Source organism: Rhinatrema bivittatum, chromosome 5 (assembly GCF_901001135.1).
Source record: "Rhinatrema bivittatum chromosome 5, aRhiBiv1.1, whole genome shotgun sequence".
In the NCBI taxonomy this organism is placed as follows: domain Eukaryota; kingdom Metazoa; phylum Chordata; class Amphibia; order Gymnophiona; family Rhinatrematidae; genus Rhinatrema; species Rhinatrema bivittatum.
Window position 1 is genome coordinate 245,938,281 of NC_042619.1, and position 144,179 is coordinate 246,082,459.

Consider the following 144,179-nt stretch of genomic DNA (forward strand, 5'->3'; position numbering starts at 1 on the left):
AAGTGCAAATGCAGATGAAATTTTTATGTTAAATGTTATATTTTGTTTGTGCAGTTGGTGATAATTGCTGTTATAGTGTTTTGATTTGATATTGTTTTGTTTGCTTTTTATACTATTTAATGGTTTGTATTTGTTACTTTATTATATTTTATTAGACTGAGTTAATGTATTATTTAAACTGATTATCAGGCCGATTCAGTAAAAGTCGCGGGAGAGCAGTGAGCGCCCGCTCTCCCGGCACGCGCACAGTCCACTCTCTTGTGTGCGCGATTCAGTATTTAAATGAGGGCCCGCGGTAAAAAGAGTTTGACAGCTGATGCTCAATTTTGCCGGCGTCACTTCTCAAACCCACTGACAGCCACAGGTTTGGAAAATGGACGCCGGCAAAATTGAGTGTCTGGTTTTCAACCCGCGAGCCACGGGCCGATTTTAAATTTTTTGTTTTTTTAAATTTTTTATTATTTTTTACTTTGGGACCTCCGACTTAATATCGCATGATATTAAGACGGAGGGTGTATAGAAAAGCAGTAAAAACTGCTTTTCTGTGCACTTTCCTGGTGCCGGCAGAAATTAACGCCTACCTTTGGGTAGGCGCTAATTTCTGCCGGCACCTTTGCGTACTTTTGTTGGCGCATCAGGCGCCAACAAAAGTACGCTGGATTTTAGCAGATACATGCGTAGCCACGCGTATCTGCTAAAATCCTGGATCGGCGCGCGCAAAGCTGCCGATTTCGTGTAGCCGGCGCACGCTGAGCCGCGCAGCCTGCAGCCGTTCCCTCCAAGGCCGCTCCGAAATCGAGCGGCCTTGGAAGGAACTCGCTTTCGCTCTCCCCTCACCTTCCCCTCCCTTCCTCTATCTAACCCACCCCCCCCCCCCCCCCCCCCACCTTTGTCGGGGGATTTACGCCTCCCGGAGGGAGAAGTAAATCCCCGTACGCCAGCGGGCCGCTAGCGCCGAGACGCGACCTGGGGGCGGTTCCGGAGGGTGCGGCCACGCCCCCGGACCACCCCGAGCCGAAACCACGCCGCGTCCCGCCCCCAAAACGCCGCACCGATCGGCCCCGCCCCGACACACCCCCCTCGAAAAACCCCGGGACTTACACGAGTCCCGGGGCTCTGCGCGCGCCGGTAGGCCTATGGAACATAGGCGCACCGGCGCGCAAGGCCCTGCTCGCGTAAATCCGGGCCTTTATCCACCTTTATCGCGAAAATTACGCCTGCCCGAGGCAGGCGTAATTTGCGCGTGCCGGTTGGCCGCCGCCATGCGATTCCCCCGGCCCGGGAGCAATTTCAGAGGCCTCAGCCATGCCCCTGAAATACCCCCGGGCCAGAAACACGCCCCCCCCTGGAATGCCCCGAATGTCGCGCTGCCTCCCGACATGCCCCCTAGCAAAGCCCCGAGACTTACGCGTGTCCCGGGACTTGTGCGCGTCGCCGAGCCTATGCAAAATTGGCTCGGTGCGCACGGGGGGGGGGGGGGGAGTTTAAAGGGTTGCACACATAACTTATGCACGTAACCCTTTTAAAATCTACCCCATTGTGAACCGCTCTGATAAACCTTTTATGAGTGGTATATTAAGTTAACTAAATTGAAATAAATTGCATCATGATTTTTATTTTTTTTATTTCTACTTGGATTTTTTTCTAATGATAATGGTTAATACTTGCTGTCATTTCACACCATAACAGATCTTGCATTCCCTTGAAATGTGTGCTGCCAGGGGGTGGGGTGAATCCCAACACTGAAAATTAATGTATCGCGTGGCCAGGAATTATCAGCTGGCTCCATTTTATTTTTCTGGTTTTACCCCTCCCCCCCCCCCATGTCATGCATGGACTTGGGGCTCTGATTCCACCCAATGTTGGGCTGACTACCCCCTCCCCCCACTACCACTTCCCAATAAAAGCAGGACTTCAAATCCATGCATGCAGTTATATGAAACCTGGAGTGGATCAGACATGAGAAATGTCATAGATTTACAGGGGCAGGGACGGGTGAGGCATAGTGGCAGAATTGGGTTATCTTCCATGACCACTACAGCATGCGAGCAGCACCCCATGGATTGATTGCTTTCTTTCATCAACAGTCATTCTGGTCACTTTAAAGGGAGGATGTCAAACTTTCCCATTGCGGAAGGAGATTCAGCACATTTCTGAGATTCATGGGAGGGTGGTACATGACACAAGCCCTGACTATCTAAGCCAGTAATGGTGAATTCTAGTCCTCGAGTGCCACAAACAGGCCAGATTTTCAGGATATCTACAATGAAATGCATGAGATAGATTTGCATACAGTAGTGTTTGTGGTACTCAAGGACTGGAGTTCGCCTTCACTGATCTAAGAACTGGGCTCTTTTTCAGTCTGCAGGGCAACTTGAAAATTAGTTATCAACGCGTTATGTTATTCAAGAACTTGCCTTTCTTCCTAGGATAAAAATTTACATTATTTTTGCTTTCTCTGTCCAAAGTGGTTAAATGTCAGTAACTCACTTAGAAAAATGTAAGGGGTTAATGAGCGTAAGAAGCTATCTTCCAGTCTGTATTCTGCTTGAAGCAGAGGCTGTTGGTGGAGATTACAGGTGGTAGCAGGAGAAGGCACATGTTTACTTATTAAACAAGATAAAGAAACACATGCTTCTAGCATGACACAAGGACAGGGTATTTTCAAGTTGTCTTGTGTTTTACGCTTTGTGCCCCCAAATTCTACCAAAGCACGGATGGCTCCCTACATCTGTCAGGGGCCCTCCCCCTTGATATTTTGAGCTGAAATTTGGCAAGAGTGGTGGCACTTCACTAAGCGACTCTTACCAAATAGCCGGATTTCCCATAGAGATGACCCTTGCTATGTGCGTATGGATAGATATGATGACAGCTATAAGATCTTTGCACCTAAAAACTTGGGGGAGAATAAAAGGGCCCAGTTTGATTTGTGAAACAGCACTTGGAAAGGGAGTGCTGGGATTGGTCAGACAAGATCATGTGATCCATTTCACTGTCACACTATTGGATGGAAACGTAATTTTATAGCTCTTTCAGTACAGGGAAGGCCTTCCACTTCAATTTGTGCTATCCACATCCTGGGGCTTGTATTGCAATCTGATCATGACTTACTGCTTGCATGACAACATTCCTGCAGAACTGTGAGATATGTGCGGACAGTGGCTGCCTCTCTCGCTGGATGTGTGGCCTCTCACATTATTGCCGGTTGTAAAAACAGGATCAGCTACAGTCTTGTGTCATGTATCCTTAAAGACCATCAAATATCCATATCCCTGTAGAATGGTAATGGTGCGATCCTTAGCTGGTGAAGGACTGAACTTCCGAAGCAGCCTGAAACTAACGAAGGCTCGGGGTAGTGGCAGCTGGATCAGCTTTGGACACCTTGTCACTTTAAGCTTATGCCAAGTTTACCTGGCTGCTACTTTCACCATGTCCCAGTATTCAGAGCACTTTATATACTTAATTTTATAGAGGAGAGGCCTGGCTTACCCACATCCTTAGTTACTGTTCCCTATAAAGTAGTGAACTTGAGTAGCAATTGAAATGCATGGCTGGGGTAAAGGTGCAAAAGGGATCTCTTAGAGCAGTGGTTCCTAAACCTGTCCTGGGGGTTCCCCATCCAATTGAGTTTTCAGGAGATCTACAATGAATATGCATGAGAGAGATTTGCATGCACTGCCTCTGTTGCATACACATTTGTATCATGTATATTTATTGTGGATCTCCTGTAAACCAGACTGGGGCATCCTCCCAGGTCAGGTTTGGAACCACTGTCCTAAAGCCAATGAAAGTAATTTCTTTAGTCTTGACATCTCAGGGTGGCCTGTGCTGAATTGGTGTCTGTTTCTTGTTCTGCCAGGGAGAGCTCTCTGCTTCTGTCACACAATTGTTTATTCAGGCTGTGGAGAAAGAGGAGCCCAGAACAGAGGAAGAGCGCAGAAAGTGGGAGGAAGGCCACTTCGACTACATGGGGAAATTAAAAAAATCGGTTTTTACAATAAGCTTTTCTCCTTCTAGCGTGTGCATGAGACCAAGGGCCATGTGGGTTTATTTATTACACAGCAGCTGGTGGATTGGACTCTAGTCATCCTGATTTTATTTTGATCGGTTGGGTCATGAGCAGACATTCTCCAGGGCTTCACAGAAATGTAATTGAGGCTGCTTTCACCTCTCATGAAGCTCCCACGTCATTCCTTCAGTAATGCACACAGGTTGGGCGGCACCGGCTTTGTAGGCTATTACATATTTTGGCATTTTTTCAGTGCCTCCTTTGCAGAGTCACCTGTTTCTAATTGTCCCTGTATGTGTCTGTCTGGATCAGGCATGCTCAGTGCGGGGATCCCGAATATCAGCTGGCTGCCAACCGCACCGTATATGGGGTGGTTCCTCTCGCCAATGAATAGCATTAAACAACTTTTTCTCTCTCTTACACTCACATCAGTCATCTCTCTGAGCAGTCACTTTCATTGTCTCTCTCACACACACACACACACCTCACTTACACACAGGGTGGCTGGCTGCTTCTCTCTCTCTTTCTCTCACTCAATTCCTCTCCCCCCACCCCCCCAAGCACAAATGGTAGCTGCTGCAGCCTCCTCCTCCAGCCCCCGCAGGCCAAGAAAGAAGAATCCCATCGGCCGCAGGAGGCTCATGCTGCTGTCTCCTTTCCCGATTACCGTCTGCTTTGATTGCTCGGGGGCCGCTGCTGCTGCTGCCGCCGCCGCTGCTACTTTTCCACGTGACACGGCCTTTCTCCTTCCCGCGCACCGCTCTGTGTATCACTTCCTGTTCCGGGTCACGGGGGGGAGGGGGGCAGGCGCGGGAAGAAGAAAAGGCCCAGCCGCGGATGCCACAGCTTCTTCTAGCATCGCTGCCGTTCCCACTAGGCTTGAAAGTGCTGATAGCCTGGTAGCAACGGCAGCAGGGAAGGAAGAGCAGCGGGAGAGACCGGGAGCATGCGACACACCTGCCGGTGCTTTGCGACACACTGGTGTGTCGTGACACACCGGTTGAGAAGCGCTGCTCTAGTCCACCTGTTCCCGACCCAGTTTGTAACACACACGCAGCCAGTTCGGTTCAGGATGTTCCTAATGAATATGCATGAGATAGATTTGTATACAATGGTGGCAACACATGGTAATTTGTCTCATGCATATTCAGTGCGCACATCTTGAAAACCAGACTGACTGGATGGGTCCTGAGGCCTGGCTTGAGAAAGACTGTTCTATTCTGACTAAAATCTCCCTGCCCTCGTGCTTGTAACTGATATGAAAATACCCGCCCATGCATCACATGGATTTTAAATGGTCTGAAAATTAAATGCTTTATGTTATGCTACCTGTTGCACAAATTTTATGATTAATTAAGGCTATTCTCTATAGCTATGGAAAAAGACTTTGATGAAAAAAGATCTAAGAGGGAAAAACTATTTCTGGCATGGAGTAAAAATGCATTAGACAATGTAATTAATGTGCCCATCAGTTTCAATAAATCTGCTGGCAAAGTAGGTTTTAAGTTTTATATTTAACCTGAAAACAGGAATGTGATTTAAAAACTTTCACAGGCAGCTATACAAGTGCTTCCGGTAGTTATGTAAGTTTTTTAATCTAGATTCAAATAATTTATTTGAAACGGTACATTTAAAACTCAAATATGTCTTTACATTGATTTATAATGGAGGCTGTACAATACTTCAGCTGCTTGAACAAGGAATTTAGGTAATGTGATTCTGTCTGATTTTAATGGATGACCTAAGTTACAGTGACTAAAGGATATTTTGGGAAGTTGATTACATGAATTGTTTTTTCTAAATATGTATTCCCACATATACAATTATTGTAATTATGAGATCAACCACAATCTATTCACCTCAAATTCCATGAATGTGAGCTCAGATTGTACATGTATGGAAAGCAATTGAAGTTGCCTTGTGTGCTTATTTGCAGGGTCATTCAACCAATAATCCACTATTAGAACATAAGAACATAAGAAATTGCCATGCTGGGACAGACCAAGGGTCCATCAAGCCCAGCATCCTGTTTCCAACAGAGGCCAAAAACCAGGCCACAAGAACCTGGCAATTACCCAAACACTAAGAAGATCCCATGCTACTGATGCAATTAATAGCAGTGGCTATTCCCTAAGTAAACTTGATTAATAGCAGTTAATGGACTTCTCCTTCAAGAACTTATCCAAACCTTTTTTGAATCCAGCTACACTAACTGCACTAACTATTTGTATCAATGCACCCAAATTAAATCAACAAAACACCATCAAAAGAGCACAAAACCTTTTTAGTTAGCACCAAACTATTTTGAGTTATTGGTGACTTTTACTGATGAATACTGATAATATATTTTGTTTTTTCATTAACAGGACCTTCATCTCACCCTGTGGTAACTCAAATTCCTTTGAGATTTTTTACTGCTATTTGATGTCACATATAATCATTGGTCTGAAGGTGTATTATGCATTTTCATACTGCAAGGATTATTCAAGGGACATCTATACCCAATTTTATTACTATAAATAAAACATTTTTCAAACATATACATAATACATCTTTGAACCAATGATTATAAGTGACCCCAAGTAGTGGTAAAAAAAATCTCAAAGTAATTTAAACTACCTTGGGATGGTTGAAGATCTTGTTAATGAAAAAACAAAGAAGGCTATAGTCAGCCTTTATCTGGCTAAATTCTAGCTGGGGTCATTCTGGAGGCATAACTGAGAGGAGCTGAGTTAGCCAGCTAAGTTGACTCTGATATTCACTCTGGTTGGGTCAAAGAGCTATCCTATAGTTAGCCAGCAAACTACTTAAGATAGCCAGCTATATTCAATTATGTGATTGCACTACTGAATATGCCTCCAAATTTAGTTGGATAGGTTTATCTGGCTAACTGTGCCATCCGGACTGTCTCTGAATATAGACCTCAAAATATTTTATCAGTATTCTTCTGTAAGAAATACCAGTAATTCAAAACAGTTTGGTGCTAACTAAAAAATCTTTGTGCTATTTTGATGCTGTTTTGTTGATCATATTTGCAGGGTAACACCCAGCTGTGTAAGCCTAAGAACAAAAGCTGATTTCAAAACTGCATGTACAAACTATTTACTTCTGGTTAATCTATTGAATAGTACACATTGTTAACCTACCTAACAGTGATCAATCAGTAACTTCAAAAGCAAGACTTTAAAAGTTACTATTTGCTATGGGACCGCATATCTTCGGTTAACCTTTGATGTCTTTCAAGGGCTGTGTAAGTTGTCCGTTTCCTTGTCGCACCAACACATTGGAAATGTCCCGCAGCATGGCTGCAGCCAGGGCTTCCAAACATTATTCAACAGAGATAACTGTAGAGGGACTGGAGTCACTGTCTTCTGATGCTCCTGAACTGCAAGTCTTATTCTTTTTATGACTGCAACAAACCGTGGCTCTGTATCAACTGAAAGGGGTTTATTCTCCGAGGGATCTTTGGAGAGATCGAAGAGCAACGGAGGGTCATGATGAGTTACGTATTCACCAGAACACGGACACATTCTTTCCTCATAGCAAGCTCCGGCGTCTGCTGGACTGAACACTGGTGTCACATAATGAGCTTTCCAAATGGCACCAACTAATGGGAAAAAGCAATTTGCAAATGGTTATGAATTTTCTATAATGTTATCTCCCTGTTTTTCTCTTAAAGAAACTCACCACAAGGCGATGAGTTTTTCAAATGAAAAGGATGCTGGCAAATATATTTCTGGAAAAGAAACTTCTACAGAAAACCATGCAAGCAAGCAGCTGAAGGGATCTGGGCTGGGTAACAGAAGTATGGCACAGACAGGTTGGTGAATGCCAAAGGAAGGCCAAGATGAAAGTGAAAGTGGAGTGAAAACAGACAGAGCTTTGTGGCGTATCATGCATGTAATCACTTCAACATGCTTCGCGTCTGCTTTAGGGATGTGTAGGGGAAGAAATGTTGTTTTTGTGTGATTTCATTTAGTGTGCATCTATGTTACGCTTCAGAAGGGTACAGGGAGGGGATGCAGACTGCGAGGGACTCTGGACAAAAAGTAAACATCTTCCTAAATTCCTGAATGAGGTCAGAGTCCATCCAAAGCCACAGTTTCTCTCTGCACCCAGGGCCTAGTTGAAGAGATTTGCACTCAGGCCTGGATTTAGGCACAGGCAACACAGGCAGCTGCCTAAGCGCCAAATTTTGAAGGCACCAAATATCCAGGCCAAAGAGAAGCCATTTTCTGCTTGCTATACTCCCATGCTTCAAAGTTGCACCCATCACTATGGCACTGCCTATCTGGGGGGTGGGAGACCCTAGAGATTGGAAAGTAGAGGAAGTCTCTTCCCCTCACCACCTCCCAAAGTCCCAGAGAGCTATAATAGCACCCCTATGACACAGACTGCTGGAGCAGGCTGAACCTTGGGGCCTGGGTATTTGGTGTCTTCAAAATTTGGTGCCCAAGGCAATTGCCTATATTGCCTCTGCCTAAATCTTGGCCTGTCTCCACCCCTAGTGTCTTTACATATCTGCTGCACACATTCTCGTCACAAGTGCTCTTGAACTGATGATACTAACCAGGTCGAATTAAATTGGTTGAAGAGAAGATGTTGTTTTATTTATTTAATTAAAGGATTTCAAGTTCGCTCCATCCTAAGTTCGGAGCGAGGTACAATATACATAAAATCCAGCCAGTACAAACATATATAGAAAATAGAACATGTTTCCAGGTAATTTTTTGGTAATTACTTACGTTCCTTTTGATGCCAGCGCACCGCATGCAGGTATGTGCCACAGTAGTGAAACATGAACTCGTGCTCTGAGTGCGGAACATGTCTCTGAAGTAAAGGCATCAAGTTCTGACCATCGATTATCCTAAAGCAGTGAGATGAAAAGCATTCACTTGTTATGCTTACTGTGTCTGAGAACTGCTGTTAGTTACAGGACTTCTGACACCATCTTAATCCCTTTTCTCCTGCACAGCTGTTAGAGATTTGCAAAGGGTTGGCAGTCCAAGTTTATGATGGCTGCATCAGTAAAGAACAGTCTTTCCTTAAAGTACTTGGTCTAGCATAATCTACAGCTATTGTTCAGAAAAATAAGATATTTATCTAAGAGAATCACTCAATTACAATTTTGATTTCAACTTCTGAAGCTATAATGTAATATTACACTATGGTATGGCAAAAAGGACATTCAAACCATTTCTGTGAAAGCACTGATAGATGCAAAACTCAAGCGGCTCTCTTTTCACTTCCCTTCAATGAATTTTAAAAAGGATTTCCCAGTGGCTCTGAACTGCACTAGACAAGAAGGCAGATCCACATCTCCTTCCTTGTATCATTCATGTCAGATAGTTGTGACAGAACAGAATACCAAAAGTACTATGAAATTATAGAATAGACGACGACCAAGATGGCCAACGCATAGGACGTGGTGAAGGGTTGTCCTGATCTTGGTCTGCAGAATTTTACCTTATATATATATTTCCTCTATTTCCTAAACTTTCAAAATAATGCCACACACGAAGCGTAAGGCTCGTGTTAAAGAAAATATTATTGCTAAAGAAGAAGGAGTTCTACCGCAACCAAAGATTGACAAATTCTTCAACCTTACCCCAAAGACGCCGGAGGTGAGGGCCGCAGGGATAGTGGAGCAAGAGCTCGCTCCACTCTCCAAGGCCGAGGAGATCTCGCTGAGCCCGGGGGCACCCGAAACGCCGACACCTCCGAGAGCCCGTCTGTGGGAGGAGCAGAGTAAAACAACGCGAGCTCTCCAGGAGAGAGGAGAGCCCCTGCAAACCGAAACAGACGAGGAGGACGAGGAATCGATATTCGGAGCAGTTGGAGGAGCGACGGGAGCCGCGGTTACCTCCACACCGAATCCCCACATGGCCATACCGGCAAGAAACATCGAGGAATCTGCAGCACTTCAAAACCTGGTACAGTTTCAACCAGAAATGGTATTTTCTAAGCAGAAACCTCCCTTAGTTACACTGGATTCTTTGTGGAATGCCATGACCTCTATAGAGACTGCTGTTACAACTTTAACTCAAGCATTTGTGGACCTCAATAAAAGAGGGTCGAAGGTGGAAAAAATCGCAAGTGAGAACCAGGGAAAAATAGGAAAATTAGAGGAAAAAATGGCTACAATTGAAAAAGTCCAGGGTAATCTGATAAAAATGGAAAATATATCTGAAAGGAGATTTGAGAATATAGAAAATTCACTACGCTACCTAAATTTACGGATAGTTAATTTTCCTGTTGTTAAGAAACTGCTACCCGTGGACATGTTTAAAGAATATATGGGGGAATGTTTAAAAATACCAAAGGAAATTACCCCTGTAATCACTAGAGCGTTTTTTGTTTCAAAAAAATCTCTACAGTCAGAACCTGTGGAAACACCTGAACAGCCCTCCATGAATTTGTCTGAATTGTTAGAACTGTCTATGAATGCGGAAGTTAAATCAAGAGGAACTTTACTGATATCTTTTGCTTTCGAGCAAGATAGAAATTTGGTTCTAAAATTTTTCTTTCGAAACAGAACTGTTCATTTTTATGGACAAAACGTATGGATATATCCGGACGTGGTCCGTAATACACAAGAACGAAGAAAGAAGTTTTTATTTATGAGAGACGAAGTGATTAATAGAGGAGCTAGCATGGTATTAAAATATCCTTGTAAATGCCTCCTGAAATATCAGGAGGCAAAATATATTTTTCTAGATCCACAACAATTAAGGGATTATTTGGATGGGAAGGTTGATACTGCTGTAGTATAAATTGTAAGGGTTAGTCCTATGCTGTTGGTAAATTTTTACCTAAAGTTGTTATGTTTTCATTTGAATGAGCTCTATAAAATTCCTTGTCTTGGTCCCATATTACCTGGAAATGAGACCTTTTGGAAAATGATATGTATAAGTTTACTTATGGAAATTGATGTTTGGTTCTCTGTTTTTCTTTGATATATGATGTAATATATCTAAAATTTCATAAATAAAAAATTTAAAAAAAAAAAAAAAAGAATAGACGCTTAGTGAATATTGACCAGTCATAATAGGCTTCATCATATGAGCATTATTGCTAGATGATTCACCTTATTTTTAATCATCGGTCAAAGTCCCAAATGATAGATCAATTTTTTGTAATATTTTCATATGCAATATATATAAATCTTGCGATTCATGTAACTTAGCTTATAAACATCGCTGAAGCCATGAGTTGTCAACACGCCTGACATGGGTCCATGTTATAAACGCTTGCCGTTCTTTATCAAGGCAACTTTGACCGATGATTAAAAATAAGGTGAATCATCTAGCAATAATGCTCATATGATGAAGCCTATTATGACTGGTCAATATTCACTAAGCGTCTATTCTATAATTTCATAGTACTTTTGGTATTCTGTTCTGTCAGATCTGTATTCTGCCACAAGTACTTAAATTTACCACAATTGGGTTTCATGTGAGTCACTGTAGATAGTTAGTTGTGACATAGAAATGAGAATGAGGCCTGTAATGTAGGTGTTATAGGAAATGGTTTCTATTATATAAATACAGCATCATAATGTACAGATTGGGACAGAAACAAACAAAAAAAAGTTTTCATTCATGTGCCACTCACCCAGATTTTGCAACATAAGAAATTTTGACACCTGTCAACTTATATGGTCTAACGAACTAAAAGCAAGACTTACTGGTCATTATCATGCTGTTATATCTTCATGGAATCTTGCTTCTTCACAACTTAATCACATGCAGGCCGATACAGTAAAACCCGCAGGAGAGCCAGCACTCCGAGGCGAGCATCCGCTCTCCCAACGTGCGCACAGGCCACTCTCCTGTGCATGCAATTTAGTATGCAAATGAGGGCCCGCTGTAAAAAGAGGCGCTAGGGACACTAGCACGTTCCTAGCGCCTCTTTTTTGACAGGAGCGGCGGCTGTCAGTGGGTTTGACAGCCGACGCTCAATTTTGCCGGTGTCGGTTCTCAAACCCGCTGACAGCCACGGGTTCGGAAAACGGACGCCAGCATAATTGAGCATCCCTCTTCCGACCCGCGGGCCGATTTTACATGTATTTTTTAAAAAAATTTATTTTTTTTTAAATTTTGGGGCTTCCGACTTAATATCGCCATGATATTAAGTCGGAGGGTGCACAGAAAAGCAGTTTTTTCTGCTTTTCTATACACTTCCCCGGCGCCGTCAGAAATTAACACCAGCCTTTGGGCAGGCATTAATTTCTGAAAGTAAAATGTGTGGCTTCGCTGCACATTTTGCTTTCTGGATCGCGCGGGAATAACTAATAGGGCCATCAACATGCATTTGCATGTTGCGGGTGCTATTAGTTTTTTTGGGGGGGGAGGGGTTTGCTGCGCGTTTTCGACGCACTAGCTTTACCCCTTATACAGTCCAAATACATTTTAGAGAGTTGCATTGCATTGCATATACTTCCAAAGATTTTGCAGTACTGTGACAACGGGGTCCAGCTATGCCATAGAGGCAATTCTCCTTACCCCTTGGAGGACAGCATTACAGGTGAGATCATGATAGGACCATGCCTAGAAAAACTTGTTTATAGCTCTCATCAAGCTGTGCTCAGTGAAATCATAATACAAAATTCCAGTGTGGAAAACATGTTAGCCTGCGATTGGCCGCACGTTTTCGACACGATATTACCCCTTACTGTATAAGGGGTAACGCTAGCACGTCGAAAACGTGCGGCCAATCGCAGGCTAACATGTTTTCCACACTGGAATTTTGTATTATGATTTCACTGAGCACAGCTTGATGAGAGCTATAAACAAGTTTTTCTAGGCATGGTCCTATCATGATCTCCCCTGTAATGCTGTCTTCCAAGGGGTAAGGAGAATTGCCTCTATGGCATAGCTGGACCCCGTTGTCACAGTACTGCAAAATCTTTGGAAGTATATGCAATGCAACCCTCTAAAATGTTTTTGGACTCGATGGGGCTGATATTCAGTGCCACTTAGTTGTTTAGGTTTGGTCTTAGCCAGCTCAGCGGCGCCATTTGAGTATCTGAGCATGGACAGCTTCTGACACTAAAATGTGAATTTTAAAAGGGATGCACACGGCAAAACTGGGAGCTGCGTGTGCACGTAGGACATACGCATATCCACCCGAATTTAACAAACTTCAATACGCATGCACATTTCACTTCAAATCCAAAAAGGGATGGGGTGTTGGTGGGGTGTCGGTGGGGCATAGGTTTTTCAGGGAGGGGGCCAAGAGATGTGTGCGCAAATATCTTCGCACCTGGGCATGCATCCAGGTCCAGTGCCACGTTACTTTACTTCTGTTATGGAGGAGATTAAAAAAAAACAAACCCAAAAACAAGCATTCCTGAGAGGTTTAACAAGTCTGGAGTAATTGGAGGGAGTGCAGGCTAAACAACCAGGGGGGGTTTGGAGGACCTAGCTCTAGACTGGGCAAAATGGTGGATAAACTATCAAACTGGTCATGGCATGGATGTGCGCCTGCTATAAAATTCCCCCACTTGCAAGGCTCATATCCAACTGTTCACGGCTGTGTGTGCCCACTTGCAAAATTGGGCGCACACATATGCATGCCCAGTCTATTTTATCACATACACGCATATGTGTCAATGTGTGCCCGTACGCCCCTTTGAAAATTACTGTCTAAACTGGTTAACTTTTTATCAGGCTAAAAAGCTGGTAAGTGAGGGATGGGATTCCAGGGCAGAGCCAATTTTCTGGCTAACTTAGGGCTGGATTTTCTAGTGTCACACAGCTTTGTGAATCCCGCGGTAACGGGGGCGGGCCTGTGAAAGCCGGCAGCGATTGCACCACCGCGGTGTTATCGCTGCCGGCTTTCGCACCCAATTGCGCCACAGTGAAAGGTGGTGTGCTATTGTGTGCAGTACTGGCGGCGATAACGGGTCTTACCTTATCGCCGCCAGCGAAGTTACCGCCACGTCCGCCCCGAAGCTTCCTCTTCTGGTCCCGACTTCGCCCTGACTCCACCCCTATCAAGGTATCACATGCGATACGGATAGAAAATGGCCCCCTTAGCTGGATAAATAAATACAGATATTCAGTGTTATCCGGTTTAATAAGCGAGATAAGTCTAGGATTGTAATTTGGCTGTCCTAAAGTTAGCAGTTTAAACCTATCCAACTAACTGTAAGATCACTGAACTATACCACTGAATATCTCATCCAAGTTACTGGGATAAGGTATTTGGCTAACTTGTGCAGCCAGATAGTGGCTGAATATTGGCCCCCATGTCTATATTCTGTGCAATAACTAATAGTTAAACTTGAGTCCGTTTATCTAAATGAGAATCCTGTTACGCTAAGATAGGTAGAGGGCGAGACTGTACAAATTAGTAAACGTACCTGTCCTGTGGCACTTTTCCTCCTCCCAGCTGAATCACTGTAGGGTAAATGTCCATGAGGCTTGTAGGTTCATCAATAACTGTATCAGCGGGTAAGACACCTGGCCATCGAAATATCCCTGGGACACGGATCCCACCTTCCCAGCCTCCCATGCCTTTCCCACCTATGGAAAAAAAACAGTAGCAGCCTTTGAATTTATTATCTTATAGGTATAGATTAAAGTCTTATTTCTGCAACAGGAATGCAATAATTTCCAAAAGTAATACCTGCTTCTCTTTGCATAATTATGGTGCGTATTAAATGGGTGGGTTTGGCGTAAAGAAATCTACAAATTGTCATGGTAATATCATGAAATGAAAGTTGTTTTTACCCAAAAATACCAATTGTATAAGTAAAAAGCAGTTTCCCAACTAACATGCATCTGAAACCTGAAGTGAACTCCTTGGAACACAGTCTGTATAATGATACTGATTTCATTTCTACAGCATCTTATGCTGCCGTTGTATAGAGGTTGAAACTAGACCATGGGATAGATAGGAAAATATGCCTAAAATTAATTGCCTTTTAGTACAACACACAATGTGTTCCCCAATGATTTTTCATCATAAAATGAAAAAAAAAAACCCCCCAAAAAGTTGTATCAGTGACACACAGTAGCTAGAAAAGAGGACTTTAAAATGTTCATGGCAAGAAGGAACCCATTTGGGAAAAGGAGATTTGGACAGCTGTAAAACTGGAAGAGTGGCATTGGTTTCTAGGCTCGATGATGTCAAGAGAGCTCATCGTGTATTTAGGGCCAAAGGTAAGAACTTGGGGTTGAGTTGCTCAAAGATTTGTGGCATAAATATAAAAATTGAAGTTGTACAGGTTTTATTTGATGGAAACTGCAGGAATTCAGATATTCATCAATGTAACTTTTTCTGTCCAACTTTGTTACATAAGAACATAAAAACATGCCACCCAGCTGTTTCCATTCCTAATGATCAAATCACCAACTATGACGGCCGACCTGACCCTTCCCTCCTTGGCAGAAGCCCTGGGAGATACATCCTCAGTGCGAGAGCAGATCCTTGCTACAGGATCATTTCCTGCTGCACCAGGTTGATGCTCTCTGATCATGAGACCTTCCTCCTCCAAGGCAGCACCAGGGATGCCACACTGGAGTTGGCTACTAGAGATGTGATTCGGCCAAACCTTTCAGTTCAGCCTTCGTTATTGGCCCGCCATGGGAAATTTCATTTTCCAGCAGTTCGGGCCGAATTTATTTCGTCTGTCCCTGAAACTATGCCCAAAACCTGTCCCAACCTTTCAGATTAAAAAAAACCCCAACCCTTCAAATTTAATTAATTGCAACCCCCCACCCTCCCAACCCCCAAGACTTGCCCGATTCCCCCCCCCGCCCCAAGCCTTACCGAAAGTCCCTGGTGGTCCAGCGGGGTCCCAGGAGTGATCTCCCCCTCTCGGGCCGTCGGCTGCCACTAATCAAAATGGCGCCGATGGCCCTTTGCCCTTACCGTGTGACAGGGCTATCGATGCCATTGGCCAGGCCCTGTCACATGGTAGGAGCAATGGACAGTTGGTGCCATCATAAAAAATGGCGCGGGCCATCCATTGCTCCTACCATGTGATAGAGGCTGACCAATGGCACCGATAGCCCCGTGACACAGTAAGGGCAAAGGGCCATCGGCGCCATTTTGTTTACTGGCAGCCGACGGCCCGAGAGCGGGAGATTGCTCCTGGGACCCCGCTGGACCACCAGGGACTTTCGATAAGTCTTGGGGGGGGGGGCGGGAGTCGGGCAAGTATTGGGGGGTCGGGAGGTGGGGTTGCAATTAATTAAATTTGAAGGGTTGGGTGGGTTTGGGGTTTTTTTTTTAAATTTTAATGTGCCCTTTCTCCCCTCCCCAAAAAACGATAAGAAAACCACATGAAATTTCATGGGTTTTATCGTTTCGTCGCCCCCCCCAACCGCGACGAAATAGGAAATAGAGACGATATTTCCTATTTCGTCGCAAATGAATGCACATCCCTATTGGCTACTATGTCCCTGAAAGTCTCATCTGCAGGAATTCAGATATTCATCAATGTAACTTTTTCTGTCTAACTTTGTTTTTTAAATCCTCAGTTTTTCTCTCATTTTCATACACTTTCCACCCCAGACAGCATGCCTGGGTGATGCAGGTTCCCTCGCTAGCCAGGAATAGCTGAAGGGGGAGTCACCTTCGAGACATTTTCTCAGCGCCACTCCGGTTGGCAGGGGGGGCACTGCAGAATCAGCAGCTGCTTTCTTCCAGTTCCCTGGAATGAGCACAGTACTGCAGCACCATGTCCAGAATTATTTGTGAAGGAACAGTAAACAAAATTTAATGTCTCTCTATGGACCCATGGTGCGACCGTACCTTGAACACTGTATGGCAGCGCTGGCCACCTCATCTCAGAACTAGAAAAAGCTCAGAGGTGAGCAACAAAACTGGCAAAGGGGCTGGAATGGCTCCCTCAGGAAGAAAGGCTAAAACAGATAAAGGCCGTTCAGCTTGGAAAAGAGACAACTGAAAGGGGCCATGACAGAAGTTTATACAATCACGAGTGGGGTAGAATATGTTAATAGGAAACTGTTATTTGCTGTATTGAACAATACTGGGACTTGAGAACACGCCAAGGAACTAGCTAGTAGTAGATTTAAATCAAAAGTCATTGAACAACTGAACTCTGCAATTTGTTAATATCCAAATGCGAACCACTGTAGGTAGAAAATCATACTCCTGAACCAACATGCAAAATCCTTTCTATGATAATTAAATCGTTTATAAAGAGCAGATAAATTAAACTTTTAAATAGGCCTTCATATTAGGATGCCTTTGCCCATGAAAAAAATGAGTCCTTGAGGGCAATTCTGTTTATATAATCATTGATCTATGAAAGTCTTTCTAAATTATTATATATATATATAATATTATATATATATATATATTATATATATATATAATAATTTAGAAAGACTTTCATAGATCAATGATTATATAAACAGAATTGCCCTCAAGGACTCATTTTTTTTTTTTTTTATCTTGCACTAAAATAACTTCTTTCTTTCCTATCCCCCTCCTCCACTCCTCCCATCTTCTTTCCTCACAGGACAGTAGTGATCCCGTTTCCCCTGCCTGACCAGTTCTACAATTGTAAACGGCACCGGCAGACCAAGGTTGGCGCCACTATCAATTTCTTCCAGACTAGAAAATGGCACCACCCTGAGCCATTGTCTTTGCAGAAGATATTGGTGGAAAATGTCTCTGTCCATGAGGTTTTTTTTTTGTTTTTTTTTTTTAATTTTAATAGAAAGATTTTTTTTTTGACAAGATAGCAAAGCTCATCTGTTGTGCTAATTTAAACTTCTTCATTTATATATATATTTTTTAATAGGAAAACACAATTAGGTCCAAGCAGACAGGTTATCCAGCTAAAGTTAGTCGGATAACTTGTCCAGGGTATTCAGTGAGATAAACATTCTGCTGAATGAACAAGCCTAAAGGTATCCGGCTACCTTCAGCCCAATAACTTTAAACCTAACCAGCTATGTTTCAAAATAAAGGAAATGTTTTAAAGTAAATCGGGTACCTTTAGCCTTAACCAGCTCTATTCAATGTATTTTCGGTTCAGTGGCTAAAAAACAGAATAAAACCTTCTGGGCCTCCAGGCCCAGTTCCTCAGCCCCCACCCTAGAAAACTTTCAAATAAGTGCAGCCATTACAGAGTCTGCTTTGACAGCAATGTTATTATCCTACGCCTCCAGCATTACTCTCAGAGCAATACTGGAAGTAACAATTCTCTCATTCCAGCAGGGTTTTCGGGGGGGGGGGGGGGCAGAGGGATCCAAGGAATGGGAAAAGTGGGGATAGAGGTTGGGGGCATGTGGGGGCTCAGAAACCTTTCCAGAATGATCATGTGGTGAGCTGGCCTTTGGTGCTAATACCCGCAATTTTTTATAAAAATTATGCAGTATTGGGGGGAATGAGGTACACTTATGTGAAAGTATTTTCTGGGGTGGAGGGGCAATATGCCGTTTACAATTGTAGAACTGGTCAGGCAGGGGAAATGGGATCATTACTGCCCTGAGAGGAAAGAAGATGGGAGGAGTGGGGGAGGGGGACAGGAAAGAGAGAAGTAACATCTGTTATTTTAGTGCAAGATAAATAATATATATATATATATATATATATATATATATATATATATATATATATAAAGAGAGAGAGAGAGAGAGAGAGAGATAATTTAGAAAGATGGGAGATGGGGCCTGAAACCCTGAAAGTTTGTTTGTTGTTGTTGTTTATTTGTTAGCCAGAAAATTGGCAATATGTTGAACATAGCTGGTTAAGGCTAAAGTTACCTGGTTACATATACCCAGGTAATTTTAGACTCGCTCCGAAGACGACTAGACTTAAACAGCTAAACTTAGCCAGACAGCATGGATATTCAGCGCTATCTGGCTAACTTTAAACCCCGCTCCCAGAATGTCTGTTTTTTTTATCCCGCTAAGTTTTAGCTAGAGAATGACTTATTTGGCTTAAACTTAGCCAGTCAGTAGGGGGAAATATTTAAACCCTAACAGGTAAATTTTAAACGGGCTACGTGCGTAAATTTCGGGGTTTACGGGCATGGCTGGGCCTTGTGCGCACTGCGCACCTTTTACAACGGGCCCAGCTACTCGCGTAAACCCCGGTATGCGCCGAAGTGCCGGGCGCCTTCAAAGGGGTGGGCCGGGATAGCACCATTTGACACTGTCCAGGGGAAGTCTGCGCTGGCAGTGGGCCGGCATGCGGAGATTATTTCTGCTCCAGAGGAGCAGTAAGTACCAAAATAAAAAATTTGGGGATAGTTAGTTTAGGTGGCGGGGAGGAGAGGGGAAGAGGGAGGAAGGCTAGGTAGGGGGGGGTAGGAAAAAGGCTGATCACGTTGATGCGCATAATTGGAAAATCCCCCCCTGCATGCACGAGTCGTGGGCCGCCCGCACACGCACGCAGCCATCGGATTTTATAAAATGCGCACGCTAGCGCGTGCATGCTATAAAATTGGCATAGGTCTTAAAAACAACCCCCGAGTTTGTCCGACTAAATCCCGAGTTTAGCAGGACAAATCCTTCTGAATATTGATATCTATGACTCTTCTAAATGTCATCATTTTATTTGATGTTCTGCTCTTACAGCCCATGATGAATATTTTCATGACTTTACAAATTGTGCAGGACATTCCCAAAATCACAAAACATTTTATGCAAAAGTTGATACAAGCGCACAAAAATGTTTACTTAAATTTGCAGCACTTTGTAACCTCTAATACAACATTGAAGAACAGGAATTTGATGACTTAGATTAAGCCAATGGCTCATGGGAGGCAAGGAGCTCTCACCACCTCATCCTTACCTTTGTATATCCCATTCCAGCCGCCCCACTGCGCACCTTCTTTCCGAGTCTCCAAAAATCCCCCATGGTCAGAAGCAAAATAAGTTAATGTGGTGTTTCGCAAACCTTCCTTGTCAACTGCTTCTAGAATTTTGCCTGAAATTAAAGTTGAATGGTAGCCATGTTAGACCTCTTAAAGAACAAAGATGGACAACCGAAAAGTTGCAGGTGATACCTTTACGGTGGACTACTATCATAATACATTGGTGCCAAGCTCTGTAGAGTTAAGTGCTCTTCCTCAGGTCAGTGCAAAATGGCTCATTTTGCCATGACCTGATGAAGGGAAAAAAATACCTATCAAAGCTAGTGAGCTACACTATGGAGTGTGCCTGGATTGTGTTTTATTTTTAAATTTTCAATTTGTTAGTGGGGCTTTTTTGTTCAATTGCTTTACCTTTTATCATTTTATTTCAATTTTTCAGTTTATTGCGCTTTGAGTGGATTTAGTGCTGAGTAAAATAGATAAAAAAATGAAATTTAATTTATGTTTTACTTCTTCTCATTTGGAAGAGACAACATGAAGCAACCAATGTTGTTATTGTTTCTGTGTCATTTGTAAATAAAAGCACATCCCTATAACTGTGTTAATAGCAAGGTATTACCAGCAACTTCTTGCTTGACCTCTATTTTTGTACCCGAAAGTAAAGTCATCAATGTTAGCTGTGGAATACTAGCGAATCTCCAAGCACAGAATAAATAAAACAGAAAGAAACTTGACTTGTATAAAATTGTATTTCTTCTCAGATAAATGGCAAATTAGCTCAGCTATAACATTACATAGTGAATTCTATTGTATGAATTCTTTTAAAAAGTAATTTTTTTCAGGTAAAAAGTATGGTACTTATTTAGATTTTTATTATTTTGCTTTTGTTACGGTCCCGGGCCGTGCCCCGGTCCCTCCACTCACCTCGGGCTGGCCCGGGCTGTTGAAACGCCTCCCCGTGCGACCAGGTCTGATCCTGGCCTCTGTGAGGGAGACGCCGCCGATCCAACGCATCTGGCCCGGCCCTTAGCCAAACACCCGTTGAATCAGTGAGGTCTTACCTACAGCATGCTATATCCTGCCCGTCTGAAGATGACTGTTAACAATCAAAATCATATTTTCGAGTCAAGGACGTGCAGCATTTCTCTGCCACCTGGAAGGGAGAGTCACCCTGATGGCCTGGTATCCCATCAGTGCAAGTTTGCTGTGTGTAGTGAGCGTCAAGGAGGAGTTAATTTCTTTCTTAATGTACAGTTTTCCACTGGAAGTGTAATGGAGAAAGTTTTAATTTTGAGATTCAGGTCGAGCCAGTGAGATCTGTGACCTCTCCGATAGCACGAGGAGGAGGAATTCCATTCTGAGCTTTTACATTTTGTGGCCTTTTTTCTGAATTTGTTACATTTGATTGTTTTTTGATTGTTTTTTCCTTTTTTATTCTTATCGAGTATTCATCAGCCTTTTTTTCAGAAACTTGCAACTGGATTCGATGCTTCCTTGTCATTTTATTTACTGTTATTATTTCAGGACAGCTGGTGTGTATACATCTTTTTTCTCTTTATTTTTTTCTCTCTCTGTGTGGCAGGCTGATATTTGGGTTCCTGACAGGGGCATTTGCTCTCTGCCTCACTGAGTGGGCTTCCTGCTTCTGCTGGAACTGCTGTCTTATTATTATAGATTAGCTATTTTTTCTCTTTTTGTTTCTCCATTTGGGAATGTTTTATGTATTTTGTTTTATTTAATTTTAAGGTATAGTTGGGGGGGGGGGGGGGGAAGATTAGTGCTCTTGGACCGGAGCCTTAGCCTGGGCTTTGAAGAGTTACTCTGAGTGATGTTCTACTGTTTTTTCATATGGATGCTGTCTTATGATTCTTGCCTCTGCTCACAGAGGCAAGAATCATAAGACAGCATCCATATTATCTCAGAGCACCTGTGGTTAGGCGGTTTGGGTTACATAAGGGGCCAAGGGGGAGGGAGGTAGTGTTTCAAGATGGGTGATGATGTTTCTTGGTATGTTTTTGTTTTGGGGGGGGGGACTTTGAGATCAGGGGGGCGGGGAATGTAGAGGAATGACATTGCAGTACAGCCTTTATAGGAGAACGTGGCATAGAACATCACTGACAGAACAATGGCTATAGGCGAATGTTGTAGAAGAGTTGGGATTATATTATAGAAGAATTTTTATAAGTATATGGGAGTACATATGTAGTGAGGATATTGTTTAGAAATTGAGTTAAACCAATTCTTTGTACGTTTATTCACAATATGGTCCATGTTTACACATTTCAGATACTTTGCATTTCTGAGATTTTGTATTTCTATTGAAGTATGAATGTGTGATGGTATGTATGAGTTCCTCTTCTGTGTCAACAGGAGGGGAATCTGGTGTCTTGGTGCTGAATTCGTTGAGAATGAGCGGTTTCAATAGAGATACGTGAAATGCGTTATGGATCTTCATTGCTGGGAGAAGTCTGAGACTGTAAGAGAGGTTGCCCAGACGGAGGATGGGAAAAGGTCCGATATAGCGTGGAGCGAAGCGAGCTGATGGTAGCTTCAGTCTAAGGTACTTAGTAGAGAGCCAGACTATCACCAGGCTTGAAATCAGGAGCCTTGCAGTGATGAGCATCATAGTCCCTTTTAGCTCGAATTCCAGCTTTAATGAGCATCTCTTTGGTCTTCTTCCAAAGTTGGTGAATCTCTTCGGCAGTAGCTTGAGCTGCTGGGGACGACACAGATAGCGGAAGTGGCAACGGTGGTGAAGGTAGTCATCCATATACCACTTCAAATGGTGTTAAACCAGTAGATGTTGCTGGATGAGAGTTGATGGAAAACTCGGCCCATGGTAACAGTTCAGCTCAGTCATTCTGACGTGAATCGATGTAGGCATGGAGGAACTGCTTGAGGGTACGATTCATCCTCTCAGTTTGGCCGTTTGACTGAGGATGGTAAGAAGTGAAGTCGAGAGTGATATCAAACTTCTTGCACAAAGCCTTCCAGAATTTGGCTGTGAATTGTACACTTCTATCTGAGACGATGTGTTTAGGCATTCCGTGCAGACGGAAAATGTGGCTGATGAAAAGCTTTGCAAGTTCACTAGCAATTGGTAAGCCAGGAAGCGCCACAAAGTGAGCCATCTTTGAGAGCTATCTTTGAGAGCCATCTTTGAGAGCCGATCCACTATTACCCAGATGGTATTATTGCCTCTAGAGAGTGGCAAGTCCACCACAAAGCCATGGCAATGTGAGTCCAGGGCTCATTCGGTACTGGCAAGGGTTGAAGCTGGCCCCAAGGACGTCCGGGCAGAGGTTTCTGTCTGACACAGTTGGTACAGGGAAGAATATGAGAATCGGACGATCAAAAGAAGTCCTTTATTAAAATGCCCGACTCTGGCCGAGTTTCGCTCTTTACATAGAGATGCCTCAGGGGCAATTAAATTGGCAGGACTTAAAGTATGCCTGCAGGGCTGATGTCACAGTGTCCCAGTGTCACACAAGGTCATATATTTGTGCAGAGATTGGTATTATCCTGTTCTGTTCGTCGATACATTTCGCAACGATATAGAATCAATCGAATCGATGAAATAGACTGATTGGAGTTCTCATCACTAATATCTTTTGACAGAACAGGATAATACCAATCTCTGCACAAATATATGTCCTTGTGTGACACTGGGACACTGTGACATCAGCCCTGCAGGCATACTTTAAGTCCTGCCAATTTAATTGCCCCTGAGGCAGCTTCATGTAAAGTGTGAAACTCGGCCAGAGTCGGGCATTTTAATAAAGGGCTTCTTTTGATCGTCTGATTCTCATTGTCTTCACTGTAACACAGCCAACTGGATCGGCTTCCACCTTACAGTTGGTACAGGCACATAGCCACATAGGCAAAGGTGTCTTCCTTCATAGTCGGCCACCAGTAATATTTCTGCAGCTTTGCCAGGGTTCTCCTTTGACCAGGATGTCCAGCCAATTTAGAGTCGTGAGCCCATGCTAGTAGTTTCTTCCGGAGTTTGTTAAGCACAATAGTCTTGCCTGCAGGCACTGGGTGGTAGCAGATAGGATGATTCTCTCTGGGTCAATGATATGTTGCGGAGCATCAGGTATGTCTTCAGATACAAAGGAGCATGATAGGGCATCTGCCCTGATGTTTTTGTCTCCAGGTAGATATTTCAAGATGAAATCAAACCTGTTAAAGAACAAGGACCATCTCGCCTGCCTATAGTTGAGGCGCTGGGCATGGTGAAGGTATTCTAGGTTTCTATGGTCTGTAAAAACCGTGATCTGATGTTGAGCTTCTTTAAGCCAGGGTCACCACTTCTCGAATGCCAACTTTATTGCCAGGAGTTCTTTGTCTCCAATTCCGTAATTCATTTCTGCCGGCGTGAAGCGTCTGGAGAAAAAGTAACATGGACGCAGGATCTTGGAGTCACTGGTTTGACTAAGGGGCACTCATGAAGTTAGCATGTGGCACATTTAAAACTAATCGGAGAAAGTTCTTTTTCACTCAACTCACAATTAAACTCTGGAATTTGTTGCCAGAGGATGTGGTTAGTGCAGTTAGTATAGCTGTGTTTAAAAAGGATTGGATAAGTTCTTGGACGAGAAGTCCATTACCTGCTATTAATTGTTGACTTAGATAATAACCACCACTATTACTAGCAACGATAACATGGAATAGACTTAGTTTTTGGGTACTTGCCAGGTTCTTATGGCCTGGATTGGCCACTGTTGGAAACAGGATGCTGGGCTTGATGGACCCTTGGTCTGACCCAGTATGGCATGTTCTTATGTTCTCATGACTTAACACAGCCCCTACGCCAACATCTGAGGCGTCAATCTCCACGATGAAGGGGCGTGTGGGATCCGGACGATGGAGACATGGCTTGCTAGAGAAAGCGTCCTTCAGTTTTTGAAATGTGGTGACAGCCTCCATAGACCAATTGGCAACATCGACACCTTTCTTTGTCAGAGTTGTTAATGGCACAGTTAGTGAGGAGTAATTCTTAATGAAGGTTCTGTAGTAATTTGTAAATCCCAGAAATTGTCTAAGAGCTTTTAGACCAGTGGGTGGAGTCCATTTCTGAATGCTCTCAAGCTTTTGAGGATCCATCTGGAACCCTTTGTTAGACACTATGTACCCTAAAAAAGGTACAGACTCTTTGTGGAATTTGCATTTGGACAGCTTTGCGTATAGACGATTCTCCCGCAGTCTATGTAAAACCTTCTTGACATCTTGCTTGTGGGTATTCAGGTCTTGAGAGAATATCAAGATGTCATCCAGGTATACGACGACACATTGGTAAAGCAGGTCACGCAGGATGTCGTTCATCATGTTTTGGAAGACAGCTGGGGTGTTGCACAAGCTGAAGGGCATCACCAAATACTCAAAGTGCCCGTCTCTGGTATTAAAAGCTGTCTTCCACTCGTCTCCAGAACAAATTCGAACAAGGTTATATGCTCCTTTAAGATCAAGCCTGGAGAATATCTTGGCTCCCTGTAGTCTGTCAAATAGCTCTGAGATGAGTGGTAAGGGATAGTGGTCTTTGATCGTGATCTCGTTTAGACCACGATAATCAATGCATGGACGTAAGGTTCCGTCCTTCTTCCCCACAAAGAAAAAGCCTGCCCCAGCAGGAGACTTGAATGGCCTTATGAAACCCTTTTGAAGATTTTCTTGGATGTAATCAGACACCGCTATATTCTCTACCACAGAGAGGGGGTAGACCCTTCCCTTGGGTGGTTCAGTATTCGGTTTCAAGTTGATGGCACAGTCATAAGATCTGTGTGGAGGTAATTCATCCGCAGCCTCTGTAGAAAATACATCTTGATAGGATGCGTACTGAGGCGGTAACCCAGGCAACAACAGGGTTGTTGGCATGCAGGGTATTGGAGACTTCCTTCAGGCACTTGCCATGACAATCTGTCTACTTAAACAATACTAGTAAAAGGGTTAATTTCTATTTTATTCTGGTGTGATGATTTTATCTGGCCTGTGGTGCCACAGAGAGAGGTTATTTGGGAAGGGCACAAAATTGTGGTATCTGGGTGACAGGGACCCTGTCTCATCTTCCACTCAGGCTACGAACTCAAAGATAAATCATATTAGTAAGTATACTTTTTCACGTGGCTCTCCCCACTCCAAGCATTGGGGTAATTCATAGACTGAACCAAGGGGGGGGGGGGGGCCACAAACAGGATACTAGACTGACTTATATGCTTACTAGACAGAGCTGATCAAAGACATTAAAAAGGTGGAAAGAAGGGGGAAGTGTTGATTGATGGTGACTTTAATCTTCTGGACATGGACTGGAGAATCCCTTCCGCAGAATCTAACAGAAGTAGACAGATAGTGGATGCCTTTCAAGGGGCTCTGTTCAAACAAATGGTAATGGAACCCACGAGAGAGGGAGGTTTATTTGACCTAGTGCTCACTAACAGGGATAATGTCTCTAATGTCTGGGTGGGCACCCACCTCAGCACCAGTGATCATCAAACAGTATGGTTTGATATTGTAAATAGAACCTAGAGAAGTCACACAAAGACCTGAGTTTTGAACTTCAAGTAAACAGAAATGGGGAAATATCTGGAGGCAGAGCTTGAAGACTGGGAGAAAATGGGAGAGGTTGAACAACAGTGGGCCAAACTAAAAGGAGCAATTACAAAAGCAACAAATCTATATGTTAGAAAAGTAAACAAAAGTAAGAGAAATAAGAAACCAATCGGGTTCACAAAGGAGGTGGCTGATGTAATAAAAGCAAAAAAAGCAGCTTTTAAGATATATAAAGGATCCCAAAACGTGGAGCACAGGGAGGATTATCTGTCTAAACTGAGGGAGATGAAAAAAGTAATCAAGAAAGCAAAAAATCAGGCGGAGAAAAGGATTGCCAAGGAGATAAAGCGAGGTGACAAAACATTTTTCAGATACATCAGAGAAAGGAGAAAGGTCCATAGTGGTATAGTGAAATTGAAAGGTGATAAGGATCAATGGGTGGAGAGAGACGAAGAAATGGCAGAAATATTAAACAAATACTCCAGTTTAGTGTTCACTAAGGAAGACCCTGGAGAAGGACTGTCACTTGTTATCAAAACTGTAGAAGGGGGTGGAGTATACGAAACACCATTTACAAGGTAATATATGGGAAGATCTAAGAAAATTGAAAGTGGACAAAGCCATGGGGCCTGATGAGGTTCATCCAAGAATATTGAGAGAACTCAGAGATATGCTGGTGGGTCCGCTGTGTGACCTGTTCAATAGATCCCTGGAAAAGGGTGTAGTATCTAGTGACTGGAGAAGAGCGGTGGTAGTCCCGCTTCACAAGAATGGGAGCAGAGAAGAGACTGGAAATTACAGTCCAGTTAGCATCACCTCGGTGGTGGGAAAATTAATGGAGACTCTGCTGAAGGAAAGGATAGTGAACTATCTACAATCCTATGGGTTGCTCAATCAGAGGCAGCATGGATAGGGAAAGGTCCTGTCAGATGAATCTAATTGATTTCTTTGATTGGGGACTAGAGAACTGGATCAGGGAAGAGCGCTCGATGTAATTTACTTGGATTTTAGTAAAACTTTTGATACGGTCCCACATAGAAGACTGACTCATCAACAAAATGAGAAGCTTGTGAGTGAGCTTCAAGGTGATGGTATGGATTACAAACTGGTTGATGGATAGAAGACAACGGGTGATGGTAAATGGAACCTACTCTGAAGAGAGAATGGTGTTAAGCGGAGTGCCACAGGGATCGGTGTTGGAACCGGTTCTGTTCAACATCTTTGTGAGCGATATTGCGGAAGGGATCAAAGGTAAAGTTTGTCTATTGTGGATGATATTAAGATCTGCAACACAGTGGACACGCCGGAGGGAGTAGAGAGAATGAGATGGGATTTAAGGAAGATGGAAGAGTGGTCGATGATATGGCAGCTGGGATTCAATGCCATGATGTGCAGAGTAATGCATCTGGGATGTGGTAATCCAAAAGAACTGTACGTGTTGGGGGTGAAGGGCTGATGTGCACGGAGCAGGAGAGAGACCTTGGGGTTATAGTGTCTAACGACCTGAAGTCGACGAAGCAATGTGACCCGGCAATAGCTAAAGCCAGAAGAATGCTAGGCTGCATAGAGAGAGGAATATTTAGTAAGAAAAGGGAAGTGATAATCCCCTTGAACAGGTCCTTGGTGAGACCTCACCTGGAATACTGGTTTCATTCTGGAGACCGTATCTCAAAGGGGAGAGACAGGATAGAGGTGGTCCAGAGAAGGGCAACCAAAATGATGGGTGGTCTCCATTGAATGACTTATGAGGAGACGTTCAGGAACCTGAATACATATACCCTGGAGGTGAGGAAGAGCAGGGGTGAGATGATTCAGACCTTCAGATACTTGAAAGGTTTTAATGATCCATGGTCGTCAACAAACCTTTTCCATTGGAAACAATTTAGTAGAACTAGGGGGTCACAATTTGAAACTCCAGAAAGGAAGACTTAGAACCAATGTCAGGAAGAATTTCTTCATGGAGAGGGTGGTGGATGTCTGGAATGCCCTTCTGGAGGAAGTAGTGAAGTCTAAAACTATGAAGGATTTCAAAGAAGCATTGGATAAAAACTGTGGATCCCTAAAGTGTTGAAGAGTGTCCCAAGTAGACCAACGACTGCGTGGGCTCCAAATGACTCTCTTGGACATTTATGACCCAGCCAAGTGACTGCAAGGTGAGCATCACCCTCTGAACCGATCTTACGCAGTCCTCCTCAGACTTCGCTCGGATTAGCCAGTCGTCGAGACACGGGTGAACAAAGACTCCCTCCTTGCGCAGGAACGCTGCCACGACCACCATGACGTTAGTGAAAGTATGTGGAGCTGTCGCCAGGCCGAAAGGAAGAGCTTGAAATTGGAAAAGTAGGCTCATCACCTTCAAGCGGAAAACCGCTGGTGAGCCCGGCGAATCGGGATGTGCAGATATGCCTTGGTGAGGTCTAACGACGCGAGAAACTCTCCTCTGCATACTGCGGCCACCACAGTTCTTAACGTCTCCATGCGAAAATGGGGAACTCGCAAACACCTGTTCACCTTCTGCAGAGCCAGAATGGGACGAAAGGTGCCTTCTTTTTTGGGAACCACAAAGTAGACCGAATACCATCCCTTGCCCTGTTCCAACAGAGGAACTGGAACAATGGTCAGGAGATTGAACAGCTGTTGTAGTTTCCCCTGTACTGACTCACGGTTGGCTTGCGAAGTGACGCGAGAATCCACAAAGCCCTCCCACACCGGGCGCGAAAACGCGAGACAATCTGCCTCCAACAGCTTCTATGACGGAATGGGTGCCCCTGGTTTCATTGGGTAGGTTTTCCACGACCAGCACCCTGGCCCGTGGACTCTGCCTGGGCGCCGTTCTCCATGAAAGGACTGCTGACGTCCCGAGCCCTACCTGGACCCCGAAGGAGTTGAAGACCTACCAGGGCGAAATCTGCGAGAATCCCAAGAACGAGCCCGCGGGGGAAAAACCTTCCATGAAGGTTTCCTATCCTCTGGCAATTGGTTGCCCTTGGACTCCCCAGCAATTTCACCAACTGGTCGAGATCCTCCCTGAAGAGAAGCTTGCCCTTAAAGGGAAGGTTATAAAGTTGAGACTTGGAAGATAAGTCTGCTGACCAATTTTGCAACCAGAGCAGTCTATGAGCCGTAACCACAGACACTATACTACGCGCCGAGGTCCTAATCAAGTCATACAACGCGTCTGTGACAAATGCAACTCCTGCCTCCAAACGCGTGGCTTGCAAGGGCCCCCTGCCGTTGGGACTGGGGGTTGTGGCTGCCTCCTGAACCCAGCAAAAACAGGCTCTCTGCATGATGCTGGTGCAATTCGCCGCCCTGAGACTCAGCGCGGAGACCTCAAAGACTCGCTTCAGATGAATCTCCTGTTTGTGGTCCTGAATGTCCTTCAGCGCAGCGGCCCTGGCCACAGGAATGGTGGTCTTCTTAGTCACGGCAGACACCACCATGTCCACCTTCGCTATCTTTAGAAGATCGAAAACATCCTGCGACAGCAGGTAAAGTTTCACCATGGCTCTTCTCACTTTTAAACCCGCATCTGGCGAGTCCCACTCCTGCATCACTAGCTTAGGTAATGGGAAGGAAGTCGTCGGACCCCAAATCCCATCCAGGACTGGTTGACACCTTCGCTATCTGATTCCGCCTGTGAAACTTTGATCCCCAGGAACTCCAAGATCTAGGGAATGAGAGGTCGAAGCTCCTCTCGCTTAAACAAGCACACTACGCTGGGATTATCGTCTTCCGAGGGTGGGAGGTCATCTTGGTTTGGGTCGTCCTGTATCACATCACCCATATCCTGGGTGAGTCCTGGATCCTGATCCGCCCCAGGGTCTGAGGGATCCCCAAGAGGGGCCGGCAACCTAGCCACACCTTGAGCCCCTGCAGGGTGATGGCGGTCCGGGGACCCCATGGGTATCCACTTTGGTGGAGGTTCCGCCAAAGGGTCTGGCTGTGCTGCTCTCTTCAGGATCTCCTGTTTCCTAGCCAGCAACACCTGATGCAGCAGGAACACAAACTCAGGGCAAAACTCCCCTGAATCAACACCCTCCCCCCCGCAAGAGGGTCTGATGGCCCAGGGTCATCCCCAAACGCGGGAAATTGGTCCCCCGGAGAAAGAATGGGAGGAGGCCTCCTCTCTCGGCAGCTGCTGCGAGCTACCTTCCCCCGCTGAGGAGGACAGTGGCCCGGAGGACCGGAGTCCTTGCCTGCTTTCTGCTCCCCCCGAGGAAGTTCCCTCCTGCCCTGAAGAACAGGCAGAACACAGGGAACTAGCATTTATGGCCTGCCCTGACGCCCCACACTTGCGGCAGGTTCCCAACTTAGGCCGGGGTGCCATTGAGAAAAACGAGCAGCAATGCGGTCGGCTAAAAAAAAGAAAAAAATTCCAGTCAGAAAACCTTTGCGTAACTACAGGAGCTAAAAATAGAAAAACTTCCCGCAGGCGCAAAATTGCTGTGAGGCTCACTGCCAACGTGAAAATAAAAAGAGGCCTCACACACGAGCAAAGGCCTATCTCCCTCCCCCCCCCCCCCCCCCCGCCGACCTACCCGGAGCCCGGGCCATCATGAGGACCCACGGGGTTAAGCTCACCACTCCAGCTGGCCTGCCGACGAATGGCATGGCCCGTCCCCCAAATGAACTCCTCCTACCTTGAAAGGCTTCTTCCTTGCTTTCTTTCTGATTTTTTTTTTTCTTTTAAGAAAACGTTACCCTGACAGAGTTGGAGTCTGAGGGAAGGAGTGAGAGGAGCCTCCTCAGTGCTCAAGGAAACCAGGAGCCCCTGGTTATCGAGACACTGGTACCGATGCGGGCGAGACACAGGCAGGGGTATCCAACCCCCCCGGACGACTGGCTTCAACTGAGGGATGGCCCACGAAGGTGCCTAACACCTCAGGAAGCTACATTACTAACTACAAACTAGCCTATCCTAGGAAAAAATCCTTTCCCTAATAACCTTTTTTTTTTTTTTAACTGACTAAAAGACTGCAGGTTTGCATCTCTACCATCTGCTGGAGTTAGAGAAATACTGGGGGCTGCAGGTGGCACTCTCGTTATGTATCAGTGCCCAAAGTTCTAATTGTTCTCTGACTCCATCTGCTGGTAGGAATGCACAACCCACTGGTCTGGACTGATCTAGGTATGTTCAGGAATGTGCTTAAATCTAGATGGCTAAAACAGGGTTAGGAATCGAGGGATGTGCTTCATTTAAAGATATCGGGTCGGGCTTCGGATTGGCCGCTCCGTGAAAAATTTAGTTTTGATCGGCAATTTTCGGCGAAGTGCGTTAGTACGTAGCATTAGTGCGCAGTACACCGACCGAGATAGTGCACACTAGCTAGATGTTAATGCGCATTAAGGCTCGTTAGTGCGCCCTAATAGAACTTACAACGCACCAGGTATGTTAGTGCGCTGTAACTAATGTTAGTGCGCACTAAAAAAATGCAACTTAAAAAGTAAAAAGTATCAATTCTGAGGAGTTCATTAGCGCGCACTAATTGGTATTACTGCGCACTAACAGATATTTAGTGCGCAGTAACTCCATTAGTGCGCACTATCACGAAATACGAAATTTCGGCAAAACATTTGGCACATCCGATCCATTACGCTTTAGACAATAGTGTTGACATTGTCTAATTCGTAAAAATCGAATGCACATCCCTATAGGAATCTCATTGGTCTTCATGTAAGTTGGGTTAATGGCTGAAAATGAATGCTAGCCGGCTAATGTTCATTCTACCAACCTTACCCTACCTCCCCACCCAGAATGCTTGGCAGGGGAAATTTTCACTCTGAGGAGTCTATCCACTAAACTGCATAGTTAGGTGCCTACATCCCTTTGAAAAGTGACATCATAGAGCCCCTGTTTTTTGAAGAAAAATATTTGTTGTTAGGTATGGTTAGTTTTTCTTTTCTCTAGAGTATGCAGTAGTTAGGCATGCTGAGGAAAAGCTGGCATTTTCTTCAATTTTCAAATGGGTCATAATGCATGCATAAAGGGGAAGAGGAACATGAAAGAAAACGGGGGATACTTCAAGGGGTTTTCAAGCAGCGCTGTGCATTTTTTGATAAAGTCACAGATCACAAAAAAGTGTGTGAAAGCCTGAAACAACCAGCAGACCAAAATAAAATAAAATGTGAATTAAAATTGATATTTGTAAGTCATTTTGCAAAGATACTATATCACTATTGATGTATTTTGCCCTCTGTCAATTAATGTTCGGAATGAGAAAGTATTAAAATAGCTTATTTTCACCCTGTACATTCCATTTTCAGAACATTTTAAATGGGACCCCATGCATAAACAGAAAAGAATGTTAGAAGACGTTTGAAAATGCACAACGGACTGTTAGGTGGGAATTTTTTCAGTGTATAATAAAGCGAACATTTATCATAATAAAAGCCTAGTATACTCACTGTTGAAAACCAGCCACAAAATAAAAATCACCATTAATGCACTGTATAGGAAGAGCATTATAAATGATTTTTCCACAACTAGAAAACACTGAGGATCTGATTCACGAAGCTTTTCTTCCATAGACATAGAAGGGAAGGTTAGAGGAGGTCAAGCCCTTTAATGATTTATAGCATGGGTAGTTTTTTTTCTTTTAAGAAAAATATTTAAACAGCTGCATTAGATGCAATTCCCAGTGGACATCCACTATGAGGTATTGCATGCTAATTCTCTGACAGAAATGTACTATTTTCTGAGCTCTTTCAGTCTAAGGATTTGCATTTTGACAGGCATAACAACAGTAGTGGTTACCTACCAACCATCCAGTCCATCTCTTCCACATTATCCCCATATAATCCGTGCCGACTGGTACCAATGAATCTCTCGGTGGTGACAAGTGGAGTGTGCACGTGCAAGAAAGAGAAAAAGAGAAGGAAAGGCCCTTTCTTGTTCCTAAAAAAGCAGAAAATCAGCCTGTTACTCCCTTGAGCACAAATCTGAGCTCGGGCTCCAGGACAAACAGCAGATAAAAAGGAAAACATTTTCTTTAGGAAATAATCGGATTGAACTGTCAATCTATATTTTACAGCACTGGAATGGTACCTCTTTAATTTCTGGCAAAAAGTGAAAACTAGAGATAAGGTAAAAGACAGAAAGAGATTAATTTGCATTTGAAACATGTGATGCCTCACCGGAATTTCATTTCTTGTTACTCTTCGTTAACTCATTTTTCGTAAGCATTCAGTTGCAAAACTTTGCTCACAATCACAGGAGTAAGGCAGTAAAAGCTGCTAAGTGATATGGAGACCTTTTATTATTATTGTTATTCATAGTAATAAGAATACTTATCACTTTTATGGTAGGACTGGACATATACAGCACTGTATGACAGTGATAAGTATTCAAGTACTATAAGTCCCAGACTTAAAATCAAAAAGGTTGATTTAAAAAAAAACAAAAAAACGCATGGGCATCCATGTGCGCGCATTTCCCGGTGCTCACATGGATGTGTCAATTTTATAACATGCGTGCGTCGCCGCGCATGTTATAAAATACAATGCCGTGTGCACATGTGTGCCCGATTTTGTATCAGCACGCTCATGTGCACCCAGGTTGTGACTCTCATGCGCAGGGGGGGTGAATTTTTTAAAGTACGCACAGCGACGTGATTGAGCCTTTCCCCAATTCCCTCCCAGTTTGCTTCAATTAAGGAGCGGACTGGGAGGGAACTTCCCTATATCCCTACCTAGCCTTCCTACCTTTTCCCCTTTCCTCCCCAACCCCTACCTACCTATTTTTTTGTTTTTAAACTTACCTGCTTCCTTTGGAGCAGAAGTTACGTGCACCGGCTGGCTGCCAGCTCGCGCTTCCCCAGGACAGGGCCTAATGGCTGGTCTCCGCCCTGACTATGCCCCCCAGCCTGCCCCTTTCAGACAGGCTGGCACCTCTGCGCATACCAGGGGACACGCTCGTGGCTGGGCTGTTTTAAAAATGCGCTCGGTGCGCGCATGGCCCAGCCACGTGTGTATCCACCGGTTTTAGCGCACACAGCTACTTTGAAAATGTACCCTTAAGGGGATACTTTTCAAATGAACTGCTGCACTTAGAACACTGTTTTCCATACTGAAATGGAGTTTTAAAAATGTCTCGCACAATGGGCAGTTAAACATATGCCTGTATGCCACATTTGCTTATAAGTTTATCCAGACTGAGTGGAGGTCTTCTTGGGAATGTGGCTGGGGCAGAGTTTCTACTTACAGGCATAATTTGATTTTACAAAGTATTCAAGTAAATTTACATGGGAAATCTACGTGCTGCGGCTGGTGGGTGTAATTTATGCAGGTTCTTTCAGTAGGATAATTTTTTAAACAAACATATGTGCACACGTTTCCTTTGAAAATTGGTGTCACTTATGCACGTCCAGCTTGCATAGGTTACCCACCATATTACCAAATTACTCTTTTAAATTGGTACTTGAGGCAATGGGAAGATAAAAGTGACTGAAAACTGAATATTCTTTAGTGTAAGATTTGGACTTTGGGTTTAGAATTAATTACTCATCTTTCCACATAAAACCTCAAGGTGAGTTACAATTCAGGTACTGTCATTTTCTCCCTTCCCCAAAGAGCTTACAATTAGGAAGTCTAACTTTCAAACCTATCCAAGGTACAGCATTTATGTGCCTAAATGCACATGCAGAGATTAATGTACGTATTTTATAAGTTGTGTGGCAGGAACTGCTCAGTTTGTAAAATACTGCATATTTCTGCTCCAAAAGTAACCAGATATGTTTCATTATATAGAAATATTTCTAGTATAAGAAAATTTATACTTCCTCTACCTATTTTATCATTATACACGAGTATTTTTTAAGTGTATAAAAACATATACCATGTATTCGTAATAACCTTGTGTTATACATGGAGGCTAGTATTTTATAAAGTACACATGCATAACATTTGAAAATACTTACTTGCACATGTACTTTAAATCACTAGTTTGCTGATAACTCCACCAGTTCAACCAGTCTGTTTCCAGTTCACCTAGACCTCTAGTACTTTACCCTGAACTCCCCCCCCCCCCACCCCACTGGTTCACCCACACCTTCCACCCAAAACCTGCTGACAACAGACAGGTCCGATTTCATTTGTGCGAGTCAATTAGCAGGTGTAAAAGTGTACGAATAAGTTAGGTAATGTGTGCGAATCTATCGCTTACAAAACAACTTCTGAGCCGCACCCGGGAACATCACCTTTGTCCCTTTTTTCTGTCAGTAAAATGTATTCACGAAATGAAAATTACGTATGTGTTCTCAAGGTTTATAAAGCAGCATATACATGTGTGCATGTACGTGTTTGGAAATTCCCAGTGTATATACACGTAATTTCACGTGTATTGGTTGCACAATTTTCTATAGTCCATTTCTGCCGGTAAAGCACTACCTTACTCATAGATGTTCCTTTGAACATTACCCTATATCTATGACTAGAGACCTTCGTTTTCAGCTTTTATTTTATTTTTCTGGGAAAAAAAATATCTGTGATTTTATTTTTTTGTTATAACACTGAAATTCCCAGGAAAAATAAAATAAACATTGAAAACAAATGTCACTATCTATTACTTATTTTGCATGGTAAGAGGCTCTTTACAGCTCAAAAGGTATGGGCTCCTTTCTGATAGAAGCAGTCAGTATGCAAACTGAATAGGTTTTAAAATTATAATTTGGGTTGTCTAACAATTTAGGTTCATATGATAGATGAGTGAATGGACATTAACATGAATTAAAGCCTTTATGACATTACTGCTCGGAAATTTAAGACTTGGGTAATTGAGATCTTCCCCCTAGTTTTGAAAAATCAAAGTGAAGAGCACGGGCATTGGAACAGTTATAATAAAAAAAAAAAGAGCAGGGAGGCAACTTGTAGAAAATCCCCTTTGACTCCTGTGTATAATGCAAGTCATCATCCTTATACTTCAAGAAAAGAGATGCTCCAGCAACCCCCAGGGCTCCTAGTCCCAACGCCTTTATGCCCGATTTTATAAAATCGGGGGTCGGCGTGCGCAAGGGGGTGCACAATTGGGCAACTTGCACGTGCAGACGCCCGTGGCCTTCCCCCGTTCTCTCCCAGGCCACTCCAATTGCAGAGCGGCCTCAGAGGGAACTTCCTAACCCCTAACCTAACCTCCCTTCCCCTAGCCTTATCCTAAACCCCCCCCCCCCAACCTTTATTTTACCTGATGCACGCGCCGGCACGCGATCCTCCAACACCGCTGCAAATGGCCGCTGTGCCGGAGGCCTCTGGCCCCGCCCCTTTTTCAAAACCCCGGGAAAAATGCGCGTCCTGGGGCTTTATGCACATCGCTGGGCCTTTCTAAAATAGGCCCGGCACGCGTAGGCTTTTGAAAATCTACCCCATATTGTAGAAATGCTGCAGGAGAAGCAGGAAATGATAAATATTTCTGAGCTGGATGTCTAGCAAGAAGACTGTAGGATGACCTTCCAGAAGGGAGGGCTGGAACAAGGGTAAATATCATTGGTTCATACCCACTGTAATTGGAGCATCATGAAAGAACAGAAATAAAATTACAAGAAATGTTATGCAATCTGATGTCCTGCTCTATAACTTCTCCTACCAAAGATGCAAACCGACTGCTTCTAGCAAGGTCTAAATCTAATCAAAATCAAAATCAGTTGTTACCTTTCGATGAACGAAACTGCTTCTTTCACCATGAGAGAAGCAGTTCTTTCCACTCTCATTGGCTGTTCAGTAATTTCGTAGTTTCTCATCATTAAACAGTTCCAGTGCCTGACGAATGTAAAACTGGTATACCAAGGGATTAAAAACAAGGAGGCAAGCAATGCCAGGCAAGTGATTATTTTCCAAGAAATGGGAAACAAGCCAGTGAGTTTTCCAATTGCCACTGTAAGCAGAGCGAGGGCAATCATTTGAAAATAAAACCAGAAGTAACGTTTATAGACTTTGCCTAGCTCAGGCGCTTGTCCTGTCTGACAATCATTGAAAAGGGTGTAAGGCATCCCATAGTAGTAATGAAAGCCATGGTTTAAAGGATGGTGACAATAATCAGTGCGGGATTCACAGCTCACACCCAGGTGCCATTTTCCTGTTAAACCAAAAACATTTACAGTTAGGGTAGTTCTACTTTAGCATATTACAAAATGGGGTAGATTTTAAAAGGTTGCGTGTGGGCGAACATGTGCGCTCGCTACCTGGCGCGCGCACATGTACACCCAATTTTATAACATGCAGGCGTGCACATGTTATAAAATCCTGGGTTGGCGCATGCAAGGGGGTGCACAATTGTGCACCTTGCGCGCCAAGCCCACGCTGAGCCGCTCAGCCTTCCCCCGTTCCCTAACCCCCACCTTCCCCCTTCTTTTTCTCTACCTCCCCCTGCCTTTCCCCCTCCCTTTTTCTTTTTGTTTTCTTTGTTCCAAAACTTACTTCAGCCCCAGGCGCCGACTGCTGGCGCGCCATCCCAGGCCCAGCAGCCATGCGGAGGCCTCTGGCCACGCCCCGCCCCTTACATGAGTCCCGGGGCTTTACGTGCGTCACCGGGCCTTTTGAAAATAGGCCCAGTGCACATAAACTTTTGAAAATCCGGCCCAGTATCCCTTCATCATTTTTGCAAGTTTATCATCTCGGCTAATTTTCGCCACATTGGAAATGAATCAGAAGTTGTAGGGTCTTGCGCAAAGAATAAGCACAGGGCATCCCACATTAGGGCCTAATTGAACCTATTTGCTTGATGGATATGTGGTTGGAGATATTTTACCAGCAAATAACAAAACTGGTCTGTTTGGGATTTCAGTGAATAAAATCCTGATACAAAATCTCTAATCACTGCCTAAAAATGTCAGAACATAGCCTCTACCATTTTGGCATTCTGCATTAGATAACTCCACTTCTTATGGAGTGCCATCCACTTTCAGAGTCCTAGAAATGATGTGATAGGCCTGGGAGAGAGGAGGAGTAATCCTCATGGTTTCCCCTTTTTTCTCTTATGAACAGATTGCCATAATGGACTTTCTTGCTCACAGGTATATTACACCTCTACTACCGGTAGAAGAAAATAAATCAACACAGCTTTTCAGGCTACTTTGGAAACTCTGAATGTAAAGTTTCCTCACTGTGTCTGTTCTCAAGAATGTAAAATGTTCAGATATGGCTCTTTGAGGCAGGACCCCTTTGACTCAGTGGTATTACCATACAGTGCAGTATAGAAGGACCATGGCTTGAACCCAGAGTCAGATCCTCTGCTCCCTGGGAAGCGGGAGATGTTGCGCAGGGGGGTAGGGGGGGTCAGGATTTCAGGGTTCCGGAAGGAGCTCTGGTGCATGGCCAGACGAGGTAGGTATGGTGGGGATGTAAGATAGAGGAAAGCTCCCAAGTAGTTGTGAAAAAAAGGCTTATGGTGGCCAAGATCCCAGCTCTTATTCCATTTGAGCCGGAAGGCCAAAGCAGTGGGCGGAAAACTGCAAAGTCAAAAAATAAATGTTCAGGCCTGGACAGTAATATGATTTAGTAAAAAACTCTACAAAAGGTAAATTCTAAGCAACAGACTGAGCTACCATAAAGGGGCACAGGAATACAAGAGGCCCCCCCCATACCTATAAGTCCAGTGGTGTAGCCTTGCTGCTGTAGGATCTTGGCAAAAGTTGTTTCATTTGTAGGGAGTCCTCCGGTTCCACCAAGCCAAAAAATAACACGAAGCATTTCTGATGTTGATTCCATGCCTGAATGTGAGACAAAAATATTAAGGCACTTGTTTTCTTTATTTATAAGATGCCACATTGTAATGATGACAACATTTATTTAGATTTTTATATTCTGCTTTTTGGCATCTCAATGTGTACATCAAAGCAGATTACATTCAGGTAATGTAGGTATTTCCCTATCCCCACTGGGCTTACAATCTAAGGAGCAGATTTTCAAAGGGGTACGCGCGTAAGATACGTGTGTAACCCCCGAAAAGCTGCCCCTTCCACCCCCTGCGTGCACCGAGCCTATGTTACATAGCCTCGGCGGCGCACACAAGCCCCGGGACGCACGTCCCGGGGCTTTCGTGGGGGGGGGGGGGGCGTGCCGCGGCCTCCAGACCAGCCCCCAGACCGGAACATGGCGCGCCAGCAGCCGGCCCGCGCACGCAAGTTACGCCTGCCTGGGGGGGGGGGGGGGGGGGGGGAATTAGTTAGGGCCGGGTAGAAAGTTCCCTCCGAGGCCGCTCCGATTTCGGTGCGGCCTCGGAGGGAACGGAGGCAGGCTGCACGGCTTGGTGCGTGCAGGCTGCCAATTTTGCGCAGCCTTGCGCGCGCCGACACCGGATTTTAAAAGATACGCGCGGGTTTATCTAAGAAACTACTATCTGCTTTTTGGTTATTGTGGGAGTGGACTCTTAGACCAAGGTGGAGTTGGCACAACCTGCAGGGAGGAGCTCTGCAGGTCCCATCATTGGCAGGTGGAGCTGGCTGGAGCAGAGACACAACTGGAGCATCACCAGTACCAATCCTTGTTCCTCTTACGTTGAACCCTAGGGTGCCAGGGCCAGCTGAACATAGGTGTGGTCCTCTGTGTAGGTGAAGATCTGTCATGTAGAAGATGTTAAAGCCAGCACAATGAAGAAACAGAGTCTGTATGAGCAGCGGTCAGGACAGGCAGCAGTCAACGGATACAGATTCAGACTGAGGTCAGTGGTGGGCGGAGTTCACTTAGTGCTGAGGTTCAAGCAGCGGTCAGGGCAGGCAGAGTTTGAGCAGTAATGGTAGGCATGTAGTAGTCAGAAGCAGGCAGAGGTCAAACAGCATCAAGGTCAAATCTAAGGTCAAGCCAAAGCCAGAAGTCCAATCCAAAGTCAAAGCTAGAAGTCCAAACCAATGATACAAGGGACGAAGAGGAGGAGGGAGGACAAGAAACCACAAGAGTAAGACAAGATGCTGAAGATAGACAAAGGGAAGACTTACCATGAAGACAAGAACTCAGAAGATAAACCAGACTGTCAGGGAACCAGAAACAGGACAAAGGAGGAACACACGATGGAATCAGGAGCCAGGAAGCAAGGATCAGGAACCAGGAACACAGAGGCAAAGCACTATTCCAAGGCGTTGACCTATTGCTGAAGCACTGGAGAGGCGTTCAGGCAGGCTTTAAATACTGGTGGCTCTGTGATATCATCAGAGGGCACCGCGGGCCCTTTAAATCACCACAGATTGGGTGTGCACATGCCTAAGGGATTCCCTGGTGAGCAGCAGTGGTGGTGTCAGCGGTGACATCAGCCTAGTCATACTGCTGCTGACTGGAGTGCTTGAGCCAGGGAGGGCAGCCGCATCATTGGAAGGACATTCTCGGAGGCCCGGGTTGGGGATAAGAGTGGCAGTCCACAGGATGGACCCGTGGCCCGCCAATTACAACACTGCCCCATCCCCTAAACTCCCCTCCTGAGGGTTTAGGTTTCCTAGGGTGTTTGGAAAATTCTTGTCCAAAATGTTAGAGGCAGACTCCCATAAATTCTCCTCTGGGCTGTATCCCTCCCAGGAGATAAGATATTCCCATTTCTTGCCCCGTCGCCTCACGTGCAAAATCTCTTACCTGATAGGTAACATGATCTACTGAGGAAACTTCTGGTGGATCTCCTGGAGGGCTTTGAGAGGACTAATGGTTTTAGGAGTGAAATGTGGAAGGCATTGTGAATTCCTAGAGAGGTTAAGTGTAATTGGTAGGTTACTGGGCCTACTTGGCAAAGAATTGGGAATGGCCCGATGCATCGGGCAGCAAACTGCATGGAGGGCATCTGGAGCCGAATATGGCAGGTGCTAAGCCAGAATTTGTCCCCAGCTTTAAACTGTGGCACTGGCCGACGATGGGCGTCCGTAGTTTTCCTCGCTCTCTCAGCCACTTTCTGAAGAATCTCCTTTGTGCAGATCCAGAGTTCTTGGATATCCTGAGCTGTCAATTGAACCGCCGGCAAAGGAATGTCAATGGGCTAGGCAAGGGAGGTGACAGCTGTCTTCCATAAATAATTTGGAAGGGAGATGGTGCTCTAACAGTGAGCTTGACTTCAGTGCCGGGAAAAATAGTGGAAACTATTCTAAAGATCAAAATCGTAGAGCATATAGAAAGACATGGTTTGACGGAACACAGTCAACATGGATTTACCCAAGGGAAGTCTTGCCTAACAAATCTGCTTCATTTTTTTGAAGGAGTTAATAAACATGTAGATAAAGGTGAGCCTGTAGATGTAGTGTATTTGGCTTTTCAGAAAGTGTTTTACAAAGTCCCTCATAAGAGGCTTCTAAGAAAACTAAAAAGTCATGGGATAGGAGGCGATGTCCTTTCATGGATTACAAACTGGTTAAAAGACAGGAAACAGAGAGTAGGATTAAATGGTCAATTTTCTCAGTGGAAAAGGGTAAACAGTGGAGTGCCTCAGGGATCTGTACTTGGACCGGTGCTTTTCAATGTATATATATAAATGATCTGGAAAGGAATACGACGAGTGAGGTTATCAAATTTGCGGATGATACAAAATTATTCAGAGAAGTTAAATCACAAGCGAATTGTGATACATTACAGGAGGACCTTGCAAGACTGGAAGATTGGGCATTCAAATAGCAGATGAAATTTAATGTGGACAAGGGCAAGGTGTTGCACATAGGGAAAAATAACCCTTGCTGTAGTTACACGATGTTAGGTTCCATATTAGGAATTACCACCCAGGAAAAAGATCTAGGCATCATAGTGGATAATACTTTAAAATTGTCGGTTCAGTGTGCTGCAGCAGTCAAAAAAGCAAACAAAATGTTAGGAATTATTAGGAAGGGAATGGTTAATAAAACGGAAAATGTCATAATGCCTCTAAATCGCTCCATGGTGAGATCGCACCTTGAATACTGTGTACAATTCTGGTCGCCGCATCTCAAAAAAGATATAGTTGTGATGGAGAAGGTACAGAGAAGGGCAACCAAAATGATAAAGGGGATGGAACAGCTCCCCTATGAGGAAAGGCTGAAGAAGTTAGGGCTGTTCAGCTTGGAGAAGAGACGGCTGAGGGGGGATATGATAGAGGTCTTTAAGATCATGAGAGGACTTGAACAAGTAGATGTGAATCGGTTATTTACACTTTTGGATAATAGAAGGACTAGGGGGCATTCCATGAAGTTAGCGAGTAACACATTTAAGACTAATTGGAGAAAATTCTTTTTCACTCAACGCACAATTAAGCTCTGGAATTTGTTGCCAGAGGATATGGTTAGTGCAGCTAGTGTAGCTGGGTTTAAAAAAGGATTGGATAAGTTCTTGGAGGAGAAGTCTATTACCTGCTATTAATTAAGTTGACTTAGAAAATAGCCACTGCTTTTACTAGCAACAGTGACATGGGTTAGACTTCGTTTTTGGAAGCTGGCCAGGTTCTTATGGCCTGGATTGGCCACTGTTGGAGACAGAATGCTGGGTTTGATGGACCCTTGGTCTGACCCAGTATGGCATGTTCTTATGTTATGTTCTAAATTCTTGGTTATTCACAGCAATAGTCACTGGAAGCGTCAGCTGAGGAGCAGGACTCATGAAGCCTACGATCACTGCCCACTAGATCCTAGGCTGTTTAGTTTCCTAGCTTCAGGGGAGAACGCGCCAGCTGGTTCCCGGCCCCAGCGCAGTAGAAGCATGGCTCTAGCGGACATCAGCGGAGCCTTTCTTCAGGGGTGAGGTGCTCCTGGCCAAGCTGCATTGATTCCTCCATGTGTGCTTAGGCTGCTGCTGCTATTGGAATGGGAGAGAGGGGGCACTGAAATCGCTAATGCAATGGGTCTGCGTGGAGGATAGAGTTCCCAGGCCTGTTACTGAAGGCGATGGTCAATTCTCCTGGCTAAATCAATAAGGCTATCCAGGGATTCTGGGAGCCCGCGGGCAGCCAGCTCATCCTTGATGCATGAAGACAGCCCCCCCCCCCCCCCAGTTTAGTAGCCATGGTCCGATATTCTACAGCATAGTCCACCAGTGTCCAGGAACCCCGGTGTAGGTGCACGAGGTCCGAACCCACCATAGCCAGCCAGTCGGGTTTGAAGACAAGCTTGAAGGCCTTGAGAAATTGATGAAGATCCTGGAGAAGAGGATCTACTCACTCTCACATTTGGAAGGCCCAGGCTAATTCCTTGCCATCCAACAGGGAGAGCACAAAGGTGGTCTTGAGAGAGTCATTGGGAAACAGTGCCGACAGAAGAGAGAAATGCATGAAGCAGTGGTTCAAGAATCCTTGGCACTCTTTCTAGTCCCCAGCATACCAGGGTGGTGCCAGTAGCCAAATCATAGAAAGAATAGGTACAGCTGGGGAGGTTGTGATGGCAGCAGGAGGTGAGGAGGTGGCTGACACTGCTGCTACATCCAAAAGGGTGCTAAGCCGCTCCATGGAGCTCACCAGCTCTAGAAATTGCTGCTGGATCTTCTGTGTAAGGCCCGGGATGGCCTGAAGGTCCGAGGCATCTGCAGGATCCATGGCCTTGGCAATTTATTGTGAGAGTGGACCCTTAAATCAAAGTGGAGATGCAACCTGCAGGGAGAAGCCCTGCAGGTCCCAACTGTTGGCAGGCAGAACTGGCTGGAGCAGAGGCCCAACTGGAGCTTCACAAATACCAGCTGTCGTTCCCCTTAGGTTGAGCCCTCGGGTGCTGGGGCCGGCTGGACTTAGGCGCAGCCTCTATGGAGGTAAAAATCTATCATATAGAAGATGCTACAGGCCAGCATGGTGAAGAAGCAGAGTCTGTATGAGTAGTGGTCGGGACAGGCGGTGGTCAATGGATACAGATTCAAGCTGAGGTCAGTGGCAGGTGTTCAATCAGTGTCGAGGTATAAGCAGTGGTCAAGGCAGGCAGAGTTTGAGCAGTAATGGTATACAGGCAGTGGTCAGAGGCAGGAAGAGGTCAAACAGATTCAAGGCACAATCCAAGGTCAAGCCAAAAGGTCAATCCAACTCAAAGCCAGAAGTCCAAACCAATGATACAAGGGATGAAGAGGAGGAGGGAGGACGAGGAACCACAGGAGCAAAACGAGATGCTGAAGACACATAAAGGGAAGACTGACCACAAAGATAAGAACTCAGAAGATAAACCAGACTGCCAGGGAATCAGGAATGGGACACGGGAACTCAGGAGGAACACGATAGCAGGAACAAGAATCAGGAACCAAAAAACACAGAGGCAAAGCACTACTCCAAGGAGTTGACTTATTGCCGAGGCACTGGAGATGCATTCAGGCAGGCTTTAAATACTGGTGGCTCCATAATGTCATCAGAGGGTACCATGGGGGAATTTCTGCTTTGGGCCTTTTAAATCAGCACAGGTCAGGCGTGTGCCCACCTAAGGTATTCTCTGGTGAGTAGTAGTGGTGGCATCTGCCTAGTGGCAGCATCAGCCTAACCACGCTGCTGCTGACTGGCATGCTTGAGCAGTGAAAGGTGGCCACGTCATCGGAAGGACATCCTGGGAGGCCCAGGTTGGAGGTAAGAGCAGCCGTCTGTGGGACAGATCCGCAGACTGCCAATTGCAACATTTGTATTTTTTTATTTTTATTTTTTAAGATTGATGCTGTTTTTTCTGCTTTCTACTGAAGTATTAAATTTGTAGACTTTGAATAAATTTGTTCTGTTTTGTAACATAATTTTGGGTGTGGATTGCTGTTTTCTTTGCATGTGAGTCCCTTTGAGCCTCATAGCAGAAGCTATTCCCCAATGGTTAACAAAAATGGTGCTTGAACAGGGACCCAAAAGGGAGTGAGTACCAGGTGTTGCATAACCTTTGCTTCCCCCCACCCAGCTCCCCACTGGATTATCCCACTAATATAAATTTTTGTACCATTTTGTAGGCCATTCAATCTGGAATTTAACAGTGCCTTACACATTATTTAAATTTCTTATTTATAGCCAGAACATACAATAGCGAAAAACAGCATCAGATTGACCATATTAATTATATTGCATTTTGTGAGGTGTGTGATGCTGGAGCAACCTTTATTACGAGAAAGTGGATTGCCAAAAAATTAGGTTGACGTGAAAGCTGGGTTCAGAGGACATGGGGCAAGAATGCAGATGAGTGTTTTATGGAATTTGGTGATGGTCAACTACTAAAATTGTCTCAAGAAAGCCAACAATTTATTGAAAATACTAGCAAGAAGCAGAAAAAAAGCTGTTATTAGGTGGCACAAATGATTTTGGATAAGCGGAGGAAAAAAGTTGATTAAACAATTTATCGTTATTGAATCAGGGTTGGTATCTAGGCTTTTCACATTATTTCAAAACAATGGAAAACCAAAACCCATATCCAAGATAGGTTCTGGCTGGTGAATTGGTTACAAAATTGGGATGAAGAGGATTTCTTTCATTTACCAACTTCTGATGAATTTTCATTTGGTCAATTCAAAAACCAAATTTTAAAAATGATCGAGTTTGGGAAAAAACTTTGAATGAAATTTGAAATGAGGAACATTATCACCAAATTACCAGAAATCATGCCTGCATTGGTCTTTTTGTCATGTTTACAGCGAAGAATATATTGTGGGTAATCAAAGAACGTAGGGAATCCTGGGATGGCGCCTATTTTCAGAATAAGATTTTAGCCAAAAATGTTATCCCATTTTTGAGTGATCCAGAAAATTGTTTTGGTAGTAACCAAAGCTACTTTTGTCCATGGTAAGGCAACATGCATATGAACCAATGCCATGCAACAGCTGGTCAAAGAAAATGGCATTGATTTTTAGGGTAACTGTCTGGCCATGGAACTCTCCAGACTTGAACACTGCCAAAATCATAGGTGCCATTATTAAGGATGAGGTAGAGAGTTTAATGTTGAAGGAAAGTGGTCAAAGACGTTATTCCATTGAAACTTTGCTTCAAAATTTGGAATTGCTCTAATTAAATTTTGTAAATACCGATTTATTTCAAAATTTGTGTTCATATACCCCACTCATTTTAAAGCCATTTTGCATGTTTCTATCAATTTCTGGTTGCTGCTGAAATGGGAGAGGCAAAGGTTATGCAACACCCAGTATATTTTTCCATACCTGTTTTCCTGAAGCTGTCACATTTTTCTTGACTTTGGAGATTGTTTTGGGAAGAAAACTGACCCCAGATATCTGGGAATCTGCCCCAAGGAGACAATAATACCCTACAGATAAGCCAAAATGGACATAGTGCAAATTGTCATAGTGCTAAAAGCATTGCAGTTTTGCTGTACTCTTTAAACTGTAAATGGTTCCCTGTATTCATGAAGGGACTCTTACCAGATCTGACAGGATATCTGCCAGTCAGGAAAGCTGCTCTGCTTGGGGTGCAAAGTGCTGCTGCAGAAATATGCTGAGTGAGTTTCACTCCTTCCTTTGCTAATCTGTCAATGTTAGGGGTCCTAGGAAGCAACAGATGATAATAAAACAGTACTTTAACTAATATAAACAAGTTAGACAATTCTTTTCCACAACTATATAAAATATTCTAGTACTATTTTGAAGGCAAGATGCTGCTTTCTGTACTATATTGCCACTTTAGTTTTTATGGGCCCTGACAGTTTCTTCCTGCTACTTTTGGTTTCCAACTCAACCAGAGCTAGTGCTGGGATCTGGTGCCATTAACCTGCATTTGCCACTACGCAGGAATTTTATATCCCATTCTCTTGTTTCTAGTATGTCACTGCAGAGACTAACATCTGCCAGGGGTCAGGCACCAGGGGTCCTTCTGGGACCCTGCAATCATGGATCAAGCCAGCAGGTGTTGCTTTTTTTGAGCTGACTCCATAGTCCTGGCTGAGCCAGGGAGTAGAAAAACTGACCCGGGAATCAAACCCTGATCTCTTTGCACGGCAGTGCCCATATTCCCCTCTTCTATTATGAAAGACCTTCCACTGAAGTAGTTAACTGTAGTAGTTTTAGTTGTTAAAGTGTCAAGTCTCTCAAAGGTAAACTATAAAATACATTATCAGCATTTGAGTGATAAGGCTAGTGAGGTGATGACGACTAAAGGAGCTGTAGTTTCCTCTATTTAAGTACTTTCTTGGAGCATTTAGTTTCTGTAACAAGGGTTTAACCTCCTGGTTGAAGAGCTAAAACAATTCGAACCTAACAAAAATGCAGCTCAGCTATATACTGCATTACTTTTTTAAAACTGTATTTACACTTTGGTAATTTCCTCCGTCTCCTTTGGCTTCCCTCTTAAATCAGCATCAGCCTCAATTGGACAATGACACCATTAATCTTTGTTCGCAACCACTTGGTGTATTTCCCTTATTTATATAATCTTCCCTAGCTCAGCCACTGCAGTAATAGTCCTTGGCTGGAAGCCACAGACCACGATGCCCTGAAGAATTTGTAACTGGTGTCTTCTAGTTCCAGCCAGTAGGTGCTACCATTGAGCAATGGCTGGGACCCCCCTCCTCCCAAGATGGCGTGGATGCGGCCTGCACAGCGTCTCCAGCAACAGCCAGCTCAGGGAGCTCTAATTGGGACTGCAAATCTAACTTGGGCCCTCCACATGGCTCTTCATAGTACTACTGCTGAGCTACCAGGGTGGTCACATATGCTCCTTGATTTAAGTAAACTTGTAATGCCCAACCACAGGGCATCAGAAAAGGAACATGACACTGCATCAAGCATTCAATCTCTTTTGTAAGCCGAAGAGCACTGCTAACACCCTGCTAGTTATTTACAGGACTAAAGAGTACTAGTTACCCTTAATTTTATTTGATTTATAAAGCATATTCTTATGGCAGACAAAGTGTTATTTGCTTTTTGCCCACTGTTGATGAACAGTACAGAAAACTGATATATGGTATGCAAATCGTGCAGAATACATTTTGGTTATTTTTTTGCCTTGCCTATTGGTTGCTGTGGTAACGTGGACAAGTTATGGCTTGGGAAACAGCCAATGGGATAAAGGAGGAAGACTCTTGCTGTTTCCTTATATACAATTTTATTTACAAAAAACAGAAAATAAACAGCTTCCAAAGGCTGCTTATCTCAGCAGTCCTTCCTTGCAATTCTAAAACATCACACATAAGCCTTATGGTGGTGCTCTGTTCCTCGGAGCCTCTTTAACCCATCTTGGCTCTGATTCCTTATAGTAGGGTAAGGGGAGCCTCCCTTCTCTAGAATCCCTTAACAAAGACTGTGCCAGTGGTTCTGGTCAGTCTCTTATGGTGGTTTGAGGGGGAGTTTCCTGTACACTCTCTCACATACCCTCCCCCCCTCCACTCACTCTTATTCAGGCGAGAGCCTGCCTGTACCAGGGACACCTCTCTGGACAGGAAATCCACATTGATGTTTTTCTTTCCTGCCCTAAGTCATATTTTGTAGATAAAGGGCTGTAGGGCCAGGAACAATCCCATCACTCACATTGATCTCATTTTTAATTATTCATAGGAGGGGTTGATGGTCCATTATGAGCATGACCTGCCATCCTAGCAGGTAGTACTGCAAGGCCTATAAGACCCACCTGACTGCCAAGGCCTCCTTCTCGACTGTTGAGTAACACCTCTCCCATGGCATCAGCCTCCGGCTAATGTATGCCATAGAATATTATTGGCCATCCTTATTTTGGACTAAGACTGCTCTCAAGCCTACTTCTGAGGCATCAGTCTGCACCATAAAGAGTTCAGTAAAGTCTGGACTTATCAGGACCAGTTCGGAGCATAATCACCTCTTTCAAAACCCAGAAGGTCTCTACTGCTTCAGCTGACCACTGGACCTTCTCTGGTACTTTCTTCAACAACAGCCTTGTGAGAAGCTCTGCCTTCACCGAGAAATTGGGGATTAAGCTTCTGCAATATCCTGCAAGGCCTAGGAACATTCTCACTTTCACTTTGGTTTGTGGGACTAGCACCTGGGTGATAGCCTCGATCTTCCATGTCTACAGATGGACCTTGCCCTTCCCTAGGGTGCAGCCAAGATACTGGACTTCTTGCCCTCCCAGCAAGCACTTCTTAGAGTTGGCCATCAGTCCTACTATCCTCAGACTAGTTAACACAGCTTTGAGTTGGTTTAAATGTGCCTTCCAATCTGTGTGCTATACATCACAAATGTCATCCAACTAGGCAGCTGTATACCCTTGATGTGGGCAGAGCAGGAGGTCAAACAAATGCTGAAACAATGCGGGGGTGCCATGGAGACCAAAAGGAGGGACAGTAAACTGTAAAAGTGTCCCTGATGTTGAGAAAGCAGTCATCTCCTTCGCTGCTGGCAAGAGAGGCATCTAATAATACCCTTTTGTAAGGTTCAGGGTAGAAATGAACTGGGCGGATCCCAAATGTTCAATTAGTTCATTCACTTGAGGCATCAGGTATATATTGAGTTTTGAGACCTTATTGACCTTTTTAAATTCAATGCAGAAACTTATGCTCCCATCTGGCTTTGGCACCAGCGCTATGGTGAGGACAAATCACTATTAGACTCCTTTATAATGCCAAGTTGGAGCATCACCTTCACTTTAGTCTCAATGACATGGCACCTGGCCTCAGGAATCCAATAGGGTCATTGCCTCACAACTCCACAAGGCATAAGGAAGTCATGCTGGACCAGGTAGGTATGACCTGGTAGGCTCAAGAAGATCTCCTTGATTTGCTCCACAGCTCATTTAAAGTCAGCTCTATGTGCAGTGGACAGCTGCTCTCTGAAATGAATCTGGGTTTGATCCACTTCAGGTCCGACCTCTAGACCAAAATCTTCTTCCTGCACCACTCCACACACCTGTGCAATCCACTTAAGGTCTATGTGGTAGATTTGAGTTTTCTTTCGTTTATCTGATTGGGCTATATTGTAATCCACATGTCTTGTTTTCTCCAAAACTTCATAGGGTCCTTGAGACCAGGCTAGCAACTTGCTTTCTGAAAATGAGAGGAGGACAAGGATGCGGTCCCCCGGCTGGAACACTCTTTGGAGTATGGGGCAATTATAACCTCAGGCTTGGGTAACATGACCCTTCTCTAGGCATAGATGAGCTGCTTCCCAAGCTTTTTAGGTGATCCTGCACTTGGAGAACATAGTCAATGAGATTCTGCCTGGGGTTACCTTCATCTTCCCAAGTTTTGCAAGCTATATCCAAGATTCTTCTTGGCCTCTTCTCATACAGTAACTCTAAAGGGGAGGAAGCCAAGAGGAATCTTGGACATAGGGTAGCAATGAATCCTAATTCTTGCCATCTTTGTCCAACTTACTCAATATTTGCTTGAGTGTCTGATTGAAGCACTCGACGAGGCCAACGATCTGCAGGTGATACACAGAGGTACACAGAGTTTTACCTTGAGCAAGGTGCAGAGCTGTTTCATTATGTTGGACACGAACGGGGTCTCCTGATTCATCAGGATTGACTTGGGCAGCCCAAGATGTGAAAAAAAAAACCTTTCATTAGATCGGTCGCCACCTTTGGGGTCTTTATATTCCATAATGGTATTGCCTCTGGATATCTTGTGGCTTAGTCAAGAATGATGTGGATGTACTTATTTCCTCAAGTAGATCATTCTAATGGCCCCACTAGGTCCATGCCCACCCTTTCAAAAGGGGTCTCAATGAAGGGCATTGGTATGAGAGGTGCCACCCATCTATTGTCAGGTAGGGCAAAACACGGAATACAACTGGACCAGTTTATGTAGGCCCAGCCAATAAAACTCTTCCACTATTTTCTCTCTGGTCTTTTCCTTCCCCATGTGACCCCTCTAGAAAGTGGTTCTGTGCTAATTGCATGACCTTCTGGCAATACGGTTTGGGAACCAGGAGTTGTTCTAGTAATTCCCCCTCCACGCTTCCCTTTGTGACTCAGTAAAATAAATCCCTTTTCATTACAAAATAAAGTGGAATAGGGTCTGTAACCTGCACTTCAGGGACTAGCTTTCCATCCACACTCTGTATATGCTCCTGGGCCCTGTTAAAGGACTCATCCTCCCTCTTGGTCCATCTGAAGCTTCCTGGATCACCCCCCCTTTTCCCATTCAAAGGGACTAAGTATGTCATTCTGGGTGGGTTGCTATACTTCCCCTGACTCATTCACCTCAGTTGCCTCTAAATTAGCAGCATAACTGTATGTTTCCCGTCAGTGTTGACTCTGGGATTTAGGAATCTTAGTCTTTATGATACAGATCTGGTTCTTCTAAGGGGAAGAGATCTGGAAATGTCAGTTCTTTGGCAGCCTGAGGTGAACCCAACATGAGCTGGCTCCACAGATTTTTAAAATAAGGCAGTCTCGTCCTATCACTCACTACAGGGTAGGGAAGCCAAGGAAGAATTCCCACTTCTATTTGGTCCTGGCAACTGGGAACTTCAGCTGTACTTGGCTCGCGTTGATCCACGCCAGGGTCAGGGTTTTCCTGTAGTTGATCTGGATCCCTTCACTAAGTCTCTTCAACTGAGCATTTTCACACTCCCCAAGTCCACTAATGCCTGGGTTGCAGAGGCCTCTAACTCCACCGGAATCACAAACACAGATACTTCCTGGTTGGATACATCCACAAAATTACAATAATGCGGGCCCATAAATTTAACATCTATTGGCTCATCTTCCCTGCAGAGATGGTCTCTGGCAAAATGGCCCTTTTTCCATAGCTGGAACATGGCAGCCTGGCTGAGGTTTGAGGTTGAGATAAATAGACTTGCCAGATTCATGCGTCATCTCTACCCGGGCTGACTGGCTTCTCTGGGGAGCGTAGCATCTCAGGCATGGTCTCAGCCTTGTAATAGGCTTCTGCTACTTCCATCACCTTTTCAAGCATAAGATTTGGGTGTCTGCAGACCCACTGCCACATATGTTGTTCTAGACTGTCTAGGAGCTGTTCCAGCAAAACTGCTTGGCTAACTCTACCCTGGTCTTTCCTTCTGGATGCAGCCACTTCCAAGTGACATCTTTAAGTTTGTGGAACAGATTCCGTGGGGTTTCCCCAGTTTGAAGAACTCCTCACCAAAATTGCTGTTGGTAGGCTTCTGGGGTAAGTCCCTCTCTCTCTAGAATGGTTGCCTTGACTTTTTATTTATTTATTTTATTTAAAAAATCTTCTATACCGTCGTTAAGTTAGATAACCATCACAACGGTTTACAGCAAGGCACGATAATGAAAATGAGTGTTATAGATTACAAATTAATCATGTGCCATCATAATATGGTAACAATTCATTACAATAAAACTGTGTGTGTAAGTTAAGCTTGTCTGTTGGGAACATATCAGGCGGCTTGAATTTAACATTAATATGCATTTGTAGGTTACAAGTAACAACTTCTAGTTTGGTGCATCCTTATCAACTGTTTTTCTCCTTCTCTTTATAAAAAGCTTGTTTAAAGAGCCAGGTTTTCAGATTGGTTTTGGATATTTTCAAATTTCTCTGCAGCCTTATTTTGAGTGGCATAGTGTTCCATAGCACGGGGCCAGCCAGTGATAGGGCTCTTTCCCTTACTTGCGTGAGGCGTGCTGTTTTGACAGAGGGGACAGTTAGTAGAGCGTTATTAGCAGATCTCAGGTTTCTTTGCGGGATGTGTACGCGCAGTGTAGGTGGCCCTTCCTTCTGGATTGGTGGTTTGGAAGGCTACTCCTGGTGCATAGATTCCCCAGATAGGTACTCCAAAATTTGAGTTGTATGTTCAAACGTTTTCAGGAAACAGTCAGAGTCTTCTCCTGGGGTCATCTTAAGTATTACCAGTGACAAGAGAGGTGATGTGGTCACAGCGGTTTGTATGGCTTTTGCTATCTGAGTTAGCACTGTGTTTTCCTGTATAACTTGTTCTGGCAGTGCCTGCTGCTGGTCAATTTGAATTTGTAGGGTGTTCTGAAGATGCTGCTGCTCTGTAGCAAGGATCTGGATCTCCTGTTCCATCTTCCATACTATATCTCTCTCTAGGGGAAGGAGAATAAAGAAAAACAAAAAAAAACCCTAGTGGCCTGTCTGGCCCTTATTTGCTGTTTGAACGCGGACTCTTCAGGAAGGACTAGCCCCTTGGATTTCTGTAACTTAGGCTGGATAAGTGGAACCATGAGGCCCAGGAAAAAGATTTACAAAAATTCTGTAGGGGTTATTTTTTTTTTTCTGCTCCTGTGGCTGTGGGCTTCTAACTGTGTTTCCTGTTTAGGCAAGAGGTCCCACTGCTGCCACCATATGTGGTAACTTGGGCAGTCATGGCTTGGGAAACAGCTAGTGGGATAAATCAGGCACACTCTGGCTATTTTCTTATATACAATTTTGTTTACAAAAACAGAAAAATTAAACAACTTCTAAAGGCAGCCTACCTCAGAAAGTCCTTCCTTGAAGCTCCAAAACATCAAACATAAGTCATCTGGAAGTACTCTGACTTCCTGACTATTTCCCAAGGGCTCTCTAACCCTTCTAGGCCCTGATGCCTTAAAGTACGGTGAAGGGAGCCTCCCTTCTCCCAGAATCCCTTGCAAGGCTGATCCTTAAGGAAGACCGGGCAAGATAGTTGTGGCCGGTCTCTTAAGGAGGTTTGAAGGAGTTTCCTATACACCCCCTCATGGTTGCTTATAAATACTCATTATATAGAATACTTTTACCTTATTGTCTCATTGCCATAGCAGCCTACATCCCCAATACCAAGGTCATCCGCCAATATCAGCAAAATATTGGGCCTGTAATCACCTGCCGCTCTTTGGGATTCACATGGTCTCCAAAGCAAGGGGAAAACGAGCAGCAGGGCTGGAAGATTCCTGCAAACAGTTCAGAAAAACAAAAGATACAATTATGTTTCCAAGTTCTTGTTATGGTAGAAATAGGAGCAGATTTTCAAAGGGTTACGCGCGTAAGCCCCGAAAAGCTGCCCCTGCGCACGCCAAGCCTATCTTGCATAGGTAAGGGGGGGTTCTAAGTAGGGCGGGGGGGCGGAAGGAAAGTTCCCTCCAAGACCGCTCCGCGCGCACAAGTTGCACAAGTGTGCACCCCCTTGCGTGCACCGACCCTGGATTTTATAACATGCGCGCGGAGGCGCACGCACGTTATAAAATCGGGCGTAGATTTGTTCGCGCCGAGTTGCGCGAACAAATCTGCACCCTGGCGCAGGTTTTAAAATCTGCCCCACTATGTTTATTACAACTGATGGTGGCCAAAAAGGAAATTGTTCACATTTCTGTACTTCTGGGTGATTTTTTTGTATCCCTTAACATGTAGAATATCTCTGGGGAGTTTTGTGGGGATGCCAGTTAGGGCAGGAAGGGTGGGCATGAGAAAGGGGCCTGTAGGCTGGATATATTTCCTGAATTTGAAGAAGGGATGGAGAGGCTCCTTAGGCTAAAAGGCTCGTAATATTTTTGTAATCTTTCGAGGGGTTTTGGGGGAGGGAGTTTCAGGAGTCAGTTGGTGGTAGGGGGATCGGGCCTGCAAGCCTGCATAGATTTTTAAAAGTTTTTTCACCATTTAACTGGCTACAAAATTTGAATATTGCCAGTTAAGGCTAAAGTTATCTGGGTCTACATACCTGGATAAATTTAGACCTAACCAATCATATTCAAACATAGCTGGTTAGGTTTAAAGGCTGTCCAGGTAAAGGTTCCTGGATTACCTTAAGCCAGTATATTCAGTGGGAGACGTGTCCCACTGAATATCTGTGTCAAATTATCTGGCTAATTTTAGTCAGATAACTTATCCGCTCACCGTTTTTCTTGTGGGTTGGTTTTCGGTTGTCCCACCCCCCTTTTGTTGACTTTTATTTCATGACCATGATCTTGCATTGAAAGATTCTGCTGTGTACCATTGAAGTTGTTTTTTTTTTCTTTGTTTGAACATTGATTATTTTTTATTTCCTTACCAATAACTTATCAGCAGACTTCCCATGACTTCCCCTCCTCCAGGGTCCTGATCGATGATTTACTGGGTTAAAGTTCTGTTCAAGCAAAGAGGAATTTGCTGACACAAGTGTTAGTGGACCTTAAAACAGAGACAAGTAAATATAAAAAAAAATGCAAACTTGTTGAGACTAGAATTTAAAAAAATCTCAGACAACACATGAAAACCACTATTAGGTAAAAATATCTGCACATCACCACTAAAATTGCTCTTGTATACACAGTGAAGTTGTGAACAATACCTATGGTTTATGAAATGGTAAGTGTTCCCCTAGGCTAATGGCTGAATTGACACTAATCCATCATAGTTATTATTGGGTTTGTTTTGAGGTTATTGTAAAGTATTTTTATTGTAGGTTTTCCACTAATCTACTGAAATATGAGCGGCCAATATTCAGATGCTGCCTGGCTAGTTAACTGGGACATTCAGTGGTACAGCAGCGCCATTGAATATACCCAGCTATCTTAAAAGTTAGCCAGACAGGCATATCTGGCTAATTTTAGACCTCCCTAAACTATGGCCAGTTAACCTGCTAACTCCGCTCCTTCCAGGAATGCCCCAGACCTGTCCAGCTAAATCCTAACCTGATAAAGTGTTATCCGGCTAAAACACTTAGCTGGATAAGTCATTTAACATCATGGTTAAGCCATTTAGATGGCTAACTTTTCAGTTATCCAGCTAAATGGTTTTTGAATATCGGCCCCTAAATATTCAGGGCCAGAGTAAAGGATTCGGAAAAGTGAGGCAAAGGAGATCAAATGCCCCAGTTATTCAATTTCTTTGGCCCCAAATTCATACTTATCCCTATTGGCTTTCAGAGCCACATATTTTACCCACGTCAGGATTTCCCTCATCTTTGAGCAATGTTTCTGGTGTGAGTGGCCCATCAAAATATCAAGATACAAACTACTCCTTCTATTCTCCACAACAATTTGTCTATGAGTCACTGGAAGACTGCTGGCGCCAACGCCACGCCAAAAAGTCATCTAGTAAACTACAGGGATGTGCTGTCATTTTAAATGGCATAAGAAATGTCAAAGAATTTCCTATGTCAATGAATTTCCTATGAAATTTTCTTTTGTGAACAAAATGACAGAAAAATGAACCAAATTTCATTTTTCTGTCATTTCTCCAGTTACAAATAGTGCACACTAAAAGATAGCAGACATTCCTGTTTCCCTGCTAATTACCCCTCCAACTTAATCCTTTTACCCCTCTTGGACTTACCCCCTTCTTTCGCAGCTTATCCAAACGTTGTGGCCCAAAAGAGGCGGAAGCAATCTCCAGTTGTTACTGCAGTGCTCCTAAATAGTGCCAGCCTTGTATCTGTCAACATCATTTTGGATTATAGCACGGGTGAGAAAGGAGTGATTGGCGATCGCATGTGCCTCCTTTGGACCTAGAGGCTTGTGTAAGCTGCAGGGGGAGGGGAATTGAGGGGCTGGGCACATTTGAGGTCAAGTCTGGGGGTAGGTTTAATTGTGGGTGTGGGACTGGCTGCCATCTTTTAGTGTGTGTACTATTTTTAAATAGTGCACAGTAAATTTGTAAGTGTTCATCATTGGTACATAGTGCAGTGCACACTAAAAAAAAAAAAAAAGAAAAAGAAAAAAAATCACAGACATGAAATATGAAAAAACAACAAGGAAAAAGGAAAATGAGATGAAATGAATTGTTTTGTCTGCATATCTCTACTAAACTGATAAATGCCCTTGGTATGTTTTCTGTAAGGAGATACTGTGCCTCTAGCATAAATTGAATCTGTTGATAATAAGATATGCAGGGAATTTTTTTATTTTGTTTCATTTTTTCATTTCAAGTGTTTGTTTTATTTGTATTTTGGTTTGTTTCATTTACTGAACAGAAATAAAAATTTAAAAACCTGAAAAAAAAACCCAACAAAAAGAAACTAGTAGTTACTCTTTTCTCACCAGATCTCATTTTGAAAATGGCACCATTTTCGAACTGAGAACCAGTGGGGCAGGAGTGACTGGGAATCAGCAGTAACCCAGAAAAGGGAGAAGCGACTTCTAATTGAGGGTAGAGGAGTTTAGAGAGGCATGGGGGATTGGGGGTGTAATTTTTGCTGTTTTGGAGGGATGTGCATTCATTTTACAATGAATGGTATTTCAAAATGAAAAAAAAATCTATATTCAGTTTGCTACAAATGAAATAAACCAAAAACAGACTTACCAAAAACGTTTAGGGTATTTTTGAGTCAATCTGAAAAAGATAAAAAAATAAAAAAAGAAGCCTCTTCAAGCCCCTCCTTCATCTTGTTGCTGACTCAGGTCTTGGGGTCTCCCAGAGCCTCCCCAGTCCTCCTGCCCACACTCCACCAATAAGCTACGGCTGGTGCCTATCTGGCTACCTCCCAAGGCCCCTCTGCCCCCCACCACTTCCCAAAAATAAGCCAGGGTGGGTACCTCTCCGACCCCCACTTACCCCTTTCCTGGGAGTCTTCAGGAAAGGAAAGGGCAAGTACTGTCCCCAGCAGCTTCTGCCCTATTGAAAATGGCATAGCTGGTCCTGAGGCCGGTGACATTTTGTTAGATGTCAAACACTGGCGCTGGTCTCAGGACCAGCCAGTGCCTTTTTTAATGAGATGCTGGCTAGGCAGGACGACTGGGGATTGGGTATGCTCGTTTCCTCTGCTGCATAACCCCACGAAAGACGTATGTGGGGGCCGAGAGGGTTAGAGGGACCCTTGGAGGTCCTACGTCAGCCGAGCCAGAAAGGGGATGGGGATGGGTAGAGGGGCTCGGGAGATGGCAGGAGACCCTGGGATCTGACGCTGTGGTGGAGGGCCCAGGGAAGAAAATTCTTGTTTTTATTTTAATGTTTTTATTTAGCTCTGTAAACAAAGTGAAGCAAAAAAAAAACCCCCCAAAAAACCCATTAAACAAGCCTGGGAACAGATTCAATTGAACTGGAATTACAAGATAAGTCATACGTTATCTGTGTGTTTTGTTCTCAATAGTAAGATTTTATTTGCAAAAAAACCAAATTCTTAAAAAAAAACCAACCATAAACCTGGGACTCATTGATGGTTACTCTATCCCCGGACCAATGGGCACTCAAGCAACTGTAACACAAGACACCAATGTTGATGGCGAAGTCTGAGTACCTTGTATATGAGGTCTGTTCTCAATTTCTATACTTATATTTGAACACTTACTGCATTGTTTATCTGAGTGAATTTTCTACCATTGGTTTCAGTCTTTTTCACTCCCAGGGCTTCTCCTTAAATTGTTTTGTAAACATTTAAAAGCAGCAGGTCTGGCTAAGATGTGCTGCCTTCCAGTTCTGCTGCATCTCATTCAACAGAGAACAACCCTCTGCTGCCCTGAAACAGCGCCTTACAGAAGGGGGGGGGGAGGGGCGAAAGCACCAAAAGTACCTAGGAAGCAGCAAAATCCTAAATCTGTTCCTGCTTGGGCTTTTGCTACCTCTCTGTCTTGTTGCTGCCATTCTCTTGATAAACTACATTGGGGGTCTTGCTGCCATTCACCAGACTGTACAACTTGTAAAGATGTAACAACATTCCAGAGGAAACTAGGCAATGTAGAATGCCAAAGAAATTTTTTATTATATATACAACATTATCAATGCATACAGTATCTACGTCCGAGCTTTATATTGGACTCTTATGCATATATGAGTGATTAAAATCCAACCAGTACATACATATCTTAACTGTTAAACCTACACACATACTACATTCACACCATTCATTCATAAAATCCTTAATACATATGTATTCGTATAAATGTATACATACATTTTCTATTGTATCTCCTATTCAACAAACAATGTTCACCAAAACCCACTGACATGATTTACAATACTCCGACGAGATTTCTCGTTACGCCTGCGTTGTCAGGCTTCCTCAGGGAAACTCAATAAATTAAACACTGTGGTATTAATATATTAATGTTCATAATATTCAGCAATTTACTTCTTGAATGCTGTAATCATTAATTTTCAGTATATCATCATTGAATTATTGGTGTTTCTCCCGATGATGATCTATCAGAAATTGAAATCGCGTCTTCACGGGACTGTATCATGCACCTCTCAATGGTGTACATAAGATCCCCACACAACCTCGGACTAAATGAAAAACATTAAATTATTCATCACCACTTTATTTTAATGTTAATCACTTCTATAAACCACCAACCATTCATTAAATAGTGCCAAGATAAATTCTTACCAAAATCCTAAAAGTTTTTTTCTTTTTTATACACCTGCAATATATAACAGATGGCTAGCATATATCTCACAATTTTTCGCTCCAGTATCTGAAGTGCGTCTCAATGACAAAAATTTGTAGAGATATCAAGCATATATTTAAATGCCTCTTCACTTCAAGAGACTCATTGGTCTTAAACTCCTGCAATATAAATAACCGGGGCATTAAACTCCTTATCCCACCTTAACCCACTCCCAAACTAACCTTCTAAAATGCTTGTCGCTTACACTTACCGGTCTCAAAAATTCAAGTCTAAGCTGCGTCTCCAAATCTTTGCCACATCCTTACCGGCTTCAATGCTGCTTGCAGCCTTCCAAAAAACAACTACCTAACCGCGAAAAACACCGACGTTTTAAATTTCCTCCATCCTATCACATGCACCCTCATCTCAACGTGCCTCCTACGCACAACGTCATTTCTCCTCCAATCAAAATAGATCTCTCTCCTTTCTTCACCAGGCAATATTAGACATGCAAAAACCAATCCCTCTCACAATATCTACCAAACTTCTCACAAAATGTATACCGATTACATACAGTGTTCCCCCTTATTAATAATAAATTCCACCCGTTCAAATTGAACTTTACCAATATTCATAACCAAATACTGCCTGCACCATTCATAACAACCATCTATATTACTGGATTATTATATACCATAAAATGCCTCCCACTCTATCATCTCATTGAGACCTCGGGGATGAATTGTATCCCACTGATATATATATTTTTGTTCTATTCTCCTAAGAATATTGGTGACGTCTCCCTGTTGTCGCACCTGACATTGTTGGATTACAAAAAAACGTATTATGCTCTATACTATGGTTAACCTCACCCCAATGAGAAACTAATGGAGCCCCAATCTTATTGGTTCTCAATCTACTTTTATGTTCAGCAATACGCTGTCTTACACTCCTCGTAGTGAATCCTATATAAACAAGTTCACACGGACAGATGATAGCATAGATGACCATTTTAGACTCACATGTAAAATGCCCTCTTATAATGAAAGGATTCTTCCAATGTGGGGCTTTAAAAGTTTTAATCTCCCAGGCATTTTGGCACACAGAACACCTACCACATTTAAACTGTCCCCAATCATCCTGTTCTCGTAATGCTTGTGGTCTGGCTAGTATGGATCTAATACTCGCGCCGCGGCGCATTGCAAAATAGCTGGCTCTTCAAAGCCAGGCAATGATTGAACTATATACCAATGTTTCAAAATGCTTTGTTTAATTTGATGTGATTTAGTTGAGAATGGCAATGAACAGATAGGTCTTGTAACTTTGTTGCGGGGACTAGGTTGTAATAGATTACTTCTGTTCGCATACAGTGCCCTTTTATATGCCCGCTTAATACATATAGCTGGATACCCTCTTTCCTTAAACTTAAGTGTAAGAATCATAGCGTGTTGTTTATACTCCTTAACAGTGGAGCAAATTCGCCGGTATCTTAGGAACTGACTGATGGGTATGCTTTCTCTCAATCTCTTCGGATGAAAACTTTGAAAGTGCAAAGTAGTATTCCTGTCAGTAGGTTTAGTGTAAACAGAGGTCAAAATGTTACCATTATGTACACTCACCATGATATCTAAAAATGGTAATTGTTTATCACTAGATTGTACAGTAAACTTTAAATTCAAATCACAACCATTCAAATATTGTTTTCAAACTCAGATAACTCTTGCCTGTCACCAACCCAAGTGAAAAACAGATCATCAATATAACGTTTATAAAACCGTATACGATTAAAGTATATAGATGTGTTTCTTCATATGCGGCTATGATTCTTACACTTAAGTTTAAGGAAAGAGGGTATCCAGCTAGATGTATTAAGCGGGCATATAAAAGGGCACTGTATGCAAACAGAAGTAATCTATTACAACCATGCAAAATATGACTTATGCACACAAAAAAATGCATTCTGTGCTAAAAACATTTTTTTGTGTGCATAACTCATTTCATACACAAATCATGTTTTCCATGCATAAAGTAGGATATATGAGTAAAAAAAGCTTTCTGTACAGGAAGCATTTTTTGTGCAGCTAAATCACCCTTTCACATGATTTGTTCACCTAAACCATGTTTTCTGCCATTAAAAAATGAGTTATACATATAAATCATGTTTTGCTGTGTGCTAAGCCTTTTCTTTGTGCACAATTATTGGTTTGTGCTCATTTTTTAAACTACCCATGCATTAGAATATCATTAGCTTATTGCATCAGGAGTTAAAAAAAAAACAAAAAACTAGCTTGTGTGTTTTGAAACCACGTGCTGAATTTATGAGCCCTCTAGGAATAGGGAAATATCCACAGAACCCGAATGCAATCTGTTTTGAAGTGTCAGGAAAGGCAGATTCTTCTTCTTCTTCTTCTTCTTATTATTAATGTGGAATGCTTTCAGACAGAATGTAGAAACATCAGGGCCAGTCCAGTGGCTCTGCCCTCCGGGCTGGCCCGGGTTGGGGATGATGTGGAGGCTGCATTTACAGCCTCTGGGAAGGGATTTCTGGCCTTCACTCTTATGACTACGCCTAGTGTCCACATTTCCATGTTCCATAGGGAGCCCCTGCTCTGTGACGTCTGGCCTGTCGCTGCCATGGCTGAGCTAAGTACGTTTGGAGGAGGATATAAGAATAGGGGAAAAAAAATCATGGTTAGTTCTGAATGTAGGCTCTTGTTGCTGTAGCAGAGTGAAGGCCAATGGCTGATTGAGCTGAAAGCCGAAAGGAGCAGAATAAAATTGCTAGAACCACTTCTTGCACAATAAAAAGAATGATGAAATGTCATAGTTGGGCTAATTCTGATATTAATGCAGTGACTGCCACTAACAAGGGCATTTCCTACAATGCCAGGGATACTGTAGCATAGATTTAAATATACCATTGCTATTGCTTGTCTTCCCTGCCTGCAAATGGAGGATATCAGCAGGCTCCCATCCAGTACCTGTCAGTTGACAGAGTGGTGAGAGAGGATCTTTCTGAGGAGATCCAGACATAAGAATATTGCTGTGGACAAGTTCTTTTCAATTCGCAAAAAACTGTGTGGGGGCAGAGGAAAGTGGTGGAGGAGAGCAGTGGGGGCATTACCCACCAGCAGGAGGTAAAACAGGAAACTCAGAGAGAAGCGGAAGTTTTCTAGGAGAGAGAGGAAGGCAGGATTTGTAATCAGGGTGAAAAAAACAGGGTTAATGGGAGACACATAAATGAATATTTGATTATATTCAGTCTGCAGCATTTTTTCCCTTGTATTTCAAATATTTATGCCAGTTCCAGGAATATTCAGCTATATCCCATGAAGATTTAAACCCGTGTATTTTGTTTGAGCACCTGCAAATTTCACATAATGGAGGCATTAATCTGTAACCCTGGTCCCAAATCTGAGATTCTTAACCTCTACCAATCCTTGACCTCCACCTTAGCATGCAGAAGGGGTTGGAAAAAGATTATGTGCCTTTAAGAAGTGATGAGGTTATCAGTGACAGCATTTTGAATATAAAGTATTAGCCTTGCAGTGGGAGGGCATTCCAGATGAGCAGTGGATCTTTGTCCATTGGGTGTTTTCCTGTCTGCTCAGAGCTTTGTAGTAACTGCTCCTGAAGAAACCAATTGATGGAACTAATTTTCTCCCTAGTCTCAGAATTCAGTAAGGGGAGCTGGGTCAGTGATAATGAACTTTGCTGGTTGTGGCAAAAGATAAGTTCATGTGCTGCTCGCTGTTGGACTTGTTTCAGTGTAGATGCCTGTGGCCTGGAGTTTCTCACGTGCTCTAACTACTGACCAAATGGAACCACCACTTATTTCAGGGTCTGGGTTCATGTAAGGTGAAAGCTGTTCCCACGTAAAGAAAGCAACCCCTTAGGAAGGGGACAATGGAGGATTGCTCGAGTACCATCCACTGCACCAAATGCTTGTCCAGATTCCCAAAAAAAGTCAGTAGCACGGCTACAAATCTTTAAAGAGTACAATTCATTTGCTCAATAATCACAGAAAAATAGGCAGACCAGCAGTATGACAATGGCACAACAGAGAAAACCTCCAATGACAAGTTTTATAGCCGCATATTCTGTCACTTTGATATGCTAGCCATGAAGCAAATCTCGTTATAATCCTATGAGCATTAGAAGATGGCAAGTCAGCTAATTTTAAAGACAAGTGGAACCAGGGCCAAGCTGAAGAGTCTGGTTTCGCTCTAGGAGCAAAACATCAATTGAAGCAAACTAAGACACTTTCAGGTCGATACAGTACAGTGTGCTCCGGTGGAGCGCACTGTTAGCCTGCATTTGGCCATGTGTTTGAGACGCGCTATTTTTACCCCTTATACAGTAAGGAGTTATAGCGCATCGAAAAAGCGCTGCCATCCCCCCGAAACTAATAGCGCCCGCAACATGCAAATGCATGTTGATGGGCCTATTAGTCATTCCCACACGATACAGAAAGCAAAATGTGCAGCGAAGCCGCACATTTTACTTTCAGAAATTAATGCCTGCCCCAAGGCAGACGTTAATTTCGACCAGCACTGGGAAAGTGTACAGAAAAGCAGAAAAAACTGCTTTTCTGTACACCATCCGACTTAATATTATATCAATATTGTTGGAGGCCCCAAAAGTAAAAACTAATTTTTAAAAATAAAATTAAAAATCTGCCCGCGGCCTGCAAGACGGATGCTCAATTATGTTGGCGTCCGTTTTCCAACCCCGTGGCTGTCAGCAGGCTCGAGAACAGACACCAGAAAAATTGAGCGTTGGTTGTCAAACCTGCTGACAGCTGCCACTTCTGTCAAAAAGGAGGAGCGAGGGACGCGCTAGTGTCCCTAGCTCCTCCTTTTACCGCAGGCCCTCAATTACATAAATGTATTTACTGGATCGCGCGCCCAGGAGAGCCTGCTCTCCCACGAAGTTTTCTGTATCGGCCCAACAGAGAGAAAATCCTCTCTGTACTTTTCCACATCTCCCCCACCGAATTTGCTAAACATCCAGTCACATGTCTACTTTTATGATATGGTTCGGTTTCTGTCAAGATTTGGAGCTGCAAAGGGTTGGATTGGAGTCGGATGGTGATTAGAGAGGGAGGCTGAAATCCATGGGTTCAAATCTTGCTTCTCCCCCTTGCTATTCCTTTTGAGGTCCATATTCAGAAGCATTTAGACAGATAACTCACGAGCTAGACGGCTTTAATTTAGTCGGATACGTTAGAGGCGTTCTGGGGGTGTAGCTGGGACAAGCTGATTTAGCTGATATTCAGAGTAAGTCTGATTTGGTTGTCCCATAGACCTGTCTTAATGTTAGCCAGATAAAGTTATCTGCTGAACTTTTAGCCATCTATATTTAATAGTGTGGCTGCACTATTGAATATACCTCCAAAATTAGCTGGATAAATTAATCTGGCTAATTTTGCTAGCCCAGGCTGGTACTGAGTATGGACCTATTTTTATCCTGGGCAAGTCACTTTACCCTCCATTGCCTCAAATACCAACTTAGGGCCTCATTTACTAAGCATTTTTCACATCGACACAGAATGGGAGAAAAGCCTTAATAAATCAGGCTCTTAGATTGTAAGCTCTCTGGGGCAGTGACCTACCTACTGTACCTGAATTATTAGTTGCTTTACACATGACTTTGGATAGGTAAGTAATTAGATCCGAGTATTTGCTTTACTTGGATAATCAAAGTCAGCTTTGACTCTGGTTTGATTTTTTTTGGCAGATTTTTAAAAATTCAGATTTCACTGTACTTGTGCTGACTTTTTATGAACATTTTTAGACTCTTACCATTCAATTTTAGTCTCTGAACCACCAAGTTATTTGATTAGAAATGCAAATCTACAAATATTTGCATCAGGTAACTCCTGATCAGCAGGCATGGGCAGAGCCAGTCATGGGTTTTCCCCATTGCATCTATTAACTTGTACTTGTAACCATTCAAACCAGGACTGGCTCAGCCTATCCCTGACAGGATAAGGATGTGTACTTACATTTTGTTTTATTTAAAAAGAATTTCTAACTTGCCAATACATTCATAGTCATATATAAATATACAATGCAAACACACCTAAAAAAAAAAATTCTTATTTACATAGTAACATAGTAATGACGGCAGAAAAAGACCAAAATGGTCCATCCAGTCTGCTCAGCGAGCTTCCCAAGGTAGTAACTGCTGCTTCGTGCAGGTTATCCCCAAGCTTTTTAATTTATTCCCATCCTCTAGCCTTTTAGGGATCCACAGGGGCAGATTTAACACCTGCGCGCGGGCATAGATTTGTTCGTGCAACCCAGCGTGAACAAATCTATGCCCGATTTTATAACATGTGCGCGCAGCCACGCGCATGTTATAAAATCCAGGGTCGGCGCGCACAAGGGGTTGCACAATTGTGCAACCCCTTGTGCGTCGGTACAGAAAAGTTTTAAATAAATAAAATAAATAAATAAATGACCCCTAGTCCTACTAAATTGTTTCCAATGGACAAGGTTTGTTGACAACAATGGATCATTAAAACCTTTCAAGTATCTGAAGGTCTGTATCATATCACCCCTGCTCCTCCTCTCCTCCAGGTATCCATCACCACCTGAACCTTAGAGAGGCATTTAAATCAAGTATCAGATCCAAATCCATAATCTCATTATTATATCTGCAGAGACTGCTTAGAAAAGTGGACTGATAGGGTTCAAACTCTTGAAATGCAGACGTCTTTCCATCTTCAATGCCAGATATGTGCCTGAAAAGTAGTTTTAAGACCCTTCCTACATGGTTCTGCCCTCAGATTATCCGGTAAGAGCTTCCAGGGCTGTGGACCTGCAACCCTAAAAGTCCTTGCATGTGTTTCAGCCAATCGCACTTGTCGTGGTGAAAGGAATACAAAACATTTACGTATAGTGAACCTTAGGGGTAGATTTTATAACACAGACGCGCCGATTTTATAACATGCACGTGCTGGTGTGCGCATGTTATAAAATCTGTTGGCCGCACGCACATGCGTGCCGGATTTTATAGTCCGCGCGTGTATGAGTGGGCGGCGCGCGCAAGAGGGGTAAATTTATGCAAACTCCGCCTGGCGACGCAATCGGTTCTTCCCCAGTTCCCTTCCAGTCCGCTCCAATTAAGAAGCGAACTGAGAGGGAACTTCCCTAACCCCCCTGCCTAACCTTCCTTCCCCTATCTTCCCCCCCCCTAAAACTAACCTAGCTTGCCTGATTTTTTTTTCATTATTTGCTGCTCCTTGGGAGTAGAAGCAATTTACGCGCGCCGGCTGTCTGCCGGCGTGTTCTTCCCCGGGACCTGCGTCCTGCCCCGCCCCACCCAGAGCACGGCCCCCGGCCTGCCCCTTTGAAGAAGCCCGGCACTTGTGCGCGTTCCGGGGTTTACGCGCGTGGCTGGGCTCCTTTGAAAATTTGCACGACGCTCGCGCGGCCCAGGATTTATGCGCAGGCCTTTTAAAACCTGCCCTTTAGTGCTTTAGTTTGGCTATACATTTTTAGGAATGCGCTGACATAAATTGGGCTATTTGACACTCAACGTGTAATAGAACGGTAACAAGATCTTAAACTTAAATCGCTATTGTATCTGCAGCCAATGAAGGGGCTGCAATACCGGTGGATGATGATCTCTTAATTTGGCAACTGTCAGCACACATATACTTAGGCTCTCACCTAGCCACCCACTCACACACAGGCTCTCAAACCACCCTCCACACACACAGCCTCTCATCCACCCACACACAGGCAGTTACACATACACCCCCCACCCAGCCAAACACACAGATACAGGCTTGGGCCTCTCTCTTCAGCTGCCAGAGGGATAGAATCTGCTGATGGCCACTTCCTCTTTTTGGCCGCTAATGGAATATACTCCCCAACAGCCTGCCACGAAGGAGTAGGCGGCAGCAGGAGTCGCGTTTATCCTAACGTCATCTCGCGGGGCTGATCTCAAGGTAAGAGCTGAGAGACTGGCTCCGCAGCAGAAGGAGATGACGTTTGAATAAACGCTACTCCTGATGCTCAGGAGGAAGTATAGGGCTTGCGATGCCACTGATTGGATTGGCCAGGGGTTTGGTGTATCCCTGTCCGATCTAATCCATGCACGGGGGAGGGGAGATTGTGGGGATTAGGAGCTTGGCTTTCAGGCAGTTGGCAGGCCACGTCAGAGGGCAAAAATCTTTCACCATGTCTAACTGTCTTTTCCTTGGGCCTACGCTTAGTGCAGAGAAAATGTCATGCTCTGACCGCAGCGGGCTTAGCAAATAAACAGCCTTCCTGTCACCAGCTAACAGGAAATCAGTCTGCAGTAAACATATCTAGTGCAAGCTTTTGCAACCCCCAGAACAGCTCATGGCCTACTTGCCTTTCACACCTAGATAGTTCAGTACAACTGCCTCATGACCAGCTAATGACCTCCCCCCTCCCTGCCTGCAGACTGACCGCTTGCACCTACTGCCCACTTGCGCCTACTTAGTAAAAGGTCAGCACAAACATTTATGGTGGAAAACATTGTAGCAGCAAAACATGTGACCTATGTATCCTATGATATGATATGAAATCATTTACAATAAAAGGGGAGGCTTCCCAGAAGCCGGAGAGCACGCTTCACCTGTCTGAGGTGTCTTCATTGCTATTGCTACAGGAGATAAAAGCTATGGGCCGGATTTTAAAAGGGTTATGCGCAATAGGTACACCGTAACACTTTTAAAACGCCCCTGCGTGCGCCGAGCCTATTTTGCATAGGCTTCCGGCGTGAGCAAAGCCCCGGGACGCGCCTCGAAGGGAACTTGCACAAATGTGCACCCCCCTTGCGCGCACCGACCCCGGATTTTATAAGATACGAGCGGCTATGCGCGTATCTTATAAAATCCAGTGTATTTTGTTTGCGCCTGGTGCGCGAACAAAAGTACGCGCGTGTGTAGATTTATAAAATCTACCTCTATGCGCGACTGTGAAAAAAGTTGGGCGCCGCCGCACACATGCTCAGTGTAGAGGGAAGAGTGCCTGTAGTCATCTTCTGCATTATTTGGAGAGCTCTCATCGCTGTCACTGGTCACCCAACATAAACTGAGCTGTAGAGATCAAGGCCCGATGAAACCAGGGCCTGAAGAACCGTGCAGAAGTCATTAAAGCTTAAATAAGATTCCAGTTTCTTCATCAAGTGCTAATTTAAAAAATAAGCTTCTCAGTGCCACTTTTCCTTTTTTTTGTGCGTTTGTCTGTCTGTGTGTGGGGGGGGGGGAGGGCGGTCACTTTGTGGTTTATGTCATTTACTTGAAACAAAATGAATTAAATTTAAAGCAAAATAATAACATTTTTGAACTGGTGCCCCCTTCCTCTTCAGACAAAAACCCAGGGCTTCCAAAATTTTAAAATTCAAGCACCTCCCCCCAGGCCTGCCCCCTCCCCTCTCTCCTCCACCTGCATCTTATCCCAGCCATGGTGTACACAAGCCCAAGTGTGCAGGAGTGACGGGGATTTCACCTGTCGTATTTGCACTTGTGGCACCCTCAGAGGGGGTAGGATATAGCAGAGTGGGGGGTGCAGGCAGGGAGGGGGATTGAATTTTTTTAAATTTTGGTGGCGCTGGGTTGTTTTAGCGACAGGGTGGAGGGGGAGCCGACCAAGGGGGCTGGCCAGGCCAGATGGCAGCGTTTTGTTGAAAAGAAAATGAAAAAAAACATTGTATTTATTATTTGTTTTTATAATAAATATAAAACAAGAAATTCTAATTAAATTTCCATTTTTAATTTTAAATGAAAGCATATCCCTAATGCCTGATGAACTGGGGCCATCTGTCAACCCTAATTTTTGTCTCATTTAGAGCCTGATTATCTGATTCTCCCCAATCTGAAGTTGCCACCTCACCCTAGTAAACCAAACAGGTTGATCCAGCCCTGGTTTAGCCCCATTGCATGCAGGGATTTGTAGTTCTAATTTCCTAGGGAAAAGAATGGGAAACTTAGACCTACAGTTTATACCATGGGCCAGGTATGTGGACCCATCAGCTTTTGCTCCACATGCTCTTCCACGCTCCCCACTACAGAATATAAACAGGAATAAATAGAAAGAAAATGATTAAATTCTTTTCAGTTATACAAATTAAAAAATGCAATGCATGGGTAAATTACAGCCAAACTTCTGCCCCTTGTGAATCTGCGTTATGTAATATTAGGGTGGGTCATATGGTGTTTTCCTGATTCCTCAGGCTGCAGCCTGCTAGGCAAACCCAGCTGCTATCAATCTGCCAGACCATTCCAGTCAACGTGAGGAATGTGAGGCCTGCTAGGCAGATTGGGCTACACATGCCTGCATATCCACTAGGACCTCTACTCACTGGTGCTCTCACAGCTTGCCAGAGACCCAGCTATGTATGCCTGCATTTCTAGGAGGATTTCTCCTCATGCCTTGTGCCTGCAACCTGCCAATGGGCTCACTTGTTTGTTGTCACCAGGACTTTTCACATTGATTAATCATTGCTCATTTACCATGCATTGCCAAGTGAGTTCATCTGGGCACGTTTCTTAACTAGTCAACGCTCTTCCTAACTGTACCGCAAACTGGGCTCCTTCCAGCCTATTGAAAACAAATCCCTACCAGGAGACAGGGCAGGCAGGATCTCTGTTGCCCTCTGCTACAAGAAAAAGGCAGAGGGCTTTTTGCATCCTTCTTTTATCCTTCGCGGGAGGGAGGCCTAGGCTGGCTCCGTTCCCATTCCACCTCTCTCTTTCCAGCTTTTCTAGCCAGGCTTGGCATCTATAAGCTGGTTCAGCTGGCCATCTTATCACCTTCTGTTTGCTACCCACAAGGCTGTGCGATATACATACACTATGTCGGCCCACGAGTTTGTTTCTCCTCACACCCTTCCTTCTCCCCTCCCTCCCCCAGAATAAGGCAGCTGGAGGCAAACTTAAGTGGAGAGCAAATGGCTGCAGGTTTATTCATAGAAACATAAAAACATGACTGCAGAAGTCCATAGGAGCCATTTAAGTCTGCCATCTGCCCAATTAATTTCTCTTTATAAATTCCCAACACATCCTTAGAGATCCCCTATATTTATCACATTCGTAACTGAATTCAGATGCTGTTTTTGCCTCCACCACCTCTGCTGGGAGGCCGTTCCACACATCCACCACCCTCTCTGTAAAGAAATATTTCCTAATATTACCCCCAAGTCTACCTCCTTTCACCCTCATCCCGTGAGCTCTTCTTCTACAGCCTCCTGTGCATGGAAGCCTTTGAGATATTTAAATGTCTCTATCATATCTCCGCTCTCTCTCTCACCTTTCCTCCATTCTATGCAGATCTTTCTCATGCCATATTCATTGTGGATATCCTGAATACATGGCCTGTTTGTGGTATTCGAGGACTGGAGTTTGTCATCACTGCTCTAGGGTGTACGTCTATCCCGGTATGCTTTATAAGGAAGACCATTTTAGTAGCCTCCCTCTGGACCGACTCCATCCTGTTTATAAACTTTTGAAGATGCGTTCTCCAGAATTGTACACAGTATTTCAAATGAGGTCTCCAAAGGAACCAATACAGAGGCAATATCACCTCCCTTTTCCTGCTGACCATTCTTCTTCCTTCTCAGCCAAGCATCTTTCTGGCTTTTGCAGTTGCTTTATCCACCTGTTTGACCACCTTAAGATCATCAGATACCAATTACTAGGGCTATGCGTTCGTTTGCAACGTATTGGCAATCTGCAACGTATAGGGCCATATTTGTTGTATTCGTGGGGAAGCGAAACGTATCGCGATTCCCACGAATACAATGAATCTTCACCGAATTATTCGGCCGTCTAAAGGAGCAAATTTAAACAAAACCCCCACCCTCCTGACCCCCCCAAGACTTGCCAAAAGTCCCTGGTGGTCCAGCGGGGGTCCAGGAACCATCTACTGCACTCACGCCGTCGGCTGCCGGTATTCAAAATGGCGCCGATAGCCTTTGCCCTTACTATGTTACAGGGGCTACCGGTGCCATTGGTCGGCCCCTGTCACATGGTAGGAGCACAAAATGGCGCCAGCTGTCCATTGCTCCTACCATGTGACAGGGGCCGACCAATGGCACCGGTAGCCCCTGTGACATAGTAAGGGCAAAGACTATCGGCCCCATTTTGAATACCGGCAGCCGATGGCGTGAGTACAGTAGATGGCTCCCGGACCCCCGCTGGACCACCAGGGTATTTTGGCAAGTCTTGGGGTGGTCAGGAGGCTGGGGGGATTGTACCCAGGGCAGGCAGAACCCCTAGGAAAACTAGGCCTGGGCCTAGGGCACTGACCATTAGGGGGTGCAAGTCTTGTGGGGCCACCGGCCGTGAGATGTGGCAAGGAGGAGTAGAGTTTCAGCTGCTCGAGGCCCAGCACGATTGGGGCCGAGATCGAGGTGGCGGCACGACCAGGGGGGCACACACAAGGCAGAGGGGGCCTAATCCCCTTGCACCAGTCCTGATTGTACCTCCCCCTTGGGTTTCTGCATCTTAAATGCATTTTTAGCATTGAATCTTAGCTGCCAGACTCTGGACTATTCTCAGGCTTCACTAGATCCCTCCTCATGTTTTTTCTGTCATCCTGGCTGTCCACCCTGTTACAGATTTTGTTATCATCAGCAAAATGACAAATCTTTCCTGGCAACCATTCCGCTGTGTTGCTCACAAAATGTTATAAATTTAAATAATGCAATGCACAGACGAATTGCAACTTAAAGTTCTACCCCCTTGTGAATGGGAACTACCTAAGCAATCCTAGGGAAGGCAAAGTCTCTGCCGAAGAAAGAGGAATTATTAACAGTAAAGTGTCATCCACTGTAAGAAAGCTACTGGTTTCAGTTTGCAATGTCCGAGTTCCTGCAGCTGACCCTGACACTCATACAATAGTCTGCAATTGCTATATGCAAAGTAATGTCCTGTTCCAAAGAAAACCACAAAGTTTATATGTTATCAGCCTTTCACACAACATGAGTCATTTTAATCCCTACGGTGTAACCATGCAATGCAACAGATATTTTCTCAATCAAAAAAAAAGTGTTTCTGTAAATCATTTCAAATCTACTTTTCTAGCAGTGACAGTAAAATCTGTTTCCTAAGTTTCCTTGTTACAATGTAATAATAACAAGACATCTTAGTCATAACATTCCACGAGTTATAATGTAAACCGATGTGATATACCCCAATGAATGTCGGTATATTAAAATAAATACATAAATAAATAAATTATTTCTTTCAACGAAATGACTCTCAGGCTTGCCCAAACTTGTACCAATGTCCTCTAAATCCTTAACATAACACAACACAGAATGGGGCCGATGCAATAACTGTGTGCAGAAAATGGGCGCTCATTTTTCCTAATGCCCGCCCAGCCACCTTTCCTGGGTGCGCAATTCAATATTTAAATGAGGGGGGGGGGGGGGGGGGGGGGGGAGTCGCACTAAAAAGGAGGCACCAGGGAAAAATATGAGTCCTTAGCGCCTCCTTGGCTGTCAAGCAGGTTGGGAAAACGGACGCTCAATCTACGAGCATCCGTTTACTCCCACTACCGGCATAGACAGGCAGCAGATACGTGGCCTGCACCGTGCATCTTGTGTGTTTATTGGGCTTCCAGAATTTTTTTTTTTTAAACTTTTTTTTTCTTTTTTTAATAAATACTGCTTTATTTGGTTCCTCCTACTTAGTATCACGACGATACTATTTGGACGATTTTTCTTTTTTTTTTTCCAATGCGCCCTTGCAACGCAGCAAATTTTTACGCCGGCCCAGGGCCACGTGGAAAATTTATTGGATGGCAGGGACTAGCTAATAGCCACATCCACATGAATTTACACGTGATGAGCGCTATTAGCTACACGGTGATTTGGATGCGCTAATGCCCGTATTGGATCAAGGGGTTATAGACATGCGTCCAATCGCGTGTTAAGCCGTACGCAAGGGCTGGCGCACTGTATTGCATCGGCCCCAGTATGTCTGATGGCAGCTAAGGACAAACGGGCTAATTTTCAGAAACCCGCACGTGGAAAAACAGGGGGTTACGCGCCGAAGTGCCGGGCCTCTCAAAAGGGGCGGGCCGGGCTGGGACATCACCGTTTGATGCTGACCAGGGAAAGCGTGCGCTGGCAGCTGGCTGGCGCGTGGAGATTCCTTCTGCTCTCAAGGAGCAGTTAAGTAATATAACAAAAAAGAAGTAAGAGTTACAAGAGGTTAGAGGTCGGGGAGGAGAGGAGAGGAGTAGGAAGGTTAGGTAGGTGTACAGGAAAGTTCTCTTAATTGGAGCAGACTGGGAGGGAACGGGGGAAGCCCTACTTACGTCACCGCGGGTAACATTTTAATTTGCCCCCGCCCCCGCCCGAGTCCCGACCCGCTGGCGCATTCGGATTTTAAAATCCGGTGTGCACGTGCGCGCGGGAACCGTATTTTAAAACATGTGCGCGCCGACACGCGCATGTTATAAAATACCCGCGTGCACATGGACACGTGTGCGCACGGTTTATAAAAATCTACCCCTTAGGAAGCTAAATTCTCCCTCCCCTCCCCCAGGTCTGCTCAATTTCCCTCTTGGTTCAATCCCATAAAGTCAATCTGATCTCTGGCTTTCCTTTCACTTCTCAACTAATTAAAAATACATACAGAGAGGACAAAAACAAAACATTCCTCTGATTTCTGTCAACTGCAAGTTTTCCATCAACTTCCTGGGGAACGACGACTGTCGAGAGGCTCACTTACCAGTCACGCTGTCAACACTGCAGGAAGGGCGTAAATGTCTGTAGAGAGAAGTCAGAGAACCGAAAGCAAGTCTGCTGTTCAAAAAAAACCCCACCTTCTCCTGCCTCTGATTGGCCCATTCCCAGACCTCCCACCTCCGATTGTCACATTGTGCTGATTTCATAAAAATGCGATCGATTTGGGTGCCTGCTCTGAAACCTGCGTTTCCCCCCGCAGTGAAACCATTTCAAAGTTATTTTAGTAAACGCTGGATGCAGAGCGGGGGCGGCTCCAAAAGAAGGGCTCACTCACCCCAAGAGCTTGCCCACCCCCTCCCCAGCAGCTCTCCCAGTTTCATCGATTGGAGAGAAAAGCACTCGGCTCTTGCCTGCACTGAAAATAACAATGACCCCACATACAAAAATTGTTGGAACCACGGCTGTTGCAGAGAAAGCTTTTTTTTTTCTGACAGATTTCCCATGGGATATTATGTACCGTATTTGTGTCAAAATGTTCCTCCTTGTGAGAGAAACTTTTAAACTGTGCACAGAAATGTAAAACCTGCAGGTACTTTTAGCCTGCAGACTTTCCACCAATTTTCAATGGCAAAAAGTTCCTTTTGAAAACTGGGTTGGACGCAGTGCACAGCCCTGCACCTGCTACATGTGTGGGTACTTCATTCATCCACAAACTTACTCAAGCACCCTCCCCCACGCACGTGCTAACCCCGCCCTGGCTCCGCACCCAGGAAGGTCGCCTTTCTCTGCAAGTAAAAAAGTGCACGTGTACTGGCACACTATACGCACACTTTTACATGCAGATACGGCGGGTAATGTTAAAAGAGCCATTTCTACAGAGAGAACACTGCATTACCCTTGGAAACGTCTGTCAAAATCGCCTTCTATAGTCCTTTGGGTATTTTGTCCTTGTGGTAGAGAACCCACCTATTGCCTTTGTACGATATCATAAGTAAAGGCACCAACTGGCTATATTTTTTCATCAGGTTGCCCCATTCCTGGTTAGGTCCCTATGCGTGTCTGTACTTGTAGTTCTTATTTCCGGAGTTAACACCACAAACTTAATTCCGTGTCTTACGGAACATGAGCTCAGTCCTGGTTATCTGTTTGACATCCCAATGCAATTCACTTCTTATTTTCCCGAATAATGCAAGGGAATGGAAATTATAAAATAAAGACTGAACTGCAGATGATAGTGTTGCAGTGCTTATATTACCCACCTTTTGAAAGGCGATGAAAGCATGTGAAATATGTCCTTTGTAATACTGCAGGGCTGCAAACTGCCTGCTGTTTCCCTAAGGGCATGCAAAGAAGCAGTGGAGTTACAAGGTAACACAGAGCATGTGACAGCAGACAGACAGCAGACAGCTCTGTTAAACAGGATAGAGGGGATTTCTTTGCTTTGCTGCAATGCTTAAGAATTAGTATTTGTTTACAATTAAGGTAAGCAGTCCTTTGATTTTTTTTCTGTCACTAAAATTGTGCTGGAGTTAGTTATGATCAGAGCCCCTGGTTTCTTACAGCAGATTTTTCAATATTCTGTGGCAATTATATGGAAATCTGCATAATGTTGCATATATTTTCAATTTAAATAATGTGTGTATATAATTTTTTTTTTACTTTATAATTTTCTGTTACGTTATCGGCCAGCCGATAAGAACAATCGAGCTGACGCTCTCCCCCAGCCTTTCATCCCGGAGGACGTTCCCGATGTCCCACGACACATCATTGATCCCGCTAAAGTTCTCCTCCCTGCCACATTCACCTACCTCCTGGGAAGACGGTAGTTCCCCGACAGCTTCGACGGAAGATGCTTCGCTGGGCTCACGACTCTTTAACTGCTGGTCATCCTGGTCAATCCAGAACCCTGGCTACTCTTCAATGTTTTTATTGGTGGCCCTCTATGAGAAAGGACACGCAAGCTTATGTGGTGCCGTGTCCCACATGCGCTTGTCACTAGCCCCCGGCAGGCCTTCCTTGGGGGTCTCATGCAACCACTTCCTGCACCCAGTGAACCATGGACGCATATAGCCACAGATTTTATTGTGGACCTTCCCCCTTCCAGTGGCAATAATACAATTAGGGTCACGGTGGACCGATTTTCGGAAATGGCTCACTTTGTGGCACACGCTGGCCTTCCCTTGGCTCCAGAATTAGTGAAATTGTTTATCCACCACGTATTTCGTCTTCATGGCCTCCCAAAGCACATTCTCTCAGACCGAGGCGTACAATTCACCGCGCGGTTCTGGAGAGCCCTCCGCAAGAAGTTTGTCATTGTATTGGACCTTACTTCTGCTTACCACCCTCAGGCAAATGGTTAGACTGAAAGAACCAATCTGACCTTAAAACAATTTCTCCATGCTTATGTGAACTCCTGGCAGAACGACTGGTCCGACCTCCTGCCATGGGCCCAGTTTGCCCTGAACTCCCATCAATCCGCATCCACCGGGTCTTCACCCTTTCAAGTAGTGCACGGATGCCGACCACTGCCTCCCCTTCTGCTGTCACTTTCCGTGCCTTCTCCAGCAGCACAGGCCATCGCACAAGAACTACATCAACTCTGGGACCACACCATGTTGCTTCTTCAGCAGGTCGCTCAGAAATAAAAAAAAAATTCTACGATGCCCATCATCGGGAAGCTCCACAATTTAACCCAGGGGACAAAGTGTGGCTCAGCACGCCCTTCATTCACCTAAAGCCACCATCGGCCCGCTTCGCCCCCAGATACATCGGGCTATTTCCCATACTCTTTCGGTTTGGCCCGGTAACCTACAGCCTTTGCCTGCCAGCATCCCTTAAAATCCATAATGCCTTCCATATCTCGCTACTTAAACCACTTGTTTTGTCTGACTTCTCTAAGAAGCCACCAGAGCCCCAACCTCTGTCATCAGAAGCAGACATCACTTATCAAGTGCAAGATGTCTTGGATGTCAGGAAACGTGGGAGGAGATGGGAATATCTCCTTTCTTGGGAAGGTTTTGGGCCAGAAGAAAACAGCTGGGAGCCTGCAGCCAACATCCTTGATAAGGATATAATTTGGCAGTTTCACGCTTCTCATCCTAGAAAACCCAAACCCCCGGGGTGGGCCCTAAGAGAGGGGGTACTGTTATGACCATCGGTCGCAGGTGGCTGCGACCGTTATTACTCACTTTATGTCTCACTGCTCTCTCTCCCTCCGGAAGACTCGCGGCGGTAGCAAGCTGTCTCCGACCCTCAGGGCTCCATTCCAGGACCTCCCAGAGCAACGAGGACGCCGCCGACCGCCATGTCTGCCCCAGGCCCTCCTAGGCGTGCGCACGTCACGGCACTTCTTAAAGACGCCAGGGCGGGAACCTCAGGGGCGTCTCCCCTTGATGACATCACTAACCCTGGACCCTAAAGCACCATCGGGGCCTATCGCAAATCGACTTGGCAAAGAGTTCCCTTTGCTGAATCCTGCACGCTCGCTTTGGATGTGTTCCCCGTTCCTGCTACAGCTGGCGTGAGACTCTCGGGTACCCGCTCCTTGGGGGCCCTCTCCTGTCTCTGGCTATCCGCTCCTCGGAGGGCTTCCGCCTTCGCTCTATGTCTGCTACCCTTGCTCCTTGGGAATATTTGTGGGATCCTCTCCAGCGTCTCTTCAGCTTCTCTCCAGTGACATCTTCCACGGTGTACCCCGCGCTGCGGACCACTACCGTGCTTCTCTCCAGTGACTGCTACCACGGCATCACTATAAAATCGTGCACACGTGTATGCGCGTATAGCCAATTTTATATCACGTGCACGTATGATATAAAAATCGCCATGTCCATGTGCGCTTGCCGGCAAATGCGCGCACATGTTCGCCCCGCGCGAGCCTTAAAATTTACTTCTTTGTGTAACACTTAGTATAGCAGCAGCAAAGTGCTTGTTACCTTTACTTTGTATCCATGAGTTTCCTTACTTTTCTGCATTGTATTGGGTTCTCTTCCTCCAGATGAATTCCTCCACACTTCTATTTCTTTCAGGACGAAAGACTCCAATCTCTCAATGCTTTGGTTACCGAGTCCCAGGAACCAAGGGCCATCAGTTCCAAGTGGAACAGAAATAGTCTTTGAACCCAAAAAGCGGAAAAATCAAACAGGAACCAGGAAGGGAGGAATAAAACTTCCTTGCCGCCAAACAGAAGAGACAGTACAAAAAAGACAGTTACTTCAAAATATACTTTCTCTGTATCAGGTCACTGTCAAGTCTGTACTCCGAAGGAGATATAGCACACTGCAGGTCTTCCTTACCCTAAATTCATCCTCAAATACAGACACCCCAATGCACTGCAACAAAGGGGGATTGGTCCTCACACGGGAATTCTCAAAATTGGCTTAAAAAGAATTCAAAGCTTAAAGGCTGGACAGATGAGTCAACAGGAGACTGATCCTAAATGAGAAGACTTCCTTACCCCTTTCCCATAAATTAGGGAAAATTTATACAGCAAGAGGCAGCAGGCATCTAAGTAAAAATCCAGGAGGATAGATGGGGCTTTGGGATGATAAACAGCTCGGTCAAAACCATCTGTTGTCCCCACGTGGGGGAGCCAGACCCAAACCTCTCTCACAGATTTCTACATAGAACCTCCCCATTCAATTGGTACACTCCTTTTAGTTAGGGAAACCAAAGGTTCCCTACATAAAAATGTATATGGAAAAAGACTTTCTCAAGAAAGTTATAAAATTCAGATAGGCAAATAGCCTATAAAGAACTTTGTACCACAATCACAGCTTTTTTCCTATGTTTATGAGTCACAGAGAAATAAATCTTGTACAAAAGATGAACTTTTTTAAACCTGTTCAAACAGACTAGAAAGCCATTTGCACTTTGGGAGTCATTTCTTAAGCAGCGTAGGCATTTACCATGCAATAAACATCTTAATGCATTGTTAATGTTTATTTGAAATACTGCATGCTATTTTATCTAAATAATGCCCAAATGGTAATGATCTGCTTTGCATGTAAAGCCGTTCCTTACTGGACAATTGAATGGTAATAAAATAACGTGGCTTGCCTGAAAAATCACAAGCTGATTTATTTTTATGAAAGTTTGTTACAACTCTGGAGCTGTAGGTAACATTCCCTGGGAGCATTGGGCTGCTAACATGCGTCTCGATGCTCTCAGGGCACTGTGTTAAAAGGCCTGAGCAGACTGAAGCCTCCCACCCAAAAGTGTAAACAAAATGCCAGAGGTCTTGTGAGACCCCCTTCTATCCCACCCCCTGCTGCTTCTAGAAGCAACCCCAGTGCAAGAAAAATGTTTAATTGTGCCCCTCCCCTCCAGTCCCTTTATCAAAATTGATCCCCAAAGACTCCCTCTTGAAGAGTCAGGTGTTGTAGGTATTTCCCTATCCCCAGAGGGCTTAGATGTCAGCTCCTAAGCATTCTTCCCAGAGGCACAGAATGGGAGAGAAGCCAGTGGAGGGTGAAGTGACTTACCCAAGGTCACAAGGAGCAGCAGTGGGATTTGAACATTGGCTTCCTTGGTTCATAGCCCACTGCTCTAACTACTACTAGTCTACTCCACCCCGCTTCCTCTGTGTCATACGTTTCAATCCTTGGTGGGCTAGTAGAAATGGTACCAGCCAGTAGCTTTTCAACTTATGAACCATCATGAGGTAGAGGTATAAGTTGATAAGAGGCCTGCTGTCACCATTTTTACTGAGATGGTGCAGGGCTCAGACCCTAGGGTACGCTTTGGGGCTTACTAGACCAATAGGGATTTAAAGTTATGACCGGGGGGGGGGGGGGGGGGCGCTAGTGTGGGGGAAGGTTTCTGGAGGGCTGTGGGCAGGCCTTGAGGACTGGGGAGGGGAAATTTTGACAAAGGAGCAGGGTTAAGAATGAAGGTGAGGGCCTGCACGCCCACACGATTAAAACTTTTTATTACATTTTTCTTGCATTGGGGCCTTCTCTAAAGTAGTGTGAGTGGGGGTGTCTAACTTTTTCTTACACTTTGGGATGGGAACTTTAGGCCACGCAGGCTTTTTTAGAAGTTTGCGGCCCCGGGCTCTGGGGCTGCCATTGTGCATAATTTCTTGTGGCAGCAAAGCCATGGCATTTTTTCTGGTGGTATTTTACCGCCGGGGAAAATACCAAAGGAGTTTCAGAATTGTAGTACTGAAAACTACAATTTAGAAAACCCTGTGATATTTTTCCCTCTGGAGACAATACCACAGCTTAGTAAATGTCTGCCTTTGTTAGCTCTGATTTTTACTTGATCTTTAAGTATTAAATGTGTTTCATGCTTGATCAAATTAATGTTCCAGGCATGGTACAATATTACATTTGCTTTAGATCAATGCAGGCCAAGAACTGCTCAGGAAACTATCATGATCTTAGCTAATGATTCAGTGTCTCATTGATTAGCCTAAAAGCAAGCTCAAAATAAAGCCAAATTAATTACCTTAACAAAACTGGATAGTAATATTTTTTTAATTGAAGATATATACTGCACAATCATATTACAGGTGAAAGAAATATGTTATATTGTGGGGAAAAATATATCTTAATGTAACAAATACTTAATACATATCCCTATGAAGCTTATATGAGAATACTATAAGATTACATCATCAGCAAAATGAGATCCTAATACTAAATCCTTATTTTATCAATCAATTATAAATACATTTCACACATATTTATTTTTTAATTTATTTTCTATTTTTTCATTAGCAAACTAAAATTTCAAAAACATTTATAAAAATTGGAATGAAAAACCTAGTCATTCCAAAAATGTGTTTCAGATATAAGTAGCAAGCTTTATCCTATAATCATCCTGGATAAAAAAAAAACCAAAAAACACTCATTGCAAAACATCTCCTAGTAGATCATAGTAATGAAAATGAAAAATGCCAGAAAACCTTATAAAAAAGACCAACCTGACATAGGGTCTTTGTTTCGCCAGATTTCTGGTTTCTCCAAGGGGACAGGTTCTCATATCACATTCAGTCTAGCCAAAAGTCTTTAATATTTAAGACTAAATTAGAGGCCTACAGCGAGAGACAGTTTCACTTATCTAGCTACTGTGTAAAGGCATGTTGTTTCATAGCTTGGAAAACAGAAACATGACGATAGAAGAAGATCATATTGCCCATCTAGTCTGCCCATCCATCCAATTTATGTAGCCCTTACAATTCCCATCACTCCCTTAGAGATCCCTTGTATTTATCCCGTGCTTTCTTGAATTCACCAAAAAGCTGAGCTGTTCAGTCGTATTTATTGAAGTCTGTTGAATATTCATTTCTGAAGCACTGCAAGAGAAATGAAATGTTCAGAATTGTTTTGTACCACAATTTTGCAATTCATATTGTTTTACTTTACCTATTTGGTCATGAATTTAAATCATAGCTTATGTTTTTAAATCATAGGTCAGCTTCTTGATATCATAGACAAGGAAGCTTTGAGATACAATACATTAATTTATTTTGCTTCTGATCATGGAAGTCATTTGGAGGGGCAAGATGAAAATGTCACGACAAGTGGCTGGAATGGAATATATAAAGGTGAGGAGATTATGTTCTTTCCTTTCTGAAGATCAAATAAGTATATGGAGTAATGTGATTTATCATGTACTAACTTGATGTTAAGGATTCGTGTTAGTATGCACAGGGAGGATAACTTTTAAACAGCTGTACGGGCACACATGTACGCACTTATGCCGGCTCGCAACAAAGGACAAGGCCATTTTATAACATGCACAGGTATATGCACGCATGGTATAAAAGAGGCTGAATACACATACATATGTGCACAATTTTATATGGGCACGTGCATCTGCAGGCAAATGCCGCCTCTACTGCGTAAGTGAGTTGATTTTAGTAGATATGCGCACCAATGCAATTACCAGTTTTCCCAGTTTGTTCCCAGTTCGCCCAGGTAAAGGTTAGGACTTCCTACCTCCCCTAGTTAAATTGCCTCCCTTTTACCCTGTTAGCCCCAACCCTTAAAACCCCGCTGACTAGCCTAGATCGAGTAAAAAAAAAAAGGACCCAGCGGGCCTGTCAGTGATTCAGGCGCTGTGTACGATGTAAATATTCGAGGTTCTTGTGGTCTGTGTAAACCATAATCTGGTGCTGTGCCCCCTCGAGCCAAGGACACCACTCCTCGAAAGCCATTTTGATCGCTAATAACCCCTTCTCTCCTATGGCATAGTTACGCTCCACCAGGGAAAAGCGTTTAGAGAAGAAGGAGCAAGGGTGTAAAGTTGAGAGGCAGAATACTGGCTGAGGACTGCTCCCATGCTGACATCGGAGGTGTCGACCTCGACGATGAAGGGTCGTCGAGGGTCAGAGTGGCATAAGCATGGTTCCTGCAGGAAGGCAGCTTTCAGATCCTGGAAGGCGGTCATAGCTTCGGGCAACCAATGCAAGGGGTTAGCTTCCTTACATGTCATAGCTGTGAGAGGAGTGGTCAAGGTGGAATAGTGAGGGATAAACTATCAGTAGTAGTTGGTAAAACCTAGGAATCTTCGCAGAGCCTTAAGACCAGTAGGCTGGGGCCAGTCACGAATGCTTTTGGTTTTCTGAGGATCCATCTGAAAACCCAGGCTGGAGACCATGAAGCCTAGGAAGAGGATGGACTCTTTTCAAAAGAACACTTCTCCAATTTAGCATACAACTGACTGTCCCGCAAGCATTGCAGGACCCTGCCGACATCCTGGCGATGACTCTGGATGTCTTGAGAACATACCAAGATGTCATCTAGGTACACAACTCCACAATAGATTATGTTGCAGAAGACTTCGTTCATCATATTCTGAAAAACTGCTGGAGCGTTATAGAGGCCAAACGGCATTAAAAATGGCCGTCTCGCGTATTAAACGCAGTTTTCCATTCGTCTCCCTGGCGAATTCTGATCAAATTATAAGATCCAATTTGGTGAAGATCTTGGCTCCCTGGAGTCTATCAAAGAGCTCTGAAATTAATGGTAGAGGGTAGTGTTCTTTCAGAGTGATCTCGTGTAAGCCACGGTAGTTGATGCATGGTCGTAGGGAGCCATCTTTCTTCCCCACAAAAAAAAAAGGTCCGCTCCAGCAGGAGACTTGGAAGGCCAAATAAAGCCCTTGGCTAAATTTTCCCATATATATTCAGATATGGCCTCTGTTTCGGTCAAGGACAACAGGTAAATCCTACCCCGAGGAGGTTCGGTATTTGGCAGCAAGTTAATTGCACAGTCAAAAGAGCAATGCAGGGGTAGGGTATCCACAGCCTTTTTTGAGAACACATCCACATACGAGGAGTACTGTGGTGGAAGGCCCGGAAGGGACACGGAGGTGGTTAGGCACGGTACTGGTGATACAACCTCAAGCACTTGTTGTGGCAAGAGTCACCCCATTGGGATGGTTGCAAGGTGACCCAATCAAACTGCAGGGTATGCAGCTTCAACCATGGCAGCCCCAGCACAAGGAAGGATATAGTCTCGACATGAAGAGAGCTGGTGCAAAGCTGGATAGGAACCGAGGAGTGGGTAATCTCGCCTGGAAGAGGCTCGCCATGAATAGAGGATAGCAGTAAGAGCACTGGGGAGCAGAAGGTGGGAATTCGGAGATGTTCCACAAGTTGCCTCAGAATGAAGTTCTCACCAGCTCCCAAGTCCACCAATGCCAGCGAATGGAACTCCTGGGAGTCGAGTTTAATGGAGACTGGCAAGGTTAGTGGAGGAGAGGGTGAAGTCAGGCCTAGGAGGAGTTCTCCGACAGAACCTAGGCCTGGGTGTTTCCCGGACACACAGGGCATGAGGATATGGCATGTCCAGGTTGGCCACAATACAGGCAGAGCCCTGATTGTTGACGGTGGCGTTTCTCCTTTGGAGAAAGTCTACTTCGACCCATCTGCATAGGTTCTTCTCCATCTTTGCCCGGTGTAGTGTTAGGCTTAGGTGAAGGTGTACGTCATATATGAGATGTAACTGGAACCATCCATCTGAATGCTTTAGCCTCCTGGGAGCGCTCTTGAAGGCGGTGATCGATGCGTCCAGCGAAGTCTATCAACGAATCCAGGGGTTCAGGAAGTTCCCGGGCCACTAGTTCATCTTTGAAGTGGACATGGGAACAGCCACTGCGGTGCTCCACAACCCAGGAAGAGCTGCCACCCTCAGGCCTCAGCCCGGGAGGAGACCATACAGAGATCACAGGGGCAAAAAGTGGTGAGGTTGAGAAGGGGAATGGGCAAAGAGGCCAGAGAGAATAAGGACATATAAGGCAAAGAGGGAGAAAGTGGGGAAGGGAGAATGAAGACAAAATGTGTAAAAATTTTAAATTAAGCAAAGCAAAACATGAGAAATTTCCTGCTTCCCTCCCCCCCCTCGCATACCTTCTAGTAATAATACTAATGACATTGTTATATATGTGGATCTATGTCTAGTTGCATAATTCTGGCTTACTAAACACAAATACAAAAAAAAAATGAGAAAATAGAAAAGATGAGCAAACTAAGAAAAATTGTGTACAATTCTGGTCGCCGCATCTCAAAAAAGATATAATTGCAATGGAGAAGGTACAGAGAAGGGTTACCAAAATGATAAGGGGAATGGAACAACTCCCCTATGAGGAAAGACTAGAGGTTAGGACTTTTCAGCTTGGAGAAGAGACGACTGAGGGGGGATATGATAGAGGTGTTTAAAATCATGAGAGGTCTAGAACGGGTAGATGTGAATCGGTTATTTACTCTTTCGGATAGTAGAAAGACTAGGGGGCACTCCATGAAGTTAGCATGGGGCACATTTAAAACTAATTGGAGAAAGTTCTTTTTTTACTCAACGCACAATTAAACTCTGGAATTTGTTGCCAGAGGATGTGGTTAGTGCAGTTAGTATAGCTGTGTTTAAAAAAGGATTGGATAAGTTCTTGGAGGAAAAGTCCATTACCTGCTATTAAGTTCACTTAGAGAATAGCCACTGCCATTAGCAATGGTTACATGGAATAGACTTAGTTTTTGGGTACTTGCCAGGTTCTTATGGCCTGGATTGGCCACTGTTGGAAACAGGATGCTGGGCTTGATGGACCCTTGGTCTGACCCAGTATGGCATGTTCTTAATATAAAAAAAAAAAAAAAAAGAAAAATTAGTGAATATCAATAAACAAAAGCTGGACAGTGTGAAATGGAGATTATGTCAGCTCAGAAAAAGTTTGGGTGAGCATCAAAGTTTTTTCAAAACATTTTCCAGCTCTTACCATTGTGGTGTGTAAGCCTGTGCTTTGGTCTGTGTTGTATGGTCTATGACTCTATGTGCGATGTGGTCTGTCTGCCTATGTCTCTCTCTGTGTCTGTCTGTGGTATGTCTATTAATACTACTGCTACTTAACATTTCTATAGTGCTACTCAATGTATGCAGCACTACAAACAGGGCCAGTGCTTCCATTAGGCAAATTAGGGGGGGGGGGGCGGCAAAATCCTACCAGTTCGAGGCCCAAAGTGGGAAAGCCAATACTGTCAAAGAAGGAAGCGCTGTGCTGGAGCTGCCACCAATAGGAAAGTTAGGGATGGGGGTACCAAGTAGTCTTGCAATGGCCTTGTGTACAAACAACAGGCAAGAGGCATCTCCTGCTCAAGACAAACATTTAGGTCAAGAGACTTGGGGAGTTACATATAGTAATACAATGGTTAAAATTAGTTAATGAAATAGAAGGCAGACAATCAGGCTTAAGATTTAAAATCAGCATCAAAAAGTGGGTTTTTAGATGGGATTTAAACAAGGCAAGAGAGGGAGCATGATGCAGCAGCTCAGGAAATCTATTCCAAGCACATGATGCAGCCAGTACTCCTGGGGGAATTCTGCGCACAAAAACTTAAAATTCTGCAAACTTTATATTGGTCAAAATAATCCAATTTACATGACAGTCTTTAAGTAATTACATTTTAAATTAATACAGAAAAAAGTTACCGTATTACTTAAAGATGCAGAATTTCCCTAGAAATTCACTGTAAGAGTGTCCCTTCCACTCGCTCTCCCTACTCCCCTGGCCACTTTGCCCTCTCAGGCCCCATCTCCTCCACCTGCCAGCATCTCTCACCTCCATCTCTAGGCTCAACCCTTTCCACTCTATTGCCAGTCCCAGAGTTTGACCCTGTTCTCAGTGCTGCCCCTCACACAGGCTCCCTCTGTCCATCCCTCTCTCACACACATGTTCCCTCTCTCTAATACACATACACACACCCTCATACAGGCTCCCTCACTCTCTTGCACCCACACACATCCCCTCATACAGGGCCTTCTCCCTTGCATACACACCCGCACAAGCTCCCTTTCTCTCTCACACATTCATCCTCACTCAGGCTACCTATGTCTCTCTCATGCACTCCTTCACAAAGGCTCTGTCTCAAACATACACAATCCCTTCACACAGGCTAGCACCCTCACATACACACGATCCCTTTTTCATAAACACGAGCTCCCAATCTCTCTCACACACACACTCTCTCTGAAACCCACACTCAAGCATCCCCCCGCTCTCTTACCTCCCATGCTCTCTCTCTCACCCTCCTGCTCTCTCTCACCCTCCCCTCCTCCACACCCCCTCCACTCTCTCTCCCACACATTCTCTCACTGGCATGCCGTGAAGGGAGCGCATCCTGTGGGACGTGGGACACGCTCCATTCACGGCGAAGATGAAGGCCCGGGCGCGCCATTTGCGGCACAAGGGGGGCCTTCCATTTTTGCTGCGAACAGCATGCCTAGGTCTTCATCTTTGCTGCGAACGGAGCGCGTCCCGTGGCACATATGGTACGCACTCCGTTCATGGCATGCCGGGGTCTCCTCTGCTATTTTCCGTGCAGAATTTGGCAATTCTGCACAGAAAATGGCAATTCTGCGCAGGGGGGGTGTGGAATTCTGCGCAACTTCTGCGCTCCGCAGTAGCGCAGAATTCCCCCAGGACTAAGCCAGGTGTAAAACACGGAGTCAGGAACTGACGACAGAGGAGAAGGGTACAGATAGGATTGACTTGTCTGATGAGCGCAGTGCACACTGCACGAGGAGGGGTGTAGAGAAAGATAAGAGAGGAGAGATAGTGAGGTGCTGCAGAGTGAAGGCATTTGTAGATGAGAAAGAGGAGCTTGAACTGTATGCAGGAAGAGATAGGGAGCCAATGCAGTGACTTCCGAAGAGGGATTATATGGCTGTAATGACTTTGGCGAAAGATAAGTCGCACAGCTGAATTTAGGGTAGACTGTAATGGAAAGAGATGGCTCACTGGGAGCCCTGTGAGTGGCTGGTTGCAATAGTCTAAGCGGTCTGTGTGTCTGTCTTCTGTCTGGAGGTGGTGGATCTGACTGTTTTTCTGTCAAGGTGTGTTTGTATCTCTGTGCCTGTCTGGGTATTGGAATTCTGTCTGTCTGTCTGCATGTGGGGTATCTTTATCTATCTGGGTATGGGGTAACTGTGTCTGTCTAGGTCTCCATTTCGATTTCTGTCAGTCTTGATGTGAAGTATCTGTGTCTGTCTGGGTATGAGGTATATGTTTCTCTCTGTTTCTGTCTGGGTATTGGATTTGTGTGTGTGTTTACCCCTTTCAGTAACTTGATTAAAAAAAGAGGACTTTGAGCCACTGGTTGGCAGTGTGGCTACCTGTACATATAGGGCCAGATTTTAGTACCTTCACATGGGTGTGTGTGCACAACCCGGCGCGCACAAATCTATGCCCGATTTTATAACATGCGCGCACAGTCGTGCACATGTTATAAAATCCGGGGTCGGCATGTGCAAGGGGGTGCACACTTGTGCACCTTGCTCGCGCCGAGCCCTAGGGGAGCCCTAATGGCTTTTCCTGTTCCCTCTGCGGCCGTTCCGAAATTGGAGCAGCCTCGGAGGGAATTTTCCTTCCGCCCCCACCTTCCCCTCCCTTCCCCTACCTAACCCGCCCCCAGCCCTACCTAAACCCCCCCTAACCTTTGTTTGGCAAGTTGCGCCTGCCTCTGTGCAGGTGTAAGATGCGCGGCCGGCACGCGATCCCCCAGCCTAGAGGCCCTACGGAGGCCTCTGGCCATGCCCCCACCTTGCCCCGGACCACACATGCCCCGCCCCTTTTTTCAAGCCCCGGGACATACGCGCGTCCCGGGGCTTGCACGTGTCACCGGGCCTATGCAAAATAGGCTCGGCGCGTGTAACCCTTTGAAAATCTGGCCCATAGTAAACCATCGTGGTTGTTCCCAGCCAATTGCTTGAATTGAAGAGGGGAAGTGGCTCAAAAGGTTTACTCACCCATGCTCTAGACAACAATGTAAATATTCAAGGAAGCTATGTGATCCTAAATATCAATACAATAAAATATAGACTCAGTATAATATAATTTTAATATAAGGACTGTAAACGATTCCAAAATGGGAAAAGATCCTCTACCTTTAACTAAAGAAGATATTCAGTTCAGGACTATGGGAATCTTCATATTAAACAGGAAACACTGGCAGTTCTGAACTCTGATGCAGGCAAATTAACTTTCAGAATAGGTTCATCAAACCAGGTGACAAACCTAGAAATAAATTAGAAGGTTCATAAAAAAATATTGGTTCAACCAATCTTTATGAAGAAAATCAAGCAGGTCTTGTCGAATTTTTTTTCAATAATTCAAAGAAACCTTTTCCGAGTCCCTTTTGAATTTTTTCCAGACTTGCCTAATAGATCTGTGGAAAATGTAAACCTTCCATCAAGCTTGAAATTTGAGTGGTAAGAGTTTGGCTTCAAATTGTTCTCACATCTTTGAGTACAAGTGAAAACGCAAACACTTTAAACACTAGCTAAACTCATGCTGATGAATTAGATTCCAGACTGGATGAAAAGAAATTCTCATTGGTTATTAAACCAAAATGGAAACACTTCTTTGCCAAAGAGTGTGTCCTTGTAATAGCTGGACAGTGGCTTTTGGGCAGCTGAGCTCTTTAGCCAATAACTCCCGGAAACATTTACTGGGAAATAACAGAACAAATTATATATCCAGGAACAGGAAAGGACCCTTTCTCCTGATGGTTTCCTTTTCACACGTCCACATTCCACTTGTTACCTCAGAGATGTTTATTGGAAAAAGTCGGCATGAATCATACGGGGACAATGTGGAGGAAATGGACTGGATGGTCGGTAAGTGATTCCACATCCAGACATCCAGACAGACAACTAACTTTATAATCTATCATAATACATGACTTAACAGTATAATTTAACAGTTTTATATACCGACCTTCATAGTAAATAACCATATCAGATCGGGTTACAATAAACAAGAATATAACTGGGGTCACAATTCAAGAGAACGAAAGGTAAACAATAGGTAGGAATGAGTCAAAGTTACAATCAACAGGGTAAGGGAACTTGGAAGCTTGCAGGAAGCTGGAAGGAAGACAAGGCAGGAAATAAATAAAAACAAAGTGATAACATAGTGCGTGTGGGTTAAAGCTTAATGGTGCTTTAATCTGGAAGAGTCAGAGTCCATTTGTAAGAATAAACACCGTGACGGGTAAGCGTGAGGACAACTAGTGCTTGTCTGGTGGGTCGGCGAAGGCTTGGTGAAAGAGCCAGGTTTTAAGTCGTTTTCTAAAAGTTAACAGGCAAGGCTCTACTCTGAGGCTTGATGGGATGCTATTCCAAATAGATGGGCCAGCTATTGAAAAAGCTCTGTCCTTTGTCATCGAGAGGCGTGAGGCTTTAGTAGGAGGGAATTTCAGAGTGCCTTTGAGAGTATCTCTGGTTGGTCTGTTAGAGGAGTAGAGTTTGAGTGGGATTTCCAGGTCGAGTTGAAGATGATGATGGATAGCTTTATGAATTACTGTGATCGATTTGTATAAAATTCTGAAATTGACTGGTAACCAGTGTAGGTTCCTGAGGATGGGAGAGATGTGTTCGCTGCGTCTGGTACTGGTCAGCAATCTCGCTGTATAATGTACTGGTTAAGTTGCTGACTATTGACAATGATATTACAAATAAATGTAATTCCCTGGGCAGGACGGATCCTTTTACTTGCACCCAGGGGCATATAGTAGAAAGAAAAAAGAGATGGACCCTTCCTGCACAATGCTCCTTTAATGTCTCTGAATCTCTCCTTCACCCCACCAGATCGCTTCACTTTCTGAGTCCCAGAATGCAATAGTTCGTATATCCTATTTTTTGCAAACTTGTTGCTGTCTATATTCCAGAAAGGATTTAAACCACAAGAATACTTTACCCCCCATAACCCAGTTCTCTCAATTGGTCCATCAATAACAAATGATTAATGGAATCAAAGGATGAGATACTCAAATATATACTAATTACATACTCTCCAGAATCAATTTTCCATGGAACATGATCATTAACCGCAAATAAGGCTGTTTCTGTACTTTGATATTGTCTAAACTCACATTGGTTTTCATGAAGAATACTATTCTTATCCAAAAATTCCTTAAGTTGCTTAAAAGTTGCCCTTTCTAGAACCTTCCCAAGTGAAATTAAATTGGAAATAGGCCTGTAATCACTACACTGATCAGTGGCAGAATTCCCTTTATTTAAAACAGGAAGAATCTGAGACCTTTTTAGCCTATTGGGAACTATACTTTCATTCATGGAAAGATTTTCCAGATTAACCAATTAATCAGAAAATTCATCTTTCAATAGCGAAAAAAAAATCCATGATGAGCACTGATCCAGGGCACAATAGGAATTTTTCAACTCATGCCATATACCCTCTATTTCCTTTCTCAAAACTGGCTCAAATATGGCCCACTTTGTCCCTTTATAATCACTACTTACCCAACTATCCCTCATCTGTAACCCCTGCTCCCTACACAAAAGCACACCTGACTTGCTGATACAATAATTAGCAAAATGTTGCGGTGAAAAACTGGGTTCCAAACATTTTCTTTTTCCAGAGAGCTTAATAAGCCCGTTAATAATACATGCTAGCAGAATAACCTAAAGCCTCAGTCACACAAGCAGAACACAGAGAGACTATCACCAAATACAGAATAAAGAGATCATAAAATATAAATTGAAACGTGCAGACAAAAACTGAACTGGAAATCACAAGAAGTCAAACTCTGTAAGCAATGCAAACACAATCAAGAAATATAAAACATTAAACACACCAATAAAAAGAATGCCAAATCTGCTGATAAATTCAGCCAATTAATAACACATATAAAATGTTTAAAATATTACCAAATACAAATAAAATATTTCAAAACAGCAGATACATCACATCCAATAATTAAAACTAACAGCGATAAAAAAAAACAAAACACCCAATCTCCATACCTGGGAACTTTAAATTTCCAGGCCTCTTGAGATTGTCATAGATTGGAGTAGGGTGCACAAACGTTAACCTCTCTCACACACATATATACAGGAACTCTCTCACACACACACATGTTTGCAGGTACTCTCTCATAGATACACACATATGTACACATACACACACACAAAAACCCTCTCATATATATACATACACACACCCCCCCACCATCCCCACACCCTCTCATACACACACACACACACACCTTCTCATACACACAAACCCACCCCAACCCTCCCCCATGTCCACCCACCATACACACACCCTTACCCACCCACCCTCTCATATACACCCACAGGCTCTCACCCCCCCCCAACACACATACACAAGCAGTCACCCATCTACCCAGGCAGGCAGTCACCCACCCACACACACATATCGGTAGTCACCCACACACACACCCCTGCCCGATCCGCTCAGTGGCAACACAGTGGCTCTTCCCTTTCAAAATTTCGCCCCAGGCTTACAAACCCAGGCGGGAAGCTTGCCATGACTGCTGCACCATGAGAGCTCAGCTGGAAACTGCAGGACATCTGCATCGCCTCCTGCCCCGAGATCCCTCGAGGACTTGTCGGAATCAGCTTTAGAAAAAAGGAAAAGAGATCACCTCAACAGTCGACTTCCCCTACCGGGAAATCTGAAAGGCAATTCACCCCGCGGCAGCAGGAGATGACGACAGGATAAATGCGACTCTTGCTGCCCGGGCTTAGGGACGATCTGCTCAGTGGCAACACACATTCCTAAGCCCGGGCAGCAGGAGTCGGGTTTATTCCGATGTCATCTCCTGCTGCCGTGGGTCAAGACTGGCCCCACAGCAGCAGGAGTTGATGTTGGGATAAACACGACTCCTGCTGCCCAGGGTTAGGGATCAGCAGGGGTTTGGTTTATCCCTGCCTGATCTGATGTGGTAGAGGTGTTTTGGAGGGGCACTTTTTGCTGCTTCAAAATTCTGCCGCCTGAGGCAGCCGCCTCACCCTGTCTTATGATAGAACTGCCCCTGAGTAAACTGAATTACAACTGCAATACAGTAAACCTCCCATACCAAGACAGCATTCAAACAGTAACAACCCTATATATGAAAAAGCAACACTACAAATATTACACCAGGCCCTAAACATGATTGGGTGACTAGAGAATTGGATTAAGGAAGAGCCTTAGTGCCTAATTTTTAAAAGCATTTACTCACTTAAACTGACTTTACATATATAAATGTATTTTACCTGTATTAAGTGGGCTTTTGAACATTGCTATAATAGTATGTTATATTTACATGCATAACTCTTTGAAAATTCATCTTTAAGTGTACAGTGTTCCCACTAAGTTTTTGTGGACGGTATGTGCAAAAAGGTTCTTGCTGGCAATGTTTAGAAGTGGTCTACAAATTTGTGCACGGTGCTTCTTTGAAGCATCGTTCTATTTTCCTTTACTTGTGTGCTGTGTTTTCCTGTGTGAGCTAGCTTCAAGACTTGTGTGTGAGTGCACACACGTACAGCTTACAACAGGATTTCCCAACCTTTTCAAGCCCAAGGCACACCTACATCAACAATAATGTTGGATGGCACACCAGCTACTATGGGGCAGGCAATGCAGACACGTAGAGGACTGATATGACAGAAGAAGGGCCAGGGAAGCACTGGAAGCCCCACCAGCCACTCTCACAAAACAAAGGGCAGTGACACACATGAACTCATCACTACATACAATTTCAAGAAAAGGGATGTCAGTGTGACGCGGACGGCTAGCTCAGCCAGTTACCTTGGCTGCCACATACAGCTGCCAAAACTCCTCCATTGCTGTTGCTCAGAATTAAGTCACATCCTCATGGTCAATGCATGGTCTTCCTGTCTCATATAGCCGGCGAAGCTCAGGAGGGAGACGATGAGGAGGAGCTGTGTGCACTGTGTGTGCAGAACACAGCAGGGCCTAGCTCATGCTCTCCATGAATTAATTACAACACCCCGGGGAGCGTGCTGTAGCTCAGAAGAGGCAGCATATGTAATTACACATGTTCTCAGAAAGGAGCTCCTACTGAGCCACCACTGGTGAGTCTTGTTGCTGTGAGGGACTGAAAGCAGATCCCAGGTGCTGGCCTGGATTCCAGCATTAGGCAGTAGGGAATTTTCCATGGCACACCTGATCAGGTCTGAAAGTGCAGTTGGCAGACATGTAATCCGCTCTGACGTGCCAAAAGGCAGAATATAAATATAAATAAATAGTATTTAATAATATAATATTTTCAATATATATTTGATAATATAATACATAGTATAATAAATAATAATATTGCTGGCAGGTGTACATCTGTAGCCAACATTTAAATCATTTTCTTCCCAACTCCAAGTATGGTAACCGTCTTAAAATCGCACAGGTATTAATTAGCATTTTTCCTAGAGTCTTAGCTCAATAGGATAGATGTGAGTTATCCGGTTAAATGCTTTGGAATACGGACCAGAGCATTTCTTTAGGTTTACACTGAATTTTTCATGGCACACTTTCATGTATCTTGTAGTAGAATCTTCAGAGGTATGACCGTGTTGGTGTGATGTAGCAAAAAAAACCCAAAACAAAACAGGAGTCATGTGGTGCCTTATAGACTAACTAATGTATTGAAGCATGTCCAGTTCCTCAGATGCAAACTGGTTAGTCTATAAGGTGCCACCAGACTGCTGTCATTTTTTCTGGTAGAATGTTTCACTAATGATAGCATGAATACTTCATAGAAACCAGAAGGGAATAGTTAATACTTTATAACACTTTCTCTTTTAAATTATGTTTACTTACAGTTTTTTCTCCCAGAGTTCTCCTTCCATTTTTTTACTCCTTCTGCTTTCCTTCCCTCTGCTTTGTCTTTGCGTTCTGTGTAAATACACATCTGGCAGCTCATCTGGCAAATTTCCCTTGTATGCTGATCAGCTGACCAAACTAGAGCAACACGTTTTATTGTCCTCTTGCCCTCTCCATGGGTTTTCTTTTCTCTTGTATTTTTTTGTTGCTTCTTTAATGGTTTCAAGAAAGGAGAAGGATCATAGAAGGAACCCAGATATGCATCTTTACTGTTGAAGCTGATCAGCAGTTTTTCCACTCGCTTATCAAATTTCTGCGCTTCATGCAGTTTGGGGCTTGATTGAAGCTGTCCTGGTCTTTTTTCCAACTAAACGTCGTCTTGCAAAAAGCTGCGTGCTCTTGCGTAATGCTTTGAATGTTAGTCAGCATTTCTTTTTCATAGGGAAGGCTCTGCCAACATTTAATTTTCATACTGGAAAGTATACAAATCTGCCAAGTACCTTTCAGTTGCAGGGATAAGTTTGGGATGGACCAGTTTTTCTATAAGCTCATCTAATTTCCATTGCATTTTGTTTTACCTGCCTTTTCTGTTAAATTACAACAGATGTTTATAGAAATGCATGAATTTTTCATGTAAAGCTATGGGAAACCAAGTTAAGAAAAAATAAAGGAATATAATTTTCTTTCTGTACCAGCAGACAGTGGCTTATCATCACATCCCTGATATGGGGGGGTGGGGAGGAGACAAGAGAGTCAGACTAATAGTGCGGGTATGATTCCCTTCCCCCCCTTCTATGATTCCCCCTTTCCCTTACCCTCATTTTCCCTTACAAATAACTCCCTTCAAGTCAGACTTTTGTTAATATTATTACTCATATATATTTGATATGTATACTCCTAGTTTTTCTGTTAAATTAGCACTTTACTTATTCCACTTATGTTCATTGTAAAGCCTTTGGCTGAATTACTGTTTGCTGTAAACCGAGGTGATGTGCATTACGTGTCGCGGTATATAAAAAACTATAAATAAATAAATAAATAAAAAATAGATACACAAGCAAAATTACCTCAGTAGGAAGCCTTTAAAAGCAAGAATTTCTGGTCACCTATTTATCTATGCTTAGGTAACGTGAGTGATTTCAATGATTGCTACAAGTATAAAGCATGACTGATAACTTTTACAAAGTAAAGAATAAAGGGGTCTATTTACTAGAGATGTGAATCGGAACTGAAATCGGATCCGATTCTGGTTCCGATTCACTTTACTAAGCTGCGATAATGCACATGCTGAATTTGGCATTAATGCATATTAAGTTCACATTATTGTGTAATATTGACACTTGCACAAGTGTAGCCGATATTGCAAATAAACCAAGTGCAGCACAAGTAAAATATCAATGTCTGCTTTGCATACAAATGCATTCAAAGCATGACATCAATATTAAAATGGCTTACTGAGGCTTGTGAAAATCATCTTGAGCTGCGACGTCCTAGACACGACGAGAATTGTAGCTAACTTTCCTCTGAAAATATTGGCAAGCTAATGCTCTCATGGCACCCCCAAGTTTTGTAAAGGAGCATGTAGACCTGAGGGAACACCCTTCCCCCATGTGTAAAATAAAACCTTCCTCCTCACTGTTCCTTTGCTCTGGCCTCATCTCCCCTTCCCCTCTTGAGTTCCCATAACATAGTTCAATGTATGCCCCACCCCCATCTCAAACCCTGCCCCTCACTCAACTTTTAAAAAGAAGGGTCAGCCAATGCCATTTTGGATTTGTAGGGTATAAGCCAGTCACCTGAAATAAGGTTGTGTATAATCTAATCTGAGCCTGCAGCCATGCACACAGACTGAACCAAAGTGCAACCTCATGACGATCTTGGCAACTTCATATGAGACCATAAATCATACAGAGGAGAAGAAACTGTAATTGGTTTTCCCTATCAGACATCTGGCTACATCTCACAATGTGCTTGTATTTATTTCTTTAAAATTTGTAGACCATTTATCAACATTGCTAGTACACCTCAGACACAAAAATGGCTGAGCATGTCCTTGGTGGAAAACTTTGTATCTAGCCATGAAACCAGCTATGAAGCAGGTATTGTTCAGCAAATGTCTGCTGATGAACCTCATTACCAGCAGTGAGAATATTCAAAAGCATCTGGACTCAGAAGACATCAGCAGCAGCTCACCAATCCTGTGTCTATAGATGGTTGTGACATCCAATCAAGATCAACGTTGGATCCTATGGAACTGAATATGCAATGAAGTTCGAAGCAGATAAAATGACTCTGAACTATATAGACTGGATTTTTCCCAGGGATTTTTTCTTCCCAGATCTTTACAGAGTTGCGGATGCCTTGTTAACATTACTGCTATCTTGCAGAACTTTTAACTGTTGCAGTTCATCTGCCTGTGAACTAGCCAGTTTCAGACTGATTTCCATGATCAGCATAGCGTGCTCCGTTAATTTTGGAGTAGCTGCCTTGTCATATTTGCCAACTTTATTGCAGGTATCTGGTGGTCCAGTGGGGGTCCCGGGAGCGATCGCCCGCTCTCAGGCCGTCGGCTGCCACTAATAAAAATGGCACTGGATGGCCCATGCCATTTTTAAAGATGGCGCCGGCCATCCAGTGCTCCCTCCATGTGACAGCCAATGGCATGGATACCCTGTCACATGGTAAGGGCAAAGGGCCATCGGCGCCATTTTGATTAGTGGCAGCCGACGGCCCGGGAGCGGGAGATCGTTCCCGGGACCCCCACTGGGGACCCCCCATAGCCCAGGAAAGGAATGATCTCTTGTTCGAAGGAGCACTTCTCAAGCTTGGCAAAAAGTTGATTATCTCGCAGCTGTTGGAGGACACGAGAGACATCCTGGTGATGGCTTTGATGGTCTTGCAAGAAGACTAGAATATCATCGAGGTATACAACTACACACTGGTAAAGCATATCTCTGAAAACCTCGTTCATTAGGTTTTCAAATACCGCGGGTGTGTTACAAAGCCCGAACGGCATCACAAGGTATTCAAAGTGACTATCGCATGTGTTAAAGGCGGTCTTCCACTCATCGCCCTCGCGGATCCAGACCAGATTATAGGCTCCGCAGAGGTCTAATTTCGAAAAGATCTTTGCTCCTTGAAGCCTGTCGAAAAGCTCAGAGATGAGTGGCAGTGGGTAGCGATCCTTGAGAGTAATTTCATTTAGGCCTCGGTAATCAATGCAGGGATGGAGGGAGTCATCTTTTTTCCCTACGAAGTAAAAACCTGCACCTGCAGGAGACTTGAAGGGCCAAATGAACCCTTTGGCCAGGTTCTCACGAATTGGATCTGTGGATCCAATACAAAATAAGATTGCGGGGCAGACTAGATGGGCCTTTTGGTCTTTTTCTGCAGTCAATTTCTATGTTTCTATGTTATCTACTTTGCACATTTAAAAAAGAATAATGACCCTCAAACATACTGTAATACATCTGATGATATAGTACATGCAGGTGCCTGGCGGCAAGCCTAATACACTACACAAAGTGGGTTTATGTAGGGTTTCCTAGCTTCATGGGGTTTCTCTGCAGCTTTTTCAAACACTAAGGAATAATTAAATTTATTCATCCTGGCTAGTGAATATATTTTTCCAGAAATATTAATGAACCCTTATCATTCTGCACATAAACAGCCATTAATACTCTGGACATAATTTACTAGTTTATTACTGTATTCAGAGATTTACTTGTACAGTTGCTGGGCTTGCCGGATCTACAGCCTAGCTCAGGATTTGTGTCCAGGCTTGGCCCTGCCTCCATTTTCAAAGCAAAAGAAACACAAAACAGATCTGGCTTTACTTAGTCTTTCTTTTGCTACAATTAATTTTGAGCAGTTGAATACTTAATTGTTCCCAATTAAATTTCATAAATATATTTCATATTCATGTCAATTATATAAATCAAATTCAGACTCAGCAGTCGTAACTAATAAGTTTTTTTTCTCATTGATTTTTAAAATTTTGCTGACACATTTCATTTCATTTTATTTATTTTTAGAGCATTTGGATAAAATCTCCATGACAATCACTTTTCTTTTGATAACAGTGCACCGCACACAAATATGCCCCACTACAAGGATACAAGAACTCCTGTTCGGAGAGTAGAACCTTTCCCTGAAGTAAGAGTGTCTGTCCCCATAGTCCTTGTACCATATGAAAGAGTAAATAACCATTCCCTATTTATCTGTGCCACAATCATATTCGTTCACAAGGGATACTAGATTATGATGAAAATATCTATAGATTTTAATGTGCCTTTCTATCGTGGTCCCAGCTCAAAGCAGCACTACTCAATATTACAAAATATTTCCTAGCCAAGGATGTTGAGAATAGAATTTGCAGTCCTCTGCCTCCAAAATGAGAAGTTGCCACACAAACCCTGGGCCGTCGCTACGCCTTTAAAGTAGCAGAGTTTTTAATAAAAAAGGTTATATATTCAGCACATTGCAAAAGACAGAAAACAAAACATGCAACCAAAATGTAAAAATTAAAAAAACAAACAAAAGAAAATTAGTATGTACATGCAGAGCGACAATTAAAAACCCTTTCTGAGCGGGGGTAACCAGTAACCTTAGAAGCAGGAATGTTGAAAATGTGTTAGTGCTTTCCATATCCACCCTACCTACAAAGTGATGGGAAGCACCACTTGGGTTGTTTTCTTGCTCTAAAGGAATTCCATTTTTCACCTTTTCCCATCAAGCAATGTCTTTCCCAGAATGACATTTTGGTATTGAACAATGTTAAATCACCTTTTTTTTTTTTTTTTTTAGAGAATAACTAATTGATAAATACCACCTCTCCAGAAAATGTTCTTGTGCACCGTATGGGATAAATTTTCATAGGGGTGCTAGGTATCTGACTTAGCCAGCTGAGCTCTAGCTGGCTAAGTTAAGTTCATTTTTAGCCACCATCTTGTCAGTGAGGATGCAGCTGACAATTATCCCTAATTGAGGTGGCTAAAACTTAACTGGATATATTTGTCACCTTGGGGTTAGATACCTAAATTTAGCTGACTAGCCCTGAAAACCAGTGCTGGCAAGCTAAAAGTTCCCCTGACTTAGGAATGCCTATGGGGCCACCATTGTTTTGTACTGCTGAATCTAGCTGCCTAGTGAAAGTAGAGAGCTAAATTTAGCCTTTCAGTGGGGTGAAATTTTCATCCCACAGCATCTAGCTAGCTAGCTCCTTAGGGGGTCATTCATCAAATAACACATCGTGAGATGCATATGCAAATTTTAGTCAAATGAGAGCAGTTTATGAAAATGAGGGGTGCTTAACATTGCATGCGATAGCTTAATGCACGCTATTGTGGGATTTAACACCGGAACCAAAACAGGGTTTGCGATATTTATCACAAATGGAGAGAGGGAGAGGGAGGCACACATATTAGGCAATATTTTATACCACTCGGGATGGCAGGGGGAATGAAGATAAGAGGATTTACAATCAGACAACAACCAATAAGGACTGAATTGCACAGTCTGGGTAAACAAATAAGCATGGGAGTAGCTTGCTTGTTGCGACGGTTACTACCCCCGAACCAATTTAAGCCTGCTACTTCACTTGAAAAGCATATCCAGTGCAGCTCACTGCTTCAACGGCAGGGGAATGAAGAAAAGAGGATTTATATCCAGCCAACATCTAACAAGGCATTGATCTGAGCAGTATGAGTATACAAGCATCGGGGTGACTTGCTCGATACAATGGTTAGTACCCTCAAACATTAAGCCTTATACTTCACTTTGATACAGCTCCAACACTGCTTTTGCATCAGTGGTGGGGGTGGAAGGAAATTAGAATCAAAAAAAGGGCCCTGAACTCAGCGGTCGGAGTAACAGATAAGTATGAGAAAATAAGTGTGAAAGCTTGCTGGGCAGACTGGATGGGCCTATTGGTCTTCTTCTGCCATCATTTCTATGTTTCTATGTTTCTATGAGGTTTTTGTGGTGAGTTGGGTTTTGGCAGACAGTTCTACATGCACATTCAGAGGTACGAACAGCACAGTAGACATCAGTGAGGATTTTATATGACTTGCAGTGATGAAAGACACATAAAGATGAGATTTGTACAATGTACTCTCGACCTAGCTTGACACACTCTCTTCCTAGACAGATCTTATCCTTCTCTCACACATCTGTCTGAATACAACACAAAAAGTCATTGGCCTGGGCTGGTTTGGTGACTTAGTAGCAGTGTTGAGTGCTGTTACCTTAGAGATTCCTGGGCCCAGCTTTTTCTTCTCTGGCCAGCTGGAGCAGGGAATGCTGCAGAAGGTGGATTCTGGGTGGCAATTTTACATGCACAGTCATACGTACGAACAGCACAATTACTATCAGTGAAGATTTTATGTGATTTGGAGGGTTGAAAGGTGAAAGAAGAGTATATGTGTACCATGTTCTCTATACCTAACTTGATGCACTATCTACCTAAAGTCTTTACTGATGGTAACTGTGCTGTTTGTTCGTATGACTGTGCATGTAAAACTGCCCTCTAAAACACAACAGACCCCCACAAATCTCACTCCGAATTACTAGTGCCTTCTCTTACAGTGATATAAAAACTTGAAAAATCAGTGAGCCTCCATAGAGGCTTTTTCTCTCTCTTTCTCCCCTGAAATGGGATAAATCCTATTTCGGCTGTACTGCACAGCTATCACAGGCATAACACCCAGAGAAAAGGTGTAGCTATTTCCGGTGTTAAAATCTCATGATAGTATGCATTATGTTATTGCACGCAATTTTAATCAGCTCTCATTTCCATACACTTCTCCCACTTGATTAAAATTTGCACATGCATTTGTTAGGGCCGCCGGCCGTGGATTCCCGCGCCCGGTCACCCTTCCTTACCGGTGTGGCGCAGCATCCTCCAGCTTTGGGTCGCCTGCTGCGGCAGCCAACCACGCTTGGGGCGCTGCCTCTTACTCCTCTCTCCCCCTGCGCCGGCAGGCCCGTCTACCCAGGCCTTCCCGACGCACTGCCATCCCCGGCGCGGGCCCCGCCTCCTCTGGGCCTTTCTAGGCCCGCGCGCGCGTTCCTGCTCTTGATTTAAAGGGACCATGGCAGGAAATTCGGCTTCTTCTCAGGACCTGTTTCCTGTTCCTCTGCGGGGGATTGCCCCTTAGACCTTGTTCCTGCTCTTCGACCTTCCGGATTTTGACCTTCGCCTGGAACCCTGACTACGAGACCTGCCACCTGTCCTGACTTTCACTTGGAAACCCGACTACGAGATTCACCGCCTGTCCTGACTTACGCCTGGAAACCCGACTACGAAATCTGCCGCCTGCCCTGGCTTACGCCTGGAAATCCGTCTACGAGATCTGCCGCCTGCCCTGACTTATGCCTGGAAACCTGACTACGAGATCTGCCGCCTGCCCGACTTACGCCTGGAGATACGTCTACAAGATCTGCCGCCTGCACTGACTTACTCCTGGAGATCCACCTCCTGACCTGTCCTATGCCTGGCCTTCTTCCTGAATTCCTTCCAGCTTTGTCTCCCCAGCTTTCAGAGACCCCACATAAGTCCAGCCGGCCCTGGTACCCAAGGGCTCAACCTGAGGGAATGAGGGCTGGTAGTGGTGAAGCTCCAGCGGGGTCTCTGCTCCAGCCCGGCCTCACCTTCTGACTGTGGGGACCTGGGGAGGTTTCCTCCACAGGTTGCGTCAACTCCACCTCGGGCAAGCGGTCCACCTGCCTAACCGCAACAGTAAGCCAAGGCCATGGACCTAGTGGAGGTCTCCGCCCTACAAGCCATTCCAGGTTTAGCTCAGAAAATCGTGGAGCAACAACGAGCCTTGGAGATGCTGGCTTCCTCCATCGAACTTCTCAATGCTCGCCTGGACTCAATGGCCACTTCTAGCACGACTTCCTCTCCAGTAATGAGCGCTCCCATGGCGCAGTTACCTTCTCGTCAGGCCATCTTGCTTCCTGCTCCTCCATGTTACACCGGTGATCCATGCCAATGTCAGGGGTTCCTTAAACAGTGCAGTATGCACTTCTGTCTCCAGTCCTCACTATTTCCAGACAATGTAACCAAGACAACATACATCTTGTCCCTTCTGGAGGGTAAGGCCCTGGCCTGGGCTTTCCCCAAATGGAAACGCGCCGACCTTCTATTGCAGGATCTACCCCGCTTCTTAGAGCTGTTCCCGACAGTGTTTGAAGATTTGGGCAACAGACAGCTGCCGGTACCCGGCTCCTGTTCATCCATCAAGGAGGATGCCCACTCTCGGACTACACAATTGAATTCAGGACCTTAGGTTTGGAGCTCCACTGGGAGGAGAACTACTTCCGGTCTATTTTTTTAGATGGGTTGTCCATGAAAATCAGAGATGAGTTGGTGGCCCAGGAACTTCCTCTCTCACTAGACTCCCTCATCCGGTAGCACCCGAGTGGCCACGAAGATCGTGGTTCGCAGATCTCCATCAACCTGGCGACGGACGGACCTCCACAACTCGGTCATCTACCTCGTCTACTTTGACAGGGGCCTGTATTTTTCAACCAGGCCAATTGCTTCTGTCTAGTGGCCTGGCTTTTGAATGGCGACGCCTGAGGCGTAAGGGCTATAAGGAGGAGGTCATCTCCACCTTGTTTCGGGCCCGGAAACAGTCGACTTCCCTGGCCTATGTGCGCATCTGGAAGGTTTTTGAGTCTGTGCGGAATCGGGTATCCCAGCGCGCTCTGTCCCGGACTCTGTGGTTCTTTCTTTTCTTCAGAAGGGTCTCTTCAAGGGCCTCTCCTTCAGTTTTGCACCCAGGACCTTTCTTGCAGGTGACGAGCCAGATTGATCGTCGCCTGCAAGAAAGGGCCCTTGAACTGCAAGGCCAAAAAAGACGCACTACGGCTCCTAGTCTACCCCGACCTCCTTCCCCTGTACCCTGGGTGGCACCTCCCGCAGAGGGAGTGGCGGAAGAGCCCATGCAACTCAAACGCAGGGCCGGCCTTTGTCTCTATGTGGAGAATCGTGTCACCTCATCGCCCTCTTTCCTATTCATCCGGTAAACTCCAGGGCCTAGGCTCCGCTGGGGGAATGACCCTAGGCTCAACTTCTCCAGTTCCCCCGCTCACTCTGCCTGTGAGCAGGGGAACTGCCTCTCTGGGAGATCGCGAATTCTCTACACTAGCCTTGGTGGACTCTGGGGCAGGAGGAAACTTTATCATGCGGGAAATTGTGGAACAGTTGTTCATACCTATTCGCCCATGCCCTAGACCCTTGTCCCTCTCTTCCATCCGCGGAGATCCTCTTCGGGTAGGATCACGCACATCACGATCCCGCTGGAGTGCTGCATCGATCCTAGTCACTCGGAGCATCTCGCCCTTTATGTAATTCAGAAGGCCATCCACCCAGTAGTTCTCGGTATACCTTGGCTCCAGCTGCATAACCCCCAATTCGACTGGGTTTCCCTCCGGTTGATCCGATGGGGATCCACTTGCCAAAAAAACCTGTCTGAAAGGAAATTCCCATTCCCCTTGCTGCTTCAACACCCCGATCTTGGAAGGACTGCCTCCTCAGTACAGCCAATTTGTTGATGTTTTTTCTAAGAAGGCTGCTGACACCCTTCCACTGCACCGAGACTTCGACTGCGCCATTAACTTGATTCCCGGTTCTACCTCCTCACGGGAGGGTCTACCCACTATCCATCCCAGAGACCCACGCCATGTTGAATTATATCTGAGAGAACCTCCAGGAGGGCTTTATTAGATGGTCCACCTCCCTAGCTGGGGCTGGTTTCTTCTTCGTTGGCAAAAAGGACAGGACCCTGCGCCCTTGTATCGACGTCCGTGGTCTGAATGCCATCACCATCAAGACCAGTACCCACTTCCACTGCTTTCCAAACTCTTTGACCGTCTTCAAGGGGCTAGAGTTTTTTCAAAGTTGGATGTCCGAGGGGCCTATAACCTGATCCGAATACGACATGGTGATGAGTGGAAGATGGCCTTTAACACACAGGATGGCCATTATGAATATCTAGTCATGCCGTTCGGCCTTACCAACGCTCCTGCAGTCTTTCAGAACCTAATGAATGAGGTATTCCGGGACCTCCTGTATGAGTGTGTGGTCATCTAGCTTGATGATATTCTGATCTATTCCAGCAATTTTCGTATCCATCGCCAACATGTCTCTCAAGTCCTCCAATGTTTGAGGGAGCATCATCTGTATGCGAAACTAGAAAAATGCATCTTTGAAAAGGAATCCCTGCCCTTCCTGGGGTACATTATTTCCAGTTGAGGCTTCCAGATGGGCCCGGCTAAGTTAAGGTGTATTCAAGACTGGCCTCAACCCAGTGGGCTGCGAGCTCTTCAACGCTTCCTCGGATTAGCGAACTATTATTGCAGCTTCATCCAAGATTTCTCCAAACTAGCCGCACCCCTCACAGCTCTGGCCCGCAAGGGGTCTAATGTTAAGACATGGCCCGTTGATGATCCCTCAAGAGGTCCTTCCTGCAGAAACCTTGCCTCAGACACCCAGACACTCGCCTTCTGTTCACTGTGGAGGTGGATGCCTCCTCCGAGGGAATAGGAGCTGTTCTTAGTCAAAACGATTCAGAGTGGACATTACACTCCTGTTCCTTCTTTTCAAAGAAATTCTCTCCAGCGAGTGTAACTATTCTATTGGGGATAAGGAGCTACTAGCCATCAAGGTTGCGTTTGAAGAATGCGTCAGTAGCTGAAGGGGGCCCAGCACCATATTTCTGTGTACATGGACCATAAGAATCTAGTACTCCTGAAACAAGCTCAACGACTGAACCCCCACCAAGCTCAGTGGGCTCTCTTTTTCACCCGGTTCAATTTCGAACTCCGCTACTGACCCGCCAGTAAGAACATAAGAGCGGATGCTCTCTCCCGTTCCTTCTCCTCTGAAGAGCAAGAGGAATCTGTTCAAACCATTCTAGACCCAGCCTGCATCATCCTCTCGGTCAGGCAGATCATTCCTCCGGGCAAGACTATAGTCCCCACGAGACTCCGCAGCAAGGTCCTAGCCTGGGCACATGACTCCCATGTTACTGGCTATCCTGGTCGGGCAAGGATTCATAACCTTCTTTGACAATTCTACTGCTGGCCAGAGATGAGCAAGGATATCCGTGCCTACATCGGCTCTTGCCCCACCTGTGCCCAACAAAAACCCCAGTGGGGAAACCCTGGGGTTTACTGCAACATTACTGACTCCCAGGGAACCCTGGACCCACATCTCCATGGATTTCATAGTGGACCTCTCTGCCTCTGAGGGCTACATGGTGATCTGGGTGGTGGTTGACCGCTTTTCTAAAATGGCACACTTCATGCCCTTACCCTGTCTTCCATCTGCTCCTCGTCTGGCCCAGTTATTCATACGACACATTTTCCGTCTTCACGGCTTACCACAGCACATCACCTCTGACTGAGGCTCCCAGTTTATTGCCAAATACTGGCAGTATCTCTGCAAAAAATTTCGTATCTCCTTAGACTTTACTACCGTCTACCACCCACAAGCCAACGGTCAGGCTGAGAGAACCAACTGCACCTTGAAACAATTTTTGAGATCATATGTCAACGCTCGTCAGGATGACTGGGCCTGTCTCCTTCCCTGGGCTGAGTTTTCGCATATATAACTCTCATTTCTGTACTGCCATGGAGGCTTCCCCCTTTCAAATTGTTTATGAGAAACAACCCACTCCTCCCCTACCCCTTCCACTGTCCGTTCCATCTCCTGCGGTACAGCTGACAGTGGCGAAACTCAAGAGACTATGGTTGCAAACTCAACAGATGCTGCGGGAGGCGGCTCAGTCTGCTAAAAGATTTGAGGATCTTCATTGACGACCGGCTCCTCAATTTTGACAGGGAGAGAGGGTGTGGCTCAGTACCCGGCACATCCGTCTAAGGGGTACCATCCATGCGCCTGGCTCCTCGCTATATTGGTCCCTTCACAGTTCTCCAGCAGCTCGGTCCTGTGACTTATCAACTTCGCTTGCCTACCTCCCTGAAGATACATAATTCTTTCCGCGTCTCCCTGTTAAAACTGCTGGTTCTCTCCTGGCCTTCTCGTAAGATTCCTGAAGTCCCTCCATTGACCGCCAAAGATGAGACTACATATCAAGTCCGAGAGGTTCTTGATGTGAGAAGACGATGTCGCAAATGGGAATACCTCCTAGCCTGGGAGGGTTTAGGCCCTGAGGAAAACTCGTGGGAACCCTCCATTAATATTCTTGACAAGGATCTTATTAAGTGATTCCATACTGACTAGAGATGTGAATCGGAACCGGAATCGGTTCCGATTCCGGGTTCAGGGACAATCGGGGAATTTTTTTCGTGCGGTCCGATCAGTTTTTTTTTATTGGCTGCGCCCAAGCAGATAAACAAAAAACCCACCCGACCTTTTAAAACACATGCTTTAGCTTCCCCCACCCTCCCAACTCCCCCTAAAACTTTTTAAAAGTACCTGATGGTCCAGTGGGGGTCCCGGGAGCGATCTCCCGCTCTCGGGCCGTCGGCTGCCACTAATCAAAATGGCGCCGATGGCCCTTTGCCCTTATCATGTAACAGGGTATCCGTGCCATTGGCCGGCCCCTGTCACATGTAGGAGCACTGGATGGCCCGCGCCATTTTTAAAGATGGTGCCGGCTGTCCATTACTCCTACCATGTGACAGGGACCGGCCAATGGCACGGATACCCTGTCACATGGTACGGGCAAAGGGCCATCGGCAGCATTTTGATTAGTGGCAGCCAACGGCCCGAGAGCGGGAGATTGCTCCTGGGACCCCCACTGGACCACCAGGTACTTTAAAAAAGTTTTGGGGGGGGGGTCGGGATGGTGGGGGAAGCTAAAGCATGTGTTTTAAAGAGTTGGGGTGGGTTTAGGGGTTGTTTTGGTGTGCCGTTTTTCCCACCCTCCCCCAAAATGATAAGAGAACCCCACGAACAATTTTGTGGGGTATTCCTATCGGTTTCGGGGAGCCCCCAATTTCTGACGATTTTGAAAATATCGTACAATATTTTCAATCATCAGAAAAATGATTCACATCCCTAATACTGACCACCCTGGGAAACCCAGACCTTCCAGGGGGAGGCCTAAAGGGGAGGGTACTGTTAGTGCCGCTGGCTGTGGCTTCCCGCGCCCGGTCGCCCTTCCTTACTGGCATAACAGGGCATCCTCCAGCCCAGGGTCGCCTGCTACGGCGGCCAGCCATGCTCGGGGCGCTGCCTCTCACTTCTCTCTCTCCCTGTGCCAGCAGGCCCTACCGCCCAGGCCTTCCCAATGTGCTGCCATCCCCGGCATGGCCCCGCCTCCTCTGGGCCTTCCTAGGCCCGCCCATGTGTGTTCCTGCTCTTGATTTAAAAGGACCACGGCAGGAAATTGCCGTGGTTCCTCCCCTTTGCCCTGCCCAGCCTTTTGCTACTTAAGGCAAGGTCTGGCTCTCAGACCTTGCCTTGGCTTCTGCTCAGGTCCTGTTTCCTGTTCCTCTGTGGGGGATTGCGCCTTAGTCCTTGTTCCTGCTCTTCGACCTTCATATTTCGACCTTCACCTGGAAACCCGACTATGAGACCTGCCGCCTGTCCTGACTTTCGCTTGGAAGCCCGACTACGAGATTCGCTGCCTGTCCTGACTTACACCTGGAAATCCATCTGCGAGATCTGCCACCTGCCCTGACTTACGCCTGTAAATCCGTCTACGAGATCCACCTCCTGACCTGAACTACGCCTGGCCTTCTTCTTCGAATGCTGCGGCCTGTCCAACTCCTGGACTCTTTCCTGAATTCCTTCCAGCTTTGTCTCCACAGCCTTCAGAGACCCCATGTAAGCCCAGCCAGCCCAGGTACCCAAGGGCTCAACCTGAGGAGAATGAGGGCTAGTAGTGGTGAAGCTCCAGCGGGGTCTCTGCTCCAGCTCGGCCTCACCTTCTGACGATGGGGACCTGGGGAGGTTTCCTCCACAGGTTGCGTCAACTCCAGCTCGGGCAAGGGGTCCACCTGCCTAGCCTCAACAGCATTTCACTATGCAGTGTTTATCGCAGGCATTAGGGCCCTAACACATTTTGATAAATGACCCCTTAAACAATGTACAACATATTACAAACAATGTCTAAACAAATGCTCTTAGGTAACATAATGAGTTTCCCAAAAAAAACCTCCCAAATTAATAAAACACAAATAACCAATTCAGTCGTGAAAATCCCATTAACCTAGTTTTTAACAATTTCTAAAATCTAAGAAGATCTTTTTCTTCCTTTAGATTTACTGGGAAGTCATTCCACAACTTTGGGACAGATAGCAGAATGTAGCCGGATAAGTCCTACTTATCCAACTATCTGGTGTTTGAATATCGTGCTGATAATATTTAAACACATCACATCAAAAATCATATCTAATTTATAATATACATAAAAGAACAAAACGTGTTTCAAAACAGTTCTATCAGGTCTCTTAGAAAAATTCCTGCATAGATGCTAATTGGGTGTGTGCTTTTGCTTGCCTAAAATATTTTTCAAAGATGCTTTAAATGTTTTACATCAACTCATAAGCTGAAACTCATGGAGCAAAGAATGCCAGACTTCCTTGACTCAACTACTTATGCCATTTTTGGAGATGGGACATCATTCAAGCCCCTTTGTGTGAATCGAAGCAGGAGAGCAGGTTCAGATAAGATACATCTCTATCAGTACTGATGCTTGCATTCTAAAAGCTTTCCATACATTTCGTAGGTCTGGTTATTTTCTAAAATTATATTTTGACCACCAGGGGGTGAAGAAGGATTGTACATGGGCTAACTGTGTTGCTATTTGCTTAGACGAAAAATTCCATAACTGAATCTATTTGTTCCATTTATGAATAGACAAATATCACCTTTCTGCTGGCAATTACAGAAAGGAAGTAGAACCATACCGGGTGAAACTGTGGTAGCGTTCACCTTCCTGCTGCTTCGGGTAGATGAGGTATAAGGAAAAGAAGCTTTGCTATGGATGAGAGAATAGCTGATGGGCCCACCGGAAAGAATAGAGGAGGAAGGTGTTTCTGCATAGAAAGAGAAATCTCATGCTGTTATCAGGGGTTTCATAATGTGCATCCTTAGCCACAAGCCAGCTGAGAGTGTCTGTCAGGTCAAATGGTCAGTAAAGAACATTACTTTGCTGATTAATGGTTGGAAAGGAAATTCTGCAACTGTGGGGCACACACCATGGAGCAGGAGCAGTGACTTCTGTGGACCCATCCCTTCCTGCTGACCGGCAGATAAGACTACATCATGACTGCCAGCGCCTGCTGTGAAATGGATGCCCCCTTTCTGGATGCTGCGATTTACTACCCTAATTATACATCACTCTCACAGCTTTTCCAATCTTACCATCTGAGACTCTTTTGACTTTTTAGGAAGTATCATACAGAAACTTATGTATATAGGGAACCTTCTGAATTCTCAGAAGATGCATGGAAAATAAAATATATTTATTTTTTTGTTCGGGGTGGGAAGGTTGTTTAATCTGGGTTTTGGTTCATTTAATGTTCATTTTGGTTAATTTTGTTTGCTAAATTGAAATAAAATAAGGCTATATGGCCATAAAACAAAATAGTACCAGACAGTGCCATATTTTAATTCGGAGTCAGCAGGGCATGAAGGATTGGGATCATGCCTGACCCTTTCTACATTGGAGACCCCCGTGGAAAGGATAAACATGGTCTGGGAGAAGAAATCAGTTGGGGCGGGGGGGAAGGAATTTTGCATCTGTCAGGTGTTTTTTCATTGGCTTTCTCAAATGAAAGTCAGCAAAAAAAAACCTTTTATGTCAGGGAGGCAGGAGGGAGATGTTTTGCTTCATTTTTAAATGAAATGCAAGTGTTTCATTGTGTTTTTCATTTCATTAATGAATGCACACTCCTACTGAATTCTAGCTGAGTCCAAGGTAGAGAAACTGGTGCAATCTTCTAGATTTAAGTGCATGTCCACAGCTACAATGAGGGTAGGCAACTCTTGTCCTGGAGTGCCATAAACAGGCCTGGTTTTCAGGACACCCACAATGAATATGCATGAGATATGGAGGCAGTGCATGCAAATATAGCTCCTACATATTCACATACCTGGGAACGTTTGATTTCCAGTCATCTTGAGATTGTTGCAGGATAGTGGGGGGAGGGGGAGTTGGTGGAAGTGGTAGCAACATGTGCACAAACTTTCTCTCACACATACACTAATACACATGTTCACTCATACTCTCACACATACAAACACATGCTCATTTTCACACACATGCTCATTTTCACTCCTCATTCAGCCACATACATGCACTCTCACATGCAATTGCACACTCATTCACTCTTCTCCCTCTTCCACACACACATGCACTCTCTCACACACATGCACACTCACTCCTCTCCCTCTTCCATACACACACACATGCACACCCATTACTCTCTCTTTTACACACACACACACACACACACACACACTCACTCCTTTCCTTCTTCCACACACTCATGAACACTCATGCCTCCTCCTCTACCACACACACAAATACACTCTCACACAAATACCTGTATTCTCACTCATGCTCCCTCTTCCATACACACATGTGCCCTCACTCAGTCTTCTCCTCTCCCACACACACATGCACTCTCTCACACACATGTGCACTCATTCTCTCGCTTCACCTTGATCCCCGTTAACCACAGCAGCCTCCTCTTCTTCCTCCTCCTGCAGTGCAGGCCCACCCTGTCCCTACTTCGACTTTCCTGCACAGGCCTGACATTGCTGCTCTTCCTGTGACTGCTGGTGCAGCGTAGACCTGAAGAAGGAGGAGAGTCGGGGCCACGCGGAGAAGGAGGATGAGTGGGAACATCAGCCCCTGTGCAGCAGGAGGAGCAGGAACAGAAGCATCAGCCTCCCTCAAGGGGAACAAGAAACAGTCTGCCCCTCTGAGCAGCAGTCACAGGAAGAGCAGCAATGGCAGGCCTTCTTCCACAGCAGGGCACCTGGAGTTTTTGAGTGTTGGTTTGGAGACCTAGCAATTCATTCAGAATTCTGGGTACTCTAGGCCAAATCTGGAGAGTTACCAGGTACATATATTCATTATGGATATCCTGAAAACCAGAACTGTTTGTGGCACTCAGGGCCAGAGTTGGCTACCCTTGGTCTAGAATCATATTATATCTACTTCCCAAGCTTTTTCTTAACATTGCTTGTCCCAAACCTTTCTTGCATTTCATATAAGGGCAACATCTGAATTAATGCTTTTTGCTAGGACATACATACATTCTGGATATGGAATCTTCGGAAACTAAGAATGCCCTCATAGACTGACTATGTGCTATAAGACGAGCTCGGCGCCGAATGCTTATTTTAGCACCTCCTTGGTTTTCATCACAGTTTCCTTTCCTGGAATAACCCAAAGACCATAATAGAACAAAGAGGAGCTTTTTCTTCAGATGGAGCTGTTTGGTTTTCGGGATTAAAACAGAGCCCAGACTCAATTTATGATTCCAGTGTTCTGTTCTGATGTTTGCCTCACAGCTCAGGTCTCGGAACACGAAATGCCATTTGCCACCTCAACAATATAATAACCCAGTCTCAAGAGGCTATCAACTGAAAGATTCTGGCAGATTGTTTGGCCTGTGTACTACAGGGCATTGGTGATGATGCATGCATTTAACACATAGGGGCAGGGCTGCAATGTCTGCAACACTTTTTTTTTTGGGGGGGGGAGTAGGGGGACAGAAAGGTTATGACTTTCTTGGGAATTGGAAGGGAGAGGGACCATGGGCCCACAGGTCAAATTACATACCGGGAAGAAGGGGAGGGTTTCTTGTGCTATCAAGCCCTTTCACTTTGGGTCAGTCAGTGTGAGGTGACCTAAATGTAGAATGCAGCCTGTACTACCAAGGCTTCACTATCTTTTAAAGCGGTCACGGTAATGCTGCTTCATATCATTGGTTTTGTACAAGGGATTTTAAACCCCGATGTAATGTTGTCCATAAAACCAGCAGGTAACTCCTGTCACTATGTCAATTTTAAGTCTGGTTGGAACCTAAGTCTGGTTAGAACATCTGAAAGGAAATTAAAAGGTGAGTTAATCTCTGTAGTTTTCATCCTCTCTTGGGAGAACTGCAGCAAATATTCAGGTTTTCCAAACAGCAATTGTCTTTAAGGTGTCTGTGGAGTGGTATTTGGGGCTGACAAAAGTGAATTTGCCACAGCTTGAAAAAAGATGTTTGGGGTATGCAGAAGATGGAGTCAGTATATGCTCCTGCCCCATCCAGCCTCAAGATATTTTGAATACTGGTGTTTATATGTATTTTATTGGGCTCCTGGAGGCCTCTATCTTGAAGGGGCGGGCCCGGGGGCATGGTTTCAGCCAGGGGCGTGCCCTCCGGAACCGCCCCCAGGTTGCGTCTCGGCGCGCTAGCGGCCTGCTGGCGCGCGGGGATTTACTTCTCCCTCCGGGAGGCGTAAATCCCCGGACAAAGGTAGGGGGGGGGGGGGGTTTAGATAGGGCCGGGGCGGTGGGTTAGATAGAGGAAGGGAGGGGAAGGTGAGGGGAGGGCGAAAGCGAGTTCCCTCCGAGGCCGCTCCGATTTCGGAGCGGCCTTGGAGGGAACGGAGGCAGGCTGCGCAGCTCGGCGCGCGCCGGCTGCACAAAATCGGCAGCCGTGCGCGCGCTGATCCTGGATTTTAGCAGATACGCGTGGCTACGCGCATATCTACTAAAATCCAGCGTACTTTTGTTGGCGACTGGTGCGCCAACAAAAGTACGCGAACGCGCATGTTTTGTAAATCTACCCCTTTGTACGAGATGTTGAGCATTCTGTGAAAGAATCTTGCTACCCAGGACAGATTTAGAGGGGCCTCCTGAGAAGAATTGATTCTGGCTAGCCAGAACTTTTGCCTTTCAGCTTTGTTCATTGATGCCTGACCCCCCATATAGATCACACTCACAGCCACTGTTCCCTCTAAGCTGTGTGCTTGTGCATGCACACACACAGATTGTGAATCCCATGCACACAGCAAAACATAGTGCACTCAAGAAGTTCTGATATTATTTGCATTACACTGGTTCATAGTGCACAAATTGGAACTTGGCTTATATAAAGTTGCACAAAAAGAAAGGTTTTGCGTATACAGTCTTTGAAACATTGGAGGGAACATTGCTCACAGCTTGTCTCTTTAAGTAAAAGTGATGGCAGCTCTGTGTTCTTTGGCTGCTGGCTCCTTCCAGAGACTACCAGAAGACATGAATGACATCATTCAGTCCTCTATCTCCTCATTTCTGGAGGCCATACTTGCCTCCATATCTGACTACATCCAGTATCCTTGTACTGAACAGGAAAAAGGAAGGTGCCAAGGTATTTCTGCAAGACATCTGGTTTCCCAAAAGTGATGGGTCTATTGATTGCATTCATGTTGGCTTGGTTCTGTCAGATTCTGGTTGGGCTGTGTGTGACCAATAGGCTGAGTAAAGAAAGGTGCACCTCATCAAGTAAAAGAAAGCATAAGCCCAATCCCTGCTGATGTTGAGAAGCTGGGAGGTGAGACCAGGAAATCAGTACAAGCTAGGAACACAGCAGGCTGTCTTGTATGCACGAACACTAAGGAACAAAGCAGGAATCCGTGAAGACCAGAATACTCAGCAATAAGGTAGGAATCTGTGAAGGCAGGAATAAGCCAGGAAGAGGCCAGAGCACAGACATCTGGAGGATGTGTCCCAGAAGGCTGTTGTGCCGAAGGGCTTGGAATCCTTAGCTGTTTTTAAATCTTACTAATAATCTAGACATTTTCTCTGCCGCACCAACTGGGAACTTCCTGGGTAGTCTCTTTCTGGCTGCTGCAGGATAAATACAAGTGAAAATTCCACTGATCCTTGAGCCTCGTGTGACTTTTCTGAAAGTGAACCTGGTCTCTCGTCTCAAGGGTCACCTGTTCAATATCCACTAGTTTTTAACAGGTTCTTCCAAACAGGAACATTTCTACTAACCAGAACCATGTGTCTGAACATCCAGTTGTGCTGTGACCATTGTTTTTTGATGATGGATGCGTTCATCAGGTTTCCTGGTTCCTGCCATGGTGCCCATATAATAAATCAGAGCCCTCTTTATGAGCACATGCATGCTCAGTATCCAGGAGATGGCCTTCTACTGCATAAGTCATTAGAGAAATGAACACTTCAGAGATGTAGATATATCTTCTTCACCTCTTAACATTTAATGGGGTGCTACTTTCTGAATGGACTTTTAAATGTTGATGGTTACCCTCTACTTTCTTGGCTGCATATTCCATTCCATTCCTCTGTCCCTTCTCTGCCTCAGAGGAACATTACATTTGCGTCTATTACTCCATTATGGTCCATCATGATCAGTTTTGCTGGATGGACCACCCAGGAGGCTTGAGTCTGTCAAAGTCTGAAAGGTCTTTGTTGTTTGCTGCATGTTGCAAAGCATTTGTCCAGTACTATCTTCCCTGGCTGAAAGAAGAAGGTAAGAACAAGCAGATGATGGTGATGGGACATCTTGCCCCACAGCAGCATCCCAGAGAGCTCACTTAGCATGTCAAAAACGTTACCCGAGAGATATCTGGTTAGTGTGAAGACGTGTGGTGTGTTAAGTGGTATCATGACAGAGCAGATAATGTTAGACGTTGGGAGTGTCTGTGTTTGTGGCCTGATGTGACCGTGCTTTCTTTCACTCTTTTTCAGCTTCCTTTCTATTAAAGGTACCCAGGCAGGACTGGGCTGGTAGGGCATCTTTTCACAATTCCCTTTATCATTTGATACTACTTTGACCTGGTTTCAGCCAATCTGAGCTGTTAGGCCAGTCTAACACTGGGAAAGTGGAATGCAGCTTCTTTGAAGTAAGAGACAGGTGTGTTTCTGAATATGAAAAGCCACTGGTTCTCTTTTATGGGCAGTCAAACTGTTTCCTCAATTAAGGACTAAGTAGAGTACAAACATAAAAAAAGTTTTATTTTCTGGGGTTGGAAACATGTTTGCAATTCTTGACTGTAGTTTAACATGCTTTGAACTTTGCTAAGCTGTTGCAGGTGTTTTGTTTTATGCTTAACAAGGTATTTTCTAAATGTGCCTTGATCCTGGTTATATCCCTATTACATAGAAGCATGATGCCAGAAATAGACCAGAATGCCTTTCTAGTCTCCCCTTTCACACCAACTGCTCAGCTCTACAATCCCTACCATTCCTTCTGAGATCACCTGTATTTATCCCATCTTTTCTTGAATTCAGATACTGTCCTTCTCTCCACCACCTCTAAAGGGGAGGCTGCTCCATTCATCCATCACTCTCTCTGTAAAGAAATATTTCCTAAGATTACTCCTGAGTCTACCCTCTTTCAACCTCATCCCATGACCCCTCATTCTAGAGCCTCCTTTCCTTTGACAGAGGCTGCCTCCGGTACATGACAACCTTGGCGATATTTAAATGTCTCTATCATATCTCCCCTATCTCGCCTTTCTTCTAGAATGTTCATGGTTAGATCTTTAAGTCTGTCCTCTTACGCTTTAGAATGACGACCACTGACCATTTTAGTGGCCACTCGCTAGACCGACCCCATCCTGTTTATATCCTCTTGAAGGTGCAGTCTCCAAATGAGGTCTCACCACAGATTTATACCCACCAAATATGAATGAATCGTCCCTTAAATAAATGCTACAAGAGGCAAAAATCAAAGAAGAAAACATATCATTTCTCTTCCAAAAGTTGTTCTATTTTTCTGCATATGAGGCCAGATTTTCAAAAGCATTTACGCACTTAAAAATGTGTTTCACACGTGTAAATGCATTTTACCCATGTTAAGTGGGCTTTTGAAAATTGCTACGATAATATGTTACATTTATGCAAGTAACTCCTTTGAAAATTTGCCCAATAGACTTTTGGAGTTTCTCACGAAGTGCGATATCTCTCCAAGAAGGGAAATTTCCATTTTAAGAATAACAGCTGGGCTGGCCCAGCGGCAACGCTGTGCAATTCCATGGCCTGCCTTTCACTTCCCAGGCTGTCCGGGGTTTGGAGAAGCTGCGGAGGCAGCATTCACAGCCCCTGAGGGATGCAGAGGGAGTCGCAGACATTGCTCCATGCTGACGCTTCCTGGCTGGAACCAGGGTGCTTGCCTGCTGAGCTCCAAAGGAAATTATGGTGTGTGGCGCTCGAGTGAAGGACTGTCAGTGCAATGGCTGGGCTAGGGAAGCTTCCAGAAATAGAGGAAATATCCCAGCTAGTTGCCAATGAAGGCTCATAGAGCCATTGCCCAAGAGAGGCTGGTTCTGATCGAGTTGGAAGCCCGAAAGAGCAGGAGGAGACTACCGAGCCAAAAATACAATAAAAAATAAAATAGACATATAAATAGAGAAATAACATCTGCCGTAAAGAATTATACTCTGAAAAAAGTTCTTAATGTTTAGACTTTTATTATCTCATGTCCAGTGGACCTATAAGGTCAGCCAATCAGCTGTTTTTGAGACATCTGCAACTGGGGAAGAACCTGGCCAAGAGCGAGTGAGGGTTTCCATCTCCCGGAGCCCCTGAACAGCAGAGGAAATATTTGGAATCATTTCTGCTTGCCCCTTGAGAACTTGCAGGCCACGTTAATGCAACATGATCGCTGAGTCAAAATTTCTTATTTGAACCTGGCTTTCAACATAACCCCGCACATATATTATGAATGTCATTATTTATTCAGATTTTGTTTTTTATGAGCAATCATGTGGGGGCAATTTTCAAAAGCATACATGTGCATTATACGGCATTTTGAAAATTACCCCTGGGGTTGTGCATGTAAAAGTATGTGCAGAAGTGAATTTGAACTTACTTTTATGCGTATTGCTAAAAGGCATTCCCGGGGACAGAGTTGGGGGTGGAGAAATCATTTATGTGTATAATTTTGATTTTGAAAATTATGCACGTAAATATCAGAGTGGACATTTACATCTGCTCTCTAGCAGGTGCAAGTGTGCACGCCTATGCCACACTCAGGTCAGGCTAATTTTCAAAGTGGACTTATGCGCTGAAGCCTGCGTGCACTTTGTACTTTATTCACAAGGACTTCAGCCCTTCTCAGCCTGTTAGAAACTTGGGCTCTAAATAAATGTGAATTCTTTCAAGATAAAGAGCTAGATTGAAGAGCTAGGCGAAGTCATGAAATGTTATTCATACATCCTTTAGCAGCACAAATTGTTTGCACATGGGCTCTCTTTTGCAGCAAAGTTATATCTGATCAAACTTTGTAATATTTTCAAATTGCGTAGGCTAAAAGGTTCACATTAGGGGCATGCAGGCAGGGCCGAGTCTTCCATTTGGCAGGGTAGATCAGTGTTGTAGGCGTGGCACCAGGGGCCTCCCTAGGCATGAGCACACGGGGCTCTCCCTCCTCACTTCTGTTGGCCAGTGCCCAATCCCAAGCCTCAGAGAACAGCTGTTTGCTTCCTCCTTCAGCCTCTGCCCTCCCAGGCAATGTGCTGGGAACAGGAGGGAGGAGGATTTACCTGGAGCAGCTCTCCCTCCTCTCTTTCGGGGACAAGAGCAGGAAGAGGTCAGCCTGGAGCAGACACTGCAGAGCAAGGAAAAGCTCTGCTGCTCCTGAATCCAGCCCCTCCCAACCTGTCTGCAGGGAACAGGAGGGGAGGGTTCAGGCTGCAGTTCATTATTTTTTTCTGTCTGCATGAGGTTGAGGTCACTTACTCTGGATTTGGTTAGGGTCTTTCTGTATTCTGCAGGATTGTCTGAAGTGAGGAATATTCGGCTAACTTATATTTCCTGTGTAGGGATCTGAAGCAGACTGGTTGTCCTGTTTTCCCCAGTAAGAGGTATATTGGTTTTCTAGGGCCAGTGTAATACTTGGACTTCTGAGAGTTGGTGCTGTTTTGGGTTTGCTATGTAGATTCTGCATGACGTATTGCAGGGTTTTGCTGAGTTTATCATAGGGCTTCTGTCACTGTTACTGAGAAGACAACAGAATTTGAATATTTTTGGGTAGTGAGTTTACATCATCATTCAGGCCAGCCAGACATTTCAGAGGTAACCTTTGGCCACTGCAGTATGGGGTTCTTTTCATTTATAAATATATGTATTTCATGATTTTTCTTGCAGTCTACCCCTAGAAATCACAGATGATATATTCATCATATATTGCGGCATAATTTCTGAAATATATTTGCATTATGTATGTAGAGGTGGATAGATTCTGGAAAATTCCAGCAATTTTGGAGTGCGATTTTACTCAGAAAATGGAACCTCCTCAGGTCAGATGGCATCATTTTGGAATACAACACTAGCAGGGCAGGAGTGACGAAGATCTCTCCCCCCCTTTCAACCCTGGCTATAATGGGGAAGCTGGGGGGGGGGGGGGGAGAGGGTCTGTTGCGGGCTAAGGGGACTAAAAAAAAAAAAAAAAAAAAGTTCACAGCACATTTAGGCCTGGATTTTCTAAGATCGCACTGGTTTGTGAATTGCGTGGTAATGGGGGGCGGGCCTGTGAAAGCCGGCAGGAATCGCACCACCATGGTGTTATCGCTTCCGGCTTTCACGCCCAATAGCGCCACCGTGAAAGGTGGTGCTATTGTGCGAACTACTGGCAGCAATAAGGGGTCTTACCTTATCGCTGCCAGCGAAGTTTCCGCAGCGTCCGTCCCGACTCCTCCTCTTCCGATGCTGACGCTGCCCGACTCCATCCTGATCTAGCTATCGCACGCGAAAGGTCCCTTTTCGCGTGCGATAGGGTTAGAAAATAACCCCTTAGTTGGCAAAAGAAAGAGAATGGAAGATTTGAAAACAAAATGAAATGAAACACAAATGGAATTTTGTTCATTTTTCTTATACTTCTGTAGATCCCGTCCTGGTCAACTCTTGGGCATGGGGCACACGGGAGGATTACGGACCCCACAAGGCCCCATGACCCCCTGGGGTTCCTGCATACTGGGGAAAGACGGTCTTTTCAAGGCCCTTAGGGTTTTGCTCTCTCTGGGGCTCTTTTGCACTCCTGTCCAATCAAACAAAGGATCACTCTTTAGTCCAAAGATTTCCTTCAAAATAAAGTCTTTACTGCAGACTGGTGGGAGGCAAATAAAACAAAAGTCTAACAGTGCCCTAAAGGGTAGTGCACCACACTGTATCCAATACAAAGTCCAAAAATCCAGAAACAAGCAGGTCTCTACATCCCCAAGACAGACAGCTCAGCTCTTGGGGAAGGTACCCTTCCTCCCTGGGCCCTCCCAGGGTCTGTGGAGCCTCTCAGTTCCTCTAGCTCTCTCTCTTGTCTCTTAGTGGAGTCTCTGTCTGCTGGATGTAGTCAGTCGGCACTCCTGGGGACTTTCCCGGGAGAGGATGCTTCTTGCTGGAACCTCCAAAAATAATCCCCTCTGCCGCATTCTCTCTCTGAAGAGATCTCTTCTTCTTTTAAAACACTTCTCTTCTGGATTCTCTGGAGCCTCAGGCTTCACTGCTCCTGGGCTCTGGGACTTCCCCTGGGCGCCACTCCTTCAGGCCCTGCCCCTATGGAGGGATAGACCCACCCAAGTATCCTCCACAAGGGGAGACAGCTGCTCCCTCTGCCCCGAGCTAAGGCTGGTGCTCGACTCCCGCTGTGACGCACGGGCACAGGAGCTTTGTTAGATCCCAAACCCCTCTCAATGGAAAGCAGCAGGCTACCCAAAGCCCCCTACAATACACTGCCCTCACTCACAGGGGCAGTCTGACTCACACTGCTGGCAGGAAGACCTTTTGAGGCCACAACTGCAATTTCACCTAGGGACAAAGACTGCTAGTAAGGGTCAGATTCTGGGGTCCCCTTACATTTCATTTCAAAAATGAAATAAGGTGAAATAGGAAATATTATTGACATTTCCCTCTTTCATTTCAAATGGCATTTTTTTGTTCAGCCTTGAATAAAGTAGTGCCACTGCCAACAGTCTGTAGTTGATCCTATGTTTCTGGACTAAATATATTTGTGACTAGCTCTCAAAAGCTGTACTGCATTAAGAGAGACGAATGAACGTGATCCTCTTCTGCTGAATATCTTTCCCAGGTGGGTAGGTGTAAGGTCCGATCAGATGTGCTGGCGTGGTTTACAGTGTGGGGTAGCTTGCAGAGAGCTATGTGTTATGTCCTTCTTTATGAGTTTCTGCAAACGTTTTACCAGGGTTTGCTTTAGATTAAGTGGTTGCCAGAAATCTTGAACTAAAGGAGCAGGGAATATTTATTTTAGATTTAATTTCTTTTTTCATACCCCACTATATATGAAATCCATAGTGGCTCACAAAAGTAACATTCAAAAAAACAAGTAAAACCCTGACACACATAATACAAAAGCTTAAAACAAACACCATATTATAATGATTCATTGTCCAGGCATTTTATGATTTTCTAGTTTTTCTACTTCTGGGTTGCATGTGGCTTCAAGGGCACCTGTGTTCCTCTCTTTGTATGGCAGTGGGTTCTCCCTGGGTGTTTTAAGTAATGATGCAAGTTTTGGGGAAGTGATTTTAGGGTTATAGCCTTTGTATTATGAGGATTCAATTGGAGTGTGGAGTAACTGGCTTGGTTTGGCTTTATATAGTGGACTGTGATAAAGAAGGGGCTTCACACACGCTAAAGTAGTCTAGAATAGATAGACAGAACAGATGGTGACTCCAGAGGGAGCTCTGATGGCAGGTTCACAGAGGACACTGTCTCAAAGGGGAAAGAAACCCTAAGAGTTGGCTGGGAGATTGTAAATGATATTCAAATAAGGAACTTGGTTTAAATGTACAGCTGTTATTTATAAAGTAATCAGCAAATATGCCATTCAAAATTATACAACAACCAAATTAACAAATTTCTACAAATTGTACTAAATATTCATAACATAACAAAACTAAAAACATTTGTAACAAAACTCAAATGATTCAAGAAACCAAGCTCTCAAGCCACCATCTAGGAGGAGGCATTGCCGGTTAATTTGGAAAGAGTTCAGTATTAGAGCACAGGAGATGAAGGTTTATTCAAAGGCAAGAATCTTAGACTTCAGGAAAACTAACTTTGTGTAGAGATTATGAGGTCTTCACCAGATGGCCCTAGTCCTCAGCCCTTAATTCTAGTCCATCTGCACTACCAGCATGCCATTCAATACTTCACCTCCCCCAGAGGCTTGCAGGAATAGGCAGTCTGTTAGGCACTGGAGAGAGGTTAGAATATGTGACCATGAGGTTCTGAGGGAGTAGGATGTGTTTCAATGTGCTCTCCAGTTAGGCCCTTAGCTTAACAAAAGAAGGGAGAAACATTGCCCTGCCAGCCTTAGTGACAGGCTAGAGGGAGAGAGAGGAAAACAGAGTGATTTTTGTAATTTTTCCTAGATTAAAAGTGAAGATTTTGGCTGGTTTGACTTGCACCATCTGGGAAGCTGTAATCCCCTCTCCAGAGATGCAGAGAGGACCTGTATACCCCTTCGACCCATCAAAAGGAAGATGCAGTGCCTTGCCAGAGAGACCCTTTTTAGATTTTTCTTTTTTTCTGTTTTGTGGGATGGAAGTTGTTTCTGCTGCCCCCGTTCTTTGCCTAGTGAGAGAGCTATTTTTTCATGAAGAGGAGTTTGGAGAAGAGGACCACCAGGAGATCCTCAATCAGAGTTTCCATCCTAGGACATGAGACATAGGGCCTCATTTTCCAAGCCGCTCACACACGATAAGGGACCTTTGATACCAGGATGGGGGCAGAGTCGGCCCCGGAAGAGGAGGAGTCGGGGCGTCACCGGGGCCGACTCTGTGCCGACATCGCGGACAGTGAAAAGGTAGGTGCCTTTTCGCTGCCTATTTCGCTCCCAATAGCTACACCTCCTATGGTGGCGCTATTGGGTGCGAAACCGGCAGTGATCGCACTGTGACGGTGCGATCGCTGCCGGCTAGCGCAGGCCCGCCCCCCGTTTCGGCCCCCCGCCCCTCATCTTCTAAAGTATCGCAGGCCTGCTACTGCTGATGAAATTCATAACCTGTGGATTCAGATGAAAGACATGCTAGTTAAAGCGAGTGACCGTGCTAAGAAGTTTTAAGACACTCACCTTTCTCAAGCGCCTGTCTTCAAACCCAGTGACAAAGTCTGGGTATCTACCAAGCATCTCAGACTGAAGTTACCCTCCACTCGTTTTGCTCCTCGCTACATTGGACCATTTCCAATCCTCCGACGTCTTGGCAACATCACAGTCTGAAGCTACAACCCGGACTAAACATCCACAACGTTTCACTCTTGAAACCTCTCATACTCAGTGAATTCTCTTCCAAGACTCAGGAACCACCTGCCATCAACGCAGAAGATGACCTAGAATTTAAGGTCGAAGAGATTCTTGATGTCTGAAGACGAGGCAAAACACTTATTTATTTTACTGGACTAAACATCCTAGAATTTAAGGTCGAAGAGATTCTTGATGTCTGAAGACGAGGCAAAACACTTATTTATTTTACCGGACTAAACATCCACAACGTTTCACTCTTGAAACCTCTCATACTCAGTGAATTCTCTTCCAAGACTCAGGAACCACCTGCCATCAACGCAGAAGATGACCTAGAATTTAAGGTCGAAGAGATTCTTGATGTCTGAAGACGAGGCAAAACACTTATTTATTTTATTTATTTAAGGTTTTTATATACCGGCATTCATGAAATGATCACATCATGCTGGTTTACAAATAAACAGAGGTGCAATAAATACATCAAAAACAGAAATAACATGTCGAAGAAAGCAGTTACAATTAACAAGGACTATTGAACTGGGATCAGAGGAAATAAAGATAGTTTAGCAGAGACTAAATTATATACAAGGAGAAGAGGTACAGCTGCTGTGTTGGATATGTTGATGGCGAGGTGCATTAATTTAAGCCGGGAAAGCTTGCATAAACAGCCAAGTCTTGAGTCTTTTTCTAAAGGTTAGGAGGCAAGGCTCCTGTCTGAGATCGGGAGGGATGGAGTTCCATAACAGTGGGCCAGCTGTGGAGAGGGCTCGATCTCTTAAGGTAATGTGACTAGTGGTTTTAGTAGGGGGTACATGGAGGGATCCTCTGTATGCGTCTCTGGTAGGTCTTGTGGAGTTGTGTAAGCGGAGAGGAAATTGTAGGTCAATTGTGGTGTGTTGATGGATGATTTTGTATATCAAGGATATGGATTTGTAGATGATTCTGAAGTGAATTGGTAACCAATGAAGGTCTTTTAGAATTGGGGAAATATGGTCTCTTTTCCTGGTGTTTGTTAGTAAACGGGCTGCTGTGTTTTGTACCATTTGGAGCAGTTTGGTGTAGGAGGAAGGAAGACCAAGTAGGATAGCGTTACAGTAACCTAACTTTGAGAAAATAATTGCTTGGAGGATCGTTCTGAAATCTTGGGCGTGGAAGAGAGGTCTTATCCTTTTTAAAACTTGGAGTTTGTGGAAGCAGTCTTTAGTCGTTCTGTTGATGGAGGCTTTGAAGTTCAGCCTGTTGTCAATTATCACTCCTAAATCTCTCACTTGTGTGGTTGGTGGGTTGGTTGGATGAGAAGCGGTGAGATTGCTGTTCTCTGGAGATATGAGTAGTATTTCGGTCTTGGAGGAGTTTAGTACTAGATTTAGGCTATTGAGGAGACGTTTGATTTCTTGGTGGCAGGATTCCCAGTAGTCAAGGGTTTTCGAGTATGAGCCTTTGATGGGGATCAGGATCTGGATATCGTCTGCGTAGAGAAAGTGTTTTAGGTTGAGGTTGGTGAGGAGCTGGCAAAGTGGTAGAAGGTAGATGTTAAAGAGTGTCGGGGATAGAGAGGAGCCTTGTGGGACTCCTACGGATGAGTCATGGCGTGAAGATTCTTTGTTCTGAATTTTAACCTTGTAACCTCTGTTGCTGAGAAACGATTTGAACCAAGATAGAGCAGAGCCGGAAACTCCTATGGCAGCTAACTGGTTGATGAGGAAGGAGTGGTTGACGGTATTGAAGGCTGCCAAAAGGTCCAGAAGGACCAGCAGAAAAGATTGACTTTTGTCGAGACCCAGGATGAGGAAGTCTGTTAGGGAAGTAAGAAGGGATTCAGTGCCTAGATTTTTACAGAATCCATATTGTGAGGCGGATAGAAGTTTGTTATCTTCAATGTAGTCCGATAGTTGGGAGTTCACAAGCCTTTCCATAATCTTAGCAATGAAGGGGAGATTGGCTATTGGGCGGAAGTTGTTAGGATCTTTTGGGTCCAAATTTGGTTTTTTTAGGAGTGGTTTGAGAGACGCCAGTTTGAGGTCGTCTGGGAAGGAACTGTGGGAGAGAGAACAGTTAATAATGTCCGCCAGTGTTTTGGAGATAGAGTCTGGGATTGTGAGAAGAAGTTTGGTGGGGATATGGTCCGCCGGGTGAGAGGAGGGTTTCATTCTTCTTAGAACAACTTGAATCTCAGAGGAGGAAATGGGTTCGAAAGCTTCGAGGTGAATATTTTTGATGGGAGGCTGCAGAGCCGATGGTAGGGGGGCGATCTTGGAGGGTAGTTGGGTAAGAAGACTGATGATTTTGTTTTGGAAAAACGATGCGAGTTCTTCAGCTTTGGATTGTGCTTGGTTGGTGGGAAATTCTGGGGGGGCGATTTGAGTGAGGCTAGATACATAGGCAAATAGGGCTTTAGCGTCAAAGACCAGGTTATGAATTTTAGATGCATAAAAATCCCTTTTTGATTTGGAAGTGGAGGTCTTGTACAGGTGAAGCGTAAATTTGTAGGCGGAGAGCGTGAATACCTTCTATTTAACTTGAATACCTTCTTTCTTGGGAAGGTTTCGGCCCCGAAGAAAACTCTTGGGAGCCTCAGGCTAACATCCTTGATAAAAATGCTCCGTCAATTTCATCTTGCGCGTCCTTTGAAGCCTAAACCTGGTACCCACAAAGGAGACCACCCTTTGAAGGGGGTTACTGTTACAACTGTCGCTGCCCGACATCTCCACTCCGCCCTCCTTACCTCCTTGGCGACTCCTCCCGCGGTTGATGGACGTCTGGCTGCCGCGGCGTCTGCCTGCCGTCCTCTCCGGCGTCCCTGGACCGGCTTGGGTGCTGCATCTCGCCATGTTGTTCAGCTGCCATAGGGCGCATGCGCCGTGTGGCCCTGCTTCTTATTTTTCCTTTGGCGTGAACCTCAGGGGTGTCCCCCTGTGATGACGTCATGCATCCCGGATACAAAAGCCTACTCTAGTTGCTAGCTAATCGAGTTAGCAAGGTGAAGGAACTCCTCACGTTGAAGGGACTCCTTAAGGATGGGATTCGCTATCCGTACTTAGCTACTCTGCCTCTCCTTAATTGGACTTACTCTATCGGGGTACCCGCTCCTCAGGGGCCTCTCTCTTTTCTTTCAGGTCGCTGTCTGGAACCGGTACTCGCTCCTCGAGGGCCCATGTTCCTGGACTCGCTGCCTGAGCTCACTTCTGCTTGGAAGAATCCGCTGCCTACACCATCAGTGAGTTACCATCTACATTCTTTCAGAGCTGTTCCCTGGAACCAGGTACTTGCTCCTCGAGGGCCTGCCTCTATTCCAGCTTCTGTGTTACCTTCCGGGAGAAACCGCTGTGTGAGTAATCAACCAACTAGGCTCTATACAAGAACCCTGTGTATGCTCCACTGTACTCACTATCTCAGTTTCTCTCCACTACAGCACAGCTATTGAGGGATCGCTGTTCCAGTGTCCTGAGGGACTGCAAGCCCATCCGGGCTTCATCTCTACTCACTACTGCCACCTCTGGTGACTTCTCAACTCTGTTTAATAAAAGATAATTCTGTGTTGTTTGTCCTAAAGTTGAGCCTGACCCTGTGGCCCCTCACAGGACTTCCCCCCGTGGGTGTGGTTATCTGCCACAGTGTCCAAGGGTCCACCCAAAACCTTACAAACAATAACAGCCTGCCAGTGACCACTGCCTGATTCTTGAACACGCCTGAACCCTGCCTGCCTCGAGTACCACTGCTTTCCAAATATGCCTGTAACCTGCCTGCCCCGGACCCTGGCCTGTGACCTGATCTTCATCTCAGCTTCAGTTCGTTAGTAGAGGTTCCCACCACCCGAGGGCTCAAACTAAGGGGAATGAGGCTGGTATAAGTGAAGCTCTAGTCAATGGTGGGGACCTGCACCAACTCCTCCTTGGCTCAAAGGTCCACGCCCACAAGAAAAACATTTTTTTTAGATATATTAGTGCAAAGGTGGCATTGTGAGAATCAGAGGTGAACTGTGGAAGGGCTAGGATCAGGACCACACAAATAGAATTGGATGTCAGCTAAGCCTCAATCAATTTTAAAAAAGTGTGTTCATGAGAAGTTACCTAAACTTAAAATAGATAAAGCAATAGGGCTGGATGATACATCCGAGGGTATTAAAGAAATTTAGACAAGTTCTGGAAGCTTTGCTGGCAGAACTTTTCAAAACTTATTTAGAGTTGAGAATAGTTTGGAGTAATGGAGATAGGCAAATTGGTTTCTATTCACAAAAAAGGAAATAAAGAGGAGATCAGGAACTATAGGCTGGTTTGTCTGATCTCTACGGTAAGAAAATGAATGGAGTTGCTGATAAAACAGAGGATAGTGCAGTTTCTGGAATCCAATGGATTATAGAATCTGAAGCAGCATAGTTTTACTATAGTTAGGTTTTGTTAGATGAATCTGATCAATTTCTTTGATTGGGTGACCAGAGAACTGGATCAGGGGAGAGCGCTAGATGTAGTGTATTTGGATTTCAGTAACAATTTGACACAATTCCGCATAGGTGCTGTATAAATAAATTGACTGGGTTAGAAACTGGCTGAGTGGGAGGCAACAAAGGATAGTGATAAATGGAGTGCCTCAGGGACTGGATCATGGATTGGTTCTTTTCAACATTTTTGTGAGCCGCACTGTATAATGATTATTGGGAAAGGTTAAGGTTTATCTTTTTGCCAGTGATACCAAAAACTGCAACAGGGCAGACAGCCTGGAAGATGTGGAAAACATGAGAAGGGATATAGCAAAGCTTCAGGAATGATCTAGGGTCTGGCAGCTAAGATGCAATGTGATTGCCAATTATTTTATTTTATTTTTTTGAAGCTCACATTCTTTGACACTTCTGTAAACATTGATGCTGGATTTTGTTTTGAAGCATTATTCTTTCTTGTTATATTGCAAGAGTTACAGTATGTATGATGGGCTTCACTAATAAGTACAGTATTGCAGTTACGATGTATTGTCTAGGGTGACACAACTTTCTTCCTCTCATTTACAGTGCATGAGAACACATGGATTGTTGCACATAATATGTGAGTCCCAGACTGTACTACAGTTCCTTTGGAACATACTGATTTAATATTTATTCATGAAGCATTAGTAGGGCCAAGGGCCTACTTAGGCTTTACAGTTTGGAAGTTAAAATTAAAGTCCAGGTGTCTGCACTGAGATGCATCCTTGCGGCTTTGGCAGTAAAAATAATGATTCCAAAAGAAAAAATAAGTTAAAAAGTCAACTACACCCATTCTTTTGAGATTTACACATTTTTTGAAAACTCAGTATCTCCAGTTGAGGCCAAGTAAAGTGTCAACCAGGAACGTTCAACGGAACTGGGGCACTTTAAATAGCAATTTTACTGTATGATATTTTCAAATAGATGTTCTGATAATTATGCCTGATGGCATATATGTCTAGGTTATCATGAATCAATATTATATTTAATATTTTCACTGATTTTGCAGCCTATTTCATTTCTTCTATGATACTCCCATTCTAATTCTCTAATGACTATTTATGTGCTTTTGTAATAACTTGCTGCTGGCAAAGTTTTTTTTCCACTTTTGACCTGAATATGATTTTTTTCCTGCTGCTCTTCTTAAAGGCAACAGAATGCTAATTTTAACTTGAAGGCATTATGCTTTTTATCAAAGATTTATAAAGATAGTCATACATAAATAATAATGAAACAGGGTGGAGAAGGAGGCAGCAGCAGGGCCATAAGTCTCTGAATGGCATTGTAGACTTCTTAACCATGTTTCTTCAAGTTAATTTACCTGTACTATAGCTCTAAAGTGAAAGGGGAAAGTCAGAGTCTTTCCATCCAAAGCCTCTATGCTTGTAGTACAGTCGACGATATTGTCCTTCTTCAGGACTCAGCCCATTGTGGGGGAAATGAATCCAGTGACTGTTTCTGGTGACGAAGAGCTGGGACAATATGGGTTGGATCTGTCTCTTTCTCACCTGTATCGCCGATGTCCGCCCGTTGGTGTTGTGAAAGTGGACACTTGTTTCGAGGTAGATGACTACCGTCAAAGGGCGAGGCCTCTTGGACTGTAGAGACTTGCTAGAAGTCTTCACCCTGGAAGCACACGACCCCCCCAGGAGGAGTCCGTAGGGGTCCAGCTGCTGGGACTTAGGCAACTCCTCTGAAGACTGTAGATGGTCTGGATGCAGGCGCCTCCTGCAGGTCGTGGGTTCCAGATGGCTGGCGCCTCAAGCATGTCGAGACAGTCTGAGGACGGAAACGAGGAAGAGTTCAAAACCGGTCCGAAAATCAATATACCAGCGGGATCCGAGTCCAGTCCAGGGTCAAGGCAGGAGAAGGGTCCAGAACCGTACCGGGATCAAGCCAGGAGAAGGGTCCAACGCCGTACCAGAATCAAGCCAGGAGAAGACATGTCCACCAGTCCAGAGGTCAGGAGCCAAGAATCAATCCACGGAGCAAGGAAGAAGAGCGGGACAAAGAAACAAGAACCAGGAGCCAGGAACACACTCGGGCCGGAACCTCAATACCAAGGCAAGGTCTGAGGGGCAGACCTTGCCTTTAAATACAGGAACCTGGAGGAGGTGCTTCAGAACGAGCCACGACACTTCCTGTCGTGGACCCTTTAAATCTTGTCTTCAACCGCGAGCGCGGCCCTAGTGCAGCAGAGGAAAAGAGGCGGAGTCACCTCATGAAGCAGAGCCCCGCGGCCAGCCAAGCAGCGCCCCAGGCCGCGCGGAGAACGCCGTTGGAGGCTCCCTGCACCTGCAGGAGCCTCAGCGGAGACCCGACGCCGCTGGTAAGTGCTGGGTCCCGGCTGCGGACCGCTGCGGCCGGCGGCCATGACAGTCGGCCCCAGTCGCGGGCTGCCGTGGCCGGTGGTCATAACAGTTGGTGACTCAGATGTGAATTGATGATGTCGGAGTGCAAGCTGTGTAGAGGGAAACTGGTTCGGTGGTTGCACCTCCAGTGTTGGAGACTTCAGATGAAGGATTGGTGCAGCCTGTTCAGTATATGAGAATATCAGCTGTTGTGGTATCAGATTGAATTGCTGGAGCTTCCTTAGATGCGGTCCCTTCTTCCACCAGTTCTCCTTTGATGCCTGAAAGACCTGCTCTGTGTTGGAAAGGTGGACCCCTGAGCCAAGACGAAGTTGGTATCACCAATAGGGGGAACCCCTACAGGCCCTCATCATCAGGAGGTGGATGCAGGTGAGGTGGAGACCCAACTGGACCTTCACCTATACCAGCCCATGTTCCCCGCAGGTTGAGCCCTTGGGTACCAGGGCCGGCAGGACTTAGGCGCGGGTCTCCAGACGAAGACAATCCCACGAAGACAGAAGGCAGAAGCAAAGTCAGACGTACCAGTGGTCAGAGCCGGCAGCAGGCTAGAGAATCCAAGAACAGGCCAGAAGTCAGGGCAGGCAGCTAAAGCGAAGAGATGGTAGGCAGGCAGAGATCAGGATGGGCAGCAGACAAATCAAAATCCAAGGACGAACCGAGTCAGGAACCAGAAGAGCAGACTGAAGGGATGAGGAGCTGGAATAGAAGCAGGGGCGAAAGCAGGATATGGGAAGGAACTGGAAGTGGAGTGGAGCAGGAACACAGGACAAGGAGCCGAAAAGGACCAGAGCAGGAACACAGCGCAACTCACACTCACAATGAAGCAGGACCTGTTGCTGAGGCAAGGGGGAAATGGCAAGGCCTTGCTTGCCGTCATTGCCCTTTAAATAACAAGCAAAGTTGTGCGCATGCGCCTAGGGGGACCATGGAGAGTGGCAGTGTTGGCGTCGAAAGACGCAGCGCAACTAGAGGCAGGCTACGGTGGCAGGAACCAGCGACGGGGGTCTATGAAGGACAGGGCAGGAGCGAGCCCTCGGCCCGCATGGTGAGGAGACCTGGCCACACGGAGGGTGAAGTAAAAGCAGCTGAAGAGTAAGGTCCAGCGCACCTGGCGAGGGTTCAGCCGCTGGGCGTGGTGGAGGTATTCTAGATTCTTATGATCCGTGTATATGGTAATGGGGTGATGTGCGCCCTCTAACCACTGCTGCCACTCCTCAAAAGCCAACTTTATGGCAAGCAATTCCTGGTCTCCTATACCATAATTCTTCTCGACTGGGTAAACTTCTGCAAGAAGTAGGAGCATGGTAATATGGCCCCTTTCTCCAAGTGCTGGCTCAGCACTGCTCCTACAGCTCCTACAGGAGGCATCTACCTCCACGATGAATGGGATAGAGGGGTCCAGGTGTCACAGGCATGTATCTTACAGGAAAGCTCGTTTAATTCATTGAAGGCCATAACAGCCATGGGTGGCCATTGCTTGGGGTTGGCCCCTTTCCTAGTGAGAGCTGTGAGGGGCACCATAATTCGGGAGTAGTGTGGAATAAAATGTCTGTAAAAGTTGGCAAACCCTAAAAAGTCTGCAAGGCCCGAAGCCTGGAAGGTTGTGGCCAATTCTGGATGCAGGTGATCTTTTCAGGGTCCATACGGAACCCAGTGCTGGAAATGACATACCCCAGAAAGGGAAGAGACTCCCGCTCAAATTGGCATTTTTCAAGCTTACCATACAGCCTGTGAGTCCATAAACGTTGGAGAACTCGTCTGACTTCTTGCCGATTGGTCTGGAGATCCTTGGAGTAAATGAGGACGTTGTAAAGGTATACAATGACGCTAGTGTATAGTAGATCGCGAAACACTTCGCTCATTAAGTGCTGGAAGACTGCAGGGGATTTGCAGAAGCCGAAGGGCATCACTAAGTACTCATAGTGGCCGTCACTGGTATTGAAGGCAGAATTCCATTCATTGCCCAGTTTGATGTGAATTAAGTTATATGCCCACCAAAGGTCCAGCTTCATGAATAACTTGGCCCCTTGTAGCCGATCCAGCAACTCCGGGATGAGTGGTAATGGATACCGGTCTCTCCTGGTGATGGCATTCAAGCCCCGGTAGTCCATACAGGGCCGGAATGAGCCGTGTATAGATTTCCTTCTTGGCCATGAAGAAGAAGCCAGCCCCACCTACAGAGGTGGAGGGCCGAATGAAGCCTCTTTCCAGGTTCACCCGAATGTATTCGGACATGGCCTTGGTCTCGGGGAGCGACAAAGGATATACTTGCCCTCGGGGAGGCATGGTACCTGGAAGCAAGTCTATGGCGCAGTAGAATTGGCGATGTTCAGGAAGGGTCTCCGCCCTCTCCTTGGAGAACACATCCAGGTACTCAGCATACTGAGGAGGTAAAGCCAGCAGGGTGGTCACCACTGTAAGACCGGGATGCTGCACCTTGTGAAGACAAGTAGTGCATCAGCGAGGACCCCAGGAGGTGAGCTGCAGGGTCTTCCAGTCGATGTAAGGGGAGTGCTCCTGTAGCCATGGCAGACCCAGAACTACTAGATGTATCGCCCTCTCAAGGACGAAGAAAGAGAGTTCCTCTTCATGAAGGATGCTGGTACACAGCCACACTGGGGTGGTGACCTGGGTGATCTGACCGGGCAGTGGTTCCCCATAGATGGAGGAGATTATTAGTGGTGGACTCCTGGACAAAGTGGGCAGGGCTAGTTGCTAGACCAAGTCCATCAGGATGAAGTTGCCTCATATGCCGGAGTCTATCAGCGCCAGGGTGATGAAGGTGCCATGGTACAAGACAAAGGTTATGGGTATCGTGCATTGGGGAGTAGAATTAGCACAGCCCAAGGTCATCTCCCCACTGACACCTAGGCTCGAGAGTTTCCCGGCCTCTCTGGGCACTGCACCAGCCTGAGGCCCTTTCCAGCACAGTAGAGGCAGAGCCCCAACATGCGTCTCCGTTGCTTCTCCGGCGAGAGGTGGCTCCGGCCAAGCTGCATGGGCTCTTCATGATGAGTCTGGCCGGGCTGCACCGGAGAAGGGGGAATCATAGGCCGAGCGAAGGATGGTGCCAGGGCCATGGGCCTGCGGGGCATCTTGACCTCACGGAGATGCTACTGGAGATGTCGGTGTAGCCGACCACAGAGGTCAATGAGGGCTTCCAATTCATCCAGAAGTTTCCAAGCAGCCAGGTCGTCTTTGATCCTTGAAGACAATCCTTCAAGGAAAATGCTCCTGAGGCTATGCTCACACCAACCTAGTTCGGAAGCCAGGGTGCGGAATTCGACTGCATATTCTGCCAACGTTTTGGAGCCATGGCAGAGGTGGAGTAAGTCCAAAGCAGCGGTGGTTTGTTGGCCCGGTTTATCAAAAACCTGCTTGAACACGTGTACAAAGCGTTGCAGATCCTGTAGCATGGGATTTCCCCACTCCCACAGGGGAGAAGCCCAAGCCAGGGTCTTACCATCCGAGAGGATAAACACGGTCTTGATGGTGTCACTGGCGATCTGAGCAGGTTGCAGAGAGAAATGCATGAAGCAGTGGTTTAGGAAACCACGACACTGCCGGGGGCCCCCAGCATAAGGAAGCAGTGCTGGAAGATGAAGAGCCGCGGTCAAGGTTGGAGGAGTCGGTGCCACTGGAGTACTGACAGCAATGGAGGAAAATGCATCCAAATGAGATACCAGGTGCTCAACCCTAGCTGCTAGCATGTCCAGACATTGTTATGCTGTGTTAACTTTTGGGCAAGACCGGGAATGGCCTGTAAGCAGGACACGTCTGCCGGGTCCATGGCCTGAGCAAACTGTTGGAAAGGTGGACCTCTGAGCTGAGACAAAGTTGACATCACTTATAGGGGGAACCCCCTATAGGCCCTCATCGTTACGAGGTGGATGCAGGTGAGGTGGACACCCAACTGAACCTTAACCTATACCAGCCCATGTTCCCCACAGGTTGAGCCCTTGGGTACCGGGACCAGCAGGACTTAGGAGCGGGTCTCCAGACGAAGACAATCCCATGAAGACAGAAGTGAAGTCAGACATACCAATGGTCAGGGCTGGCAGCAGGCTAGGGAATCCAAGAACAGGCCAGAAGTCAGGTCAGGCGGCTAAGGTGAAGAGATGGTAGACAGGCAGGAGGTCAGGACGGGCAGCAGACGAAGCGAAATCCAAGGATGAGCCGAGTCAGGAACCAGAAGAGCAGACTAATGGGACGAGGAGCTGGGATGGAAGCAGGATACGGGAAGGAGCTGAACTGGAGTGAGAACACGGGACAAGGAGCCGAACAGGACCAGAGCAGGAACACAGCACAACTCACACTCGCAAGGGAACAGGACCTGTTGCTGAGGCAAGGGGGAAATGGCAAGGCAGGGTATTTATACCTGCCTTGCCTGACATCATCTCCGCGAACCGCAGGGAACTCTCCTACCGCTGGCCCTTTAAATATCAAGCAGAGTTGCACGCTAGAGGCAGGCCGCAGTGGCAGGAACTGGCGGCGGGGGCCAGCAAAGGACAGGGCAGGAGCGAGCCCTCGGCCCCCACAATGAGGATACCCGGCCACACGGACCAACGGCCGAGGCGCCTAACATTCTGGACTCCATTTGGCAGCTCTGGTGAGCTTGAACAAGTCTGCCTCCCTTTCTAAGCCTTATTTGGACAGAGAAGCTCTTGAATTAACTCAGTTTAAAAATTGTTGTGACCAGCACAACAATGATATTGCCAGTTTAAAAAAGACTAATGCTGCACATATCAAAGATAACTCTTTGCTTCATAGGAGAATAGAAATTCTGGGGAACTATTCTCAGCATTTAAACTTGCATATTTTGCAAGCCCTTACCTGCGAACTTTCCAAACTAGACCTTACCGACCCTGAGTCCGCCCTTTCCTCATGGTATCAACTCACCAACACGGTAGCCAATACTGTCTGCCCTATGCAATCCCGAGAAATCAACCCTGCAAATATAAAAAAGAAACCCTAGTACACCCAGGAACTTAAAACCATGAAGCACCATCTTAGGAAACTAGAAAAAAGGTGGCATAAAGAACAATCCCCAGCCCTACAATCCATGTTCCGATCCCACCTCCACACCTTCCGGGGAGTCATTGACAAGACAAAAAGGGACTTCTACGCCCAAAAGATACATCATCTTCAGTTCAATGCCAAGCCCTATTTGAATTTGTTGCACCGCTAACCAATATTGCTCCTACTCCCCCCCCCCCCCGACACAAATCACAAAACCAAATGCGAAGAGCTTGCTCTGTATTTTCACAAGAAAATAGAAAGCATCATGGCATGCTCCCCCCCCCCCCACGCACCTATTCCCCTATTACAAACCCCACTGTCTACACACCCACCCCCACCACATCCCAGGCAGAAAACATCCCTGCAGGACTCGAGTCATTCGAGACCACCACACACATTGAGATAGAATCCATCCTTAAGAAAATCAGTCCTGCAGCACACCCCACAGATACCATTCCCACCAAAACCCTCCTCACCATCCCTAACTTTATCTCCAAGCTCATTGCTAAAATCATTAACAGCTCCATACCTGCCGGCACTGTACCAATCCAACTTAAACAAGCTATAATAAAACCTATTCTTAAAAAACCCTCCCTTGACCCAACGGACCCGGCCAACTATCGTCCTATCTCCAACCTTCCCTTCATCTCAAAAATCCTAGAAAAAATAATTAACAGGCAACTAACGAACTACCTAGATGATCACCACATTCTCCTCCCCTCCCAATACGGTTTCCACAGACACCACAGCACCAAAACCCTCCTCATCTTCCTTTCTGACTAGATTCTGAAAGCCCTTGACAAAGGCCAATCGTACATCCTGGCCCTCCGCATTTGACACGGTTAACCACAACATCCTTATAGAGTGCCTAAGAGAAATTGGCATATCTGGCTCCACCCTCTGCTGGTTTCGATCATACCTTACTGACAGACAATACAGAGTAAAAAGTGGGCTCTGCGAATCAAAACCCATTAACTTGTTGCAAGGTGTTCCCCAAGGTTCCTCACTTTCCTCCACCCTCTTCAATATATACCTCCTTTCTCTCTGCCATCTCCTAGCCGGGCTCGGTCTCCCGCACTTCATATATGCGGACAACGTCCAGGTCCTCATACCCATTACCGATACCCTGCCTAATGCCATGAAGACTTGGGAATCTGCCCTTGCAGCCATCAGCTCCTTGCTCTATGACAACTACCTTGCCCTCAATACCTTCAAAACAGAGCTCTTATACATCTCACCCCACTATAACAACCCCAACCCTCCTATACTGAACAAACCCCACCCCACCACCTCCTTCTCCCAACACGTTCGCAGCCTTGGCATCACCTTGGACAACCACTACAACCTAAAAAAATTCATCAATTCTATCCTGAAAGATGGCTTCTTCAAGCTTCATATGCTAAAAAAACTGAAACCTCTGCTTCATCTTAATGACTTTCGCACAATCCTCCAAGCCACTATTTTATCCAAACTTGATTATTGCAATGCCATCCTCCTAGGCCTCCCCAAAAATGCCCACCAGTCCCTTCAGATGCTCCAGAACTCTGCTACACGTATCCTCACTAATGCCCACTGATATGATCATATCACCCCTGTCCTCAAACACCTAAATTGATTGCCAATTACTTCACGGATCATGTACAAATCCCTTACCATCATTCATAAATCCATTCACAACCCTGACATGCCCTAGTTCAAAGAACACTTCCGATTTCGTTCCCTTGACAGACCTACCCGAACACAACACCGTGCGATGCTGCAGACACCCTCGCCCAAGTTGTCAAAACTTAAGTCTACTAGAGAATATGCCCTCTCCATATCTGGGCCCACCCTTTGGAACAAGATGCCCCTCAGTCTTCGCCAGGAACTGTGCTCAAAAAAATTCAAACAGAACCTCAAGGCCTAGCTCTTTAAACAGGCCTACACCTGAGCAACCTCTTGCCACCCCTCTGTAAATACCCCCCCAGTAACGTTTCCCCCAACCCCCTTAATGTCTTCCTCTCTGCCTGTACTTCCTCCCCCCCAGGTCTCAGTGAATTTTTCGAACATGTTTTTCCCCCTGTATTTACCCTCTTCCAGGCGTTTGCCACTCTTTCATGTAGGCCCAGTATATTTGGGACTTTCCCCTTCTCTGTAATATATACCCCCTCTACATAGTTAATTTTTTCTGTTCCATTTTATTTCTTATCATGTTGCTACATTTTGTTACCTGTTCAACGTAAAGCCTCTTGCTGCATTAAGTTACCTGTAAACTGAGGTGATGTTCCCAATGAAATTCGGTATATAAGAATGCTAAAATAAATAAATAAATAAATACATAAATATTTTTAATTTTCCTTGTTCCCAAGAAGAGGTTTCTGTTAATGATTTGCTTAAACAATATTTTTCAGAGGTATTTTTGATTATATACTGCAATTAATAAGATATATTATTTACCCACTGGGAGTAAGTCAAAATCTTTTTCTTCTGGGGTATCAGGTCTGCTGATTCTAATGTTAAACCAGAGACATCTACTCAAGGCATTTCTGAAAGGGCTACCTTGTTAACTTTCTTTCCAGTTTGAGCAAGATGTTCATTTGGTATTATGTTCATATTAACATAAGGACATAAATGTATTTTTTCTCAAGCATGTTCTATTACTAATTATAGTTATTGAAACAGCTAACCCACTTTTTAAAACATCATCAATCTTATTGTCAAGATATTATCATTTAGTTTAAGCATTATTCCATCAAAAACATGATTAATAAGAATCTTTTTAAACATTTTTAACAATTTTTTAACATCGTGTGGATACCCCAAAACTCCCAAACTATTCATAAGTACCCATTACACATACCCATAAAATACATATTACACATTCATTCACACCATGCATATATTACTTAAAATTAAATTACCCATTATATTGCACATTACCCATAAACATATTTAACAAGAGAATACAGTACAAGAGTATTAAATGAATAAACCTTCAAACAGTATTTCTATACAACTCCAGCATTAATATCTCTTTTTAACACATTTCTTTGACTCCTCAACAGTTGTTAACACTCCCACTGTGTTCAATGAATGCTGCGTGTTCAGTCCCCGACAAGGACCTTGTTTCGCAATTAAGCTTCTTCAGGGGTTAATCTTAACACAATTCATTCTTTCAATCCCTTCTCAAAAGGGAGCTTAATTCTCCATTGTACTGAAACATCCACTAACTCATCGGTACCCACACACCGATCTGTAATAATTACTGAAAGTACTAAAAAATATGTAGTTCTACAATGATCCTGAACAGGAACTCTCACAACTTTTCAGATTTTCTCCTTATAACGGGTTGAGCGGACCTCACATAATCTCTTCCCCGGCACTCAACATTTTCTGATTTCAAGCTCTCCTCGTATCGATGTAACCCAACATCTCTTATGCTATCACGGTATAGCACAAGCTCAAGTCGCCGCCGCACAACATGGTGCGCCGGCTGCCAACTTTTGCACTGAATAGCGCCACCGTGAAAGGTGGTGCTATTCAGCGTGCTACTGCCAACGATAATGATAGTAACATTATCGCCGGTAGCGAAGACACTGCCGCCCCTCCCCACCCGACTCCTCCCCTCCACGACTCCGCCCCTCCCCCTAATTTGCATTCTATTGCATGCAAAAAGGCCCTTTTCGCATGCAATAGAGGCTTGTCGCACACGATACGGTCAAATCTCGTGCGATAAGCCTTTGATAAATGACCCCCTTAGCCTTGATATTCAGCAGCACAGCTGTGTCGCTGAATATAACTGGATATCTAAACTTTAGCCAGATAAACCTTATCCAGCTAACTTAGCCTTGATATTCAGCAGCACAACTGTGTCGCTAAATATAACCAGATATTTAAACTTTAGTCAGATAAATCTATCCAGCTAACTCAACTTTTCCCAGTTACACCCCCACCCTGCTTACCACTTAGCCTGCTAACTATTTAGCTAGATAAGCTGTTATATGGCTAGGTTGCGGCTGCTGATCCTGGGCAGATATTCAGCCATTGCCACTTAGCCTTGTTTTATGTTTTAGTGGCATTATTTTAATCCTCCTTGTGTGTTTTGTTTTTGTTTTTATTACTCTGTCATTTTTAGAAATGTGCATTAATTTGAAATGAATGTGTAAAAGAAATATTGTCAATGAGTCAAATTTCAGTTTGGTTCATTGTTTCCAAAGGAAATGGACAGTACTTTCGACAATGCCCTGAAATGTTCATTTCCTCTGTTTTCTGACACATTGTAGCCTGTGAGGTAAGGAAATACCTACAGTACCTGAATGTAATCTGCTTTGAAATGCTTAAAAAAGTCTGAGAAGCGAAATATAAGAATCTAAAAATAAATAAAGATCAGAGCTGAGATGGGAAAGTGGAGGACTAGTCAGAGTGAAGCACTTTTTCAATGAGAGCCTATCCTAGAATGATTTCCTTATTTTTTTTTTACCTAAAGTGGAAGAAAAATTTGAGCAGTCACCATTTTACCCAGCCATTTCTCTGTTTGATTTCAGACAGGTTCTGATTTGGAAGCTCTTTCTCAGTGTGAAAGAACACGTTTATAAAAAGATTTAGAAAGAAAAGAAAATGCAAGACAAGCTGTTGCCTGTTGGCAGAGTGTCACCGTGAAATCTGAGACACTGTAATCTTTGTTGACAGTGACCGGCTTATAGTAACTGCGACAGGGCAAGAGTGCTGCAGACAAATGCAGTGGGTCTGTCTGCAGCACATAGTAATGGCTTTTATTGTAGTGGAACTGCAGAGTTTTGATGCTGACAGCAGCTCCACCACAATAAAAAAAAAGATTATATTGCCCTCCTCCCCTGTTCATCTCCATCTCCCCATCATAGCCATACTCATTTTACCCCATCTGTGAGGTTGAATAAGTCAGAATGGGGCAGGAGTGAATCCCAAGTCACTCCTGCCTCACCGGGTCCCGTTGTCAAAATGGCTCTGATCTCAGGGCTAGTGCAATCTGAAATAAATACATTTCATTGGGGATTTCTTTTTGTTTCATTTTGAAATGGCACAAAATGAAATGGAATGCTTGTTGCATTTTTCATGTTTCAAAACAAATGCATGCCGATATTGAAAATCCCCGGTCTAACTGACTATAAAAAAAGTATTGTCTGTCAGGGCCTATGGCAGTAATGTAATTTAATAATCCTAAAATAGTACAGGTACTGCAATTATCTTTTGGCACTAAAACAACAGCTGGTTTTTTTCCACTTCAGAGCTCCAGGGAAGGAACAGTTGGCTGGAAGAATTGAGGCATGATTGCTTAATTTGCCAGAAATTGGTAGGCGCTGTCAGTAATGTTTCCCATATCCAAGTAACTGTAATGTGTTCAGAGACTGGAGATTAAGCATAAGTATAGTTTTGAAATCTCGTGAGTGGATGATAGTGAATCATATTTCCCATGCTCTCAAAAGTAGGGAAGTGTCATCCTAATAGATTGGACTTTTATTTCATGGACTCGATCTGCTAAAACTCTGATGTAATTCTGTGGGATCAAACGCCTTAGCAATATTTCCACTAAAAGTATAGTATATGGAGCACGTCATGAGAAATCTCCTAGAGCCAGCAATACCCAATGAAATCACTAATATAGCTGACTATGATCAAAACAACAATTTTTAAATAGTGAGAGGCAGACAATAACCATCACCTTGTAAACAATGAAAATAAGAACATAAGAACATGCCATACTGGGTCAGACCAAGGGTCCATCAAGCCCAGCATCCTGTTTCCAACAGTGACCAATCCAGGCTACAATTACTTGGCAAGTACCCAAAAACTAACTATCTCCAACGCTACTGATGGTAGTAATAGCAGTGGCTATTTTCTAAGACAACTCGATTAATAGCAGGTAATGGCCTTCTCCTCCAAGAACTTATCCAACTGTTTACCCTTTTCCACTGAGAAAATTGACCATTTAATCCTATTCTCTGTTTCTTGTCTTTTAACCAGTTTGTAATTCGCGAAAGGACATCACCTCCTATCCCATGACCTTTTTGTTTGTTTTCTTAGAAGCCTCTCATGAGGAACTTTGTCAAACGCCTTCTGAAAATCCAAATACTCTACATCTCCTGGTTCACCTTTATCCACATGTTTATTAACCCCTTCAAAAAAGTGAAGCAGATTTGTGAGGCAAGACATGCCTTTGGTAAATCCATGCTGACTGTGTTCCATTAAACCACGTCTTTCTATATGCTCTGTGATTTTGATCTTTAGAATAGTTTCCACTATTTTTCTTGGCACTGAAGTCAGGCTTACTGGTCTAGGTCTATAGTTTCCTGGATCGCCCCTGAAGCCCTTTTTAAATATTGGGGTTACATTGGTCACTCTCCAGTCTTCAGGAACAATGGATGATTTTAATGATAGATTACACATTTTAACTAATAAATCTGAAATTTCATTTTTTAATTCCTTCAAAACCCTGGGGGGCATATCATCCAGTCCAGGTGATTTGCTACTCTTTATTTTGTCTACTACATCCTCCAGGTTCACTATGATTTGGTTCAGTTCATCTGACTCCTCACCCTTGAAAACCATCTCTGGAACCAGTATCTCCCCAACATTAGTAAACACAGAAGCATACAATTCATTGAGTCTTTCTGCAATTGCCTTATCTTCCCTAAGAGCCGCTTTAACCCCTCGGTCATCTAACGGTCCAACTGACTACCTCATAGGTTTCTTGCTTCGGATATATTTTAAAAAGTTTTTATTATGAGTTTTTGCCTCTAGGGCCAACTTCATTTCACATTCTCTCTTAGCCTGCCTTATCAATGTTTTAAACTTAATTTGACAATGCTTATGCTTTTTGCCATTTTCTTCAGATGGATCCTTCTTCCAATTTTTGAAGGATTTTTTTTTTTACTAAAATAGCCTCCTTCACCTCACCTTTTAACCATGCCGATAATTGTTTTGCCTTCTTTCCACCTTTCTTAATGCATGGAATACATCGGGACTGTGCTTCTAAGATTGCATTTTTAAACAATGTCCATGCCTGTTGTACATGTTTAGCCTTTGCAGCTTCAACTTTCAGTTTTTTCTAACTATTTTCCTCATGTTATCAAAATTTCCCTTTTGAAAATTTAGTGTTAGAGCTGTAGATTTACATATCATCCCCCTTCCAGTTCTTAGTTCAAATTTGATCGTTATGATCACTTCTCAAATGGCTCCACCACCGTTACTTCTCTCACCAAATCCCGCATTCCACTAAGAATTAAATCTAAAATACTTCCCTCTCTTGTTGGTTCCTGAACCAATTGTTCCATGAAGCAGTCGTTTATTCCATCCAGGAATTTTATGTCTCTAGCATACGCTGATGTTTCATTTACCCAGTCAGTATTGGGGTAATTGAAATCCTGTTTTTATTCCTCCTGACATTACCCATCATATGTTAACATTTAAATTATGTCCTTTAAAAACTTACAGAAGCACATCTTGAGGGAAGTAAAGGGTACTAAGTGGATTGAAGGCCTCGTAAATGATAAAGGTCAATACCACTTCTTGGTCTGATCCTGATTCTGCTGTCTGTTGCAAAAAAATGTATCGTTCCCTAACAGTGAGGGTGAAATGGAGTAAAAATGAAATATGTATGCTGTAACCACTAGAGATGTCTGGATATTTATTGGGTAAAATGAAACAGATAAAATGTCTGTTTCGCTAGTGTAAACTTCTAGCAGAAAATATCCAGTTCTTCAGAATGTTTTATCCCAAAAGTAAAAGTAATCCAAAACTGAGTTGGTTTTAGGGGGTTACTTAAAACTTATCTTTTTAATGAGGCCTGTGTAGCTCAATAGATCTTTTTTAATTATTTACTTTTAGGGGGATAAGGCTGATGAGACTTTGTATTATGTGTAATATTATGCCAGGGTGGTCTAAAATTGATCATGTTTATTTTAATGTATTTTAATTTTCCATTTAATGTATTATTTTGTTATTTTATATTGTTTGTATGGTTTTGAAGTTACAATTATGTAATGCATTGTTGGACTCAGCAGAGATTTAAGGATCATTGGTTTATAAATGTTTATAAATAAATAAATAGAAACAAAGCAGTTGTGCTAATGATATTTCATATTATTTTCAAGGTGAAATTTGCAACATTCATGGATAATTTCACTTTTTCCCCAGACCTCAAAACCAGGGGCGACGTGGGTACACTCAGAACATGCATATTGGGCGAGGAAAGATGACTTTTTTTTCCCATACTGCTGCTGCTATTGGCAGTATTTTGTGTATATACATCAGGAAATCTTCAAAATCATTTACCTGGGTAGATTTTCTAGGCTTAAGAATTTGCTTTCCTTTGCCTGGCTAAGAGTACACGTGAGCTTTCATGGTGTGCACTTTTGGCAGGGTGAAAAAGAGATGTTCCCGGAGGGAGGAGGGTGGAATTATGGTTTAGGTCAGGGAAGGAAAACAGCAGGTATATATTCGGTTTAGAAATGTTACCCCGTTTAGCCATCCCACACAACTAGCAGGTGGCAACTATGCATCCTCCTCTGTGTGTATATAACTTATGCACATTAATTTTCCAAGAGGGAACCTACCTGACTAGTTTTTCTTTGAAAATCAGCTAGAAAGCACATACATGCTTTGCAACTCCGCAGCCTCTTAAAAATGTTCCCCATGCACTGCTGCTCGGTGCTAAGGCTTGTACCAACAGCCAGACAGATCTCTTTCTTGTTTCATGATTTTTTGTTTTTTTTTTCTCTTCAAATTTTATTGTATTTCCTCGAACTTTGCTGCCTTGAACATTTTAGGGCCTTATTCCAAAAAGGAATTTTTCCCCTATTCTGTGCCTATGGAAAAAAATCTTTCTTGAATAAGACTAATAATTTTCCTTCTCTCTGACTCCCTGTTGTCCTGACCATGAAAATCTGGAAATATTGCCAAGTATCTTTCTTTAAAACTTCAGCCCAGTATGCCATGTAATATTCAATAACTCCAAAATGTTTTGCAGAATTGAGACCCTACAACTTTTCAAAAATTTCTGAAGGTTTCACAGATCATTTATTTATTTATTTATTTTTAATTTTTATATACCGAAGTTCTTGTGGGAATTACAAATCACTCCGGTTTACATAAAACGATGAACTGCCCAACAGCGGATGGGGGCTTTACATAGAACTGTAGAACATAAGGAACAATAAAACCGGATGTCAATTTAACATAGTAATAATAAATATAATATAATATAATATGTATATACAATATCCCATGCCACTTCATGCCATGGCTGTTAGATCTTTTATTTCTGCCTCATTTCACTCCTACTGCTCCCCGTTCCCATCTTCACTTTGATGGTCATGATTTAAAGATTTCCATCAAGGTGCATGATCTAGAAAATAATTCTAGATTCCTCTTTTTTTTAAACCCCAGTGGTCCATAATTCATTCTATAAACTAAGGTTGTTGTGTCATACCAAACCTTTCCTGTCCGAGTATGATTTAACGACTACTGCCCGTGCTCTAGTAATCTTGGTGGTCAATCACTGCAGTATTCTTTACCTTGATTTACAACAATCTACGATTAAAGCACCACAACTGATCCAGAACATCAGTGTGTGCTCGGTGGTAACCGGAGCCAATATTCGTGACCATATTACTCCCATTCTTATTAACCTTCACTAGCTTCTGATACCATGGCGTATTGAATTTAAAACTGCTTCTTTGGTGTACAAAACAGTTAATAATCATGCTCCCATTTGTTTTAACTCTCTTTTAATCATTTATTGTTCTTCTCATACTCTTCATTCATCGTCTCAAAACTTGTTAATGGTGCCTTCTGAACTACAGGTTCATCTTGAAGAAATTAGAGCGAGAACTTTTTACATGGCAGGTCTTTGTCTTTAGAATTCACATCTCAAACCAGTCAAAAATGCACCTACATTTTTAGCATTTCATAAACTGTTAGAAACCTATTTATTCCAGCAAGCTTTTTAAGAAACACCTTGTTATAATTGTCGATTAACTGGGGGTCCTTCCTGAAACATCCTATTGGGCGAGTAGGTAATTATG

At 44.6% G+C, this 144,179-nt stretch overlaps 2 protein-coding genes across 6 annotated transcripts; one reads left to right on the top strand and one right to left on the bottom strand.

Annotated features, from left to right (window-relative positions):
* Positions 1-7,222: 7,222 nt before the first annotated feature.
* On the bottom strand, positions 7,223-94,459 carry LOC115092620 (arylsulfatase H-like). Of its 5 annotated transcripts, none has more exons than XM_029603691.1 (11): positions 94,099-94,459; positions 55,086-55,204; positions 53,839-53,991; positions 46,590-46,711; positions 38,936-39,061; positions 37,005-37,428; positions 33,122-33,258; positions 19,793-19,927; positions 14,376-14,538; positions 8,755-8,876; positions 7,223-7,616 (listed from the first exon to the last, which is right to left on the bottom strand). In XM_029603691.1, the coding sequence occupies exons 2-11, from the start codon at positions 55,109-55,111 to the stop codon at positions 7,249-7,251; spliced, it is 1,776 nt and encodes a 591-aa protein (XP_029459551.1). In that variant the 5' UTR covers positions 55,112-55,204; positions 94,099-94,459; the 3' UTR covers positions 7,223-7,248. The 5 variants fall into 5 exon arrangements, with proteins under 5 accessions (XP_029459551.1, XP_029459549.1, XP_029459550.1 ...); XM_029603689.1 differs by lacking the exon at positions 94,099-94,459 and adding an exon at positions 74,063-74,117; XM_029603690.1 differs by lacking the exon at positions 94,099-94,459 and adding an exon at positions 69,320-69,387.
* On the top strand, positions 7,369-10,958 carry LOC115092623. The gene is made up of 2 exons (XM_029603693.1): positions 7,369-7,510; positions 7,689-10,958. Exon 2 carries the CDS (start codon positions 9,517-9,519, stop codon positions 10,780-10,782), a length of 1,266 nt encoding a protein of 421 aa, XP_029459553.1. The 5' UTR covers positions 7,369-7,510; positions 7,689-9,516; the 3' UTR covers positions 10,783-10,958.
* Positions 94,460-144,179: the final 49,720 nt, after the last annotated feature.

Bases quoted from the DNA above. Each gene is read 5' to 3' on its own strand.
- LOC115092623 (XM_029603693.1), top strand. From the start codon at position 9,517: ATGCCACACACGAAGCGTAAGGCTCGTGTTAAAGAAAATATTATTGCT.
- LOC115092620 (XM_029603691.1), bottom strand. From the start codon at position 55,111: ATGGGAAGTCTGCTGATAAGTTATTG. The intron at 46,712-53,838 runs GTAAAAGTATTC...GTTGCTTCCTAG, and splicing joins TATGGCAATGAGACAATAAG to GACCCCTAACATTGACAGAT. The intron at 8,877-14,375 runs GTACGTTTACTA...TCACTGCTTTAG, and splicing joins GGAAAAGTGCCACAGGACAG to GATAATCGATGGTCAGAACT.